Raw genomic sequence first — 121,896 nt, forward strand, 5'->3', positions numbered from 1 at the left:
CAAGTCAGAATTTCCAGAAAGTTAATATTTTCATTTCTCCGTTATTTTACATAACTTCATTTCAATTAAAAAGAGGCGGTGACAAATCTAATGCTGCAATAATGAATACCACAATATACAGATCAGTTGAGTAGGACTCGACATCTCTGAAAATGACAGTTACAGAAGTCGTACCAAAGGCAGGCTATGGGAAAGAAGTCTTTGTGAACAGAACAAATACTTCAATTGATCGACGAAAGAAAGTGCAAAAATGTTCCGGAAAAACATGGAAATGTAGCAGTAAAAATCACATACAAATGGAGCATTAAGTGTAAAAAAGCCAAGACAGAATGGGTACAGGAAAATGCGAAAAAATCTACATATAAATGGTCTCTTGAAGGACTGATTCAGGAGGAAACTAAAAACAACCGTCGGTGCGATTAAAAGGAAAGACGTGAGCATTAAGAATGCAAAAGAAATTCCACTACTAAACACCACAAGGGAGGTACGGTATGGATGGAAACTGTTCACTGAACGCCTCTACGAGGAAGAGGATGTATTATGACGTGATACAAGTAGAGATGGAAGTCGACTCGGTAGTGCAGGTGATCCAGTATCACTCAAATAATAGAGGATTGGAAGACTTTATCTACAGTAAGGCGGTTGTCTTAGATAGCATTCCTTCGGAATTTCAAAAATTATTGGGGGAAGAGGTAACCAAACGACTGTTCTTTTAAAATCTCGCTTACATGGGTTGTGAGAGCTAGGACTTGGTCACAGCAGCTTCTACACTTTCCACATCTTCTCCATGTTATTGATAGTATCTGACCGATAATTGGTTATATTCTGTCCATTATTACTCTCTCACCCGTACTGCACAGCGGCGGAATCGTCCTGTAGACTTTTGGGTTATATCTAGTTTTTCCAGGATCTTGGATAGCAATGACTTCAGATTCCTTCCATATTTTTGGAATCATTAAAACCGTGGTAAACAATTCTACTAGGCACTCCACTCCATCCTTACCAACGTTCTTCAGAAATTCAGGGAGCAGTTCATACACGCTAGCTGGTTTCCCATTTTTGGTGTGTTTTAGTGCATTTTCCATTTCTCTATCTGTTACTTTACATGTCAGCGTAGTCTCATCCTCAAAGTTACTTATTGCTACTTTCATGTTCTCCGTCACTATTTTCTTGTGTTCTGTAGCCACATATTTTTGAGGTCTTAAGTGTGTTAGAACTAAACTGCTTCTGAATGACTTTGGCCAATCGTCTATGTTGGTGGCTGGCTTCTCCCAGCTTTCTTTGGAGGCCCAAACTACTGCAGCGTATGTGGATGAAATCGATATTTTCCACCACCTCATGCCATCTTTCCTTTCGCTTTTCATCCAAAAAGTGATTAATTTTTTTATATTCATAGCTTCCTGTTCTATTGTACTCTTTCAATAGGGACATATTCCTTACAGCATCCTCGAGGTATGGGCTTCTATGCTGATTTTAGTATGTTTCACAAATCGTATGTAGTTGTTTGGTGTCGGAGGTATTCTTCTTACTGCTATTCCAACATTCTTTGAAAATAGGTGCGAGCTGACTTTCTTGAGGTTCCATCGAAGAAGAGACTTACTTCTTTTTTTTTTTTTTTCAAGATAAAATTCAGTCTTCAGTTGTGGCGGAGTGAGTTGCTCTTTCACTATCCTTTAAACAATTTGTCCACTATCATAAATTTTGGCGACATAGTTTACGGAGAGCAGCGACCTGATGTTATATTTACGTTAAAATGAAGAGTCGAGATCGCATTAATATTTTTTATTGACCATTTACGGCCAAGAAATTCTGAAGATGGCCGAAACGGGTCAATAAAGAAATATTAATACGATCTCGGTTTTTCATTTCAACGTAAATCTGTCCAATACCTGGGTAGGCTTCAGGTTGTCTAAACCTTCACTCTGCGATGGAAGGTACTGGTTTAGCCAACAGAAGCAGCGTTGACAAAATTCGACTAAATACCTACCACGCAGAGGCCACATGACTCTAGTCCATGGGCATTAGCTGAATGTTAGTTAAACTATCGACTGTTCGGGATTCTTTGATGACTCGTTTGAAAAAATGTCTAAAATTACTTTTAGTTGGTTTGTTGTCTTTAAAATAAGTTAGTATTTAATATCCCGTCATTAATTATGCAATGTTACTAACTCTGTCAGTAACACGTTCTCACCCAAAAGCAGCCAGAAGATATTTAGCCCGACCCGATACGTTGAACATCCTAAACAGTCACTGACCCACGATTACTTGCGGGTTAACACAGCCCGTCGTTCAGTTGTCTTCTTGTACAGAAGTGCTCGCCATAATGTCTCGTAATCCGCACGAAACACGCCACGCGGAGTTAATATACATGAAAAGTTCACACGCGAATATCTCATTAAATAAACCACTCACAAAGCTCAAACTTTCACAAAATACTCAATACTGTCGTCGCTCTTCGTCAACGACCCGAGAACCGATCAAACGCGCGAATTTCATTTTGGAACAAATTTGATCAATGCGATTTAACATAGTTGTTTACCAGAAGACGCGTCCGGAGCGATTACATCGACTCTTTTTTTTTCATTTTGTTCGATATAGTTCGTTGCGTTTGGTCTGGGCGGACGTCACAAGACATATGTTCAAGTTGATCGTTGATTCCTTGACTCAGTGTCTTTTATTGCAGAGACCACACAGCCCTCTGACCGAACACACTGATCTACCGTACCGGACTCATAGATCTGAGTCACAAATCCCTACTCAAACGCGCGGGAAATACTGAATTTCTATTGGCTAGTGTGTTACACAGCCAATCATATCATCTCAAGCCCTTCTACACTCGTAGTGTTTTTATGTCAGCCAATCGGATTGGCATAAATAATTTAGACTAGAAATTTCGTAATTCCAAAACTAAATAAAGTTTAATGAAAACCCACATACGATTCCTTCCCACAAAATAAATTATTATCAAATTAATACTCAACGCCCCTTCTGGCTGCCTTTTACAAAATCAAGTTACTCGGACATACGTCACACATAATCCTATTGCACAACAATTTTCTCACGCATACATTTATACAGTTTTAGCAAAATATCACATTCTCACTTTTCATATGTCCTCCTTCCACTCCCTCAGTCTCTCCAAAACACTCTCACAACCAAAGCACAATTAACTAACACTTTTCTAACGTCCTTTTAATTACATCAAAAATCTGTGGTAATGAAACTAAAGAAAATTCCAGAAAATTAGATTATATGAACCTAGCCTCTTGGTTGTAGCTTCAGTTGATACTATAGATGAATACGTTACAGTTTCTAACTCGGTTTTACAATGGCAGCTCGGTTATCGTGTGTTTTAGCTAAAAATTTATATCTCCGAAAATACTGAAGTTATTGATTTGAAATTTTAACCGTATGGTTATCCATAGAATTTGATGTACTAAGTATGAAAAAGATCCATGAATATTTAATTCTACCTCTTCAGATTCATAGACAGTATGTGTAACGTATTACAGGCAGTGTTAAAGCTAGTACACGGCTGACAAGGCCCAGTAGCCAGCGTCAGCTGTGCGAGCGTGAGAACCAAACATGCTCTCCTCCCGCCTCCGCGGCAAGCTACGCTTTCAAAGCAAGGAGACACCTCCTAATAATTTGCTACGTTGCAAGCTGCAAATAAATTGTTTTTGTTTGTTATGAAGAAGATAACGACATCTGCTAAACCAGTGCGAAGCTTCTCAAGATGACAAATTTATTTGTCGAAACCAGTGAAGCACAATAACAATTTATTTGCAATCGATGACTGGATTTTATCCTGAAAAAATAACACTACAGTTGCTAGAAAGTACAGCCATAAATAAAGTAGTAGGTTTACCTCTTGCAATGGAAATTGTAGCCCTAGTCGGAAATGATTGCACAGTGTTGGCATCGAGCTAAGATATTTCTCTTAATTGGTAGGTTTATAGCTGATGTTGATTTTGCCGCAAAGCGCAGATTGGGTGATGTTATCGTCCTCCAAGTCCTCGACTGGAAGGAGCCTTTATCTTTAGCAACGTGAACTAAGTGGCAGTTGTTGAGGTAAGCCCAGACCATAAGTTTCAGGCTGTCTTCATTGCAGGTTGCATAATCCCATCTATGATGGTGCGAGTTAAAGTCACCTATGTAGATGGTTGGGTGGTCTGGGTTGGGTAGCACTAAGGTTTTCCAACGTTGTAATGGAGGCTTATATGCAATGTAGAAAGTTAATCCATTTATTTTCATTCCAAATGTGAATTCTTGTATTGGTGGTAGGGTGCTTGTCATATTTCCCAACCCATTTCTTACAAGTATAGTAATTTCGAATTTATCAAGCTCATTGAATTCATGCACTTTCAGGTTGTTATTTTGTAGATGTGTCCCTTGGAGAGCCAGTATCTCAGCACCTTAGGCTCTTTGCTTTGGGTTTGTTAAATACCTCGACGCTAATCTGGCATATCCACTGTCCATGTTTCGTACTGAGATGCAGATGACATTTTTCCTTTTATCCCAAGTATTCTTCTTCTTGTAATTCTTACTATTCGTCTGGGTAGGCCAGAAGGCTGCAATTTGTTGAGCCGTTGCATATGGCTGACATTCGTTTCGAGCTGTCTGTCTTCATATTTGATGAGCCATCTCGCTTAATCCACTAGACCAGTGTTTCCCAACCTGGGGGTATTTACCCCATGACGGCTAACATGTAATTTTCTGAGGAGTGAAAAGAATAGGCTTGAACAATATTTCAGTCTTCAGATCATTACTACTATCACTTTTTCTTAAGCCTCTAGTACTGATTACAAGAGTTACAAATAATTACATTTTTTTTTCTAAAACTAACATTAATGTGTGGCTCAGCGTGGTGCGTGTTGCAGTTTGTGTAAAATATGTATGAACAGCATCTTCCTCACATAGTACATCCCCTACACACGCACTTTGTGCCATGCACCGGTGATAGTAAAGTTGACACGTACAAATCACACATACTTAAATATCTCATGAAAATGCCTTCATCTACATCATATTGAGCAAGCCACCTAATGGTGTATGGAAGAGGGTACTTTCGGTACCACTATCTGATCCCTTCAACCCTGTTCCACTCGCGAACAGTGCGTGGGAAGAACGATTTTCGGTAAGCCTCTGCATTGGCTCTAATTTTCTCCTCGTGGTCAATACGCGAGATGTATGTGGAGGGAAGTACTATGTTGTCCGACTCCTCTTGAAAAGTGCTGTCCAGAAATTTCGCCAGTAAACTTTTACGTAGTTCCCACAATTCACCAGACGGTGTACAATTATTCACTTCACAATAATAAATCAACTGGCAACACCGCACGACAGTAATTGTATAATGACTAGAACACTGCTGTAGTATATACACTGTATTATTATTACTGTTATTATTATTATTATTATTATTGCACAAAGTATTGACAGCCTAAAGTCTTCCTATTTCCGCCAATTCAGAGGTAAAGAGTTGCGTAATCAAATCCTACGTATTGTGACGCAGTTTAATATGGTTTACTTTAAATAGGGTGCGAGCTGTATGTGAGAACATGTCGCTAGAGAGAGGAGTGGTGTAAGGGAAGCATGGTTTTTAACAAGTGTCTACCCTCAGTGTGGATAACTTCCTTTTCTGTCGAGGAGGGTTTGAAAGTAGCACTTGTATTGCACTGACAATGGCGTCATCAATCTCTTAAAAAGATTGTTAGAAATAAGCAATATCAATTGTCTCATTGACTTATTAGTCCATTGTTTAATAAAATCTTTACAAAAACTAAACATGATTTGCATATCTTTCGTCATTTTAAAAATGAAAGTGTTCAAAGAAAATTGTTTTTATTCTAAAGTTAGTTTAGACACTAATTATGATGATGGGGGATAGGGTCCTGATGTGAGGGACTCCGGGGCTATAGCTAACATCTGATTAGGCTCAGAGAGTCACAGGATGGGCTACAGAAAGGCTATCACCATCTACCACTTGCACTCCTGCGACTCGGTTTGAATTCCACAAACTTATACAGAGTATACTTGAAATGCATTCGCAGTTGCAAATATGAACAATCATTAGCTGTGTAATGGAATGACAACAATGAAAATTTCTGCCGGTCTGGGACTCAAACCCGGATTTCCCGCTTATCGGAAGCAGCCACCTTACCATTAGGCTAACCGAGCACGCTTCACGGCCAGATCCAAACTTCCATATGTCGTCAACCACGTATCTACAACCTGCACTCGTACATCCATTACATACACTACTGGCCATTAAAATTGCTACACCACGAAGATGACGTGCTACAGACGCGAAATTTAACCGACAGGAAGAAGATGCTGTGATATGCAAATCATTAGCTTTTCAGAGCATTTACACAAGGTCGGCGCCGGTGGCGACACCTACAACGTGCTGACATGACGAAAGTTTCCAACCGATTACTCATACACAAACAGCAGTTGACCGGCGTTTATAAAGGCTCATTTGGAAAAAAAATTACTGTTACTACTACTACTAGGCAATTACTGCTTAGCACTACAGGACCTTTATACTGAACTGTTTCCCACACCACCTTGTATTGTCTTTCTATGTGTGTGAGTAACCGGATGTTCACTGTTGTGGGTAAATACATACAGCGTACACAGGGCGATGTGTGAAACTGATAGCGATTACACGCTTCCGCTGTTGCAGAAATCTGCTGCAGATACCGTGTTGAGCTGAAAGTGGTAACCAAAGTACGGAGAAATATTCTTCGGGGCTCTGTTGCAAAGCAATCAGATTGCTTTCAGTTCTGAGAAATGTCCAGGTACTATTGTGGATTTGAATGATCCATGAAGTGACTTCTTTTCCGAAGAAAACATCGAACTATTTCACTAGAACTGAACGCTCCCGTCGGAACTGTTCTCAAGCTGGTATTTATTATTAAATCACAATAGAAGTATACGCTGGATGTAGAATAACACGTACCTTCTTGAAATGGACAATATTTTATTGTTCTGTTAACTGATTTCCTTCCATATACACATATATTTTACAATGTGAATCAAAAACTCGCAATGGCGTCGATTTTTACATCACCAGAATGACTCTCTTCTAGAAGTATTTTACTCTTAAGAAGAGTAAAAGCTCTATATCCTAAGAATAATTATGTGAGCGCTGACCGCCACAAAGTAATAAACAATATCTTTGTCTCTCTCTCTTTCGCACTGTCACACCCCTCTTGTGGGCGAACGTTTTTGAGCAAAAACAAACACGAGCGTTCACACAACACTATATCGGTGATTGTTTATGATTCTGTATTAATGTCCACTAGAGTATTAATGTCCACTATATTTCTTATGATTTTTGGTATTTGTGAATGACTATCCAAAATGGAAATTATAGATTTGGGTGCATATACTGCTGACAAAGCCTGTGCTGCTTGAAAATTCCTGATGTAGCTTATATGCATAGCTTGCTTGCTTGCTTTTATTCATTTGTTGAGGATGGCATGAGATGTGATCAGAAACGTTTTTCATCATCACTCAAAGCTTCTGTCACTCGCCTTGGGATGTCTCAAACGGGTAATTTAGCCATTCGGCCAAACCCCACAAAGGAAAACCTCGGGGTAGATTTACCATCCTCGTATTTCTCATTTGCGAAGAAAATTAATTGAATTACAATGGAAAAATGTTAACGACATGGATATTTTTTTGAATGAATTTAAACACTGTTCACAAGAGAAACACAACACTGTTAATCTTCTGTGCCTTGAGGTGAACCGTCGACGCGTTGGTTTACGTATATCTACGACTCCCTTCTATTTGTCATCTCCGGGTAACTGATTGAATTCCGTCCTCATTTAACCGTATCCTCGTGGGTATTATGGTTTTCCGCATATGGTTAACATGAAAATAAGAGTCAGTGTAAGTTCCGTGGAAAAGGTGTTTGATCTATGCAGAGCTGAAATAGAATCTAATCTAATGTTCTTTCTAATTCTCTGTCCTGAATTCGAAATATTCGGAAGTCATAAGGTGTTCTTCATTTCTATCAACAACCATAGAATGCAATATACACTAAACCAACTGGTGATGTCGTTTTAACTTACGCTCGTCATCTTTCAGATGGACTTACACACTTGTTGGTGTGCTTGTAACTGATCGGCATTCGCTCAGTTGGTAACTCAGCTAGCAACAATTGACATAACATAATTTACATAGACAGGGAATGTTACAACAATAGTACAATTATAAAGACAATGCCCATCACAAAAGATTGAAACAAAGTAATAGGCGTTTTTTTTAAAAAAAACTGAGAACGGGTTTCCCCTTCCGAACAGCATGACTTCAGCTCAACGAGTAAAAATAAAAAAACGTTCACTGACATTGTCAAATTGACATAAAAAAAATACCTTGCCATAGACCAGATTCATTTGAGTCACTAACACATGGTCATTATGCGTTGTGAAACCTGATTGAAGTTACTATCAACTAAATAAAAAATTTTAAATGAAATCATTCATATTATAGCTAAATTCCCTGCATACTGGAAAGAAAACTTATCTCTACGGTGGATAACAAATACATAACGTCTGCATATCTCTCGTACATTATGTCTGAAAAGAAAAACTAACTACTAAATTGCAAAAAGAAACTAACTATCCTAAGTATGGTTCATAGGTTTAATGAAAATTGCCTAATCAATATTATTTGATAATAGAATAGTATCTTCAATCATCAGAATCTTCAGTTATCATGAAATTCCTTTAACAAGTGATGAGAATACATTCCTTTCACCTTTCCATTCTTCACATCCTTCAAAACATAAGTTCCTGGATGGGGTATTTTGATAATCACAAATGGTCCTTAATACAATAATTGCCATTTTGTGTTCTTCCTCTGTATAGGTGAAGCCTTAGGATGAGTTTTTACTTAAACTTGGTCTTTCAATTTATATGTTTTTGTTTTTCCAAGTCTATTATCAAAATATATTTTCCTTTTCCTTGCCTTGTCCATTATATTGAATAAGGATTGTTGTACTTTATTTTGTAGGTATATTTTGTTAATAGCTGCTTTAGGAATTGGTCGAATCCAGTCATTCTGTGCCTGTTTTCCAAACATCAGTTCGTATGCGGTGTATTCTGTCGTAGTATGTGGCATATTGTTTACAATTTCCTGAAAATCGTCAAGATAATCTATCCATTTGGGTTGCTGGTTGTGGCAATATGTTGTCATGAACCGGTTTAATTCACGAAAAATTCGTTCCACGGCATTCGCCCAAGGGTGGTACACTGATGCTAGAATTTGTTTTATACCACAACTGGTTAATGTTTGCCTCCAACGAAATCCAGTGAACATTGACCCATTGTCAGAAAGAAAGGCCTCTGGTTTGCCTACCTTGGCAATATAATCCTTGACCAGCTTTTTGGCTATGATTTTAACGGATAAAGTTTGACATACTTAGTGAATATATCAAGAAAGCTACAATATATTTGGATCCTTCCATTGATGATGGTAGAGGACCACAGACGTCGAGCGAAATGATTGACAGCGGTTTAGTGTGTATAATAGGATGTAGGAAATCTTTCACACTAAAATTTCCTGGTTTGGCTAGCTGACAAATTTTACATTTCCGTAACTGCCTGTGTACTTTTCTGCGAATATTTGGAAAGTATCAATATGCTTGAATCTTCCGAGCACACTTTAATACTCCAAAATGTCCCCAAGTGATGGGCGTGTACAAAATTAAGTCATTCTCATTCTTCTCGGGAATACACAACTTCCAATTATCTGAATCAAGATGCCCTTTGAAAAATAAGACGTCGTCCTCAACTTTGTACAGTCTCTTCGGATCATCGTTTCCAGGCTTTGCTAAAGTTTCCTTTATTGAATGCCAACGAGGAACTTCATTCTGTAGTTTTCCCATGTTCTTACACATGTCAAGAAAATGTTTCCTATATATTCTATCAGTCATTATAAGAAAATTAAATTCGGACGGATAGTCCGTGATGTTGATAGTTGACAACTCTCCATCTGGCATTCTAGACAGTGCATCAGCGATGAAATTATCCTGTCCACTTATGTATTTAATTTCAAACTGAAGCTCTTGTAGTGAGAGCGCCCATCTTGCTAATTTTGGATGTAATAATTTACATGTTTGCAAAAAAACTTAACGCTTTGTGGTCACAATATACTGTTGTCTTCGCTCCGTATAAGTAATAGTAGAATTTCTTAAATGATCAGACTACGACCTATGCTTCCTTTTGGGTAGTCGTATATGTTCTTTCACAAGCAGTTTAAGAGTCGGCTAGCAAAAGCTATTGGACAGAAAGTTGATTTTCTATCTATCATCTTTACTTGGAAGAGGCATGAACCTATTCCAATTTCCGAAGCATCTGCCATTAAACCGAATTCTTGGCTCATATCTGGATGATATAATATTTGTGAATTGACTAAGGCATGTTTTATTGCTTCAAATGCTTCTGGCATTGTTGCGTCTACACCCACAGAGTATTTTTGCGCAACAAGCTGTACAAGGGTTCTGCATTAATAGAGTGGTCGTGAATGAAACGCCTGAAAAAGAGACAACTCCGAGGAAGCCCTTTAATTGCTGTTTTGTTGTTGGAACTGCAAAATTTTTGATTGACTTTAGTTTCTCGGAGTCCAGTAAGATGCCTTTACCATTTATAAGATGTACCAGAAATTTGATTTTATCTCGAGCAAAATGGGACTTTTGCAGATTCGCGGTTATGCCTGCTTCCTTGAAACGATCTAACACTCTTCTCAACAAATCAACGTGCTCCTCCCATGTGGTAGTAGCTATGAGCATGTCGTCCACAAACAAAGTTAAATTGCTTCGAAGTGCAGGTCCCAATGCGTAATCTAGATCATTTATAAAAACTCCTGAGGTCACGTTGAGCCTGGAATGTAAAACCTTAAATTGATAGCTTCTACCTGCATGTACAAACGCGGTGTACTTTTTTGATGGTTCGTCTAGAGCCACCTGCCAAAATTAACTTCTCAGATCAATATTTGTTGAATATTTCATTCCCTCTAACGTTTGAATAAACTCTTCGATATTTTCTGCCGTGCGTCTAGCACGAGACGAACTTTTCCTCCCTATTTCGGGACAACATGAAGCGCACTACAGTATGGACTCGTCGAAGGTTCGATCAGATCCCATTCAAGCAGCTGTTGGATTTCCGCATCAACTGCCTTTCGTTGGTGCCACGGTATTGGATAAAAAATACGGCAGAAAACTTGGTGTGGTATCACATCTAAATGGCATGTGTATCCCTTGATTACACCAGGTTTTTCTTGAAAAACTTCATGATATTCCCGTAGAAGATCATATAATTGCTTTCTTTGACGTTGTTACAAATATTCAGGTTCTTGCACCGTTTCATATACCATATCTACAGGGCTTAAGACTGGTTGCAAGTAATTAATTTGGTAATACCGTGCAGGTTTGCTACTTATCCATTTTATTTGCAGCTTTCGTCCCTGACAATACTTTCCATGTGTACTATATTCCCTGAGAAGATTCACTTGATGTTTCTGATCCATTATTGTAAAACTGGCACGGCCTAGAGAAAAATCGATATGCCAATTTCTCTCTCTAAATTCACCTATACCCAGGATACAGTCCTAAACCAATTTTTCTATTACAAGGAACGTGCAATTTATAGCTACAGGAAGAAGATGCTGTGATATGCAAATCATTAGCTTTTCAGAGCATTTACACAAGGTCGGCGCCGGTGGCGACACCTACAACGTGCTGACATGACGAAAGTTTCCAACCGATTACTCATACACAAACAGCAGTTGACCGGCGTTTATAAAGGCTCATTTTTAAAAAAAATTACTGTTACTACTACTACTAGGCAATTACTGCTTAGCACTACAGGACCTTTATACTGAAATGTTTCCCACACCACCTTGTATCGTCTTTCTATGTGTGTGAGTAACCGTATGTTCACTGTTGTGGGTAAATATATACAGCGTACACAGGGCGATGTGTGAAACTGATAGCGATAACACGCTTCCGCTGTTGTAGAAATCTGCTCCAGATGCTGCAGATACCGTGTTGAGCTGAGAGTGGTAACCAAAGTACGGAGAAATATTCTTCGGGACTTGCATAGCAATCAGATTGCTTTCAGTTCTGAGAAATGTCCAGGTACTATTGTGGATTTGAATGATCCATGAAGTGACTTCTTTTACGAAGAAAGAATCGAACTATTTCACTAGAACTGAACGCTCCCGTCGGAACTGTTCTCAAGCTGGTATTTATTATTAAATCACAATAGAAGTATACGCTGGGTGCAGAATAACACGTACCTTCTTGAAATGAACAATATTTTATTGTTCTATTAACTGATTTCCTTCCATATACACATATATCTTACAATGTGAATCAAAAACTCGCAATGGCGTCGATTTTTACATCATCAGAATGGCTCTCTTCTAGTATTATTTTACTCTTAAGAAGAGCAAAAGCTCTATATCTTAAGAATAATTATTTGAGCGCTGACCGCCACAGAGTAATAAACAATATCTTTGTCTCTCACTCTCTCTCTCTCTCTCTCTCTCTCTCTCTCGCACTGTCACAGCAAGATACGCTGCCTGATACATCATACGTTGTCTGGTGAAACGTTGTTGTGATGCCTCGCGTAAGAAGGAGAAATGCGTACCATCACGTTTCCGACTTTTATAAAGGTCGCATTGTAGCCTATCGCGATTGCGGTATATCGTATCGCGACATTGCTCTCGCGTTGGTCGAGATCTAGTGACTGTTAGCAGAATATGGAATCGGTGGGCTCAGGAACGTAAGCGGAACGCCGTGCTGGATCCCAAGGGCCTCATATCACTATCAGTCGAGATGACAGGCATCTTATCCGCATGGCTGCAACACATCGTGCAGCTACGTCTCGATCCCTGAGTCAACAGATGGGGACGTTTGCAAGGCAACAACTATCTGCACGAACAGTTCGACGACGTTTGCAGCAGCATGGGCTATTAGCTCGGAGATCATGGCTGCGGTTACCCTTGACGCTGCATCACAGACAGGAGCGCCTGCGATGGCGTACTCAACGACGAACCTGGGTGCACGAATGGCAAAACGTCATTTTTTCGGATGAATCCAGGTTCTGTTTACATCCGTGTTTGGCGACATCGCGGTGACCGCACATTGGAAGCGTGTATTCGTCATCGCCACAATGGCGTATCACCCGGCGTGATGGTATGGGGTGCCATTGGTTATACGTCTCGGTCACCTCTTGCTCGCATTGACGGCACTTTGAACAGTGGACGTTACATTTCAGATGTGTTACGACCCGTGGCTATACCTTTCATTCGATCCCTGCGAAACCCTACATTTCATCAGGATAATGCACGACCGCATGTTGCAGGTCCTATACGGGCCTCTCTGAATACAGAAAATGTTCGACTGCTTCCCTGGCCAGCACATTCTCCAGATCTCTCAACAACTGAAAATGTCTGATCAATGGTGGCCGAGCAACTGGCTCGTCACAATAAGCCAGTCACTACTCTTGATGAACTGTGGTATCATGTTGAAGCTGCATGGGCAGCTGTACCTGTACACGCCATCCAAGCTCTGTTTGACTCAGTGCCCAGGCGTATCAAGGCCGTTATTACGGCCAGAGGTGGTTGTTCTGGGTACTGATTTCTCAGGATCTTTGCAACCAAATTGCGTGAAAATGTAGTCACATGTCAGTTCTAGTATAATATATTTGTCCAATGAATACCCGTTTATCATCTGCATTTCTTCTTGGTGTAGCAATTTTAATGGCCGGTGGTGTACATTCCCGTATAGGGAATACAATTTAATTGAGAGTCACTTGTCTGGTGTCGGCGGATTAATACTACGAGTGTATTGTAGTGCCTGTGTTGTTCATAAGTAAGGTACGATGTGCCTTCGTACATAGCACAAGTGACTCTCACTTAATATGTCCTCCCTATACGAGAATATACGTAATGGATGAACGAGTGCAGGTTGTCGACAGATGGTTGACGACATACGGAAGTTTGGGTCTGGCCGTGAGATGTTTTCGGTTAACTTAATGTCAGTCGACAGCTTGTGATATGTGGGAAATCCGCCTTCGAGTTCCGGTCGGACGCAAGTTGTCCTTGTCGTCATTCCATTATTCACACTGATGGTTGTTCATATTCGCAACTACGAATACATTTGATGTATCTCATAATGGCTGTAGTCGCCACATGCATGCATGTCTGATGAAACCTTGCATCGCATTTATTAACAATGCAGGCACTGCAGTATCTTATTAACAGGCTAAATCGCAACATTTCACCAAAGAAGTTTATTATGTCTTTTGCTTTACGTGCGATTTTTTCTGACGAAGGAATCACAAGAAGTGGGGTGAAATTCGATTGATCGAATATCCAGCTATGGGAATTTCTAATTCGTGCTTTTCTCGACACCTACGGCATTCGAGATGTGGTGGACGGCCAGAGAGTAAAACCTGAGAAATTGACGATAACTGCTGGAAGTCTGTGGGTAAAACGCTTATGGTATGTGTTACATTTTGACAACGATGGAGTACTCACCGCTCGAATTTTTGATAACGTGTCCTACAGCTCGTGAAATGTGGGAGAAATTGTGCGTGATTCAAGAATAAACATCCGAAGCGAATAAACTCTCTCACGTGAGAAGCTTCTACGACAACAGACCCAGATATAAAGCTAGACTAGTCGCTCGAGACTTAACGCAACGCTTTGGACTGGACTGCAACGAAATTTTTTTGCCAGCAGTGAGATAAGGCTCACAACGAACTTCGCTTGCGATTTCTGCCGAAGATCTTGAAATGTTGCAATTTGGCGCAAAATTCGCATTTTTATGTGTAAAACCCAACGAGGAAATTTATGTGTCGGTGCTGCAAGGAGTGATGCTGAATAAGAACAAAAATTTACGCGTACGTAAAAAAGTCAATGTACGGTTTAAAACAGGCTTGCCGTCGTTAGAATAAAACGTTTTGTAAATTACTGAACAAGTTCGATTTCAAAGAGAGCGATGCAGATAAATGTATTTTCACTGGAATAGTTGGAAAAATCTGGTTTTCTCTGCTTTGTATGTAGCCGATGTGCTTTTGGTTAGAAAAAGCAAAGAATCTCTCGTGCTCATTGTAGGAGAAATGGTGAAAACGATTTTAACAAATGTTTTCCAAGTGATAGTCTTTTGCAGAATGGAAATAGAGAAGGAAAAAGGTTGTTTGTGCGCCAGACACCTTATGAGACACGAATCCCGGAATGATTTGACTTAAAAAATTCGAATCCTGTATCCGTTCGGGCGGATCCGAATGTGAAATTGCGCTCAGCGGATGAAAATTCGTCACAGAGAAATATCCATACAGGGAAGCGCTTGGTTCACTTTTATTTTTCGTGACTGCAGTCGACCACATCTGCCTTTCGCAGTGAAATGCAGCCACCAAATACTAGAATACTTATGACGGGGCTCATTGCCAAACTGTCGTATGCCGGCCGCGGTGGTCTCGCGGTTCTAGGCGCGCAGTCCGGAACCGTGCGACTGCTACGGTCGCAGGTTCGAATCCTGCCTCGGGCATGGATGTGTGTGATGTCCTGAGGTTAGTTAGGTTTAAGTATTTCTAAGTTCTAGGGGAATAATGATCACCGCAGTTGAGTCCCATAGTGCTCAGAGCCATTTGAACCATTTTTGAACCAAACTGTCATATACATTTTCAAGTATGTGCAAGGCACGAAAGGCTTCGGTATATTGTACAAAAGAACGAAGACAGGTGATCTGTTCGGGTAGAGTCACTCGGAATACGCAGAAGATTTAGAACCAAGGCGCTCGACTTCTGATTTTATTTTCTGTTATCAAATGGACCGATAAAGCGGTCCTCTCAGCGTCAAAGAATGATGACCTTGAGATCACAGAAGCGGAATAAATGGCAGGAAGCATGCCTGTAAAAGAAGTGATATCGCCGCAAAATCTGCTAAGTGATTTCAGAAATCAATCAGATCAAGCAACAAACTCTGTGTGGATAATCAGAGCCCGCAAGACTCACAGAAACTCCCGAATTTCATAAAATATCGAAACACATTGAAATCCGACATTGTTTCATAAGAGAAAAGTACGAGGAAGAAGCGATCATTATCGAGTACGTCAGAAGTGATAAACAGTATGTGGGCATTTTCACTAAACCCCGGAGCAAAGGTAGGTTTGTGATGTTCCGAACAAGCTTGAGGAGGGTCAGAGATAGATTCTAAGATGCTCAATCAGTGGGAGTTTTTGGGATACGTATGACGCTACAGTCGCATTTATTCTGACGTTTCTTGAGTGTAGCTCCTTTTTATTTATTCGTTGTGTGTCTGCCATTCAATGCAGTTTGCTGTGTATTAAACTGTAATAAAAGCTGTTCCTTTGCATTCCTTGGTCTGAATTCGAATTCCATAAACCTTAATATATTGGTTATACGAAGAAGAAACATGAAAATGAACCGACAGTGCACAGTTCACTGAAGCAATTCCAGACTGACCTGGATACTGATGTTTTTAGTAATTGCCTGGAGAAAGAGGTGGAAGACTTATTAAATGATCCAGATACTGTAGAATTTGCTAGGTACTTTCTGAAGAAGTACTGCTAGCTACTGGAAAAGTTGCCACTTTGCTTTATGCATCGGTTAGAGATTAATACAAACAGTTACCTAGGGTCCCCATACGAAGTAGTTAAATACAGTAACCTAGAAGGGGAAAAAATGCAGCAGGGTGAACTAGCTGACGTTTAGTGAGAAGCAACGGTTTTGATGACTTAGTAAAACTCTCAAAACATGAACAGTACTTCAAGGCATCAAAATTGACAACAAGCCACAATAATAGCTCGGAAATAACAAGTGACATGATTTTGTGAAGGGGTGAAGAGTTGTGGGAAATGTTTTCTTCCGATGATTCTGAAGTTTTTGTTGTCAAAAACCCACAACTGACATGTGAAAGAAAATGTTCACTGAAATGTAACATCCGTAACATATGTGTGCATTCGGATAAATGCATTTTTATAGCCAAGATGCTTGTAAACATATACAAGCGTGCGTCTAGTCCATGTCTAGTGCTGCCCTGAAAAATGAACAGCGTTCCTTTCCCTCTAGTGCAGATAAGGAATATGTGTCAGAATTGATGTTTAACATATCAGAAAATCTGCAGACGCAATTCAACAGGATGTAGGCTTGTAATTCACTGCGAGACTATGATCGCTCTGAGCAAAAGAACACAGTGTGAACAGGCGATGAAGACCCAAGGTTTGAAAGGTCTGAAGATAGTTCGACTGGAGACTTTTCTTTCTCAAAAGAAAATACAGTAAATGTGAATGCCATTGTACGTATTTAAGGTGAATAAAAATTAACTTTCTGAGCTTTGTAAATTATCGTAAATTATATTATACTACTATGTTGTACCATTCACGTAAGTTTCTGCCCTATATCTCATTGAGATTTAATTACTTGTTGACATGAAAACGAATTGTACAACGAAACATTTTATCATTGGTCTACATCAGAGTTTGGTAAAGTGTTTGAATGAACAGAAGACGATAAAGAAAGTAATCAAACTTATGCCTTTTTTTTTTTTACTGCTGTCCATGACAACCAAACACAAAAGATTCAAGAATTTTGTTATGTTGCAGTACGTTTTTGTTTCAGTGTAAAAAACCAGATGAATTGTTCTTAAATCCTCAAAATGCTTACCTACGAATTCTGCTATGACGAAATGCTTTAACATACAGAGCATGTTTTCTATGAACTTTATTCGTGATTGTGTATTCAGAAGATAAACTGCTATGCTGAATAAAGTTGAAACACTGCATGTGAATTTGCAAAATAGTAATTTACTCACGTCTATGGAATAGAAGCCCCTAACTGCAACTGAAAACAAATAATAGTTAATCGTTAATGATTATGAATGAAAGCACACACAGCACTGTTGTAATAGTCTACAATATTTATTATTTGTTTCACAAACCAGTTTTTGGCTGTTATACCATCGTCAGGTACCAAAGATTAGTATGTGGTGCAGTGTAATTTTGTTGGATTAAAGATTGTTAAACTAGTGCATCTACAGAGTATCTCCATTTCCAGAAATGAAAAATGTTATTGTTAGAGTAAGGAATAAAGCAAGAGGGATTATTTCGGTGTACATGCGATATAAGTTTATTTAACTAAGCTAAAATATGTGACACATTAACTAATGAACTATGTACAGATTACAACAGTTGTTCATGGAAGAGCCGGCCGCTGTGACCGAGCGGTTCTAGGCGCTTCAGTCCGGAACCACGCGGCTGCTACGGTCACAGGTTCGAATCCTGCCTCGGGCATGCATACGTGTGATGTCTTAGGTTAGTTCGGTTTAAGTAGTTCTAAGTCTGACTGATGACCTCAGATGTTAAGTCTCATAGTGATTAGAGCCATTTGAACCATTTGTTCATGGAAGAAAATAATTGAACAATAGATTTTGTTGACATATTCCGAAGATGCGGCTGAACAGAATAATCTTGTCTTTAAGAGAGCCTAAATTACAAACAGGTAAGGTATAATAGTGATATTAAGCAGGTGAGTGAAGCAACTACCTTTATTCAACGTAACATTTTTTAATGCAACAAGAGAATTGTAGTAACTGAAATAAAGGAAAATGGGGCATGTGAGGAAGAGGATTAGTTTACACAATGGCCTGGATGGGATTATGAGAACTATCTGCAGTTAGAATTGGCGAGTCAGGGAATTGTGTCTAGTCATCGAGTACTAAGCTTGGGCTGATGGACATATGTTTATTAATTTCCATTGTTTCAAGATGGTTCAGCTTCCTTCCTTTATGGATCTCACGTAATACTTCATGTTTCACCTTGTAACTGTGGCGTTCTTTAAACAGGTGGTCTGCAAAAGTAGAGTCTCCTTTTCTATGTTTCCAACTTCTGTGGTGTTCCTTCAAGCAGCTACATATTGCCCTGCCAGATTGAGCTGTATAGAATTTGCTCCACTTGCAAGTAATTTTCTATATTGTACATCCTGCAATTTAAAGTGAAATACTTGTGTCAGACAAGTTTATGTAGCTAACCTCATGTTATCTATGATAACTTATTTAACTCCTGATTTATCTAAAAAGTCCGTGAGAATGTTCAGGCAATCTTCAGCACGTATATTTGTAAATAAGTTGCTAACATCAAAATAAACTAGCTTGGCATCAGGGGGGGGGGGGAATTGTTCACTAAGTCAACTAAATTGAGAACGCCACGACAAAGTCTGAACTTGGTTTTGATGTTGATCAGGTCATTTAACTATCTGATTAATTTGTAACATAGAGTTGAGAATAAAGACATCATAGGACAGATGGGGATACTATCTTTGTGGAATTTAGGGAGGCCATAAAGTCTGGGAGCTATAGGATTCATGATGGTGAGGAAGTAAGTGTCACACAACTTTTACATAGTTTGATAACACTTCTAATATTATCATTATATGATTGTTTGGAGTCTTTCTGCGTATGTTAGAGATTGATGGCGTTTAGGAAATCTTCGACTTTTTTAAAATAATTACATTTGTTCATTAAGACAACAGCATTTCCTTTGTCTGATCGGAATGCTATAATATTACTGTTATTCATTTTCTTCTTGATGACGGTCAGTCATTTCCAGCCACTCATCCTCCCACCGACGCATGACTCGTAAGCTCAATAGCGAGGTGAGTGTGTGCAGGTGGATGGCACACTGAAATACTTGCGGATCGAGACACGCCTCCTTGTCTGAGAGATCTGCCCTTTCGGTCCCAGCAATGCCGAAGTGCCCTGGAACCCAGCAGAAAACCACCTCCTCCCCCATTCGTTGGATTTGGAGGAGGGCAGCCTGGATGTTCTGGACTATTTTATGTGCTGGATACAAACGTTGCAATAAGTGAAGGGCACTTAGTGAATCGGAACAGACTGGAAATTTAGGACGGGAAGAGCATCTCATCTGCTCCAGTGCCCACAAGATCGCAGACAATTCCGTATCAAAGACAGTAACTGCTTGAGGGACCTTAAGGACACGATCTGGAAAAACAACGGAGCAACCAACAGAATCTTACTGTTTCGACCCATCCGTAAAAACAGCTACATAGTTGTGGGGCTCAGATAAAATGGCAGAAAATGTTGCATTAAAATCGGTGGCAGAAGTGCAATTTCTCTTGTACCGCACCAAATCTAAAATCACTCTGGGCCTCTCCAGTAACCAGGGTGGCAGGCGGTTAAAACCCTGGATTTGAGGCTGTACGGGCTCAACACTGAGGGACTCCAGCACACGTTGCACACGGATCCCAAACGGCATTGTGGCTCGTGGATGGTTGGAAAAAAAGGCGCTCGAAAGGCGGACGAACAACAGTATGGTAGGCGGGTGTGGTCGGAGCTGCGAGGAACTTACAAGCCTGGCACACCAACAGAAGCTGCCGCTGGATGGTAAGTGGCGGTTCTCCCGCGTCAGCGCAGAGGCTGGGTATGGGACTGGCCGATAAGCACCCGTGGCCTGTCGAATCCCCGCATGGTTGACAGCGTCAAGGATCCGCAAATAAGACTGCCTCGCTGACCCATACACTGTGTACCCGTAGTCCACCCGCGAACGCACAAAAGCCGAATAAAACTGGAGGAGACGCGCTCTGTCCGCTCTCTTAGACCTGTGGCTAAGGCACTTGAGGATGTTCAGCGCCTTCAGGGTTCTGGCTTTCGAGTTTCGCAGGTGTGGCAACCATGACAATCTGGAGTCACAAATGAGGCCCAGAAACCGCACTGTGTCTCTAAAATGCAGGATAGTGTCGGCTATATGCAAGGCAGGCAAATTAAAAGGACGACGAGAACGATTAAAATAAGCACACACACACTTATCGGCAGAAAACTGAAAACCCTTCTTTGCAGCCTACTCCTCTAACAGCCGCTCTGTAAGTTGCAACTGACAATAAGGTCCATTTAGTCAAGCCCACAACGCTTGTGTGGTGTACTTCTTTCCAGCCACGTAGACGGGACGAGGTTCCCCTCACTCGGCTTCGGATAGGCCACAGTAGTACGATGCATGGCTTCCTGCTCCGGCGAGAGAACCCTCCAATGTGTGGTACTTGTGGTGTCCAGGTCACTTTGCGCCACATTTTAGTGGATTGCGTTTTATTTTCTGACCAGCGGGCCGCGGATAACTTGCCGGCGGATCTGCCATCGCTTTTAGGAGATATTCAAACGAATGTGGTTAAAGTTTTAAAGTTCTGTGCCATGTCAAATGTTTTTACCAAGATTTTAGGGAGAAAGTCTTAATTTGTTCACAGGATGACTGGCTCGCCTATATTTTACCGTAAATGGCCAGCCAGTGACAGTTTCCTGTGCCATCCTTGACGCTCCTTTCTCGTTTTCATTACGTTTATTTTCTTATACAGTATTTCTCATCTTTTTCCGCTTTCTTTGCGTGTATGCTTCCCTTTTACTAAATTTGTCCACATTCGTTTCTTTTAATGTGTGTCAGGGCGCTGATGACTTCGACGTTGAGCGCCCGTAAGCCCCAACACACACACACACACACACACACACACACACACACACACACACACACTTGACGGTGCAAAAGCCAAAAACCGGTTTGTGAAATAAATAGTAAACACTGTAGAAAGTTACACCACTCTGGTGTGTGTTTTCATTCATAATGTATAAAACATTCTACCAGGACCCGATGGGACATTCAGTCGATGCAGTCGTTTATTAGTTGTTCAGTTACTGATGTAGCTGCTTTGGGATAGTGACAGTGAATAGGTTACACCTAACTTTTGGTTGGAAGGTGACAGTTATATTGAGTTGATAAAATAAACAAATCTGAATGCAAGATATTTCGCGCTAGGTAGACTACAGGTAGTCTAACATCAACTTTCACGCCACATTAATTTTGCGCTAAAGCTCCATTAGTGTGGCACGGAATAACAGACCGACTCTTTCAACATTGTTGATTGCCTTTTCTGCCAATAGAGCGTGCCAGCTGTTCTACCGATTACCTATCTTTCTCACTCACGTCGCTGTACACGCCATGATTTAGTCATTTGGATAGTGGCGGTTATATAGCCAATTCTTCGATTCCCTAGACCGACCATACCAACTCTGGAGCGTTGAAACTCTGTTGGCTGTTAGTTAACAGGTGAGTTTAACTCAATATCTTTGGAGTTTGATTAGTGTCTGTGTGCTCGTGCTTTTATATAGTCGTAAGGTTAATTGTCCACATTTTAAATTATAAGGCATTTCCAGGGGCAGATATGGACTCTGGGACAATTTATTGGTTATGAACTGTAGATTAAAACTGAAGAAACTGGAAAAAAATGGTATTTAAGGAGACGAGACCTGGATAAACTGAAATAACCAGAGGTTGTAGAGAATTTCAAAGAGAGCATAAGGGAACGGTTGACAAGAACAGGGGAAAGAAATACAGTAGGAGAAGAATGGGTAGCTTTGAGAGATGAAATAGTGAAGACAGCAGAGGATTAAGTAGGTAAAAAGACGAGCAATAGTAGAAATCTTTGCGCAATATAAGAGATATTGAACTTAACTGATGAAAGGAGAAAATATAAAAATGCAGTAACTGAAGCAATAAAACGTCTCAAAAAAGCGATGGACAGAAAATGCAAAATGGCTAAGCGGAGTGTATGGAAGGTCTATATAAGGGAGATCTACTATAGGGCAATAACATAAAAGTGGAAGAGGACGTAGATGAAGATGAAATGGGAGATGCGATACTGCGTGAAGAACTTGACAGGGCACTACTCATAAGTCGAAACAAGGCCCCGGGAGTAGAAAGCATTCCTTTAAAACTACTGACAGCCTTGGGAGAGCCAGACATGATAAAACTCTTCCATCTGGTGGGCAAAATGTATGAGACAGGCAAAATGCCTTCAGACTTCAAGAAGTATATAATAATTCCAATCCCAAAGAAGTCGTGGTTGCAAAATACTAATTCCTTACAAGCAAACGGAAAAACTGGTAGAAGCCGAGCTCGGGGAAGATCAGTTTGGATTTCGTAGAATTGTTGGAACACGCGAGGCAATACTGCCCCTGCAACTTACCTGAGAAGATCGCTTAAGGAAAGGCAAACCTATGTTTCTAGCATTTGTGAACTTAGTGAAAGCTTTTGACAATGTAGACTGAAATACTCTCTTTCAAATTTTGAAGGTGGTAGGTGTAAAATACAGGGAGAGAAAGGTTATTTACAATTTGTACAGAATCGAGATGGCAGTTATAAGAGTCGAGGAGCACAAAAGGGAAGCAGTAGTTGAGAAGGGAGTGAGACAGGGTTGTAGTCTACCCCCACGTTATTCCATATGTATAGGAAAAATAGAAAAATTTAGAGTAAGAATTAAGATCCACGGGGAAGAGAGAAAAATTTTGAGGTTTGGCGACGACATTGTAATTCTGGCAGAGAGAGCAAAGGACCTGGAAGAGTGGCTGAATGTAATGGTCAGTGCCTTGAAAGGAGGATATAAGAAAAACATCATCAAAAGCAAAACTATGATAATGGAATATAGTCGAATTAAATCAGGTGATGCTGAGGGAATTAGATAAGGAAGTGAGGCACCTGAAGTAGTAAGTGAGTTTTGCTATTTGGGGAGCAAAATAACCGATGGTCGAGGTTATAATATGTAGACTGGCAATGGCAACGAAAGCGTTTTTGAAAAAGAGAAATTTGTTAACATCGAGTATAGATTTAAGTGTAAGGAAGTCTTTTCTGAAGGTATTTGTATGGAATGTAGGCATGTATGGAAATGTAACATGTGCGATGAACAGTGTAGACGAGAAGGGAATAGAAGCTTTCGAAATATGGTGCTACAGAAGAACGCTGAAGATTAGATGGGTAGATCACGTAAATAATGAGGAGGTACTGAATAGAAATGGGGAGAAGAGGAATTTGTGGCACAACTTGACTAGAAGAAGGGACCGGTTGGTAGGACACGCTCTGTGTTATTAAGGGATCACCTATTTAGTATTGGAGAGAAGCGTGGAAGGTAAAAATCGTAGTGGGAGACTAAGAGATGAATACACTATGCATTTTCCGAAGGATGTAGGTGCAGTAGTTATTCGAAGATGAAGAGGCTTGCACAGGGTAAGGTAGGATGGAGAACTGCATCAAACCAGTCTCTGGACTGAAGACCTCAACAACAACAATACTTATTTGAAGTCTCCTCTTTTTTAAAGGATATATCAATAATGGTCTACGAAAGGGAATATGAACATATCGGAAAATTAATGGAAGAAACTCGGGCGATTTTGAACCTGAAGACGAGGCTCAGCTTTGTGAAAAAATAGGCCTTAGAGCAAAGGGAAGAAGACACATAAAGCGAGCAAGAGCTAGATCGTGATGCGGATGACCACTTTCCGCCAGCATTATTGCCATTCCTGTAAACGTTCATACTTTAGAAAAAACAATACTAAATGGAGGATTCATCACTCACCTAAAAATCTAGGAACTCGGCAGAAAAACACTGTCACTCAACTTTCTGGTGCCAGAGGTCTCTCAAAGGAAGAGTTAATCCTACTGAAATCTGAGGACACTCTTTTGATGAAGAAATTATTGGTATAACTGCGAAGTATACTAATCGACATATTCAAATCACTTCTCAAGGAAAGCATCATCAGGGCTCCAATACTCGAAAAACAGATCACAATGAAATTATTACGTTATTAGGTATTCTTACGCCGGGTGGAGTGAAAAAGCCCGACTAAATTCATCACAATTATTCGTAACAGACGGAAACTCTCCAAGTAGTTTTCATCTTGAAACGTGACATTGAAGAATTTGATCCTTACTTGTCCATCTTCGATTTGATGACTTAGAAGTAAGGAAGGACTGGGGAAAATTAGATAAACTGATTCCAATTAGAAAGATGTTGATTTATCTCTAAGAAACTGTTAGACTTCTTTCAGCTTGAGTCAGTTCATAACAGTTGATGAGATGTTGTTAGTCTTTAGAAGAAGGGTTGAATTCCTTCAGTGCATTCCATCCAAACCCATCAAGTATGGGAATAAAGTCTTTGCATTATGCAAAGATGTTTTGTATCTCAAAATTTGGAGTATATGTTGGCAAACTGCCAGAGTGATCTTCATTTGCAGTAACCATTAGTCTAGTTGATGTGACCCAGCCAGTTCCTACAACAAGAAGAAATGTATCTACTGACAACTGGTTTACCAGCTCTGTACTTTGTGGAAGACTACTCCACAAACACGCGCTCACACTTGTATTCATTACCAAAAAATAAGTGGCAACTGTCGCTGCAGTTCATGCAACAAATTTCAAGGCAAATCCCATCAAGTATATTTGCATTTCATAACTGTTATATACTAGTATCGTATATACCATCCAAAAAGAAAAATGGGCTTCTCATATGTTCACGCGTGACAAGTGTACTGACGAGGACAGTGGAAAACCAGAAATAATTTTGCTCTGCGGTAGAACAAAGGGTGGTATAAATGTGGTGGATAAACTTTGAGCCCAGTACATTGTTGTGAGGTGTAAAAGGTTGGTCCATAGTAATTTTTTACTCATTGATAAACACTGCTGCAATCAGTCTATTGTGTTTAGCCAAATGCACCCTCGAGCAGAACTGACGAATATTACACCTCTTCAGCATGAGATAATTTCTGAGGTCTGTAAAGTAGATCAGAGACTTCAACAAGACCAAGCACCAATTGATACCTTCGGCGGACACCGCACATGTACATTAAAACAAAACAGGAGAACGAAATATCATTGCAGAAAGTGCAAACAATATGTGTGTCTTGAACACATTTAAGTTTTGTGCAAGGACTGTGAATAAGTGCGAAGTGTAAAATGATTAGTAACTGTATAAGTCATTTTTATGTTGTCTTCAAAGTTTCTTACTTTTACTACATAGTCTGACGTAGGTCTGTATTGTGTGCAAATACCTATTGTTTGAGTGTCTCGGTTTTCGATTATATGCTAGCATCTGGAACATGTTAATTGCTTGAACAAAGAGTGGCGTAATATTTGTCTAATATATATTTACTGTCACATGTACTTATAAACTGTCTCTAAGATAAAGTGTTTTTGTAATTGAAATACTAATAAATATCGTACTATGTTTTTTTCGGTTGTAAAGGCCAAATCATGCTGGCCGTCACATCACGTCGTGTCACGGCACGGCACGGTCTAGGTTTATGGGGAAGAAAGTTTTGGCAGCTGACGTCATCCGACCATCGTTGATCACGTGACACCCAAGCTCATTTCCTCCCGATACACGGCTGTGTGCGTATCTGCGTATTTCGTTTCATCGTGATTCTCTTGGCTGGTATCAGTTGTTTGTTATTTGTTACAAATTGGTCCATTTCGTTATTCCTTTTGTTAAAATTTATAATAAATCACGAAAGATTAACTGAAGTAGTGAGGCGGCAGCCTGAACTGTCAGACACCAGTATACTAAATTATTTGCATTATAAAGTCGATTTTTATACATACCAGTATCGTATTTAATGTTGTACAATGAAAAGCATTCCAATACGGCTGCAACTTGGAGTGAAAGGAGTACTGTGGATAGAATCGGTTTGATTGGTAAGTAGAATTAATTTGTATGCTCTCAGGCATTTGTAATCTTTCATAAAGAAATGAACTGAAACCTTCAGACACTGTAACACTGGTAGCAAAATGCTTTTTGTGAGTAAACATCAAATAATGTATTAGAGTTGTTTGTTTAAATATGCGTTTGAGGCAGGCTTATTTATTGTTAAGCAGCCCTCTGGATAGTGTGTGAAATAGTTTTACAAGCATCCGTGGCCAATGTTTATGTGGTTTCACTTGCTAACTCCAATAAAAGAAAACCTATAGATCTTGAAGGGAAAGGTATTGAGGGGGATATGACTATTGCACAAAAATTTGCACTGGACTGGCAACTGAACTGAATCCTTCACAAACAGATTTTCCGTGGGATGTGGTGGTTGTTCGTAACACTGTGTTCGTTTTAGTAATTCTCGCCTGCTACGCTAGCTTCATGCTTTGACGGAACCAGAACTCCTTTCAGGACAAAGTTTTGTCCACATTTCTTGACCTAATTGTGGATTAACTGGAGTAAAAGGTAGACGCTGTGGCACTTGCATGTGGTGAAACGGGTAATTCATGCGCAACGATTGATGAGGTTATGGATCCCTTCCCTGAACCGCACACATCCGGCGCGCTAAGTCATGTTGCGCGCACTGGACACTTGGCTGAGCAGCCACCAGAGCCATCTATGGAGCGAATCCTAACTGAAACGACAAGACTCAACGCCAAGCTGGCAGATGGCAGCCCACGGAGCATAAGGCTAGAGAGCAACTAGAAAGCGCGGTTAACAGTGCCATCTGTTGGCCAAAGTTCGTGACGCCCATCTCTGCGATACACTATCGAGTCCAACTGCGATTTCCGTGTCAAGCCGCAACTAAGAGTCGCAAGTAGCAATTAGAAAGCATAGAGAGCCTACATACGGCGCACCGGTGAGCGACCGCCACGTAAATTCGAATGGTGTAAATTCGGGCGCAGTGCTAGATGATGTTCACAACAGTGTGAGTTACTAAACACAACGGATGTGTATAGATGCCCGCGTCTGTTCTACAACAAGTAAGCGCCTGCCTGAAATGCGCAGTGCCACAGTTCCTGCTAAATCTGAATCTTCAAGGTTATTCGTCTGATATGGCATCTTTGGTTGACACAGGTTCGGAGATAAGTGTTGCTCTGCGGGATGTGAACGACAAGCCACAGTTTTCCGCCATCCCTATACTAACCGCTATAAATCAATCTTCAATTTAGACATATTGCTGGAGGCATATGACATTGAATCTTCAGGATGGTTTCTCGCATTCGTGGCTGTTCTTTGTGTCCGACGTGTCTGGCCTCATACTGGGTGCCGATTATCTTACATTCTGCTGAAAGCTTCTTGTGTAGTCTCCGCTCCCCTCCGCGTAGGACACCAGATGCCATTCCGCAAGATCAGAAGTCATCAAGATTTGCACCGTCTCCCGCGTAGTGACAACTTGTGTCCATTCTGTGCACGCCTCGCTACCGATAGAAGCCTACGTTACATCTTCCGCTTGACTATACGGAGTGGACTTCATTTCATCAGCAATGCATTTCGTTGCAAAGGAGATTACTCATCTCATTGAACGTTTCCTCAAAGAAAAATAATCTGAAAGAGCGCTGACAGCCAATGGTGTATTCATGTATTCAAACAGTGGATTGCTGAGACGGAGAAGTCTCTTTGTGAGGCTCAGGCAGGATTACGAGGCTTAATGACGGCGCCCCCTGACGCTGCCCAACCGGCCAAGACATTACGCAGCAGTTGTTTCAAAAATTCCCTGCGGTTATGGATCCGATATCGGCACTGAGACAGCGTTTACATTCCACCGTCCATCACATTCAGGCGACGCCGGGACAGCCTGTCGCTTACCGACCACGCCGACTGCCTCCGATGAAGTTAATGCGGCTAAGTCGCTTTCAGAGCAATTCTAACAGACGGAACAGTGTCTCGCTCTAACAGTGCGTGTGCCGCCCCCTTACGAATGGTTCTTCTCGAAGTGGATAAGGCTTAGGGTTTGTGCATTGACTATAGGGGACTGAACTCCCGTACTACGCCAGGCCGGAGCCCGAAACCCAACGTGTTGCATTTGGCAAACAGTTTAGAAAGTGCCTCTGTGCACTAAGGCTTTTGCACAAATTCCAGTGGCAGAGACAAACAAGCACAAAACCGCAGTCACGACGCCTTTTGGGCTATTTTAACACCACGTCATACCTTTCTGTCTTCATAACGCTGCTCAGACATGGCAGCGTTTTATGGATGAGATTCTACAGCATTTCATTTTTTGTGACGTGGTTTCTTCCGATAATATGAGTGGCCATAGTTCCTATTTAAACGCGTTTTTCTCCTATCTTGACGCAAACGGCGTCAAAATGAACAAGGGAAAGTGTTTATTTACTTGGGTTACCTGGTATCAATAGACGATATTTCTCCTATTCCTCAGAGGGTCCCAGAATTTTGCAGATGCTTTTTCCTGCCACATTCGAAGAGTTTCGCAGGTTTACAGGTATGGTCAATTATAACCAGCGGCGCCTGCCGAAGCTTGCAGAAATTATAGAACCTATCAATGACCTGCTAAAGGTCACAAACACACTTTCGGTATCAGAAAAGTTCCCTGGACGGATGCAGTCGAGGAGGCTTTCAAGTCCATGAAATTGTCTTTAGCAAAGGCTGTCTTATTGGTCCATCCCATTCCCAGTGCACAGACGGTTCTTTTTGTTGATGCCAGCAAGTCGGATGTGGAACAGTATTCGAAAATCGAACATTATGTTGTGTGTATATCTTTTGCTTGATTATCTTTTGTATCTAGCTGCGAAAGTGTGCCTGTGTTGTGCTCTTTCCTTGGGAAGTAAATTGCAGCAAACAAAGAACTCATTGAAGTTCATACTGTGTACACTTGTCACCTATATACGTATATAAGCTACCACGTTGTGTATGTGCTCTTTGCGCGTGTAAATGGTTGAAAATCATTTTGTGAAGATCGCGATTCCCGCGGAACAGCGGTTGAGAACAGCCATGCGATTTGAGATCACGTGGCTTACATTGACATACCGTGCCGTGACATGAAGGCCAGTGTAAACTGGCCGTTATTGTGTTGGTCTGAGAAACTACCTTTGTCAGACTTGGAATATAGATTCACCACAGTCTCAAAGGATTGCACGTTTCGTTATAATAATTAAACCGGCAAGGTTAACACTGAAAAAATAAAGGTCTCAGTAGGGCAAAAACTACGTAAATTGCAATGAAGCCCTCCTGCGTAGGCCGGCCGGACTGACCGAGAGGTTCTAGGTGCTACAGTCTGGAACCGCGCGACCGCTACGGTCGCAGGTTCGAAACCTGCCTCAGGCATGGATGTGTGTGATGTCCTTAGGTTAGTTAGGTTTAAGTAGTCCTAAAGTTCTAGGGGACTGATGACCTTAGAAGTTAAGTCCCATAGTGCTCAGAGCCATTTTTGAACCTCGTGCATAACATTTATCCTGTTTTGTTTATTGTATATGAACAACTAAAACATGAGGTGGAAGTTACGCATTTCATGCTAAAACTGAATTCTTCAGTATTTCCAACAGCTGCCGTCAGTGGCGGGACTGATGGAAATATGTCACTGCGACCAAGTGTTTGCGAAAGGGACAGTCACGTGATGTCGAAACAGCAAACATAAGTCACTACAACTCAGCAGCTATGCGAATGCGCGAACCTTGCAACTCAAGAGCACCAGAAAAAATTTCGTGGCATCTTTTTGGTGCTTGCTACATGCTGCTCAAACAGCCAACAGCTACACTCGAAGTATCCACAACCATGAGCAGGCGCTGCTCTAATACGATTGCAGCTCTGCGCTTATGCGAACAGCTGGCAGCTAGTCAAACGTGTTGGGAAGTTCATCCAGATGCAGCAGGAAAAGCGTAGAAATGACTTAGGGGAAGTCCCAGTTTGTAAGATAGCGAGTAGCGTCCTGGGTCGTTAAGGACACACGTAGCACAGGTTAGTTCTTCAAAAATAGGAAAAGAATATAATATCTCATTAAAGCCCCCGTAAACGATGAAACATTCCGTCAAACTTAACTAAGTATTTGGCAGTGTACGATGGTGTTTGACGTGCATGCGAGAAATTTTACAAGATGGAGAACGTTGTTAGCGTCGATGTTACGCTGCATACGATCACTGACAAATTGTTTTATCACAATTTATCTCACAATAAGTACGGTAAGTTTCTGAAAATATGGAAACGACGGTCAAGGATAAAAACTAAATAGCGCTAATCGTTCTAAATGGTAGGGATATCACATATTTCCAGCCATAAGTCTATGGAGGAATAGGTTATGAACAAAACCAATATTTTACGCATGACGTAGCAAACAGACGTGTAATGAAATAAAAGAATCGAAGTTCTCCGGTTCTTCTGCGTACAATGTGGGTTCTGATATTTTAATGAACTGTCAATGGATCGTGTACAGGAGAATAAATTTTTGCATAGTTGTGTTGGTTTTCAACATGAGAGCGAAGTAACTCTACAAAAGTGATCTCTCACTTTTAAAGCATTTCCTGAACCAGCCCCATATTCTTTTTTTTGTTTAACCACAGTACCAGAGTCAGTGCTAGAAATATGTATCTGCATTTGTAGTCGTTCCCACTAGTGTCAAAGTACAGCATACGCCAAAAGCGTCCGCTTCAAAAGTAAGGTTAAATTGACAATATTTGTGTACGGGCTTGTTAGAAACATCCGTGACTAAATAAAGAGCGAATTTGACAGACACGTTTGCCTCTTTACGGGGGCTGTAGCGAGGTTATTTTTTTTTGAATTTTCATTGTCCATTCCAAATTGATGTAATCAAGTTCTGAGATTAATATTTCCCAAGCAGATTTTCGTGGATAATCTCACACTCATTTTAAGCCATTCCCTGGACCAGCGTCTTGCTTTCGTTTTCTTCATCAAACGGGGTAGCAAAGTCAATGCATTTATGTGCATTTGCTGCAATTCGCACTACTGTCCATGTATGAACACGAAGAGCGTCTGCTTCGAAGTGAGGTTAAACTGACTAACTTTATTAAAGTACGTGTACGGGCTTGTTTGACGTATCCGCGCGTTTGACAAACAAGGTTGTTTGTGTACAAGGACCTTTAATTGTGCACAGCAAAGCGAAACCGCGCCTACGTCAAGCTATGGAAATATATTTAGATGTAAATAGACAAATTACGAGGCGGAAAGTGAACGATTTGGTAGCTAGTCGAGCTGCGAATGACCGTATAAGAAATCTAAACAACTGGAGATGTTGAAATGCGTAGCATTTGTGAAATTTACACGTGCAACAGAAAAGTTCTACCGTAAGTAAACTTTATTGAGAAGTGAACGACTGTTTTCGTATGTTATGAAATGTGAGAAACTTTGTTAGGAACTGGAACCCCACCTATTTTGTAAGAGTAGCGTGTGAATGGTATGTGTAAACAGTGCAGAATATATTTATACAGTTACATGATTCACCGACCTATGTTATTAAAAGACTGCCGATCCACTGTGAATTACATATTTGCAGCAAGTGTTTACGTACCGGTATGTAATATGCAGTGAAAAAGTTGGGAGACAAGGCAAGCGATTTTCCAATCTTCAGGTAGGTTTTTGAATTAATTATCATTCACTACATCAACATGTTTTATATTGTCTGAAGAGTCAATGATATGTATCAAGAACAAAACTGGTCCAAGTATAACTCCTCTGAAACACGTCTGTGTTTACATTTTTGGGGACTGATAATTGTTTCACTAAAAATTTGACTTTATCTGTGGTGTGTGCTGTCTACATTTTGTACCCTATTTTCAAAACGTGAATGGGATCACCCGTTGGCTGTTTCTTTCTGGTGCTTTTAGTTTGTTTAATGATGATGTATGGTCATCAGTGTTAAAAACATTCGACAGCTCTAGAAGTATGCCTGTGACACAATTTTCTGTGTCAAGAGCTTCAAGTCGTCTGTTGTGCCAGATATGGCAGATATTACACTTGTGCTCCCTTGGAAGCCAAACTTGTGTTAAGAACGTGGAAACTTTTTTCAGACAAGCCATTAGTCAGTTTTTCACAGCCGATTCCACTATTTTTGAGAATGATGAGAACAAGGAAACTGGCCTTTAGCTTTCGGTACCTTTCTTTAGTAGAGGCGCAACACAAATATGTTTCAGATACCCTAGAAAAAAACTAAAAATACTGCTAATTACGTGTGTTAATAGAGTGTGTATACTGTCCATGCTTGCCTTCAGAATTAAGATTGGCACCTCATGTAGGCCTACTGACTTGTAATTTTTTAATGTGTGTTGAAATCTCGAAGTATATAGTCTAAGACTGAAGCTGAGCTTTAGGTTACACTCATAGTAGTGTTTACCAGTTTTGACATGCGAAAAGTATTTGTAATGTTCAGGAAGTAGGTACTGATTTGATTTTAACACTTGTGTTCATGTTCACATCGCCACATTAAATTATGTTAATTTTGGGAGCTGAGACTATGTCCAGAACTTGTTGATGTGTTAAAAATGTGTTCACATTGCCACAAGGTGAACAGAACATTCATAGAGCAATGGTGTTGCAATGATTTCCCTTGGACGCATCATTGGTAAATGTCATTCACACTTTTGGTTTACAGTATGTCTCATTCTTGACAGTTGTGGGTAAGCTCGTGTTTCTTACAAAACTTACAAATGTCTGGTGAAGGTGATGATCCGCAGAAGGGGACAGTAGTTTTCGTTGTGTTAAGTTCTAGACTACAAAGGTTTAGTAGTGGAGACGGAGAGCTTATAATTACTGTGATAATGCCATTCTGCTTTGATCACTGATGTGTGGCAGACTAAACTGTAGCACACATGTAGGCCTAGATGTAGCTTGAGGTCTAAGTTAGGTTGCATGTTATTGACACAGTGAGATGGTGAAGCAAACAAATGTTACAACAGTTTTTTTCTTTTTTATGTGCCATGATCCTTAACTGCATTTATGTTCCTGATGACTTATTTTCCCACCTAATCCAATATTTCCAAGGTTTTAAAACATTCAAAAGTATTAATAACAGGAAAATACATGCTCAAATGCGAATGCCAAGTTTTTTTCTGTTTAATGGCTGACATTTCAAAAGATTTATCTACACTAATTGCAATCAGATCTTGCTTATATATATCCCATTTCTAACATAAGTACACCTGCTATTATAGTAATGAAATTTCTTTTCATTTGTTCTTTAATATTGCAAAGAATGAAGTTCTACCATTACAGTTAGTCATGGTAATGATGAGATAAGTCAAATCTTATTATAATAAAGATAAAGTGTCACAGAGTGCCCACAATCAAAACATTCAATGTATCAAATATAAAACTAGTAACAATACTTAAATTACAGGTCATCAAGGCAAGGGTCATCAAGGCAGTAGTCTTGAGCTTAATTTCAAATTCTGAATCTTCATGCTCTTTTCATAATGGGCTGTTTAAAGTATGAAAAATTTCTTTTTGTTGTAAAAGAATCACTCTTATGTCTAGTGTTGAGATCACATACTTGACTACTGACAAGAGTGTATGATCATTAAATGCTGTATTTCAGTTTCTACACGAGTGTCCTATAATGCATACAACTGCACTGCTCGGACACTAATTCCAATTCAAGTTGTTGCACTTTATTTTCAGCAGACTGCATATACCAATGAAATATTCGTGGTTCTATGTAAATTTTTGTGGTGTTTGTCCTTAAGATGTTTATTCCACCACTCCTCGCTGTTACTGGTGTCCATACCTGACAGCTGTGATCCTTTGTGGTCCAACTGTAACTAGTCTACCAAAAGTCAAGTAACCCTGCTGCTTCAGTAAGTACATGTTACTTATAAGGAATGTTTGTGAACCCTAATATACATTACAACATATGAAGGAATGTACTGTGCAAGCATCTACTTTGACAGTGATATAGGAGACATGTGGCAAATGCTGTAAACAATATGATGAATATGACATGATGTTATTGGAATTCTTTTTTTTAATGAGGTAAGCTACAGATAAGTGTCTTACCACAACAATATTTCTTAATATCACATTCACTGCATTTGCCAACTTGCAAGTGAACTGTCACCTTCCAACTTAACCTATACCTCGGGCAAAGCTACAGATTAGTCTGTCACCACAACCAATTTTTTATGCTGTCATATTCGTTGCTTTTGCCAGCTAACAACAAAACTGTGAAATATATGCACCAAAAGGTGACTCGACAGCAGCCATTAACATTACATCACTGGTCAAAGATGACAACTCTTATTTAACATTCCTCCTGAGCTATATCACCATAATGTCTTGCTCTAATGAAACAACTATGGCTTGTATTTGTATCTGCAAGCAGGTGAGTGCTTTACACATCTGACACTGACTGCAACAAGAACAGTTTGTAGTGAAACAGCTGTTATTTGAATTTAATGTACAAAGTAAAACTAGTCTGACACTTTTGCCAAATATGGCTTTCTTCTGCAGTTTTCACGATGGATTCTGATTGTTGTTATTACACTAAACTCCTCTAATACAGAAATATCAAGAACTATTGTCACTATGTGTGTACCGGAATGTTATTATACTACAGGGCAGCAACGCATTAACTCTTAACTTCCAGCAATAATTTACACATTTCCAGAATGAAAGTAAGAGGGAGTTGAAACTGTGAGGGTGAATCTTATCTGCATATTCACTTATTAACAGTATTGCCTGGATAAGACAATGTTCCGCATTTGAGCTCCACTCGAGCACACAGTTTCAGTTTGCCTGATTCTGGACGTGGCCTGAGTTATCACTGTTATGCATCACACAATAAAACACAATAATCACACACAAAATAGCCATTACAGAATAATTATACAAGACATTATAATAAATCCCTGTAGCACTCCTGCAGGGAACATTAGACAGTACGTTGACCAATTAACACACATAATTAAAACTGTGATTCATGGTGCTATATTTTGAACAACACAGAAAGATTTCATAACAGCAAAGTTGTAATGCAGTGTAACCATATTAATATAAAGTTCAATTCAGAGCCAATAAACAAGCACTTGTGTCTTCAGTAATTGCTTCTTTAATGAACACTTCAAGTACAGTAGGAATAATGGCTTGTTGATAGTACCATTATTCAAGGCAGGGAAAGTACTTACAGACTGGGACACAAAATTTATGCGGAACTATGAAAATAGTTTCAAACTTAAATCACTTCTTTTCTGAAATAAAAAATGCATGTAGCTGCTGAGACGTCAGTTACACCTTAATCGAGGCTGTAGTGCTCTGCCAACATCCTAGTAAAACAATTGTGACTCAGAAGCAGATGCCATTTCCCCATATGAGTCAATCAGTGCTCATTCAGTGGGATTTGTTAACATCGCAATACCATGTCGATACATCAATGTCATTAACTGAAAATATACAAACCTCAAGAAATCGAAAATCTCAATGGGTGGTGTCACTATCAACATCACAATTGTAGCAAAATAGGTGCCGACAAACTAACAGGATCTCTATGGAACTAGAGACATTGTGGTATGTATTTTATGGTTATTAATGCTTTTGAATATATTAAAACCTTTGAAATATTGGACTATGTCAGAAAATAAGTTATCAGGAACGTAAATGTAGTTTTGGGTCATGGCACATAAAAGGAAAAAAAGAGAAAAAAACTGTTGTAACATATTCGTTAGCTTCACCATCTCACTGCCAGTCAACCACATTTTAACCTAACTTAGACCTTGAGCTACATCTACATGTGTGCTACAGTTTAGTCTGTCAGACATCAGTGGTGAAAGCAGAATGGTATTATCACAGTTATTATAAACTCCCTATCTCCACTACTAAACCTTTTGCGGATCATCGTCTTCACCAGACCTTTGTAAGACTTATAAGAAATGCAAGCTAATCCAACATTCTCAAGAGTGGAACAACATATTGTAAACCAAAAGTGTGAATGACGTCTATCAATGATACACACAAGTGAAGCATTGCAACAAAATGGTGCCACACTTAAAAGAATATTCATATGGTTTGCACTGTTGATTAGGCCCCCAAAAATTTGGTTTTGTGACAACAAATCTCTTGAAAAACAGTCTCAGATTCACCTAATATTACACCCTTCTTCAGAAAACAAACTTAAAAAGCAAGCTTTAAAGATTGTGATTTTGTAGGAATATCAAAATACACTAAATGTTGTCTGAGACCAAATATGTGAAGTGTCAGTTAATTACATGAATTGAAAACAGTCTTGTGTGAAATCAAACTTACCCAAATTTGTCACTGAAACACCATTAAAGAAGAGGCGCACTAACATAAAATTAGAGAAAGAAACCAAAAGAAATTGTGAGCAGTGTTCTCTATGTTTATTCAGTGACATTGTATGTTGCAGCCTAAGTAGATATAACATGGTTTTCATTTGTACTCTCAGAAATTGCAGATTCGTTTGAGAAGTTACGTTTCAAACATTTTGATAATTATAAAATTACATAGCCTGTTTACTTACCAATCTTGACAATAGAAAAAAGTTACCCACAACTTGAATGTCACATTCAAAACTTTTCCAACTGTGATTATTAATGGAAATGAATTGTCCAGAATTTTGAAATTATGACTTGAGTACGAATAAGTAGTTCAACGTGAGCAAGAAACACACTATGGTTATTTATGGCATCTTTTACTCTCTCTCTCTCTCAACCCAATAGACCAAAATATGTGCCCTTTGGACAGCTGCAGTGAATTAGCATTCAAAGCAGCTAGCATATAGTAATAGAAGTGCAGCAGGATATCAACTGAGAAATTTTATTTGTAATTCTTGTACTTCCATATTTATCACTCACTATACAGGATGCTGACTTTTTCAACATGAACAGGAAAATGTAATAAACTAATATCCAACACCTTGCTAATGTTAACATATAATAGATCTGAGGATAATGTAATACATATGTGATTCAGATTAGCCAAGTCGCTATTGTATTATCGAAAATCCTTTAACTCAAGAAATAAATTGATAAATTGTGGTCTGATGTGTTGAAGTTCAAAAGGAACTGATTGTGGAGTACATCCGCATGCTTGCCATGTACTTTCTGATGCTTTACAGTTTACACCATTTATAGTTTGTTTCTCAAGTTTCATTCTGGATTTCAGGCTCCATTTTAATGCATTCAAGCTGTGTGTGATTTTTACATTTTTGGACATTAGCTCCTACTTATAAAAGACTTTTTGTCCTAGTCCTTGCGTTTTTGTGTTGCGCATACCTGTCATGTTTATCCATTCTGCTTACCAGGTTTCTAAATGCACATATCACTTGGAGATTCTCTTTCCCGGCTGTTACATTTAATCCTCTGGCATGTCCACCTGTGACACTTTTTTCTTATTTATGTGCATATATTAGTTTGCTACTACATTACAATTCTGTTCACTGTCGGCATACAGTATTATTCAAAGAACTGTGACTGACGCACGAACAACAGGGAACTAACGTGCATCAAGATTAGAAAATAGTCCATTGATAATGGCCAGGCACTAGCCGGAATCTGGATTTTGAGAAAAAAAAAGGAACTGGTTGCTGCACTCTATTATGTATAAATCATATAACAGTCACTGAGTGCGCCCACTTTCCTAATGGAAGGTGACCTAATAATAGTTCAATTCCCTCTTTCCATTATCAGTGAAGTGGTGGCAGTGAACTTGTGTTACACCTTTGCTGTCAGTACAAATGACCCACTCTGAAGAGAAAGAGTGGGTTTCCATATCTCCCTCTCTTCGATACTATGCTGCCTAAAAAAGGAAAAACATTTTATTTGATCCCTCAGTATAAGAGGCCTTTTCTTATTTATAATGTGACAGTACTCTCCGAAAGGTGATCTTATTTGCATTTTGAATGTGCTTCTACATTCCATGTACACAATACCCAGTCATTTTGTTGTGTGTTTATACATGAAAGCTGCTTGGCAGCATTGCAGTAGTGAAGTTGCAAAAAAACTGTGGGAGTTTTGTGATGCATTGTCTTGGACTCCAGCTGCACCTTTAGTTAAACATGGTCATGCATTGTGTGCCTTCACCTGTCAGCCATGTCTACTTGTATTAACACTTTTGATCCAAACTCCCATTGTTTTCATTATCTTCAGTATTATTCAAAATTGTTGTTGCTGATTTTACACACTCTGTGCGTACTCCTCTGTAATCCTCAGCCTATATCTCCCACGTTCACAATCTCGACTTATCAAAACAGATTGTGTTGTATAAATTGCACACATACTGGTGAATAAATATGTTTTCTTTCAGTGTGTCATGTGAATTCATTGCTGTACAGGCCCACAAGGTGCAGGGCAGACAGAGCACAAAGAGATTCTATTCCTTCTAATTGCAGGTCAAGTGCAAAAGATCTCTGTTCCAGAGGATATTTCAGTACTAAATGCACATGAATATTAAAGTCAAGTGTATTCAAGGAATAAACCCGACCCACTCAGAAGCATTTCAAATCAAATTAGATTCTGTGTTACATCTATTTCAATAGATGCATTAGCACATCATGTGATACTAAAACTGCAGTCTTGTTTGGTGCTGGTAATCTTTCCAGTGTACTTCCTTTGAACAAACCGTCATCTGAGCCTCTTCTTAAATTGTTCTAGAATTTATTTTTTTTACGTGTAATATATTAAATGATAACTTTTGAAACAGGAAAATTATTGCACTGGAAAATAGTCATATTTTAACTCTCTTAACAAGACCCAGACAATCCTGTGGTCGATCAATATCTTGCTGTCTCTACTGCGACTAACACATTTTTGCCTCACTCAGAAACAATCAGCAGTTTCGACCTATGACACTCGCTTAAGTAATTGTAGAAATTACATTTTTAGTTAAAAATTCTGGTGATATACAATTCCAGTACTCACAGCTTTTCAATAAAAAAAGTTTATTAAAACTTAAATTGACTTAAGGAAATTGTAAAATTACAAAGAGGCAATCTGTAAGGACCATTCTTATCTTCAGGAGATGAAATTCCAGTGTTGCTGTTACACTAAAATAAAAACAAAGGAAAAAACTGTCCTAGCTTTCAAAATTTGTAGTACCTTCCTTAAGGAAATATAGGAAAGGGTATAAAGGAGGGGCTTTTAATTCAGACCCCAAGAGGAGTGGGGCCTACTTGTAATGTGGAGTAGAGTAGAAATGGTGAAGGGGATGACAGGAGGATACAGTGAGAAGTAAATATGAATTAAGATGAAGAGAAGTGATACATTAAATGAATGATCGCTTATGGACTGGGAGGAAAGCAGAAAAGTAGACAGGATAGACCAAAGCAAGAGGGACAGAGAGGGGGATGGTGAGACATGAATATAGAAAAGTAAGTTGCTGAGAATATAATTGAGTACATAAATGGAGAAGTACTACCAAAGCAAGGTGTGTCAACAGGTCTCAAGGGCCCTTCCTGCGTGTCCTGTGGCCATTATGATCCTCTGGCCCAATACTAGTTTTCTGAACTCTAAAGATGGTAACTTGCTCTCCAACATTTTGTCAAGTCCTGTCACTCTCCTGAGCATACATCCTCATTTTATTACTTTATAGTATGTCTTTATACACTGAATCAGCAAAGAAACTGATATAGCCATGTATATTCAAATACAGAGATATGTAAGCAGGCAGGACTATATAAGACAACAAGTGGCTGGGGCAGTTGTTAGATCGGTTACTGCAGCTAAAACGGCAGGTTATCAAGATTTAAGTGAGTTTGAATATGGTGTAATATTGGCACACGAGCCGTGGGACACAGCTTCTCCAAGGCAGCAGTGAAGTGGGGGTTTTCCTGTACAACCATTTCACAAGTGTACCGTGAATATCAGAAATCCCATAAAACATCAACTCTCCGACATCGCTGCAGCCGGAAAAAGATCATGCAAGAACGGGACCAGTGATGGCTAAAGAGAATCGTTCAATGTCACAGAAGTGTAATCCCTCTGCAATTTGCTGCAGATTTCAATGCTGGGCCATCAAGAAATGTCAGCATGTGAACTATTCAACGAAACATCATTGATATGGGCTTTCAGAGCCGAAGGCCGACTTGTGTATCCTTGATGACTGTAAAACATGAAGCTTTACTTCTTGCCTGGGCCCATCAACACTGACATTGGGCTGTTGATGACTGGAAACATGTTGCCTGGTCAGATGAGTCTCTTTTTCAAATTGTATTGAGCGGATAGACATGTACAGTTACAGAGACAACCTCATGAATCCATGGACCTTGTATGCCAGCAGGGGACTGTTCAAGCTGGTGGAGGCTATGTAATAGTGAGGGGTGTATGCAGTTGGAGTGATATGGGACCCCTGATATGTCTTTGGTATGACTGTGACAGATGACACATACATAAGCATCCTGTCTGCTCACCTGCATCCATTCATGTTCATTGTGCATTCCAATGGACTTGGGCAATTCCAGCAGGACAATGAGACACCCCACACATCCAGAATTGCTACAAAGTGGCTACCAGAACACTCTTCTGAGCTTAAACACTTCCGCTGGCCTCCAAACTCCCCAGACATGAGCATAGCTGGGGTGCCTTGCAACATGCTGCTCAGAAAAGATCTCCTTGTATGGATTTATAGATGGCCCTGTAGGACTCAGGGTGTCAGTTCCCTCCAGCACTACTTCAGACATTAGTCCAGTCCACTCCACATTAAGCTGTGGCACTTCTGCTTGCTCGTTTGAGCCCTACACAATATTAGGCAGGTCTACCAGTTTCTTTGGCTTGTCATTGTATATTTAATCAATTATTTTCTCAGTCACTTTTTTCCACTCCCTCTCCCTCCCTTTCCAGATTTCTCCTATTCCTTAATTCCTACTCATTCCTCTCTTAATTCGTATCTGCTTCTCTCTCTAGGCTGGGGAAGCTACAGTTTTTACCAAAGTAGCAGACTCTCACATTATACTTAACCTCCCCTCATCCTCAAAGCAGGTTTGTATAACTGACCAGCCATTTCTTCCTAGCCTTTTGCAACCTATCTCCATTAATGGTGTCGAAACCCAGGACATCTTTCTCTACTTGGCTCGTCAAGGTAAGAGTTGAAAGTATTGCCCAGTCATTCTGCCTACTTATAAAAAAGATAAAATTAAAATTTAACTTGTTCATTAAGTCTGAAATAATATTATTTACATGTGGTGCAACAGCTCATGTCACTTAATTGATACTTGGACATGTTACAGTAAGATCCCAGCGACAGTGATGGCTGCGATATTTCCATTGAAAGGTAGAGGTGGTCTATCTGGAGACCTGGGAGCGCTGCTGGAGTCGAAGGAGGCTGCTGACGTCACACTGGAGGTGTCTGGGTCACAGCTGTTGGTGCACAGGGCCATCCTAACAGCCCGCAGTCCAGTGTTTAGAGCCAAGCTAAGGGACATCACAAAAGAGAGCGGCAGCCTCACTGTACAGATCTCTGACATGAAGGACGAAGTCATGAAGCAGTTGCTCTGTTTCATGTACACAGACCAGGTGCCAGACCTGTGTACTTATGCAGCACCACTTCTAGTGGCAGCAGATGAGTACGGCATCCCACTGCTGAAACAAGTGTGTGAAGCCATGTTGGCCAAAGGGATCACTGTGACCAATGCTTCAGAAATGGCGGTACTTGCTGTGAAACACTCATGTACTAAACTGAAGGAGGTCACCATCAACTTCATACGGACACACAATGAAGTTATGGGCACGAATGGCTGGGAGGATGCGATCCTCAAGCACCCACGAACGGTCGCACAGATCTGCCGTCTCATGGTGGCCAAACCGTCAGAAAAGAGGTACATTCGTAGGCTTACCATATTTTTTGGGTCTAATCCAGGACATATTTTTGAAATTACTTGCAAGTCTTACTGCTTACTGAAACATTGAGCTTTACTTATTCAGTTGTATTTTTCATTAGATATAACTTGTTTCGCAAATAATTTATGTACAATGTGGACTGAACAACCAGTTTCTGAAATCAGACTTTCTTAATCACTTTGAACTTCACTGAACACAATTTCATACCTCCTTTCTCATCTATGGCCAAAATTGCTTTTAGTTTTATCAGCAGTATAACAAATCATATTTTTCTTCAAGTATATATTTTTTCACATGCTGCAAAAGAAACACAATCAAAATTTTAGCAGTTTTTTGTGACACTTCATCAAAGTGTAAAAGTTTAACTTGAATTTCCTCTTCCAGACTGAAATATTTTATAACAGTAGGAACAAGTTTTACAGTACTTCAGTTTGAGCTATCCATCATTAATGTTGCACAATTAATATTTTCCAAAGAACACAATATGTTATCAGATATAGAAGGTGATGTTGACAATAATTGCCACAGTTTTGGTTCTAGCAGATGAAAATTATGGGCCGGCCGGTGTGGCCGAGCGGTTCTAGGCGCTTCAGTCTGGAACCGCGCGACCACTACGATCGCAGGTTTGAATCCTGCCTTGGGCATGGATGTGTGTGATGTCCTTAGGTTAGTTAGATTTAAGTAGTTCTAAGTTCTAGGGGACTGATGACCTCAGATGTTAAGTCCCATAGTGCTCAGAGCCATTTGAACCATTTTTTTGAAAATTGTGGGTTACATAACATTTTAACCAGTTGAGACGTGCACTCTGATGTTTTGAAACTGAGTTTGTGTCCAGCAATGTGGCTTGCAAATTTAGCCTCCTTAGTAGCACACTTCAAGTCACAATTAACATCTTTGGCTTTAAAAAATCTCTTATGTTTGATGGGATAGTAGAGTTAGTAACAATCCTATGCTCAGCAGTTTTCATGTGCTCTTTAAAATAACCCCTTCCTTTACATGCAACAGAAAATTGTCCAGTACATAGTGTACAGTAAACACATTCATTGTTACTATCATTACACAATTTTAAAAAAATGTTTCCCTGTTGCAGGTTAACATTAGACATACACTTCGTTTCACCCATTGGTAAATATGAATAGAGATAAAATGATCAAAAATTTGTAGACGAGTTACTTCAAACTCAGAAACAAATAGTAAGTGAAAAGTAGTGGCAGAACTGCTTAGCCATGCCTCCCTATCAACATCAGCACTGGCTGCAAGGTTGACCATAACAAATTGTTTAAAAACACAATGTAGAAAATGTAGCTCTAAAATTTAAAAAAATCCTTGCCAGTCACCAAATTCTCAAACTGCAGGCATTTTTGCAACCCTGAACATCTCTAAAAAGCAGGATCATCTGGGCCAGTCCTGTACATATGGTAAGCCCATACAGTCGATATGATGTGGCGTGTTCAGGACTGCATCTGTGCTTCAGGAGCATGTGTGTACAAGCAGTATAGTGGTAGTATAGGATGAAAAAGGACATATCATCTCATTTATGCCCAAACAATGAAAGTACTTTTTACTAGTTTTCAATTGCAGATGACTGACTGTTCCAAAAGCACCATAAAAATGAACAAGGGCAGTCTAAAGAATCATTTTGTGCCTGATTTGTTGGTAGGCTACTTACCACATTTGTAACCATTCTTCTCTCTCTTTGAGGGACGGTTCTCATTTATTATTGTGGCACGACAATACTTATCGGATTTTTTTGTGGAAGTTAATCAGTCATGTGTCGGAGCAAGAGGCGAGGAGTCATCAATCTGCTGATGGGTTTGATGCAGTCTACGGAAGTTGCTCTCCTGGCCAACCTCTTCACCTCAGAGTAGCACTTGCACCTAACATACTCCATTATTTGTTGCCTGTATTACAATCTATGTCTTCCCTTACAGTGTGTGTAATCCAGAATTCTTTCTAGAACCAGGCAACTACTACCTTGTTTTAACACACAACATATTATTGTGTCTGTCCTTCTAGCCAGTGTGTACGAGATACTCCTTTCCTCACCGATTCTGTAGAGAACCTCCTCATTGCTTATCTTATCAGTCCATCTGATTTTTCAACATTCTTCTGTAGCACTACATCTCAGAGGTTTCAATTCTCTTCTATTTTGGTGTACCCGTAGTCCAGAATTCACTTCTGTACAATGCTATGCTCCAAATTTATATCCTAAGGAGGTTCTCCCTCAAATTAAGCCCTATGTTTGAGACATGCTCTGTTTGCCTATGCTTGTCTACACTCTAAATCACCATGAGATGCCTGGCAGAGGGTTTACCCCATTTTACCAGTTATTAGAGTTTCTTCCCATGCCATTCACATATGGAGCATGGGAAGAATGATTATTTGAATCCCTCTGTGCATGCAGTAATTATTTTAATCTTATCCTCATGATCCCTGTGTGACAATATGTAGGGGGTTGATGTACCGGGTGATCAAAAAGTCAGTATAAATTTGAAAACTTAATAAACCATGGAATAATGTAGATAGAGATGTAAAAATTGACATACATGCTTGGAATGACATGGGGTTTTATTAGAACAAAAAAAAAAAAAGTTCACAAAAATGTTCGACAGATGGCGCTAGACAGCAAAACTGCTACCGTGACGGGTGAGAGGTACGCCGATATGTTACAGAATCGCATCATCCCCAGCCTGGTTGATAAACACCTGCTGGCACGTACAATGTTTATGCAGGATGGCGCTACACCCTATATGGCCAGACGCATGAAAGATCTCTTGCGCGCGTTGTTTGGTGATGATTGTGTGCTCTGCAGCCACTTTCATCTTGCTTGGCCTCCCAGGTCCCCAGACCTCAGTCTGTGCAATTATTGGCTTTGGGGTTATTTGAAGTTGCAAGTGTATCGTGATCGACTGACATCTCTGGGGATGCTGAAAGACAACAACCGACGCCAGTGCCTCACCGTAACTCCAGACATGCTTTACAGTGCTGTTCACAACATTATTCCTTGACTACAGCTATTGTTGAAGAATGATGGTGGACATATTGAGCATTTCCTGTAAAGAAGATCATCTTTGCTTTGTCTTACTTTGTTATGCTAAATATTGCTATTCTGATCAGATGAAGCGCCATCTGTTGGACATTTTTTGAACTTTTTTTTTTTTTTTTGTTCTAATAAAACCCCATGTCATTCCAAGCATGTGTGTCAATTTGTGCCTCTCTATCTACATTATTCCGTGATTTATTCAGTTTTCAAATTTATACTGACTCTTTGATCACCCGGTATATTAATGACATAGGAGACAATTTAAGTACGCCTCTTAGATTGTTTGCAGATGATGCTGTCATTTATTGTCTTATAAAACCATCAAATGACCAAAACAAATTGCAAAATGTTTTAGATCAGATATCTGTTTGGTGCAAAAAGTGGCAGTTTACCCTGAATAAAGAAAAGTGTGAAGTTATTCACATGAGTACTAAAATAAATCCACTAAATTTTGATTATGCGATAAGTCACACAAATGTGAAGGCCATAAATTCAACTAAATACTTAGGGATTACAATACAAATAACGTAAATTGGAGCAATCACATAGATAATGTTGTGGGTAGAGCACACCAAAGACTGCGATTCATTGGCAGATCACTTAGAAGGTGCAACAGATCTAGTAAAGAGACTGCCTACACTGTGCTTGTCTGACCTGTTCTGGAATATTGAAGTGCAATGTGGGACTGACGGGTGACATCGAAAAAGTTCAAAGAAGGGCAGCTTGTTTTGTATTATCCCAAAATAGGGGATATAATGCCACAGAAGTGATACGTGAATTGGAGTGGCAATCATTAAAACAGAGGCATTTTTCGTTGTGACGGGTCTTTTCATGAAATTTGAGTCACTAATTTTCTCCTCTGACTGCAAAAACATTCTTTTGGCACCCACGTACATAGAGTGAAATGATCATCAAGGTAAAATAAGAGAAATCAGGGCTCCCCCAGAAAAATTTAAGTGCCAATTTTCGTGTGCTCCATTCGTGAGTGGACCGGTGGAGAGACAGCTTGAAGGTGGTTCATTGAAACCTGTACCAGACATGTTATTCTGAATAGCAGAGTAATCACATAGAAGTAGATGTAGTATATCCCAAGAATAATCATTTAAAGTTGGTTCTTGAAACTTTGTTATTAGACTTTCTCGGACCAGTTTATGTCTGTCTTCAAGAGTCTGCCATTTCAGTTCCTTCAGTATCTCTGTGACCCTCTCCCCTGGATTAAACCACTGTCTGACCTTTCACGCTGCCATACTCTGTATACATTCAATATCCACTGTTAATTGTATCTGGTACGGGTCCCACACTTGAGTGATTTGTAAGCAATCTCTTTTGTAGACTGATTGCACTTCCCCAGTATTTTACCTATAAACCAAAGTCTACCACCTGTTTTACCCTTGACTGAACCTATGAGATCATTCAATTTCATATCCCTACAGAGTGCTACACCCAGGTATTTGTATGAGTTGGCTGATTTCAACAGTTACTCATTGATATTATAGATATAGGCTACTACATTTTTTCTTTTTGTGAAGTGCAAAATTTTACATTCCTGAACATTTAGAGCAAGGTGCCAGTTTCTGCACCATGTTGAAATCTTATCAAGATCTGACTGAATATTTATGCAGATTCTTGCAGATAGTACTTGGTTACAGACACTGCATCATCTACAAAAAGCCTGATTTTACTGTTAATATTGTCTGCAAGGTAATTACTGTACAACATGAACACAAGGGTCCCAACACACATCTCTGGGGCACACCCAAAGTTACTTCTACATCTGACAATGACTCTCCATCCAAGATAACAAGTTGTTTCCTCCCTAGAAAAAGATCCTCAATCCAGTCACAAATTTCACTTGTTACCACATATGATCATACTTTTGACAGTAGGATAGGTGTGGTACTGAGACAAATGCTTTTCGGAATTGATCCAAAGCTATCAGTATGTCATGTGAGTAAAGTGCAAGTTTGGTTTCATATGATCGATGTTTTTGAAAACCATGTTGGTTGGCATTGAGGAGATCATTCTGTTCAAGATACCTCATTATGTTTGAGCTCAGGGTATGTTCTAAGATTTTACAACAAATCAATATCAAGGATATTCAATGGTAGTTTTGTGGATCACTTCTACTACCCTTCTTGTAAACTGGTGTGACATGCCTTTTTCCAAGAACTGAGCACGTTTTCTTGTTCGAGGGATCTACGACAGGTTATAGTCAGAAGTGGGGCTAATTCAGCCGCAAATTCAGTGTGGAATCTGACAGGGATTTCATTAGGGCCTGGAGCTTTGTACAATGTTAACAATTTCAGATTTTTCTCAGTGTCACTGACACTAATACTTATCTCATTCATCGCTTCAGTGGTACAAGGATTAAATTGGGGCAATTCTCCTGGGTTTTCCTTTGTAAAGCAACATTTGAAAATGGAGGTAAGCATTTTAGCTTTGCTTTGGTACCTTCAATTTCAGGTCCTGTCTCATTCACTAGGGACTCGAAACGAACTTTGGTGCCACTAACAGCCTTTACATACAACAAGAATTTCTTTGGATTTTTGAAGTGTCATTTGACAATACTTTGCTATCAGAATGAGATTTTCACTCTGCAGCAGAGTGCGCACTGATATGAAACTTCCTGGCAGATTAAAACTGTGTGCTGGACATAAACTCGAACTCGGGTCCCGAGTTCGAGTCTCGGTCTGGCACACGATTTTAATTTGCCAGGAAGTTTCATATCAGCGCACACTCCGCTGCGGAGTGAAAATCTCATTCTGGAAACATCACCTAGGCTGTGGCTAAGCCATGTCTCCGCAATATATTTTCTTTCAGGAGTGCTAGTTCTGCAAGGCTTGCAGGAGAGCTTCTGTAAAGTTTGGAAGGTAGAAGACGAGGTACTGGCAAAAGTAAAGCTGTGAGGACAGGGCGTGAGTCATGCTTGGGTAGCTCAGTTGGTAGAGCACTTGCCCGCGAAAGGCAAAGGTCCCAAGCTTGAATCTTGGTTCGGCACACAGTTTTAATCTGCAGGAAGTTCCAGTACCTTACTATGGTAGTCATAGAAGGCACCATGCATTGCTCTCTTGACAGTCAAATGTGTTTTATTCAGCATCTCTCTATCTATAGCCCTAAACTTTGTTTTACACTTATTATGCAGTACTCTTTGTTTCTTTGGAAGTTTCTTTATGGTGATTGTATACCATGGATGTTTACTCCCATTATGTACTGTTCTACTGGGTACATGTGTATCCAGTGTGTGGTCAACTATTCTTTTAAACTTGAGCCACTGTTCCTGACCTGTGCTGAAAGTTTCAAGTTCCTCAATGAGATAGGGTATTACAGATTTTTTTTTCTAGTTTACTGAACATATATATCTTTCTGCGTGTTTTAGTTGTCCTTCGCACTTTGGTGATCATTGTTGCCACAGCTGCATTATGGTTACTGATACCAGTTTCGATGTGGACATCCTCGAAGAGCTCAGGTCTTTTTGTTACTATTAAGTCCATTATATTTCCATCATGAGTAGGGTTCCTAACCATCTGTTCTAGGTAGTTTTCAGAAAAGACTTTTAGTAAAGTTTCACTGGGTATCTTAAGACGCCCAACACTAAGAAAATTGTCATTTTCCTAATTAATTGTTGGATAATTAAAGTCTCCACCAATGATTACAGTATTTTTGTGCAACTTATGTACAAGTGAACTAAGGTTTTCTCTGAAGTTTTTGGTTACACCAGGTGATGAGTCTGGTAGCCAATAGAAGGATCCAGTCATTTTATGTCCACCCCTGATACTGAGTCTTGCCCAAACAGTCTCATATACAGCTTCAATTTCTATCACGATGGATTTGATTTTTTGTCTGCAGCGACAACTACACCATCTCTATTTCCCACTTGCCTCTCCTTTCGATATACACTTAAATTCTCCCCAAATATCTCACTGCCATCAATTTCAGGTTTCAGCCAGGTTTTTGTACCTAGTATTATGTGAGATTTGCTGCTTTTCATGAGCAGTTCAAAGTCTGGCACTTTGTTGCAAATACTTCAGCAGAGTACCATTAGGATTTTAATACTCTCATCTTTGAGAGGCATTTCTTTCAATCTGAAAGTGGTAGTTCTGGGTTTTCTGCAGCTATCATTATCTGGACTGGATGGAGTGTCGCCCACCCTTTTTTGTATTTCTTTTTTTCTTTTCTTTTTTCTTTCTTCCAACACCTGCTTACAAGTCTTTCTACGGTAACAAATTTCAGTTGAAATGGTCATTAGCTTGACTATTAGTCTATGTGGACTAGCACTCAGTATTCCAAAATATTTGTAAGTCTTGAACTGCTGCACTTTGAAATATTTCTAAGGCCCAATAAAATTTAAGTCCTAGTGCCCCCCCCCCCCCCCCCCCCCCGACTACACAAAACACCAAAAACAACCTCCTTGACAAAACATGAAAATGAAATACTTTGAGCTCTGCTATGCTTCCTTATTTACAAACTTGGTTGGTGTGTAGTGATTAGAGTGTGTAGTAGGGTGGGTGGTTTTCCACTGTAAATAGACATAGGCTACACAAGGAAGAACCAGAATCAATATGGTACTCAAAGATAAAACTCGTATTACCATGAGTTTTTGTTGGTATAAACTGTGGTGTAAACATTGAAGTGTGACCTCTGCAATAGTTCACCCATTCGTTACTGCCACAAGGTCTTCTACGGATCTGAGTAGGTTGGGATCCAAGGTATTTTTTAAAAAGGTCAGGTTCTTACTAGGTAATATTTCTGAGGGTTCGTCAGACAAGTACAGTAACAAGTATGTCTTGTGATGAATTATTCCCCCTGTTACAGTTTCTGAGAGCTGAAAAGTTGGCCGTGAAATGTCACACATCATACCATTTATTATTATAGTGCCACCCTGCAGCTCAAACTGTTCTGCATTCTTAGATCGCCCTTGTTCCTGACAGTTCGTGATAACTACCACTGGATTGGTTACCAAGTTCACCCACTGTCAGCTGCCATCTGGAATTTAGGATGCAGTTCAAGGATGCCCCACAGGCACCCTTTGACTCCGTCCCTGTAAGAAAAGTTCTGTTTCACATGTTGCTGTAGCAGTTTGGATCATCATGGATGTGCATTACGCAAAAATCGTTCAACATTTGAGTGGCACACCAAAGATAGGTTATGTTATGCTCTTTCTAAATCTCCACACAATTAATTACAATGAGCTTTCCTCCATTTTATTAATTTCTCTATGAACTTTATTTATTTATTTATTTCATGTTCCTTAGATCCAGTTAGTGAGTCAATCACAAGGATATGGAATGTGTCAAATTGTACAGGTCACAATTTGAACTTACAATAAATACAAGGGCAATTCAATGCCAAATTGTCCATAGAATAAGTAAACATACTATAATTACAGTAATAGATCCAATGTCAGTTAGATAACATAACAACCATTTAACAGAAAAAGGAATTACAAATAAAGGTTAAAGATAAGAGCACAAAGTTGAATCAGATATTAGGCCTACAAGAGTAAATACAGGTACAGCCAATTTGTTGTTACAAAAAGTGTGCTAATGCTCAAATGCACAATATGAACTTTATAAATAATCATCTTTCCCCTACATTTGCTGTTCCCACAAATAGAGTGCTGCTGCTACAGCTGTCACCATGATCATTCCACCAGGAAATACTCATTGTTATACTTTACTCACACTGTATACAACAAAGCCATCATCATCTGATATATATACACTGTGAAACAAATCGGAACAAATTCCTAGCTCACTACAGATAATCAATATTCTGAGCAAAAAATCTGCTCGACAAAATATAACTGTTCCCAAAAATTGAATAATAACTCAGCAGTCAGCCATGATTCCCATTAATCCTACCAAGATATTAACTTAGACCTATAATTCATTACCTTTGTGAAAATTCCACCTACACCAATAGTGCAAAAATCCATTATACATTATACTTTGGGAATAGTGATCTGTACTAAAAAATAATCTCCCACCTGTGGTACCTCACAAAGGTTTAAAAGCAAAACAAAGGAGTACTGGAATTTACGCTATGTGAATAACCATAGCTATATTCTCCATTGCCAACATCTAAAATACTACAGTAACACAACAAATCAATTCAAGCAAACTACACACTTGATGCCCTAAAATAAAATAAAATTAAAAAAAATCATTAACCCCCTATCTCAAAAGTGAAATCAGTCCATTCTTTATACTCTTGCAAACTGATATCTCAAGTTAAATACCACAAGAAACTCATTCATGATTTGTGCAACACTCAGTTACACAATACAAAAAATACACCTAATGAAATGCCAAAAACCTTGATACACTATTACTTCCGTGGTCTTAACGTGTATGGCAATGTGCTTGTGGCATGTGCAGGTGCAACATGTCTTTCTCTGCTGTACTTGTTCCTCCCTCCTTTTTTGGGAGTAGGCCTGGTAATGTGGTAGTAATGAACGTGGCGTGCCATGAAAAGGACTTAAACAGGCAACATATATAACCGTTGCACGCATCGGAAGCTGCAGTTCAACGTTCACTGATGAGGTCATCTGAGTTGCCTGACGTGGGGCTTGATACTGGGTCACAATTTTGTTTCAGTTTCCCATTTGGTGTATAAGGGCTTTGTTAGCATTGTGCACTGACCTATGTGGGAGTTCGGTAGTTTAACATTGTGATGCCCAATTTGCTCCAGACATTTGAGAAAGGGCATTGATATTGTCTTTTCTGCACCCACTTCTCTACTTCTCACAACATCTTTGCAAAATTTCACACTTCTCATCATTTTTCCTCACCGTAGGTTTGATTATCCCAGATGACGACCGTATTTTGTGGCTTCATACTACTTCGTATGGTGTCAGGCCTGTATTTTCATTGATTTTTGAATTGTAAGCTGTGGCAACAGATGGCAGTAAGAGTATCCGAATCATTGTTTCACCTGTACAAGCAGTGTCTTAGCATTGTTTCTATCACTTGATGCACATGCTCAGTTCTACCATTTGCCTGCAGATGTGACAGGTTTCACCGCAACTTCTGAATACACGATAGATGCCGTAAATACTTCATAAATTCTGACATAAAATTGGTGCACTGATCTGTAATTAATGTTTCTGGAACACCAAAGTCTAGTAACCAATTCTGCATCTGCATCTACATCCACACTGATACTGTGCAATCTACCTTATAGCACATGGTGAAGGGTATCCCACACCACTATGAGTCATTTCCTTTCTTGTCCCACTCGCAAATATACACCTCAAAAAAAGTTTTGCGTCACCTCAGTTCCAATAGTTCCGGAACCTGTACAGAAAATTGGAATAGAGATCAACATAAACATCATTTCTGCCCTTTATATTGCTCATGAAAATGACACATTCCATGTTGCACCACCATACAGCAAGACCTTAGGAGGTGGTGGTCCAGATTGCTGCACACACCGGTACCTCTGATACCCAGTAGCAAGCACATCCTCTTGAAGTGATGGATGCCTGTATTCGTTGTGGCATACTATCCACAAGTTCATCAAGGCTCTGTTGGTCCAAATTGTCCCACTACGCAATGGAGATTCGGCGTAGATCTCTCAGAGTGATTGTTGGGTCACATTGTCCGTAAATAACCCTTTTCACTCTGTTCTAGACATGTTCGATAGGATTCGTGTCTGGAGAATGTGCTGGCTGCTCTAGTCGAGCGAAGTCGTTATCCTGGAGGAAGTCATTCACAAGAAGTGCATGATGGGGGCTGCAAATTGTTGTCCATGAAGACGAATGCCTCGCCAATATGCTGCCACAATTGGTTAGAGGATGGCATTCACATATCGTACAGCCGTTACAGTGCCTTCCATGACCACCAGCGACATATGTCGGCCCCACATAATGCCACCCCTAAACAGCAGGGAATCTCCACCTTGCTGCTCTCACTGGACAGTGTGACTTAAGGTGCTCAGCCTGACTGCGTTGCCTCCAAACACGCCTCTGACGATTATCTGGTTGAAGGCATATGCGACATTCATCAGTGAAGAGAACATGACGCCAATCCTGAGCGGTCCATTCAGCATGTTGTTGGGCCATGTGTACCGAGCTGCATGGTGTCGTGGTTGGAAAGATGGACCTTACCATGGATGTCGGGAGTGAAGTTGTGCATCATGCAGCCTATTGCACACAGTTTGAATGGTAACTCGACATCCTGTGGCTGCATGAAAAGCATTATTCGACATGGTGTTGTTGCTGTCAGGGTTCCTCCAAGCCATAATCTGTAGGTAGCAGACATCCACTGCAGTAGTAGCCCTTGGGCGGCCTGAGCGAGGCATGTCATGGACAGTTGCTGTCTCTCTGTATCTCCTCCATGTCCGAACAAGATCACATTGTTTCACTCTGAGACGCGCGGGCACTTCCCTTGTTGAGAGCCCTTCCTGGCACAAAGTAACAATGCAGATGGGATCAAAGTGCAGTTTTGACCGTCTAGGCATGGTTGAACTACAGACAACACAAGCCATGTACCTCGTTCCTGGTGGAATGACTGGAAATGATCGGTTGTCGGACCCTCCCCCCCCCCCCCCCCCCCCATGTAATAGGTGCTGCTCGTGCATGGTTGTTTATATCTTTGGACGGGTTTAGTGACATCTCTGAACAGTCAAAGGGACTGTGTCTGTGATACAATATCCACAGTCAATGTCTCTCTTCAGGAGTTCTGGGAACCGTGGTGAGGCAAAACACTTTTTGATGTGTGTAAAATGAGAGAAAACAACTGCCTGTATGCATATGTAGGAGCCCTAATTTCTCGTATCTTATCCTCAAGGTCCTTATGCCCAACATATATTGGAGGCAACTGAATCTTTCTGCAGTTAGCTTCAAATGTCGGTTCTGTAAATTTTCTCAATAGTGTTCCTCAAAATGAACATCTCCCCTCCAGTGATTCCCATTTGAGTTCCCAAAACATCAAGCAACCTACATCTGAACTGCTTTGATGTCTTCCTGTAATCTGACCTGTTATGGGTCCCAAACACTGGAGCGGTACTGAAGAATAAGTTGCACTAGCATCCTATTTGTGGTCTCCTTTACAGACTAACAACATATTCCTATAACTCTCCCAAAACTGAAGTCTGCCATTCATCTTTCCTACCTCAACTGTCACATGCTCGTTCCACTTCATATCACTTTGCAATGTTATGTCCAGATATTTAAATGACATGACTTGTGCCAAGCAGGACACTACAAATGCTGTATCCAATTATTACAGGTTTGTTTTTCCTACTCATCCATATTAACTTACATTTTTCTATCTTTAGAACTAGCTGCCATTCATCACACCAACTAGAAATTTTGTCTAAGTCATTTTGTATCCTCTTACAGTCACTCAACTTCGACACCATACCATACACCACAGCTTCATCAGCAAACGATTGCAGATTGCTGCCCACTCTGTACTGTCATACTTCCCGGGGGCACTCCTGACAATACCATTGTCTCTGATGAACACTTGCCTTTGGGGACAACATACTGGGCTCTAGTATGTAAGAAGTCTACGAGCCACTTACATACCTGTGAACCTATTCCACATGCTTATACCTTCTGTAATAGCCTGCAAGGAGCACCATGTCAATTGCTTTCCAGAAATATAGAAATATGGGATCTGCCTGTTGCCCTTCATCTGTAGTTCATAGTATATCACATGAGAAAAAGGCAAGCTGAGTTTTGCAAGAGCAATGTTTTCTAAAACCATACTGATTCATGGACATAAGCTTCTCGATCTCAAGAAAAAATGAGAATGTGTTAAAGGATTCTGCAGCAAACCATTGTTAGGGATATTGGTCTGTAATTTTGCGGGTCCATTCTTTCGCCATTCTTGGATACAGGAGTTACCTGCACCTTTTTTCGTTCGTCTGGGTCCTTACACTGGGCTAGAGATTCACTATAAGTGCAAGCTAAGTGCCGTAGATTACTCTTTGATAAACCAAATTGGGATTTCATCTGGACCTGGTAACTTTTTTTGTTTTGTACTCCTTCACTTATTTCTCTGTGGCAGGGATGCTTATTACTAAGTCATATGGTGTCTTTTCGATGGTCAAATGATGGTATATTTGTACAATTCTCCTATATGAACAATTTCTTGAACACGAAATTTAAAACTTTGGCTTTTGTTTTGCCATCTACAACTGCCACACTTGACTGGTCAACAAGTGACTGAATGAAAGCCTTAGCCCACTCAGCAATTTTACAGAGGGCCAGAATTTTCTTGAGTTCTCTACCAAATCTGTAGCTAAGGTGTGACAGTGGCAGTAGTCGTGTGTTTCACGCATAGGTCTTTTCGCAGATGTACGAATGTCTACTAACCTTTGGTTATTGTCATTTGCATGCACTCTTTTAAACTGAGAGTGCAACTGCCTCTGCTTCCTCAACATTTTCTGGATCTCGTTATTAAACCATGGTGGGTCTTTTCCATCCTTAATCTGCTGGAACTAAGTGATATCAGTTCACCATCAAAGTGTGACACTAACAACTGCTTATCTGTGCAGTGAATCCATAGACTCCCAGTCTATACTCAGTAGGTTAAAGCCACTTCCAACTAGTAATCCATGATCTAGGTATTTATGCACTATCGATCATACACATTCTTTGAATGACTCTAGAACTGTTACAGCGGGATCAGGGGTGGCCAGTAACACCAATTAATAGTTACATTGGTTTCATGTAGATCTGTTATACACTATCAGACAACTCCAGTGCCACATTCAACTTTGACCCCAATTTTTTGCCATTGCCTGTGCTCCCATACAAGTTTGCTGATACAGGGTAGCTGCTATTCCCAAGTAATCCAAAAAACTGATGTATTATGGTTAGAATGTAGTGATTCCTTGCTGGCAGTCTGGCCAAAAGATCTCAAAATGTCCATCCCATTCATTTCAAAAGATTTGTTGGCTTCCAGTAACCTTTGTAGTGGAATACACTGATTGCTCAACTCAACCCAATGTTGACTTTTAATATACTACTTTACATCTTGTCTACGTGTACACCACCAATAATATTTGGCTACGCACTGCTCCATGTTTCTGTGGCCCCCATGACAAAATAATGTGTAATCATGTGCCTGTTTTAGCACTTCCTCCTGCATCGTTATTGGAAAAACAACATGTGGCCCAAGATTTGTCATCTTGCATAATATATCGTTGTATGTGGCGAACTGTAGCTGCATTGCAAGTAATTTGCAGTACTTGTCAGCAACTTGCTCTCTTTACCACTGTGCAGTGATGTGACTTAATGTCTGTGATGCACCAGTCTTCATACATAGGCCATATGCATTACTGTGATTTTTGTCAGATTTATGGACTATTTTGAAATCAAATTCACTTAGTTTCAGTGCCCAACATGTCAGTCTGTTAGATATGTCCTTCAATCCCATAACCATTTCAGTGCATGATTACTAGTGTCATGCAATAATATGAACTCCTTTTCGTAGCTTGGAAAGGGCAATATAGGGCTACAGAACTAGTTGTCAACAATTATTTTAGCTTTTCAAATGCATCCCGGCATTCCAATGTTCAGTGGAATTTTACAAGTTTTTTCAGTAAGTACATGAGTGAGCATGCTACTTATACAGATTTGGGGACAAAATTTCCTACAGTAATTTATTGGCCCTAGAAACAATCACAACTCTTTTCCTGTCTGAAGTGTTGGCAAAATTTACACATCCATCACCAATGTAACATCTGTTTGCATCCCATCGTGGTTAACCCCATAACTTGACATCCCGAGTTATCTCATTTTTATTATTTTGATACAAACTTAAAATCCCAAGTATACTCAAGCAATTTAAGGAAAGGCCTTCAAAAAATAAAACCTAGCTATACAAGATGTACAACTTTACTTTCGCCGTTTTTCCCCCAACACATGAGGCTTTAATGAAATAAATTAGTCTCACATGTATCATTCAAAGTATTTTCCATCGCTGACCACTACTTTCTCCCATCTTTCAGGCAGTGTACGAATCTCACATTGAAAAAATTGATCATCTTTTGAAGCGATCCACGAATCGGTCCAATTTGTGACTTCTTCATGAGATCGGAAGTATTGGTCAACCAGGCCTTGCGCCATTGATCTAAACAGGTGATAGTCAGAGGGAGCAATGTTTGGAGAATATGGCGGGTGGGGTTGGACTTCCCATTTTAACATTTTGAAATATGTTTTAACCTCTTTTGCAACTTTGGATCAAGCGTTGTTGTGCTGCAAAATAACTTTATCTTGCCTCTCGCTGTATTGCAGCCGTTTGTCTTTTAATGCTCTGCTCAAATGCATTAATTGCTTTTGATAACGAGCACCTGTGATTGTTTCACTTGGTTTTAACACCTCATAGTCCACGACGCCGAGCTGGTCCCACCGAATGCAGAGCATGATCTTGGAGCCGTGAATATTCGGTTTGGCCGTCGACGTGGAAGCGTGGCCGGGATATCCCCATGATTTTTTTCATTTTGGGTTATCGTAATGAACCCATTTTTTGTCACCAGTCACAATGCGATGCAGAAATCCCTTCCGTTTTTGCCTCTGAAGCAACTGTTCACCAACACACAAACGCTGTTCAACGTCTCTTGGTTTCATCTCACACATGACCCAAGTTCCTTCTTTCTGAATCATGCTCAATGCCGTGAGACATTTTGAAATGGCTTGCTGTGTCACTCCCACTAATCGTGCCAATTCTTCTTGAATTTGACGTGGGTCTTCACTCAGCAATGTCTCCAATTCTGCATCTTCGAAAACATTCTCTCTTCCACCACTATGCCAGTCTACGATGTTAAAATCACCATTCTTGAAGCGTTGAAACCACTCATGACATGTTCTTTCACTAATAGCATCCTTACCATAAGTACTTGAGAGCATTCGTTGAGACTTGGCCTCTGTTTTCTTCATATTGAAACAAATGACGAGAATTAGGCTCATCAACTGACATTTTCGATCAAGAACAGCTTTATGATGCAGACACAAATCGATTAATGTTTGAATGAGGTTATGTTGACCAAGGTCCAAGCTAACTGCCTGACATCTGTGATCTGTTTCTTTCGATGGCTACTTAACTGTTGTTGCCACCAATCAGCAAATGGCGGAAGCAAAGTTCTGCACCTTGTAGTTAAAAGTTCAGTTGCTAGAGAGCATCTGCTACTACATTTGTAGCGTGGCTGTAGCATTTTCCTTACTGTGAGTGCCACTAATTATTGTATTTACTGTGTACAACTTGGGAAACTTGACAACAAAAGTGTGCTTTTTAGATTCTCTCCTGTGTTGTTGTTTAGGCAATGCTTTCAAAAACAGATGGCTGTAATGATCCTGAGTTTGACATTGAATTTAGCAGCTCAGAAAGTGAAGAAGAATGTCATGTTACTTCATTGGAGACTGAAAGTGACAACATTTCATCAGTTTAGTGACAAGTGCTCACCAGTGGTACGAGATAAATACATCCAATGTACTCCAACCAGCTCCTCCAAGATTTATGTTGACAGGAAACTGTTATGAAATATATAGTTAGTCTTCAAAGCTACACAGAAGCTAAAAAATGACTTCAAGGATCAGGATGTTTTAGTCAAAGTCCAGTGGACAGGTATACTCAAGTTATTGTTATTGGTGATCCTCAAAATTTTGTAATTCATTATTTTGAGCTTTAAAAGCAATCTAGATTTATGTTCCAGGGAACTGTTTTGAAATACATAGTTAGACTTTATAGTTACACAGAAACAAAAACATGGCTTTAAGTTTCAGGGTATTTCAGTCAAAGTCCAGCACATGAATATACTTGGAATTTTATTAGTGATGATTTCCAGACTTTTGTAACTTATCATTTTGAGCATTAAAAGCTGTCTTTATATGCCTGTATGTATTGTCATTCATTGTAGGACATTTTTCATTAATAGAAAAATATTATTTTTTAGAACATAACTTGAAAAAAAGTTAATTGGCTAATTATATGTCCTAAGTAATATATTGCTTGTAGTGTGAAGTGATGCTTTTCTACACTAAGAATTTGGTACGCTACACATAATTTCTTAAATACTTCCCTCAACTATCACACATGCTCCTGCATATCTTTTGCAAAAATAATTATAGTGTCCAGATGTACCATAAGCTGGTTTGGTTTCAGTTCTCTCCACCCAACAAATGCTGAAGCCAATACTGGGAGCCACCCAAAGAAACAGTGAATGACATTTTTAGCTGGTCCTCTGGTGCTGCCTCAAGCTGATGATAATCACCCCATAGATCTGTAATAGAAAACTACATACATTGCCCCAAATTGTCCAGTCTCCATTATATTTGGAAATGTTATGCATGGATATAGAATGGATATATCATACAACTATTGAGGTATCTCTAGTCACAACAAAATCAATATTTCTTCATTCCATCCAGGCTATTTTTCAGTACAATCAACACAGGTACACCCCGTGAGCTGGCACTTTCCTTAGTAATACCATCTTTAATTGCCAATTAATGAACTCCTCCATTGCTAACTGTAGATGATGGGGCACACAATATGGCTTACAGTACACAGGTGATTCAGTCACAGTTGGGATTGTCTGTTGTATCACCGAGGTCCCAAGTAAAGACCTGTGAGAATTAATCAAGTCCTCAAACTCAAATGTACTTCCATCACTACTTTCTCCATTTCTTTTAAAAGCTTCTTTTTCTTATATGACGCAGTCACACTGACAGCTTGCTTATGGCTAGAGTTTGAATTTGTCGTCTATACATCATTTTCATCTAGAACATCTATATTAGTGAGCAACAACCCTTTAGACGATGCCATGTCTCTGTTCCCATCATTATCAATACCAAAGGGCCCTACACACTCGCTGTCTGTCTCCTGTACATGTACAATATTCCTCCATACAAAACACCTGCTTTCACCCAGTCACTCAGTGGCATAGAACATATTTATAGGTAGATTCATTCCTACACTCATACATAACAGTGTCCTTATACCTTCTGCTTCATCGTGTGAACTGGTCCTTACTGCTCTTTTCCCCAATTTAACTGGTTCTTTCCAGGAAGACAAATACTGCTCTTCCATGTCACTGACAAATTTCCCCACTGATGGAGCAATGTACCTCCGAGTTCTATTATGCGTTGTGCAAGGTCAGTTGCATAATGCTTATACTGGAAATTTAGTGCTGGGATAACACAGTAACCATCGATTGCATGGAGCAAAATTTTCATTTACTCCCAGAAATGTTTTGCTCAAAAGAAAACATAATATCACTGAACTCAGTGAATGCTCTTAATTATCCTCTGCTCCTCACAATTTGAACTGTGCAGGGTTTAACTGCCTCTTACACATGAGTTCCAAACTTACCACAGACATTTGTGCATCTGTGTCATATGTGGCCCAAATATCCCCAACAGTAATTCCTGACATCAGCAGAAGAAATACTTTTCCCTCATGGACTTGAGATCTGCATCTATTTCTTCTAAAGCCATTGCTGTGCCTAAGACTCTAGCTAAGTCCTTGGAAATTCCGCACATACATTCTTTGACTCATCGGGTGCATACCTGTAAAATGCATCTTGCAGAAGGACCCTATTCATTTCGTCACTGTCCATTTACTTGTAGGTATTAACATTGAGCTTTCTTATTCTATGCACAAAAGTTTGAATGGATTTGCCTTGTTTATGTGAGACACCATTTAGCTGTTTGCGGCAGTACCTACAACTGTTCTGTTTTCTATACTGTCGTACAGTCTCTCCTCAATACTTCAAGTAATTGTGCATTCCTCAAGTCCTCATGGTAAATAAATGTGTTTTAGCATCCTGTATTAAAGATAATTTAGCCATTTGTAACAGTTGTTCATCTGCCCAACAACCCAGCTCTTTGGCTGTCAGCAGGTTATCTTTCTTGCCTTGCCTGAAAAATAATCAACTCGGCTAGAGGCACTGGCATCTAGGACAGATACCAAGAAAATGGAAGAGAATCTGTCCTCCTATGCAGGTCTACATTACCTGCCGGCATTTACTGGATACAGGAAAGTCTGAACCTTTTCCTGACTGGTAACCACCTGTGCCTTTGAGTTACTCATTGTGAAACCTGGATCTAACACAACAGAACAAACACAATAGGATAAACATAGGGTAATACTGGAACAGTTCTTTGACACGGCTTAATATTTTGTGTCCTAGTGGTTGGCGCTCTGTACATTTCCTTGTACGAGGCGACTAAAAGGAGTTTCACATGTTTCGGTCTTTATGTGATAGTCCCCTGTAGGGTTCGACATTCATTCTTCAAAATTTTTCTGAAGAGTGAGCCAATTGGGGAAGGGCGCCTTTAAGGTGCATCGTGTCCATCGTGCATTGAGATCTTTAGCCCACTTTCTCGTCATCACATTGCAGTCCTGCCAATTCTCCATCTCTTGGGTGAGGACACCTTCTTGGGTGCGTTATCCACCATGCACTATGCAATGTCAATTTCTGGGTCAAAGATGACCATGGACTTCTTTGCACCTGATATCCAGCACGGTAGCCAGTCCGTTGTGGTGGGGCCGCCATGTACCCTGTTCCCTGTTGGTTGTAGCCCCCTGACAACACAGGGATCGTTCTGCTAATGCCTACGCCGTTAACTCCCCATGTATGCCAAGGGGTAGATGCCCATCCCCATGGGGCATTTGGGCTCCTGGCAATGGCCATCCTGCCAGGAGGCCTTTGCTGCGGCTGGGTGGCGCCCGTGGGGAGGGCCCTGGTCGGAGTGGGTGGCATCAGGGCGGATGACACGCCATGAAGTGTAGTCCATCATCTCTTGCCGATGGTGAAACACCAGAAGTTTCTAAGCGATCACGAGCTCAATTCAACGCACAGCGGTACGACCCCATGGGAGGAACGTCAGGCTAAGGATGGCACCGAATCTTATTCGCCCCGGTACCTTGTATGTTCGAGAGCTGATGGGGAATCTTTCATGATGATGAAGCCTCAGATTTTTGTTGAGCATTTAGAGGACAAGTTCAGGGAGGTGGAGGGCTTGTCCAGAATGATATCTGGGTCAGTCTTTATCAAAACAGCATCCTCTGCCGAGTCACGGGAGTTACTCGCTTGTGACAAGCTGGGGGATGTTTCTGTAACCATCACGTCCCATAATAGCTTAAATATGGTCCAGGATATCATATTTTGCAGAGACCTTCTTTTGCAGTCCACCGATGAGCTGCACACCAATTTAGAGCGGCAAGGTGTACATTTTGTCTGGCGTGTCCACCGGGGACCAAAGGATAATCAGATAGACACTGGTGCCTTCATCTTGGCCTTTGAGGGTGATGTAAAGCCCTACATCCCTCCCCCGATGCAGTGCCTTAAGTGCTAGAAGTTCGACCACATGTCTAACCCCTCTGGGTTCAGGGGTAAGAATAGGCCCACGGTATTCCTGCCTGTCGTAAGAGGCGACTAAAAGGAGTCTCAAACGTTTTTGGCCTTGTGAGATGGTCCCCTAACGGGTTTGACCTCCATCCTTCTAAATTTTGCAAAGAGCGAGCCGATTGGGGAAGGGCGCCTTACAAGGAGCGATGTGTCCATCATGCATTACCATCTCTAGCCAGGTTTGTCGTCATCGCTTAGCAGTCCCGCTCACCTACCATCTCTTGGGCGTGGATTTGTTCTTGGGTGCAGTTTATTGCAGTCTGCTGTGCTGTGTCGCTTTATGCGCCAATGACGATATTGGACTACATCACCTGAAATCTAGCACGGTAGCCAGTCCGTTGTGGTGGGGCCGCCATGTACCCTGTTGGTTGTAGCCCCCTGACTACACAGGGATCGCTCTGCTGATGCCAGCGCCGTTAACTCCCCACGTATGCCAAGGAGTAGATGCCTATCTCCTTGGGGCATTGGGACTCCCGGCAATGGCCATCCTGCCAGGTGGTCGTTGCTGAGGCTGGGTGGCGCCCGTGGGGAGGGCCCTTGGTCGGAGTAGGTGGCATCAGGGCGGATGACCCGCAATGAAGCGTGGTACATCATCTCTTGCTGGCGGCCAGCCGTCAGCAGTCTCTAAGCGTTCCAGGGCTCAATACAACGCAACTACATATGACCCCAAATCGTTCCCCTCCCTGGCTACACCATGGGAGGAACGAGAGACTAAGGATGCCAGCGAACCATACTCGCCCCGCTACCTGGTGTGTACGAGAGCTGATGGTGAATCCTTTACATCCATGAAGCCTCAGTTCTTCGTCGAGCACTTAGAGGACAAGTTCGGGGAGGTGGAGGGCTTGTCCAAAATGCGCTCAGGCTCGGTTTTGATCAAATCGGCGTCCTCCGCCCAGTCCCGGCGGTTACTCGATTGTAACAAGCTGGGGGATGTTCCGGTTACAATCACGCCCCATAAGAGTCTTAATATGGTCCAGGGCATAATATTCCATCGGGACCTTCTATTGCAGTCCGATGACGAGCTTCACGCCAATTTAGAGCGGCGAGTTGTTCACTTCGTCCGGCGCGTACGTCGTGGTCCAAGGGATAAGCAGGTTGCCACTGGTGCCTTCATCTTGGCCTTCGAGGGTGATACTTTACCTGAGAAGGTCAAGGTGATGGTCTATCGTTGTGACGTCAAGCCATATATCCCTCCCCCGATGCGGTGCTTTAAGTGCTGGAAGTTCGGGCATATGTCTTCCCGCTGTACTTCCAGCCTCACATGTCGAGATTGTGGACGCCCATCACATCCCAATACTCCATGTGCTCCGCCTCCCATCTGTGTAAACTGTGGAGAGCACCACTCGCCTTGCTCGCCGGACTGCAGGATCTTCCAGAAAGAGCGCAAAATCATGGAGTATAAGACCCTGGACCGCCTGACATACACTGAGGCCAGGCAGAAGTTCGAACGCCTCCATCCTGTTCGAATGACTGCCTCTTACGCCGCGGCTACTACTGTTACGGCCCCATTAGCTCTCCCTCAGACTGCCACCTCTCAGAGCCGGAATGCTACACCTGCCCCCTTGATGGTGGGGGGCACTTCACTCCCTGCTGCTCCTGCACTACCTGCCTCAGGAGCAGCAACCCCCCAACCATCGGGGACATCAGTCCCCACTTCTAAGCTGGGGAAGCCTCAAACTTCCCCGGCTCGAATAGCACGGAAAGGGTCCCTTGGGTCCCTTCCTTCCCAGGTTTCTGCCTCTGGGAAGGGTGACGTCAGCCAATGGAAGAAAAGCAGACCAGCGGCTGGTCGCAGGGCTTCCCGCTCCTCCTCTGTCCCGAAGACTGACTCGCTGGAGCCCTCCCAGCCAATGAAACCCAAGGACCAGAGAGACAAGACGAAGAAGAAGACCTCTAAGGCCAAGGAACACGCGGTGGCATCCACCCCACTGCTCCCTACAGGCTCTGCGTCCGAGGATAAGGTGGAGATCCGGGCGTCCGCTGAGGACCTGGATCTCGCCGGACCCTCAGACACCATGGAAGCAGATTGTACTGTTCCTCCATCGGTGGCAGCAGGTGACCCAGTGGCGTGATCTGCCTCCTCGGCCCCTTCACGCCTTTTTCGGACATGGACAAAGCGATACTCCAGTGGAACTGCAGCGCTTTTTTCCACCACCTTGCTGAGCTTCGCCAACTCATCAGCAGTCACCCTTTCCTCTGCATTGCCCTACAGGAAACTTGGTTTCCGGCAATGCGGACCCCTGCCCTATGTGGGTATCGGGGTTATTACAAGAACCGGGCAGCTTATGAGAGGGTATCTGGTGGAGTCTGCGTCTACATCCTTAACTCTGTCTACAGCGAATGTATACCTCTTCACACATCTTTAGAGGCTGTCGCTGTAAGGATGTGGACGCCTCAGCCCATTACTGTCTGCAGTTTGTATCTTCCGCCAGATGGTGATGTCTCGCGTCATATGTTGGCTGCATTGATAGCACAACTGCCTCCTCCTTTTGTGTTACTGTGCGACCTTAACGCCCATAACCCCCTGTGGGGTAGCGCCGCGATTACTGGCTGGGGTAGAGATGTCGAGACTCTTCTCTCGCAGCTTGACCTCTGCCTCTTAAACACGGGAGAGCCGACACATTTCAGCGTAGTCCATGGCACATTTTCGGCCATCGACCTTTCTATCTGCAGCCCCGGACTTTCACCATCCATCCACTGGAGTGTCCATGACGCCTTATGTGGTAGTGACCATTTCCCCATCTTTCTGTCACTACCACAGCATCACTCTTCTGAACGCCCCTCCAGATGGGCTCTGAATAAGGCTGATTGGGGCTTGTTCTCCTCTCTCGCCACTATCGCACCTCCTTCCCATGACACCATTGATGCGGTGGTTCAGTCGGTCACCACCGGCATCGTTTCTGCGGCGGCATCTGCGATTCCCTGTTCATCCGGGTCCCCTCGGCGGAGGACTGTGCCTTGGTGGGCGCCCGAGATTGCAGAGGCGATTAGAGATCGCCGGCGGGCTCTTCAACGCCATAAGCGGCACCTGTCCTTGGAGAACCTCATTGTTTTTAAACAGCTCCGTGCCCGTGCCCGACGCCTTATTCGCCAACGGAAGCAGGAGTGCTGGGAACGGTATGTTTCCACCATTGGCGTCCGTACCTCTGCATCGCAGGTTTCGGCTAAGATTAGGCGACTCCATGGCTATCGGCCGCCTGTCTCTGTCCCTGGGCTTTCGCTGAATGGAGTGGTGTGTCCTGACTCCGACACGATTGCGGACCGGTTAGCAGCACATTTTGCTCAGTGTTCCGCATCTATGAATTACCCACTGGCCTTCCGCTCCCGGAAAGAGCGGTTGGAAAGTTGGAGGCTTTCCTTTCACACACGCCACGCGGAGTCGTACAATGCTCCTTTCAGCGACTGGGAATTCCAGAGTGCACTATCTGCTTGCCCTGATACGGCTCCTGGGCCAGACCGCATCCACAGCCAGATGCTGAAACACCTCTCTGTGAATTGCCAGCGACGCCTCCTAGATGTTTTCAACCGCATCTGGGTTGAGGGTGTGTTCCCGTCTCAATGGCGAGAAAGCATCGTCCTCCCCGTGTTGAAACCTGGCAAGAACCCGCTGGAGGTGGACAGCTACCGCCCCATAAGCCTCACCAACGTTCTTTGCAAGTTGCTAGAACGTATGGTGAGCCGGAGGTTGAGTTGGCTCCTCGAGTCTCGAGGCCTTCTGGCTCCGTCTCAGGGTGGGTTCCGTAAAGGCCGCTCTGCCGTCGATAATCTGGTCTCCCTAGAGTCTGCCGTCCGTACAGCCTTTGCACGCCGCCAACATCTGGTTGCCGTCTTCTTCGACATGCGGAAGGCGTATGATACGACTTGGCGATATCACATCCTGGCTACACTCCATGGATGGGGTCTTAGGGGCCCGCTCCCGATTTTTATTCAGAATTTTCTGTCATCTCGTTCCTTCCGCGTGCAAGTTGCTGCGTCCCATAGTTCCTCCCGGGTCCAGGAGAACGGGGTCCCACAGGGGTCTGTCCTCAGTGTCTCCCTGTTTTTAATTGCGATCAATGGGCTCGCTGAGGCGGTGGGATCGTCCCTCGCAGCTTCGTTGTATGCAGACGACTTCTGCCTCTACTACAGCTCCGCCGGCGTTGCAGTTGCTGAGCGCCAGCTGCAGGGCGCTATCCGCAAGGCGCAGCCGTGGGCTGTAGCGCACGGCTTCCACTTTTCGGCCGCTAAGACCTGCGTTATGCATTTCTGCCGGCGTCGCACGGTTCACCCTGAGCCAGGCCTTTACCTTGACGGTGAACCTCTTGCTGTGGTAGAGACGCATCGGTTCTTGGGACTGGTATTTGATGCCCGGTTGACTTGGCTGCCTCATATTAGGCAGCTTAAACAAACATGCTGGCGGCATTTAAATGCTCTCCGTTGCCTTAGCCACACCGGATGGGGTGCCGATCGGTCCACCCTTCTCCGGCTGTATCAAGCGCTGATCCAGTCCCGCCTTGATTATGGGTGTGTGGCTTATGGTTCGGCATCGCCATCAGCATTGCAATTGCTGGATCCCATCCATCACTGCGGGATCCGACTCGCCACAGGAGCATTTCGGACAAGCCCTGTTGACAGCTTACTTGTGGAGGCTGGTGTTCCTCCATTGCGGATCTGGCGCGACCGACTTTTGGCCACTTATGCTGCCCACGTTTGTAGCTTGCCAGGGCATCCCAACTACCGTCTCCTGTTCCCGCACTCGATCATCCATCTTCCAGACAGGCGGCCCCGGTCAGGGTGTACGATCACGGTTCGCACCCGGCTCTACTGTGTGGGATTGAGTTTTTTCCTCTCCCGCCTGTTTTCCGGGCCAATCTCCGTCTGCCCCCTTGGTGTGTGCGCCGACCATGCATTCGGCTGGATTTGGCACAGGGTCCGAAAGACTCGGTCCCTCCTCCGGCCCTCCGCCGCCGCTTTGTTTCTCTCCTTGCCGAGTTTCCCGGATCTGCCGTCACCTATACCGACGGTTCGATGGTCTCTGGTCGCACTGGTTACTCTCTTACTCTAGAGGATCATTGTGAGCAACGGTCGCTGGCACCCGGGAACAGTGTATACACTGCCGAGTTGGTTGCCATCTATCGCGCCCTAGAGTATATCCGCTCCCGCTCAGGTGAGTCCTTTGTCATCTGTAGTGACTCCCTGAGTGGTTTACGAGCTCTTGACCAGTGCTTTCCTCGTTCCCGTCTGGTGATGGCCATGCACGAGTCGCTCCATGCTCTTGCCCGTTGTGGCCGCTCCGTGGTCTTTGTTTGGACCCCAGGTCATGTCGGCATCCCGGGCAATGAGCGGGTTGACACGCTGGCTAAACAGGCAGTGAGTTCACCGGCTCTGGAACTCGGCCTTATGGAGTGTGATCTCCTGTCGCTTTTGCGCCAGAAAGTGCTTGGTGCCTGGGGTGACAAGTGGCGCACCCTGCCCACGCCCAACAAACTTCGGGCGGTGAAGGAGATGACCGGTGTGTGGCGCTCCTCCATGCGGGCCTCTCGGAAGGACTCTGTCGTCCTCTGCCGGCTGCGCGTTGGCCACACGTGGCTGACGCACGGCCATTTGTTGCGCCGGGAGGACCCACCGATATGTCGCTGCGGGGCAGCTCTGACGGTGGTCCACATTTTGGTGGACTGCCCGCTTTTAACAGGACTCAGGCAGACGTTTGCGATGCCTGATACCCTCCCTGCCCTTTTATGTGATGACGTTGCTATGGCGGACCTCGTGTTGAGTTTTATTCGGGCAGGGGGTTTTTATCGTATGATTTGAGTGTTTGTCCTTTTATTTCCTGTATTGACTTGGGCCTTTGGCCTGTGGTTTTAAACTGTGGGTTTTAATGTCACTTGGTGGTTGGCTTTTCCTTATTTTCATGGTCGACCAACCACCTTCACACTCGGTGTGATTTTAGTTCCGTTTGTCTGGTCTTTGTCTGTCTTTCTTGTATTGTGTCGTCCCTTGTCTCAGTTCTCCGTTTTTAACAACTGACAGTTTTTATTTCGTGTGATTTTATCGTGGAACAAGGGACCGATGACCTTAGCAGTCTGGTCCCTTCAATCCCACACCCAACCAACCAACCGACCACATGTCTTCCTGCTGTACTTCCAGTGTCACATGCCGAGGTTGCGGACGCCCATCACATCCCAATACTCCATGTGCCCTGCCTCCCATCTGTGTCAACTGTGGAGAGCACCATTCACCTAGCTTGCCTGACTGCAGGATTCTCCAGAAATAAAGGAAAATCATTGGAGTATAAGACCCTGGACCGACTGACCTTTGAGTCTCCTTCACATGGTAACATCGATGTGATGGCTGAGCAAGTGACTATCACAATTGTTTCTGTGGCAGGACAATTGTTTCTGCTGCAGAAAACGCGATCCATCGCTCTTTAGGGTGCCCGAGGTGTAAGGCAGTCCTTTGGTGGTCGCCGGAAGTCGCTGAAGCAATTAAGGAGCGTCGGTGAGCTGTAAAGCGGCATAAGCAGCACCCTTCCCTGGAGCACCTCATAGTCTTTAAACAGCTCTGTGTCCATGTTTGCTACCTTATCAAACAACAGAAGAAGGAGTGTTGGAAGAGGTATGTCTCCACCATTGGGTGCCACACATCACCTTCCCAAGTCTGAGCAAAGATTAAACATCTTTTCGGGTACCAGGCCCCAACAGCTGTCCTCGGTGTTACCATAAATGGCAAGTTATGTACTGATGCAAATGCAATTGCCGAGTATTTTGCTGAGCACTTTGCTCAAGCCTCTGTGTCGGAGAATTACCTCCCAGCCTTTTGCACACTCAAACGGCGGCTGGAAAGGAACATCCTCTCATTCACTACATGCTGCAGTGAATCCTATAACGCCCCATTTACAGAGTGGGAGCTCCTCAGTGCCCTTGCACATTGCCCCGACACAGCTCCTGGGCCTCATCACATTCACAGCCAGATGATTAAACATCTCTCATCTGACTACAAGCAACATCTTCTCGTCATTTTCAATCGGATCTGGTGCAATGGCATCTTATCATCACAATGGCGTTAGAGCACCATCATTCCGGTGCTCAAACCCGGCAAAAACCCGCTTGACGTGTATAGCTATCGGCCCATCAGCCTCACCAACTTTCTTTGTAAGCTGCTGGAATGTATGGTATGTCGGTGGTCGGGTTGGGTCCTGGAGTCACGTGGCTTGCTGGCACTATGTCAGGGCGGCTTCTGCCAGGATCGCTCTACCTCTGATAATCTTGTGTCCATGGAGTCTGCCATCCGAACACCCTTCTCCAGACGGCATCACCTGATTGCTGTCTTTTTTGACTTATGTAAAGCATACAACACGACTTGGCAACATCATATCTTTGCCACATTGTATGAGTGGGGTCTCCGGAGACCACTCCCGATTTTTATCTGAAACTTCCAGTTGCTCCATACTTTCCATGTCCAAGTTGGTGACTCCCATAGTTCCATTCATATCCAGAAGAATGGAGTCCCATAGGGCTCTGTGGTTTGAATGTGTGTCTATTTTTAGTGGCCATGAACGGTCTAGCAGAAGCTGTTCGGCCCTCTCTCACCTTCTCTGTATGCAGACAACTTCTGCATTTCATACTGTTGCTCCAGTACAGTTGTTGCTGAGCAGTGCCTCCAGGGAGCCAACCACAAGGCGCAGTCATGGGCTCTAGCCCATGGCTTCGAGTTTTCATCCGCAAAGTAGTGTGTCATGCACTTCTGTCGGTGTCGTACCGTTCATCCGGAACCCGCACTTTACCTTAAAGACAATCCACTCACTGTAGTGGAGACATATCAATTCCTAGGACAGATTTTCGACACTCGATTGTCTTAGCTCCCTCATCTTCGCCAGCTTAAGCAGAAGTGCTAGCAGCACCTCAATGCCCTCCGTTGCCTGAGCGACGCCAGTTGGGGTGCAGATCGCTCTATGCCGCTGCAGCTCTACAGAGCCCTTGTCCAGTCCCGAATTGACTATGGGAATGTGGTTTATGGTTCGGCAGTGCCTTCAGCATTGCATTTGCTTGACCCTGTGCACCACTGTGGGGTTCGATTAGCGAAGGAGCTTTTAGGATGAGTCTGGTGTCCAGCATATTGGTGGACGCAGGTGTCTCTCCACTACAGATCAGACGTGTGCAACTGCTCGCCAGTTATGCAGCAGACATTCATAGTTCCCCTGAGCATCCGAATTACCGTCTCCTTTTCCCACCCGCGGCAGTCCATCTCCTGCATCGGTGGCCCAGATCGGGGCTAACGATTGCGGTTCGCGTGCGGTCCCTTCTCTCTGAACTGGAGTCCTTCCCTTTACCACCTCTACTTGTGGTCCATTCATGTACGCTTCCGTGGTGTACACTTTGGTCACAGCTTCGTCTGTACCTTTTGCATGGCTCTAATGGCTCCGTTAACCCCGCTGCTCTCCGCTGTCACTTCGTCTCGATTCTTGACGTGTTCCGGGGCTCTGAAGTGGTTTACACCGATGGCTCAATGGCTGATGGTCATGTAGGCTTTGCATATGTTCATGGGGGACATATTGAGCAGCACTCCTTGCCAGTTGCCTGCAGTGTTTTCACTGCAGAACTGGCGGCCATATCTTGTGCTCTTGAGTACATCCGCTCATGCCCTGGCGAGTCATTTCTCCTGTGTACTGACTCATTGAGCAGCCTACAAGCTATCAATCAGTGCTACCCTCGCCATCCTCTGGTAGCGTCCATTCAGGAGTCCATCTATGCCCTGGAACAGTCCTGGCATTCTGTGGTGTTTGTATGGACCCCAGGACATGTCGGAATCCCCAGCAAAAACTTGCCGACAGGCTGGCCAAACAGGTGGCATAGAAACAGCTTCTGGAGATAGGCATCTCCAAAGCTGACCTGCAGCCTGTCATACAATGCAAGGTTTTCCGGCTTTTGTAGACAGAATGGCATAACAGCACGCACAACAAACTGTGTGTCATTAAGGAGAGTATGAATGTGTGAAAGTCTTCCATGCAGGCTTCTTGCAGGGAATCAGTTGTCCTCTGCCGGCTCCGCATTGGCCATACGTGGCTAACGCACGGATACCTACTCCGTTGCGACGACCTACCTCAGTGTCACTGTGGCTTCCTAATGACAGTCATCCACCTCTTGCTGGACTACCCACTTTTAGCCACTCTGAGGCAGACTTTTGATTTTCCCAGCACCCTGCCTTTGGTATTGGGTGACAATGCCTCCACAGCAGCTTTAGTTTTACATTTTATCTGTGACAGTAGGTTTTAGCGCATGTCCTTTGTCCCTCTGTGTCCTCCACCCTAGTGCTTTTAGGGTGGAGGTTTTAGTGTGTTGCAGAGTTCCCTTTGTATTCTCATGGTTGGCCAGCCACTGTAATCTGCTTTCATGTTTTACTCTCTTCTGTATCTATTGTCTCTCTGTTGTTTTCTTGTCTTCTTTTCAGTTCGTTGCCTTCCGTTCGTTCTTGTGGCTTTTCCTTTTTTTCCATTTTGTGTTATATGTTCCATCCACTTTATTCTCACACTTGTGGCATTGTTTTATTAGGAACAAGGCATTGATGATCTCGTAGTTTGGTCCCTTCTCCCAACCAACCTTATGTGCTGGAAACATGCTACAGGTGATACCTGAGCAATGCCCATACTAAGTAGGTACGAACTAGTATATGCTACTGTCTCAGTTTACTCTGAACACCTCAGTTCATTGAGCCTACTGTCACAAACTGCACTTAAAAATCAGAATCGTTAAAAACCAACTGACCCACTGTAGCAAAACATTTGAAGGGAGAGCTGCCAGAGCAAAAAAACTTGTTTCCAGTCACTACATTGCACTAATGATGGCGTAAGCTGACTCATGACATTGCTTGATGTCACTGGTAGCTTCTGACAGCAGTTATTACAGTGCCAGGAAGATCCAAGCATAAAATGTCAGGAAGTCATCTCGGGATTGTGAGCCGGGTGGTAGGTTTGAAGAACCAGTCCCTCAGGTGGTGTGGAATTATAAGAGCAGTGGTATTAACATATAGTTTTCAGCAGAATTCATTCAGTCTCTGTGGGCAGTTCCATTGACACTGGGCGGCAGAGCTCACCCTAACAAATTACATTGCGTACACTTGATTAAGAATTCATCCTTAAAATTGGAATGATTTGTGCCACCCCTCATAGCAGTAGACTCTTTCATACTTTTTCTTTCTACCTTGGAATGAATAGCATCACACTTCACTACATCTACATAGATACTCCGCAACCCTCCATATGGTTCGTGGTGGAGGGTACCCTGTACCATTACTAATCATTTCCTTCCCTGTTCCACTCGCAAACAGAGCAAAGGAAAAATGACTGCTATAAGCTCCTTATGAGCCCTAATTTCTCGTATCTGATCTTCATGGTCTTTACACGCAGAGTATGTTGGTGGCAATAGAATCATTCGACAGTCAGCTTCAAATGCCAGTTCTCTAAATTTTTTCAACAGTGTTCATAGAAAAGCATGTCGCCTTCCCTCCAGGGGTTCCTATTTGAGTTCCCGAAGCATCTCTGTAACACTTACACATTGTTTGAACCTACTGTCACCACTTTGGATCTCTCTTACTGAGGTTGATATACATGGAAATGTATTGTTCAGACATCTAACAGTGGTGTTGTTCCAGTACAGTACAATTATCCAGTAGTTGGATGTCTTGTACAATTGTATTAAGACATGATAGATCTTCATAACATTGTTTAAATATTATGTATTGATTTTTATCTTCCATTTCCAGTTTTAATGTTGTATATAGTGAGATGAAATACCTTACATGTAAGAGAATCTCTCTTGTGTCTACACAGATACGAGGGTAAGTCAGTTATTACCCGTAATTTAGTTATATATTTGTTTATTTTGGTAGTACATTCGTTTTACATTGATGACACATGCTTTGTCTATTTGTTGTTATATCTTTGCAATTTTCATGCTGCTAGGTTAGTTTCGTTATCGCTCCCTTGCTATTAATCATGGCTGCTCCGCTGTCTATTTGCACCAAAGAAGAGCAACATTCAGTGATTCGTTTTTTGTGGGCGGAAGGCGTATCAGTGGCCGAAATTCATCGAAAACTTTTGGTACAGTATGGGAACAGTATTTTGCCATGGATTGAAAAATTCTGAGATGGTCGCACAAGTGTTATGCACAATGAAGGAGCCAGACAACCATTTACCACCACAAATGAAGAAACCATTGAGCGTTCATGTGAAATGATTCTCGTAGACAGACGATTGACAAAGTGGCAAATCATCTGCGAATTAGTCACGGTTCTGACTACGAAATCATCCACAACAGACTTGGGTATCATAAAGTTTGTGCAAGATGGGTCTCAAAACAATTCACACAGTTGCATAAACAAACACGCTTGGACATCGGCAAAAAACGTTTGGTTTGCTATGGTAACGAAAGGGACAACTTCTTAGACAGGGTCATAACTGGTGACGAAACATGGCTCCATCATTATGAGCCAGAGAGTAAACAGCAGAGTGTGGAATGGAAACATCCAAATTTGCCGTGCAAGAAATAGTTCATGATACAACCGTCCGCAGGAAAACTGATGATTATGATTTTTTGGGTTGCACAATGTCCAGTACTGGAACATTATGGGGAAAGGATCACAACAATAAACAGTGTAGGTTACAGTGAGATGCTTACTGTGAGGCTAAAGCCTGAAATTCGAAGCAAATGCCAAGGATTGCTGTCAAAAGGTGATGTGTTGTTGCGTGACACTGCCCGTCCGCATACTGCTGCCCACATTGCTGAAACGCTCCAGAAGCTCAAATTTGAAGTACTGGGTCATCCTGCATATAGTCCTGATGTTGCCCCTTCTGACTATCACTTGTTTGGTCCACTCAAACAGGCATTAAGAGGCCGTCGATTTGCCTCGGATGAAGCAGTGAAAGAAATGGTGCATTCCTTTATGAGGGCATCAGGAAGCTTGTAGGACGACAGACCGAGTGTGTTGAAATGCAATGAGACTATGTCGAAAAATGATATTCTTGTAAGTTTCCTATTTGACTACAATAAAATTTTATAAGTACTTTGTGGATAATAATTGACTTACCCTCATAATTATGACAGAAAATTTTCGTGTTGAGATTATGACTTTTACCAGTCAAGCATTAAAGGTGTTTCTTTGCACCTAAGGGTGGTACAATACAATATCTGCAAGTAGTGGGACACCACATACAGAGAATGTTTCAACAGTAAAAAAAAGAAGTAAAACAAATATGTAATTTTTTCTGTCAAGTTTGTTGTAGTGTTCTTTATTTTAACTCGACTTATCTGGCAACCATATCTGTAGTTGTTACATTAGCACTGTTTGGTTGCTGCAGCAAGGAACAGTTGCCGTCGCCAGATACGCTGCCAAGCAGAGGTCACCTGGAAGAGGATATGGCAGTGCTGCTGGAATCTGGAGAGGCAGCAGATGTGACGCTGAGGGTGGGCAAGCAGGGCGCCCGGATGGCAGCCCACAGGGCATTGCTGGTGGCACGCTGCCCTACACTCGCTGCCAAGCAGCACGTCGAGAGCACAGAGCCGAGTGTCCTCACACACGTCCTGCGCTTCCTCTACACAGGGCAGGTGGCACTGGAGGTGGACTCAGCAGGTAGAAATGGCAAAATTATCTACACCAGCAATATAGCGTCTGAGTGATATCAATACTGATGCTCCATCAGATAAAACATCAATATTTTTGATACATTTAATGACCGGTATGATATATCAGAACATTTATACGAATTAATTGATGTATCAAACAATGGAAAATCCAGGATGGACTGTAAAATATTATGAAAAGGAAAGTTGCTACTCACCATGTAGCAGAGATACTGAGTCGCAGATACGCACAACAAAAAGACAATCACAAATAAGCTCTCAGCCAACAGGGCCTTTGTTGAAAATAGCAACACACACACACACACACACACACACACACACACACACACACACACACCTCTCTCTCTCTCTCTCTCTCTCTCTCTCTCTCTCTCTCTCTCCCTCTCTCTCTCTCTCCTCTCCCCCCCCCCCCCCCCCCCCACATGTAAACACAACTCACACACACATGACTGATGACTGCAGTCTCTGGTAGATGAAGCCACACTCAGCTGGCTTCAGCTGCCATAGAGTGCAGTCATGTGTGTGTGGGTTGTGTTTGCATGAGTTTGTGTGCGTGTGTGTGGGTGTGTTTTAGTCAGTCAGTCGTCTATTTTCGACAAAGGCCTTGTCAGATGAAAACGTATTTGTGACAGTCTTTTTGTTGTGCCTATCTGCGACTTAGCATTAATCGATATATCAGTTTTTGTAATGGAAATTTTTAATGTACATTGATCAGCCAGAACATTATGACCCTCTACATAATAGCTGGTATTTCCACCTTTGGCATGGATGACAACAGCAACTGGCCATGGCATGGAAGCATTGAGGTCACTTCTCAGATATGTTTGATTGGGTTCAGATCTATTAAGTTGGGAGCACCAGCACATCAATGGGAGCTTGCCACTGTGTTCCTCAAACCTCTACATTACACTCCTGGCCTTGTGATGTGGCACATTATCATGCTGAAAAATGACACTTCTGGCATTAGGAACTTGCCTATTAATAATAGTGATGCTGTAACTGCTGGCTGGTAATATTTACTGACAAAACGCAACCTAATGCTAGATTGTGTACTATCCTATGTGGCCATTGTTTAGTACGACTTTAAAAGAGGGAGAGATTACTAATTGATTGCCTATGCGTCGGTTCTCGATTGTGTTCAGGAGACGTACGAATTGATTATGTGAATAATTCACCTTTTGACCCGAATTGCCTTCATGCAATCTGAATCTTCGATGAAAATACCTAAGGGACCTATTTAATATAAAAATAGAAATGAAAGCAAATTAGTGGAATTTTGTAAGAGAAAGATTAACAAATCGGAAGTTGAACACATTAGTGGTCTCCCAAATACAATCGAGACACCGCAATAAAGAGCGAACCTGTAACAAAGCTCATATACAATTTGAACATCATTTTTGGTTAGTGAAAGAAAAGAATAAGAAGAAAATTACTGCATCATAAGACATGAATATATTTTGAAGAAATTGGCCTTAAACTTCTACACATTGACAAATACACAATAAATGCATGACTTACATCTGATATTTCTTTTGTAAAAATAGCACAGACCAATAATCACTGCTTTGTCAGTCCGTTCCTTCTTAAAATTAAATGTGCTTGCATGTGCGCAAATACATTGTATCCACACCCGAGTTACTGAAATGTTTGTTCGTCATTTCACATAGTTTTTACACAAAATAAAAACACAACTTGCAGCAATGTTATGTAGTACGTCTTAACATGTCGGTGACGAAAAGTAAAAGAGATAATGAAGTCTCTAGAATATTTCTTTACAAAAGATAGATTGTTCTTTCTTCTGTTTCACAGCTTCTTGCTATCCAGTGCTGCGGCAATGATTTTAAATATCTGCGCCCAGCAGGTCATAGTGTTTATTTAGAGTATTTAAATGCTGGACACACATTTTGGTATAGGCGCACATTAAAAAAAAAATTGCATCTCTTTACTCTCGCACTGTGATGCTTAGCATCTTTACAAACTACAGCTTGTTGGCCGTCCTTTTCTTTAATGGCAAATATCTCACATGCAAAGTAGCTGAAATCCAATAATATTACACACTGCAATCAGGAAAAACGATCCCCCGCAGTACAGGTGTCAAGGGGCTGTTCCTCTGAAAGACAGTGGATTCGCACCTTCCTGTCGGCTTGACGAACATGGTATCAGGATTCATCAGACCATGCAATGATCTGTCAAAGCTCCAATGTCCAGTGCCGATGGTCAGATGCTCATTTCAGTCATAGTTGCCGATGTCGTGGTGTTAATATTAACACGTGCACGGGTTGTCGGCTACGGAGCCCCATTTTAGGAGTGTTCGATGCACTGTGTGTTCAGCATTTAAGTGTGATGCTAGTTCCGCTACAGTTTACCATCTGTCCTGTTTTACTAGTCTGCCCAGCCTACGACACCCAACATCAATAACGAGGGTGGCTGACCGATCCCACAATATCTGGACACGGTTTCACCTTGGTTTTGCTGCCTGTTGAAGACACTCATAACAGCACTCCTCAAAAACCTGGTAAGTCATGCAGTCTCTGAAATGCTCATGCCAAGTCACCAAGATATCACAATCTGCTCTCGGTCAAACTTAGCTAGATTTCCTGCCTTCTCCATTTTGCAAGTGCACTCACTGATACTACAGGCACCAGTCTTATGTCTGACTAGTAGTCATTCCTTGTCGGGTGATGCTGCTATCACACAGATGGGTTGATATAATAGTAGGTTGGTGGTCATAATGTTCTAGCTGATCAGGTGTCTTATATTGAAATTTCTCATAATTAGGGATGGGAAGGAGTGATCTGTATTTGCTTTGAAGAACCTTTTAATAGCCAACACTACATTCAGTACTATTTATTCCTGATGACTAGTGTCAATAATTAAGACTGTCATCTTTTGATATTAAAAAAAGGAAAACGCTTGTTACAGTCATAATAGAATAGAACATACAACAAGAAGTCACCTCACCCGTCCCCGTCCCCCCATCATCACGAATAAATAGTTACTGAATGCAGTTGTGGAAAAGTTTTTCAAATCAATATCTTATATTCAGAATCGACTACTCAGCATACAAATTTTCAATAGTTTTTATTCGTAATATCAGTTTTCAGCATAGACTTTCTAATAAAACACTTTTCAATGTGTCAATTTTTCAGAATCTGTTTTTTGTGTGTATCAGTGTATATGATGTAACAGTGAAAGTCCAGCATAGATTGCTACTCACTATGTAGAGGAGACACTGAGTCTCAAACAGTACAATGAAAAGACTGCTGTACATTTAAGCCAAAAGGGCTTCTGAACTAGGAAAAATATACACATTCACACAAGCACAACTCGCACATGCATGATTACTGTCTCCAGGCTGCTGTGGCTGGACTGTGGACTGCAACGGTGCCTGATGAGGGTGGCAGTCTGGCATGGATGGTGGCAGTTAGGAGGCAGCATTGGGTGGGAGCAGGTGGGACAACAGGGTAGGGCTGTGCTTGTGAGAGCATGCAGAAACTTGTGGAAACAAGTAGGGGTGCAGTATACTGATTGATCACAGTGGCCGGAGACAGTGATCATGTGCATGTGAGCTGTGATTGTGTATATCTGTTTTGATTCAGAATAAGACCTTTTGGCTGAAAACTTAAATGCAGAGCAGTCTTTTCATTGTGCCTGTCTGTGAATCAATGGTGAGTAGCAGTCTATCCTTTTCATAATATTTTTGATGTATCGAGCTTTTTATATGTATCAAAAGAAGATTTTTTATTTGAGAAAAGTTATTGGTTTTGGGACGGAAAACAGTTCCTATTTATATTTGTTCCTGAGATGTCTATCATTGTTGATTTACACAAAAGTTTTGATTCTCTCCTTTTGTCTGTGCCTCAGAGCTTCTGTGGAGTCACCCAAAGTCATTGTAGCACATACTTAGGGACATGCCGTGCTTGAAAAACTATGTGACATGCTGCTCTGCTGATTAATCAGAAATATTTTTAAGTAAGTTTGAATGAATTATTTACACTTCTACAGCCATAAAATTGACCAAAATAAGGGTTACCAGTGGTGCTTTGACGTGCAAGACATGTTAAACTGCTCACCACTTCAATGTCAATACTCAAAGCCCTGTAAGAATCCAACTACCTTCAAACGATTGAGAGACGCGACCTCTGGAGTGTAATATTTACACAAGTAACAAGTCACACACTGCTTCCAACTGGGTACCAGCAATTTCCCTGATGATTTCCACAACAGAAAAGGAGAAGACAAGAACATTCTTCAACATCAGTAGGGTTAAAGTCAAACAGAAACAACACACACATATTTCAACGGAAATGAACATAAGCCATTGGCTTCAACAAAAACCTTGCCAAGTTTGTCTCTTTCACTAAACACCACCTTCCGACTAGCTATTTGTCCCCAGTGCGTAATTTGAAGTCTGTATTTATTCAGCATCTGCGCATGTGCTAAACAGCGACATTCATGTTGAAAACTGGAATGGTTCAACTTACTGTGTCTAACATGACATAAGCATTGCCAGTTTTCATAGTTTTGAATTGGTGTTTGGTTGACTGTATGTGTGTTGCTGTAAGTGTGTGTCGAGGGGGGGGGGGGGGGGGGGGGGGGCAGCTCTTGCTCATGTGCGTGTTCTTCTTCTTTTCCTCCAGTCACACACTTAAGTTCAAATGTGTGTTGTGTGTTAATTCCTAAGGGACCAAACTGCTTAGGTCATCGGTCCCTAGACTTCCACACAATTTAAACTAACCTATGCCAAGAACAACACACACACACACACACACATGCCCGAGGGAGGACTCGAACCTCCAGCAGGATGGGCCTCACTGTCTGTGACATGACATCTCAAATCGCACGGCCACTCCACGCAGCCATACACTTATGGGAGGAATGGGACGTGTGATCTGTTGGAATATCTGTCTATTGTATGATCAGTCAGCATAAACAGTGAATGGTTAGTTATATTTACTTGGCCATTTAGTACAAGCTTTTGTTTGTCTTTTGTTTTGTATATGTGGAATCTTCTTGTAAAGTGAGGAGGTGTCTTTCATTATTTATTTATTTATTTATTTTTCTTTCAAGTCTTTATCTCTTGTAATAGGCTTGTGATTCATTTCCTTTTAAATGTTCTGCCAAAGTTAAATGGCTTGTTCCTTATTTGCATGCTCTAATATGTTACTTGTATTGTGAGCTTAAATGTTCGTTCATTTCCACTGCATACCTTCCGTCATGTGTTGTGGTTCAATCCCGCGTCCGGCCATCCTGATTTAGGTTTTCCGTGATTTCCCTAAATTGCTCCAGGCAAATGCCGGGATGGTTCCTTTCAAAGGGCACGGCTGACTTCCTTCCCCGTCCTTCCCTAACCCGGTGAGACCGATGACCTCGCTGTCTGGTCTCCTTCCCGAAAACGAACCAACCTAGTTGGTGTTTTCCTGCTTTTTAGTAGATGTTTGTGTCTTTTATCAGTTTTGGAATGTACTTTTTGACTGAACTGTCTGACTGAATACTATGTTCATGACTTGTCTTTTGAAAATGTTGTGTGAGGTTGTGTTTGTATTCTCTGTGTGCCATCTTGAATCTTATTTCTTGTTTTTATGTATTCTTTGCATTGTTATTGTTGTTGTTGTTGTTATTGTTCAGTTACAAGAAAAATATGATATCTACAAAAACAAAGACACAAAAGAATCTACTACTAAATGACCAAATGAATATAACTAACCACTCACTCTTTACACTGACTGATGATGTAATAGACACACATTCCAATAGAGGATTAGAAATCCAATTCCTCTCCTAAGTATATAATTTGCAGAAAAATGATGATGGTGAAGAGGAAGAAGAAGAAGAAAAAGAATAGATGCACAAATATACATCAACACAGATACAGACAAAAAACAATTGAAAGCAAAACTAGACTTATGACACACTCAACACAATAAAAGACAGTTACAGTTCTATGTTTTGGAAGCACATCGACTATATTTCGGAAGCAGATTGACAACAAGAGAAACTGCAAGGTTTAAACAAGTTTTTCACATGAGAGAATACCACTTGGTTTAAAAATAGTGACTCACATGGTAATGTGTAAGTACCTATCCATTTTATTGTAAAAACTTCCATGAACTGTTTTAAATATATAACCTGTGATTTATATTAAAAACAAAGATTCCAAGACTTACCAAGCGGGAAAGCGCCGGCAGACAGGCACATGAACAAAACACACAAACACACACACAGAATTACGAGCTTTCGCAACTGGCAGTTGCTTCGTCAGGAAGGAAGGAAGGAGAGGGAAAAATGAAAGGATGTGGGTTTTAAGGGAGAGGGTAAGGAGTCATTCCAATCCCGGGAGCGGAAAGACTTCCCTTAGGGGAAAAAAAGGACAGGTGTACACTGGCACACACACACACACACACACACACACACACACACACACACACACACACACACATATATCCATCCGCACATACACAGACGTGTCTGTGTATGTGCGGATGGATATGTGTGTGTGTGTGTGTGTGTGCCAGTGTACACCTGTCCTTTTTTTCCCCTAAGGGAAGTCTTTCCGCTCCCGGGATTGGAATGACTCCTTACCCTCTCCCTTAAAACCCACATCCTTTCATTTTTCCCTCTCCTTCCTTCCTTCCTGACGAAGCAACTGCCAGTTGCGAAAGCTCGTAATTCTGTGTGTGTGTTTGTGTGTTTTGTTCATGTGCCTGTCTGCCGGCACTTTCCCGCTTGGTAAGTCTTGGAATCTTTGTTTTTAATATATTTTTCCCATGTGGAAGTTTCTTTCTGTTTTATTTATAACCTGTGATTTAAATTGAAAAAATCATGTAACAGTTCACAATACCCATGGAAGATGCCTTATAATAAAGGCAAAAATGTGTCTGGGTGCAAACTACTGCAATTTATTCAGTTCAGTGTTCTTTAAAAGATCATTAAAAAAAGGCGATTTTATAATGACTACCAACAGGGTATGTTTTATTTGAGTGATGATGTTGTGAGCTGTAAAAAGTAGGCTCTCAGTGGAAACTGAAGTCACAACAACATGTGAGTACTGTCCTCCTATAGCATAGAATATCAGGTTCAAAAGCTTCAGATCTCCACGTCTCAGAAGGATTTGGACTGTGATTCAGAAGTAGAGGTGTTGTATGTGATGACTTCAATATTAATTTTATATGTGATTGCGTAAGAAAAAGGATGTTGGAAGATCTCCTAAATTCATATGATTTGATGCAGACTATATTTTTTCAAACCAGGGTGCAGGGGAACAATAGCACAACCATAGACAATATTTTTATTCATTCTTTATTACTAGATGGGCATTCTGTTAGTAAAATGGAGAATGGCCTTTGAGATGGTGATGGACAAATTTTAACACTAAAAAGTTTTTGTACTCAAACAAATGTTATGTGTAATTACAAACTACATGGAAAAGTTAATCCATCAGCGATAGAGAGTTTTTTAAACATTGTTAAGGAACAAGAGTTGCAGGTTGTTTGTAGTGCTGATAATGTAGTTGACAAATATAATGCTTTCATTAACACATTTCTCATACTCTTTGAAAGTTGCTTTCCATTAGAATGTTCAAAACAGGTTATCAGCAATAAAAGGCGGCCCGGGTGGTTGACTGTTGGGATAAGGATATCATGTAGAACAAAGTGGGGATTATATCAAAATTTTGGAAGCCGCCACAATTGATTTACAGTAGTCCAATACAAACAGTACTGCAAGGTGCTTAAAAATGGTGTTAGGAAGGCAAAGATTATGTGATATGCAAATAGAACAGCTAAGTCACAGAATAAAATTAAAATAATATGGTAAGTTGTGCAGGAAGTCTCCAGTCAGCAGCATAAGGTCGAGGATATAAAGTCAGTATGTAGTAAAAAAGGTTTCTGTTACTGGTCAGATATATGTACACTATTTAACCACCACTTTTTGAACATAGCCGTGAATTAAATAAAAACTTTCTTTTTACAGGGAATCATATAACTCTCTTCGAAAATGCCTTTCCGAGATTGGTGTCTGAGATGCTCCTTTGTGATTAATAGTGCAGTTATTAATAGTGCAGCGCCACATATTGTTATAGTTTCCTCATCAATACGAAAATTATATTCCATATAGCTTTACAGACAATATGAGTACACTGTGAGATATGTATGCCAGCAGTTTGGACGGAGACAGAGACCAGAAATAAAGCTAGAAACAAGTTACAAAACACCACAGAAAACATGTTCCCAACAGAAATATGTTTCCAATGGCTGTGTGTGCACGACTTAGACGTGACAATGAATAAGAGCACTGTATTTCTACCGGTACTCGTGTGTGTGTGTGTGTGTGTGTGTGTGTGTGTGTGTGTGTGTGTGTGTGTGTTTTAAAGTGGTGTAAGTATTTTGTTCTCCATTTAAAGATTAATAGTGCTACAGTGTGTAATTTAAAAATTATTACAAAGGTATTTGGAAGTGTCACCAAAATTTAAAGGACTGCATTGAGCCTGTGCCAGGTGAACCCACTTTAGCTCATGGCATTTACTTCCATAATGTAATATCTTTAAGTAATATGGGTTGTCAAGTATTTTTAGCCACATGAATGGGAGAAAGCATACACAATGTGCTTCATGTAAGAAAACATCATCTCAACTTGAGATGTTTTTTCAGCCAAAACAACTCAGCTGCTACCCTGTCGCCACCACATCTAAGCCACACACTCCAGTACCATCTTCTTCAAAATCAGAAGTATCTGTATTATTTTTAACACCAAATTGTTCACACAGTTTTGAAGAACTTATGTTTAAAAATGTAATAACAGTAGAACTTCTGTGGTGTGTTGCAACAGTAATGACACAAAAGTCATTTTGGAAACCTGAAAAGGATGCTGCTGCAGTCTCAAGAACGTGTACAGACAGTGGTGCAGCTATCAAGATACAACTTAAGTGAGATAAGATAATTTGAGTTCTTATGTTAAGAACTGTGTATTATTTTAATCAATAGTTGCGTAGGTTGCTGATGAAATCAAGTTATAGTCTTCTTAGTTTTGATGAATCACTGAAGAAAGTTGAAAGATGCACACAAATGGATGTAAATACAAGAGTTTGGAATGAAGATAAAAGAGAGATAACAACATGATACCTTACTTACTCTCTGCTTCATAGGTCTAAAGCTACAGTCCTTTTATGTTCACTGATGTGAGAAAAGACATACCAAAAGGTAAGAGTCTCCAGATTTTGATGGACAGGCCAAGTGTGAATTGGCTATTTCTGAAAGAATATAAAGCATTCAGCAGAGTTGAAAATGCTAGATATTGGTAGCTGTGGACTTCATTACATGCATTATGCTTTCAAAGATGCAATCAAGGCAACACATGTGGACATCACATTATTTTTGAGACTTGTAACATTTGCTCAAGAATGTCTCAGCCAGGATAACACTAATTACTCAGTATTCAGGTTCCATTATGTTTTCAACATTTTTTTGTTGTATCACAATGCTGGAAAATTCCTCAGTTTCTCAAAGAGCAATTGCTGTAACACCAAACAACAAGAAATTCATTGAGGGTGTGAAGAAAGATAAGAACGAACCAAAGAGTGAAAGTTTCATATTGGTAAGAAGTATGTTTATTCATGATCAATTGCTGTGTCCAATACTTGTTTTTTTTTTCTTAATTCATTAGCCTGCAAATTTCTAGACAGATGCTTCGTTGACCCCATTCCTTCAAACAACACCTGTATTGACAGTAAAGACAGTATTACAACATTTTATGAAGCCAAAGATACTAGAGAGAAGCACACCAATCAAGTTAGTTGGTACCAAGGAAGAAAAAATCTTTTTTCTGCAAAAAACATAATTCTAGGTGTTTATACCCATAAAGAATCAAAGAAAACTGGTTCGGTTCTAAGAGCTGTTGAGATTCTTAAGTTTCACCAAGAATGTAGGATGAGTCTTCAAACATTTTTCATCAAACATAATAACAGGTCAGTCTTAACCTACCCACTGACACTTGTCATTATGTGTCTTGACCCAGGTTTGATTGTGTCCAACATCAGTTTGGCAACATCATGTCACAATAATCTGCTTTGTATTCTCACAGTATGTTATCACCTAAGGGGAACTGCAGCATATAACGAAAATTTCTCTACCACATTTTAACAACTCTTATGAAGAATACAGTTTCTTCTGAAAAAAGAGTTGATCATTTCTGGTGGATGTACTTAGTGATAAATACCTAAATTTTATGGTTGCTGTGAAATTAGTTTGGAGCCTTTCCCAAAGGAATGCTAACATTGAAAGGAACTGTACTGTTAATGGTGACTGCCTCCTTGAAAACATGAGGGATAAAGTAGTTGTTACATGCAATTAAAAATATGATACAGGCAGCAAAGACAACTTGAACATTCCCGAGCCCTTTAGTCACAAGAATTGCACAATCAAAGTATGTAAAATATTGTAACAGTTCTAAGAAGAACAGCATGCAAAGGAACAGAGCATTTTAGAAAAATGGAAATAAGATATGAAAGTGAAAGTGCTGGAAACAGTGTTTGGAAATTTTTAGTAAAAGAAGCATTGGAAATGAAAAACAAATAAAGGCTTTAAAATATTAGATAATTGCATTGTGATAATGTATTTGTTTCTTAAATAGTAAAATTATCTGAAAAATTGAAAAAAGTTCCTGTACTAAATTTCTAAATAGATATTTTATGTGTTTAAAGTTGGGACCCAAATGTTTCAAGAATTCATTGGGACCTGCATAAATGAAACATTAAAAACTGTATGTGTTTTGTAAGTACACATTACTTTTAATTGCAAATAATATTTAAAGTTGTCATAAAATTCTGTTATGTTGTATAAGCCTCCTAAATTTTAAATTGATTTCAATCAGTCTAGTTTTTGTTTTGAGTCAACCTTTAGCATCTGTTTTTAACCACTTCATTATAAACCTCCTATTATGGTATTGTTTTTGTTTTTTCTCTAAACTGTAGGTATACATAACACTTTACACTTTTTTAAGCTATAAAGTTATGCTTTCTTGGAGGTGAGGACCATTACTTACTAATTTGTGTATTTATGATATATGATAAAGAAATAGATATATGCAGAAATTTGTAATACTTACCTGAAAATAACCCCTCCCCCCCCCCCCCCCCCCCCCCTCCCTCCAAACCTCAAGTTTGTGTAGTCACACTGATGTCACGCTGTTCACTGTGTACGTGCATGTTTCAAAGAGTACCAGGGTGGGTTTCCCCTGGCTACCAAACTCTTCAGATTTAAACCCAATCAAGAATAGAGCTGTTCACGCCATGCTGAGAAACCTAGTGGAATTGGCCACAGCTCTGGAGTCAGCATGCCCCCCACATCCCTGTCAGTACCTTCCAGAACCTCACTGACATTATTCCTGCGCTGCAGAAGATTTTCGACAGGGGGACATTTATGTGCTTGGATTGTGGAAAAATGAAGTTAAATAGTATTACATGCTCGAATTTATTCTTGTCTCAAGAATTATAAGTCAAATTAGCCAAGTACTGTAGCAATGTGAACCATGAAGTTTGTACCTCATCACTTCCTGATGAATGTTTAAGACACAAAACTTTACATTAACAGAAATCTGTTTTTGTTTTACAAATAGTATCTCAGTAGAATTTAAGCAGAAATTAAGGTAATGTACTTGTAAAAGACTAGAAACTACTTGCTGTTTATCGAGTAACAATACTTAAAAAATGCTTGCCTTTTAACTGCATCACAGTTGAGAGTATCATGCAAATGTTTTTTCACAGCATCATCTCACACAGATAGACAAAACATGCCATATTGTCTGCCTCTTGTTACCACTCCTGATGTAACTAAGGTGCAGTTCTTGCAGCAATACATTTTTCCTGGTAATATCTTGCATTTATATGAGCTGACTTGGTACTGCAAGAAGTGCTAGTGCTCACCTTCCTCTATAAATTGCCCCATATTTAACCACAAAGACTGAATTCTTGTAGAATGCACTGTTACATGAGCTTTACTCACACACTGCCCATTAATTACTCTATCCACTGCTGTCTGTCAGTCATACTCCTCATACAGAGAGAATGTATTCCAAAAAGCCAAGGGTGGAGGTGCACACTACAGTGATTTTATCTACTGTGGTTAGCCTACTGCATGCTCCTTCTAAAGAAAAGGTGTTGAAATATGGAAATGACAAGGGAAAGAGCATACCAATTTAATGGTGTAAAGGCTTTCCTGGTTCTGTGGTTGAATTACACCCTATTCTATTCAATAAATTATTCTTTCCTCAAGGAACAAAACAGATGTTCATACTTTGGATTGTTGCAAATAATTGTCTATATAACAATGTAATAAACTGCTAATGATAAAATACTTAATAGGTTCACCTCATGACATCTCTTTCACATTACTGAAAAGATTGGTGTTATTGAGCTGTGTGTAAGGCAGTTATCCCAGCATGGCTCAAGTGGTAACACTGGAGTTTTTCATTGGTGTTGCAGGTAAAAACATGCTACTAACCACTGACCAATTTATTTTGATAAATCATTTTAATTTGACCAACACATATAAATACGACAATAAGACTGTTGGAAAGTGAGCCTTCAGCCAACAAGCCCTTCGTTGAAAATAGACAACACACGCACACACAGGCAGATGCAAGCACAACTTGCACACACTTGACTACAGTCACAGACACAGCCTGGCTTCCTCTGCCAGAGACTGTGGTTGTGTGTGTGAGTTACGTTTGTGTGTGTGTGTGTGTGTGTGTATGTGTGTGTGTGTATTGTGTCTATTTTTGACGAAGGCCTTTGTTGGCCGAAAGCTCACTTTCCTTCAGTCTTTTTGTTGTGCTTCTTTGTGACTCAGCATCTCCACTATGTAGTGAATAGCAACTATCCTCTTAATAATATTGTTACATTCCTTCCTGGATTTTCAATTGTTTGACTAATAAATATAATATCCTTTAAATCCTTGTAAAATAGAATACCAAAAACGAAAGTTTTAAGAAATAGTATCAGTATATTGACTACTAGTATGTTAAATAATCCTTTTGACTTCCTGACTCCACAGAACAGGAAGCTTTAAAACCTTTTACAATCAAACAGTTCCTTACTGATACGCAAATAAGCAAATCTTAACACATTTTAAAACTGAATGCCAAAATGAAAATATTATTCTAGTTGTAAGAAATGGGCAATCACAAAGATGACAGTTAATTCTTATCAAGTATCTGCCAGTAACGGATACAACAAATCTGACAACCTTAAAATCCTTTTTTCTTTTAAATTGAACAGTTCCTTAAGAGTTGAAATGACAAATAGTTTAACCATTTAGTCTTTTTTTGTCAGTTAACAGGTAGTATTTCCTTGCTGAGGTAAGACTGTACACAAAACAACCCCTATTTCCAAAGCTTGAGCAATTCATTAACACAAAACAAACTAGCCAGCTTAACCAGCTTGCTGCAATTTCTCCTTTTCGTTTGCCAAGTCTGGTAGCCAGGTAGCCTTCCCATAACTGCTGTTTATCTGTCAATTCGGCATTTCATCTGCGTTTCCCGCACACACAAACAGGACTGTGGACCATTCGAAGGATTCTTGGTAGACAACTTTTGTTATAACCACCCTGTGTTCCACATGGGGTGACACGGAACATAAATGCAGCTTGCAGCAACCATCACAAGCTGTAAATAGATATCACATGGGGCAAGCATTCAAATATTCACTAGAAGGGCCATGTTCGAGAGACAACACTGACTGCACACTCAAGCTGAGCAAAAGCCTTGCAAAAGAAATCATAGTGCTCAAATTTGCATACCGTGTAAAGCCCAAGCAATACAAAGGGTTGCTTGGGCAACCAAAAAAGAGTGCCCCATAAGTGCAGTGCAAAATTTGTACACAGTGTGCCATAATTATTAATGAAAAGAAACAATTTAGATTTGTTTTTGAAGGTCTTACCAAGATTGGAAGAGATGGAATCATATCAGATTGAGGAGGAAAGACATTTAAAGACAATATGACCCAAACAAGAGATCTTCTTCTTCTTTCTTGGCTCTACAGCTCATGATGAGCCTTGGCCTCTTCTACAATTTCCTTCCATTTCTCTCAGTCCTTTGCCAATACTCTCCAGTTTCTATAGCCCGTCTTCCTAAGATCTTCGATTACTCCATCTTCCCATCTGGATCTTGGTCGACCATGTCCTCTCTGCCCTCCTGGCTTTCCTTGTAATATTCTTTTGGTACTTCTGTATCAATCAACAAGAGATCAGTTGTTATTTTATTTACGGAGTCAAGAAATAGTCCATAGAGAGAAGCATCAAACCAATCTATGGAATAGTTGTAGACTGGGGGTATCCCCTTTGATGAAAATCACTCTGCTACTAAAAAAGACTAATAAAGATGTTCTCATTGGACAAATGCATAGATGTGTGTGGCCCCCACAATTAAAGGAACACTTAAGAGGGAATAATAAAATGCAGGGTGAGTCACCTAACATTGCCACTGGAAATACCTCCCAAGCCATAACGAACAGCTAATAACCAATTACGCAGGCCGAAAGTGAGGAGAGGGGCTGGTGTAATTGGTTAATACAAACCATTGAGAATTACACAGAAGTATGATTTTCAACTCATACTTAATTTTAAAAAAAATGGAAACCTATTGTTATTTTTAGCACAACAGAAAATAGCAAAAATACTTAATCAATGTCATTTCTTACATTGTAAAATGTTAATTACATCCAGAGTAAATTGTAATGTAAAGTTGACACTTGAGTAACTCCTCAGCAGTTCAGTCACGTGTATCGGAGAGAACCAAATTAATTAGGGATACAAAAATAACAGTAATGTAACATAGGTACAGAAGAGACATGAACAGCATGTTACGTCCACATGCTAACATTTTTATTAGTCTTTTTCTCCAAAGAATACTGTACTGCACTGATTTGTTAGAAGAAAATGTACATTAACATGCGTATGTGGTTAAACTTACAAATTAGTTTTTTTTTTTTTTTCAATTACAGAATTGAAAAGGGTGTGTCCTGACATTTCAGGTCAATAAATGTTCAAAGTGGTGCCCATCATTTGCTGCACATATTTGCAATCTGTCGCGTAATGAATGTCTTACACGACACAGTGCATCTGGTGTAATGTTGTCATAGGCTGCCTCAATACGATGTTTCATATCCTCTGGGATCGGAGGCACATCACGGTATATGTTCTCCTTTAATGTACCCCACAGAAAGAAGTCTAAAGGGCTGGCCAATTTATGCGTATACCATATCCTATGAAACACCCGTTGAACATTCTGTCAAGGGTCAACCAAGTGTTCATTGCAGAATGTGCAGGAAGACCGTCATGTTGATACCACGTACGTCTATGCGTTTCCAGCCGGACATTTTCTAGCAATGTTGGCAGATCATTTTGTAGAAACGCAATGTATTTTGCAGCTGTTTGGGTGCCTTCAGTGAAGTGAGGACCAATGAGATGGTCACCAACTTCTCCGCACCATATATTTACATTCCACGGTCGCTGTTACTCTGCCTGTTCAAGCCAGCAAGGATTGTCCATGGACAAGTAATGCACCTTTAGTAAATTCATTGCACTGTGGTTTGTGAAACCTGCTTCATTGGTGAACAGATAGAACTGCAATGCATTCTCTGTTAATACCCATTGACAGAAATTCACTCGATTATTAGAGTCATCTCCACATAATTGCTGATGCAGCGACACATGATACGGGTGAAATTTATTACTATGAAGTATGCACATTACACTACTTTGACCCATTGCACTGCCACTAGCGATGTCACGTGAACTCATGTGGGTTCACCGCAACAGCAGCTAACACACCAACTGCACCTGCTTCTCCTGTGATGGGTTTGATATGGACCTGATTGTGTGTTACAACCGTACTTGTTGCATGCAATTGTTTGTAGGTGTTTTCAAATGTGCAGCACATTGGATGATATCTGTCTGAGTATCTTTCTGCATACAACCTGCAGGCTGCAGCTGCATTTTGTCTACACTCACCATAGTTGAGTATCATCTTTGCCTTTTCAGAGTTAGAATAAAGCATTTCCACAGTTCTTACAACACTGTACACATTGTCGTGCTTGCAACCTTTTCACGTTCCTACTGTGTGTACTTTTGTTCTTACTTGTGTACAATACACTATCATAGATATCAGGTAACCCAGTGTATTACAGTTATTCTGAGTACAAGAACTAATTTAGCAAGCACTACATGCAGACACTGAGACAACCAAACTCGTAAACATCGTATTGTTCATAAATGTACCCCTGCAGATCTTGTCTGTTACAACATGCAACTGAATGTCTGAGGTTTCAGGTATCAACTTTACGTTAAAAATTACTCTGGATGTACGTAACATTTTACAATATAACAAACGGCATTGGCGGGGGAAAAAAAAACAACACCATAAGTATGTGTTGAAAATCATACTTCAGTGCATTTCTCAATGGCTTGCATTAACCAGTTCCACCAGCCTTTCACCTCACTTTCGGTCTGTGGTATTGGTTATTCAGTGTTTGTTACTGTTTGGGAGGTGTTTCCAGTGGTAACGTTAGGTGACTCACTCTGTATATTACTCAGCTTCCATAATGCCGATTACAGCAATTGTAGAATGCAGGTTTAGCTTATCTGTCCTTCATCGACTGCAGTTCCACAAACACAAGCTAAGTAATGTTCTGTGAACTAATGCCAGAAGAAAACTAATCTTTTCTTCTGATGTTCTATTCAAAGAGCATTTCAGACTAACAGTAGTACTTAATTACATCTTGAGACAGGCTGTCTCTGTTCATTCACAATAATTCTGTTTCCATTGAAGACAACCACAGTCTATCTGTTGGCCACATTCAATGATTTGAAGACTTGGACAGACTTCCAGCTTGCAGCTGACAACTTCTGCTTGGCAGCTGACAACATCTGCTTGTGAATGATTATTTAAGCATACGTCTCTTTTCCTAGTGACACTATTCAGGGAGCATGTTTCCCACAAGCAGCATGATTAGATTGTGCACAGTGATGTTCCTACTACGTATGAATGTCCACGGTAGTCGTGGTATCAGCTGTTGCAAACTCTGGTTGTGGCATCTTGTACACCTCCAGAATTAAGACCAAACAACAACGTGACTTTAAGGTCAGAATAATTGGTGCCTACAGTTCTGTATCACAAACAGATGTCAAAATGCTCTGTTGGCCATGTTGACCAGTTGTCAATGCAAGAACTGTGCTCACATTCACAATTGAACATTTTTCAGCCATTCCTATGGGCAAGTGTTCATAAAGAGGTATGCTTTTACCAGAGTAATTTTAATGTGTTTGCTTTCTTTGTTTTGATGAGCTCTACCACTTCTCAAAATACCATATGTTTTAACACCCTGTATAAATAGAACATGTTGATATCATTGATATATCAGCAGTATAAATTAATGTGTGCATGTTGATGTCAGTGCAGTATAAATTTCGATATCATCATATATTAATAACTTAATACATTGTTGCTATATCTATCATCAGGGGAGATGCTCACTGCTGCCGAGAGGTTTTCCCTACCAGAGCTCGCGGAGCGGTGTGAGCGGGTGCTTATGGAGGGTCTGTCTGTGGAAACAGCTGCAACAGCAGCCGTTGTGGCTATTATGAACTGCCGCCTCACTCTCAGGAGTGCGGCTGTTCAGTTAATCATGCGACATGCCCCACAGGTGATGGGGACTGATGGCTGGAAAGCGGCCCTACGGAACCACACAGAAGTCGCTGTTGAAATCTGCAGTCTTGTCTCAGCTGCAGCTGCTGCTGCTGCTGCTGCAGTGGCAGTCAGTCCGGATATCAGGTCAGAGTTTTTTGTCATAAGTCTCTTGCCTGATTTGATGTGGCCCACCAAGACATCCTTCCTTGTGCGTACCTCCCTTATGCCTTCATCCTTAGATATTCATTGCATCCATTCCAGTCGCTTTCTTCCCCTACAATTTTTGCACTCTACAGATCCTTCTAGTACTATGAAAGCTTTCCACTCGTATTTTAACAAATATCCTGCACCTTCTTATAGTTAATATTTTCTAAATACTCATTTCCTTGTCAGTTCTGCTGAGCTTGTCTTACCAAGCATGGCTCTGTAAAATAAGTGGTGCTTTTTTGAAAAGTTTTTAAGAACTACCACTAGATGGTGCTATTGAAGTGTAATGTTAGTATTTTTTCAAAATTTGTCATTCATTATTGTTAAAAAATGCAGTTCATGAATTGACCAACTAGTTGGTTTACAGGGAGCATTGAAAGAAACAAGATATAAAGAATTGAAAATGTGAATGAATGTGAATTTTTTCACCAGTGACTCGAATGCTTTCGTTCAACTTTTGCTAGTCAAACACTTTCAGGAAAGATTATCAACAGTTGGTGTGGAAAATTACGTTGTGGTTGTCCTTCCGTCAGGAACAAATTTCAGTGTTTATCAACACTGGCTGTTTCAAAAAAAATGTAGGTGTTGTATGCAGCATGGACAAAAAGTATTACCAAACATCCTACCATGAGATGAAGGCGTTCTTAGTCATACTGAAGACAGCAGCTCATTCAGTCTTGCCCACACATTTAGCTGTGAAAAACATGTTCCTGACGTGTTTTGCACAGTATATCTGAAACTCTTAAACAGGCTTATGTTAATTCAAGTCTAAAAATGCTTCAAATATTCAATTGTAGAAATGTGTAATTGGTTTACAGCATAATACAAGGACCAAAACAGACTTGGACACACTCATACAAACTAGATATTAAGCTGCAGTCAAGTCTTTGGGTATTCCAAGATTGAAAACAAAATAAATGGTTACTTAGGGAAGCACTTCCAAGAAAAGATTTGCTTGTTTTTTTGGTTAATTGGACAAACTGTGACCATTTGTCTAGAGGGTCGAAGAACAATTACTGCTGAATGGTAAACAATAATTTGTTTACTGCAAGTTTTCCATGAAATAAGGAAGAAACTAAAAGGAAATGTTACATCATTCTTCATCATGACAGTGCCAGCAGTAATTCAAAATGTCAAACACTTAAAAGACATCCTTACATTCCTTATGTCAAACAAAAGTGTGTGGCAGGCAAATTCCGTAACAACAAGAGCTTTTTGAATTCTTCCAAAGATATATTTGTGAGATACCAACATCAGACTGGAAAAATTGTTCCAGAATTGGTTCAACCCATTCTCAGGTGAAGATATCTTAAAGGCAATTAGCTTAACAACAATAAAGCTACACTACCTGACAAAAGAGTGGAGTATCCAGAAAACGTGGTTGAATGTGAATGTAACTTTGTACACATGCGATCCAGCCGCAGATGTGAAAATTATTAGTGTTGCAATTTTCTTTGACAGGCAGAAAGGTCAGGAGAGTGCATTAGTACTGTTCATATTTAGTGTTATTACTAGGCCTGATAGGATATATAAGAGGCGTGAGAATCATCAGACATGGAGACACTTTTTACTCGACTGAGACAGCTTTGACAGCATCTGACACAGTTTGACCAGGCCCTCATTGTGGGTCTCCACTTGGCCAACTGGTCAAATGCTGTAATCTCCAGATTTGTGGGGTATTCAGATGTGACAGAGACTTGATGATGGACTGCATGGTAACATGACTCATTGTCAAGGTTCTGCTTGACCATGTCTTACCACCACAAGAGAGAATTGCCATATTCTGCACCAAACACGCCATAAGACCTTCACATCTGTGCATACTACCCGAGAGCAAGTAATGGACTCTCTGCAAAATTCTTTGTCATCCCTCTCCATTGGTCAGAGACTAGCACCAGCTGGACTAGGGAATTACTGCCCTGTGTATAGGTTGCCATTAACAACACAACACAATTGGTTGCCTTTGTAGCGGTGCCATCGATGGGAAATGTGGACTGCTGGCAAATGGTGCCGCATTTTGTTTAGCAATAAATTGCGGTTCTACACTACTCTGGATGGCCATCAGCAGCGAGTCTGGAGATGACGTGGAGAGAGGGGAGAGGTCCCATTCTTCCAGTGTTTTGGAAAAGAACTTTGATGTTACTGCTGGGTGGGGGGTGGGGCATCAGATATGACTTACGATGACAGCTGGTAGTAACAGAAGGAACTGTGATGGCACAACAATATGTCTTGGTAATCCTGTGTCCTCATGTTACCTCTCTTGTGACAGTATTGTGGCACTATTTTTCAATAGGGCAATGCTCCTCCACAGATGGCTCATGTGTATATGAACTGGCTGCATGATGTGTATGCGTTCCCATAGTCAGTGATGTTCCCATATCTATCCTAGATAGAACGTGAGTGGGACCAGCTTGGACATCATCTTCATCCGAGTGCCAGTAACAAGGATACCAATAACTGGTTACAACTGCTGAGGGACAGTTTGCCTGAAGAGAGGATACGACGACCATATGACACACTTCCCAACCAAGTCAGTTCATGTGTACATTTCATTTCTACAACACTACAGGAAAAAATGATCTTTATTAGTCATTATTGAAGCTGTCAGTGCCTCATGGAGGAGTTCAGTATGGTGAAACAAAAATTATTGATCATTTACCCAGTAACAGAACACTGTAACAGGTACAAAAACAAGTTTCAGAGCTAACGTAAAATATACAGGGTGTCCCATTTATCATGACCACCCTAAATAACTATTTCTCCAGATGCAAATTACAAAATGTTTCAAGCAAATGTTCTTTAGCTGTCAGGGAGATATCAGTCAGCATGATTGCCTTCATTACAGCTCTTTTACAAAGATATGAACAGCAGTATGACTTTTTTTAAATGGCACCCTGTACTTTTTATTTGATAATTCAGAAAACAAATGAAAATGAAGAAAAAACATAACACAAAATTGACTTTGACTCTCCTGTACCATTGTCCAGGAATACAACATTCAGAGGTGCTCAAAGTGGTGCCCTGGACACCAATACACTGGTGCACTCATTGAAAGAAAGAATTATTTATGGCTTCCAGTGTTGCCTGCTGAAGGGAATTACAAGCAAGCATGATACGTTCCTGCATGTTCTCTGGAGTTTTTGGAATATTGTGATATACAAAATCTTTAAGGAACCCCCTAAGAAGAAAGTCCAGAGGATTTAAATCAGGAGACCTAGGAGGCCAAGTATCTGCTCCTCCTTGACTAATCCATCTGGCAGGATACCTTCAGTTCAGAACAAGACGTACACGCAAGACATTATGTGCTGGACATCCATCATGTTGATACCACATAAGCATTCCGGTTCTTAGTGGCACTTCATCCAGAAGAGGAGGAAGAATTCGTCAGAGTAAGTTGGCATACGCTGTGCCGTTTAGACTACCTTTGATAAAAGAAGGGCCAATAATTGTAGTACCGAGCATCCCACACCAGATGTTAACTCTACATTAACGCTGATGTTCCACCTGTCTTAAACCATCATGGGTTATCACTGGACCAGTAATGCGTGTTTCTTGTATTTACCTGTCCTTTGTTTCAGAAGGCACATTCATCGGTAAATAGAACATTAGAGAAGTAGTTTGGGTTGGCGAGGATTTGCTGCTGTGCCCACTGACAGAATTGCACATGATTCTGGAAATCATTCCCATGCAATTCTTGATGTAGGTGTACATGGTAAGGATGGAACCTGCGACGTGTAAGAATACAATATACACTGGCTTTAGGAATGCCAATCTTGTGTTCAAGCTGTTGTGTGCTCACATATGGATTCATACCAATGGAAGCGGGAACAGTAACTTTGGCAGCTTCATCTGTGTGAGTGCTCTGACGATTGTGTTGTCGTGGGTTGAAACTTCCCGTTTCCTGAAGCATCACAACAAGATGAGAAGACATCCATCGGGAAGGTGGGTTCCTGTTAGGATAATGCTCTCTGTATAGTTCCGCTGCCTGCATAGCATGTTGCCTACCTTCAACAACAACAGCAAAAGAAATGTCATGTTGATGCAGTTTGTAGGAAGGACAGCCTTTACTGTATGCCTACTCTACACAACAGTATTTAAAAGGACTAAACTATTGTACTAAATGTACCCGTAATAAGAAAACAGTATTGCAATTATTCTGCTAACTTATATTCCCCATAGATGAGTTGCATTTCTAACTTCTCTTCATTGGCGTACATTCTACTCACACAACTCTGCAACTGATGATGGTTGACAGAATGACGGGTGTGCATTCTACTTATGTTTACATTTGTCCTCTGTTAACATCAGCACGTGGATGTGTTCCATTATCCCGAGTACCTGCACTAAGTGCTGGGGCCGGCCGTGGAGGCCGTGCGGTTGTAGGTGCTGCAGTCCGGAACCGCGGGACTGCTACGGTCGCAGGTTCGAATCCTGCCTCAGGCATGGATGTGTGTGATGTCCTTAGGTTAGTTAGGTTTAAGTAGTTCTAAGTTCTAGTGCTCAGAGCCATTTGAACCATTTTTAGGTGCTGGGAGTGTCAATGTTAGTATTGTGTTATGTAATTAATAACATTGTGTTTCAGTGAATGGTACTCTGTGAGAGATTTTTTAATAGGTCTTTAGGAGAGGAAATGAATTACCAAATAAAAAATACAAGGAGCCCTTAAAAAATGTCATACCACTGTTCATATATTTGTAAAAAACAAAGCTACAACAAAGGCATCAAGCTGATTGATGTCCCCCTGATGGCTAAAGTAAATTTGCTTGAAACATTTTGTAATTTGCATCTGGACAAACAGATAAATGGGACATCCTGTATAGGTGATGTCTGTTCTATCGGACAGCCACTGGAATTAATACACAAAGAATTTATATCTGCCTCCAGGGATTCCCATTTGAATTCCCAAAACCAGCATACGGCTTGTGTCAGTGGGTACCCTGTACCACTATTAGTCATTTTCTTACCTGTTTCACTCGCAAATAGAACAAGGGAGAAACAGCTGTCTGTATGTCTCCATATGAATCCTAATTTATTGAATCTTATCTTTGTGTACTCAGTGTATGTTGGCTGCTGTAGAATTGTTCAGCACTCAGCTTCAAATGCTGGTTCCATAAATTTTGCAGGTAGTGTTCCTTGAAAAGGACATCTTCCCTCCAGGGATTCCCATTTGAGTTCTCAAAGCATCTCCTTCACACCTAAGTGTTGTTTGAATATACCAGTAACAAGTCTAGCAGCCCGCCTCTGATGTCTTTGTTTTATCCTACCTGGTACGGGTCCCAAACACTTAAGCAGTACTCGAGAATAGGTCGCCCTAGTGTTCTATATGTGACCTCCTTTACATATGAACCACACTTTACTAAAATCCTCACAATAACCTGAAGTCGACCACTTGCCTTCCCTACCACAATTCTCACATGCTAGTTCTGTTTCATATTGCTTTGCAACACTATGTACAGATACGTAAACGACTCAACTTAGTCAAGCAGGACACTATTAATGCTGCATCATCCACATTTACATAAATTTTTCCACACTTAAATGCAAATGTAAAAACCATGGTATGACTTAAAGTAAATAAGGAAAACAATCATTTATTGATAAAATTATTTAACTGGATAGATAAAAAAATCTTCTCACCAAGCACCAGCAGAACACACACATTAAAAGATTGTTGAGCTTGTCAAGCTTTTGGAGCCAGTGGGCTGAAGGGGAAGGAAGAAGGGTGAAGGGCAAGGAATGCAGAGGTCTAGGAAAAGGGGTAGTTTTTGAGAAAGTCACCCAGAAGCGCGGGTCATTGGAGACTTACCACACAGGATGAGAAGGAAACTTTAAAGTAGATAAGGTATTGTGAAACTATTAACAGAACACAGTATTTATAACCAAACAGTACACATGTAATAATGTTTCGTAACATTTATAACTATGCTATTTTTGTGCGTTTTAGAATTATAGGACCCACTGACGATGCCAATATTGTTGCTGAAGCTACTTTGGCAATAAATAAATTAAAAACAAAAGTGATTTGTGTCACAGTAGATCCACAATCACATATTGTTGTTTCTGTGCAAACTTGGACCAGTGAAAGAGTTTCAAGATAAAATAGCTGACATAGAATCCTGTAAAATAGCTGACATAGAATCCTGCACAGTAATTGCAGCATATCTGAAATATAATGTGGTTGCTTCCACACATGGTCCTGCCTTTTATTGGGTAGCAAATGCCAGTTACTGGACTGCAGTAGTAGGAGAAGACAGGTGGATGGGTAAGTGAGACAAGTCATGCACCTGGGTCATTCAGAGGAGAATTACCCATTGGGTGTATGATTGGAATAGGGATGGACAAGGATACTCTGTAGGTTGGGTAGGTGGCGGAGCACTACTTTGTGTAATATGGTTAGGATTTTGTGTAGGATATTGTTCATCTCAGGACACAATAGACAGGCTAGAGTGATTTAGGTGATTAATGGTATGCTGCATGGCAGCTGTTTAACATGTTTCCTGTTTTCAGAGGAGGAGATGGCATGGAAAATCTGTTTATAGATGAACTGGGTAGGATATTGTCAGCTGGAGAACAAATGTTTTGGTGTGTTTATAGGGATATTTTAACTTTGTTCCATTTCATGTCACTTTCCAGTGTTACACCCAGATATGACTGTGTCAAGCAGACACTACTATTGCTGTATCCGAACATTATTATTATTATTATTATTATTATTTATTTTCTACTCATCTGCATCAACTTAAATTTTTCTTTTTGAGGTAGCTGCCATTCATCACGCCAACTACAAAATTTGTCTAAGTGATCTTGTATATTCCTACAGTCACTCAATTTTGACACCTTACTATACACCACAGCATCATCAGCAAATAACTGCAGATCACTGCCCACCTTATCTACCATATCATTTGTATAGAGAACACAGTGGTCTTATCACACTGGGGCACTCCTGATGATACCCTTGTCTCTAATGAACACTCACTTTCGAGGACAATGTACTGGGTTTTATGACTTAAAAAAAAGCCTTTTGCCACTCACATATCTGTAATACTTTTCCATACACTTGTACCTTCGTTAACAGCCTGCAGTGGGGCATCATGTCAAATGTTCTCCAGAAAACTAGAAATATGAAATCTGCCTGTTGCCCATCATCCATAGTTTGCATTATATCACGTGAAAGGACAGGCTGAGTTTTGCACAAGTGATGCTTTCTAAAACCATGATGATTTATAGACTTAGGCTTCTCGGTCTTTAAAAATAATAATAATAATATTCAAACTGAGAATAAGTTCAAGGATTCTGAAGAAAACTGAAGTTACGAATATTGGTCTGTAATTTTGCATGTCCATTTGAGTCTGATGTGCATCTGTACTGTAGAGATCATCACTCAAACTTTTGCAGAACTCAGTGGAATGCTGCAAGTAATGAGAAGGGGTACTACATTTGTAATGGGGGGATAGGTTCAGAATTTGGGTCTGATGAGGTGCGAGCTGGGGTAGTCCATGCAGTTGTGATGACCACTGTGTCTGGAGAGTGCAGTGGCCAGCATATGTGCCTATAAAGCAGGAGACCTGGGTTCAAATCTTACTTCAGCACAAATTTTCAACCTTCCCCATCAATTTAAATCAGTGCCCACCTGCAGCCAATGTCTGCAATTCCTTTAAGTCCTAACCCAAAATCATTTCTGCTGGAGAACTTTTCCTCTGTGAACAAATTTTTATTTAAAAACTGATAGCCAATAAGAAAAACACCTAGTTTTTTTAATTGTTGTTGATGAATTCATGAGTAGTACATAAAAAAATTATTCATGAGTAGTACATAAGAAATAATAATGTTAACACTAATGATGCATACATAGCCTGTAAATTGACTCATTCCACACCATTCCGATAAAAGAATCATTCAATTTATCTGTGGAAAATGTAAATATCTAGCTAATTGTGTATCTAACTAGTGATTAGTAGGGTCATATAGGCAGGTTCTTAATAAATATGACTCGGTATTGTAGTGACAGAAATAACATGACGTACCCATTCAGTCCTTGAAGTTTCATATTGTTTCCTCTTCCCCTTGTGGGTGCTTCATTTTTCTTGTCAGGCACTTTATTTGTGCAAAATGAAATGTTTTCTATTATTATTTTTGTAAAATCTGAAAAGTTGACCCATAAAATGCTTTGATTTTCTTTTATTCATATTGGACCTCAGTGCGTGATTCACTTCCATGCATTTCTGTGCACCAGATGTGCATTTGCAGGACTTTCATTCTCTGATTAAGACCACTGTTAGATACTTCAAAATTTCTGTTGCGAGGATTGCTCACATTGCCTTTGCTAGTCGACTTCTTACACCCTCCCACCTACTTCCGTGCTGCATCATTTTGCCTCCAAGGCAACAGAATTCTTTCAATTCATCTACTGTATGATCCCAAGCTTTGGTATTTACTGTCACTAACCTCATTCCTGGGGTCCTCAATATTGTTGTCTTTTTATGGGTTACTCTCAGTCCACAGTTGGCATCATTAGACTCTTCATTCCATTCAACAGATGCAGTTATTCTTCCTCACTGTCACAGAAGGTAGCAACATTATCAGAAAATCATATTATTGATGTTTTTCCACCCTGAATTTTAAACTCAATTCTGAGCTTTTTTTATGCCTTCATTACATATTCAATATACAGGTTAGGTTGGAAAGTTTCCGTGTTTTATGCAGTCTTAATCTCAGCAATCATTTGGTGGTCCGTCTTACTGTTACCACATTGTGTTTGTATATACTATTTTCAACACCTTTTTCCTGGAGTCTGTCCTCATTTTCTGAGAATTTCAAGCATCTTGCACCATTGTACACTCTTCAATGCTTTCTTTAGATCAACAAATTATAAAAGAGTGGCTTGATTGTCCTGAAGTCTTCAACTATTTACAAATGAAACGGCAGAACAGCCTCGTCTGACCTTTACCTCTCCTAAAGCCAAACTGGTCATCATCCAACCGATTTTTAATTTCAGTGACAAGAGACAGTGGTCGTGTGTGTGTGTGTGTGTGTGTGTGTGTGTGTGTGTGTGTGTGTGTGTGTCTCACCCTTTTCATAAGATTTTTAATTTTCAGTTCTAGTCTTTTGTATATTATTCTGGTTAGCAACAAGAATGGGTAAACTGTCAAACTGATTGTGAGATGTTCCCCGCAGTTATCTGTTCTTGTCGTGGTAGGGATTTTGTGGACAATACTCTTGCAAAAGTCTTACAGTAGGACTCCAGTCACATAGATCTTGCAGACTAATGTGAGTAATTGTTCTTTTACTACTAACATTAATGATTTCAGAAATTCAAGGTACGCTACTTCTGTCTTGTGTGACTGCAAATCTTCCATATCTATCTAGATATTTTCATGTGGCTTCTTCTTAAGTTTGGACAGTGTGTCATTCGCTGTATTAGACTACTACTTGTATCTCTGTGCAAACAGTATACACACTAATTTCTATGTGCACATCGTATTATTTCAGTGTGTGACAAGAGTGAGAGATGCCTAGGTAATGTATAGAATGCTTGATAGTTTTAGGCAAACTATGAATTATAAGTTTTTTTGTGAAAATGTGACATACTTTTTCTAGGCATTCTACACAATTCTGAGGCATTATACTGAATTACCAGTACCACTTACACAAAGAATTAAAAGGGCACAAGATGAGAAGTCTTTATTACTGAATATGCATTTGAAACTGAAAGAACAAAACTAAGAAATAAAGCACAGGATATACTTAACAGAAAACAATGAAAGTAGAACTCAGATTGAAGTACTTGTTACAGTTAGTAATCATTTTTCTTCTTCACAAAAAAGCACTTTAAATTTTGGCAATTTGATCTTGTCCATACATTTCATTTCATGACTTACAGAAAAATGTAAACAGAAAGTTGTTACTGGTAAAACACAAAGCAGAACTGGCATGACCTACTTGTTGCAGCAGGGAAGGCTAGAATGACATTTCGAATTGCCCTTAATTTTCTTTTTGATGCAAAGGCATCCCATATTTTGGCATTTCATGTTGCACATACACCTCATGAATATCAAATATTTTAGGCACTTCCTGTGGACTGAGAATGAACTGCAAATCGGAGAGGTCTTTCATAATCAGGAACGTCTTCAGTTCTAATTAAGTTCTTTGGAAATTGGTGAATTATGATCTTTCTTAAAGCTGCTTCAAGATTCCTTCACCAATTCCAAGTCAGCAAAAGCCATGTTCTGTCATTCACAACAACTGTCAACAGACTGCGTGAGTCACCCTGCCTTTTGTTGAAGTCAGGAATCAGGAATCGCACAGTGTCACCCAAAGCCACAGGAGAATTTTTTTTGTCAGAATCCCTTTTCATTTTTTGGCATGAATCTCAAGATTCAATGCTGATTCTTTTGTATTCTGGATAGCTTTTTCAAAACTGAATCATGGCACAAAATGATGACTCCATGACCTTCTATTTTGTCGCCATCATCATCTTTAGGAAAATGTCCACAGATGGCATGAAAGTTTCAAGCATGCTTTTGACATGTATGAGCAGCACTGGTTTCTATTAAGAGATCACAAAAAGAAGGATTTTCAGTAACCTCAGAAATGGGAGGCTCTTCGATAACCATGGCTTCATCACTGTTTTGGTTTTCTACATCATGGATTGCATTCTTATCTGTGTCTTCTGCAGGGAGCTGTGCCTCTTGCATTGATTCATTTCGTATTTCTTTCTGCTGTTGGTTTTTTTTATGCTCTCCATTATTTTTTCCAGTTCCTCCTCAGTCTCTGTGTCTTGTAAAACATTGTCAAGCAGGAACAATGTTGCGAGACCTAAATTTGCAGCCAAACAGAGCTTTGTATGGCAACCTGTTAATCCTAGAATGAAAATCGCTGTTTTTCATAAGTTGGATGAACTGCAGCCCGTCACTCCAGCAGCTAAGTTTTCATCTTGCAACCAAGCACGCAACATATTTTCAGTGTCCTGGTTTGCTCTTTCAATGTGCTCCTGACTTTGTGAGTGGTGCCGCTTACTGTGGACAATCTTCAAAGTGGTCCAGTACTCCTTTAAGCTGCTTATCACAGTGTTTTCAAATTCCCTGCTGTTATTAGACTGTAGAATCATTGAAGCATGAAGTAAATTAAATATGTTGATGAGGTTGTAGACTGCTTCTTCTCCTCTCTTTGATTTCAGAGCCCTAAGGACTACAAACTTAGTGAGATGATCTTGGTAAATCATTATAAACTTGTACACTCTTATCAGGATGGGACTGGAAGTCAATGAGATCAATGTAACAATGGGAATTTAATTCCGAAAAAAAAAGAAAAAGAAAAAAAATTGGCTTCTCCACAACATCTTTTTTAATACCTTTTTGTTTCTTCTGGCAGGGCTCAAAAAGATAAATGTGCAGCTCATTACCATGACGGGTAATTCTCTTATACTTGGGTGAAAGTTCTTTCAGTATTCTATCCCATCCTCCATGACCAATAGCCAAAAGGGTTGTAAGGAGTATATTAGATAACTAATAGTTCACATCGCAAAATTGAATAGCGCTCATATTTTATTTAACAGTATAGATCAACTTAGCCTTATTCTTGACCATTATGACATCATAGTACTTCAGCAGCCAATGGTCATCTTAGCCTTCTTCATATCATTGACTAACTTTTTCTGTTAGGAAAACACTGTTTTGAGACAGTTCATCGCAGAAATGTCGTTACTTGACAGCATGGTGTGATACCTGTCCCTGTCTTGGGACTACACTTGCTTCTGACATGGTGATACAAGAACAACAGGAAAAGATGACAGGAGAGCATCTGTGGAACTTCAGCTGGATGCTGTACACTGGAGAACTATATGGCGACATCCGTGGTGTGATAGTTGAACATCATACAACAATACACTGTCTTCACAACCGTTAAACAAAGACCTGAACATTGCTGCAGACAGTGGTGTCGGGGGAAAAAATGGCAGGATGTTGTATGTTTTACCATCAAATAATGTGGCAAAGTATACAATGCCTAGACAATGTATAAAATATGAGTCTTTTTCAAACTTTGATGTTCGATTCTAGGCCAGATTTAACACAATGCCAGTAACATATACAACAGTAAATGTTCAACATTCTATGATTTATTGTAAAATAAAATTGATATCATGTACACTATCTGGTCAGAAAGGTCCAGATACCTGTCTCTAACACAGAGTTGTCCACTGGCTGTCATGAGAGGTGGACAGTCCACTCTAAAAGGAGGTAGGGAGTATTGTGTTGTTGGAAGAGAGGTAGTTGCAGCAGAAAGGGCCTAATAGCAGAGTTCAGTGGCTTTGGAAGCAGAACAGTCATTGGATTTTACCTGAGTAACATATCAATCACAAACATTTTAACACTTCTAAAGCTGCCCAAGTTGACTGAAGGTGATGTAATTGTAAAGTGGAAACACAAAGGACCAACCACAGCTAAACCAAACCAGCCAGACCCCATGTACTGATGGACAGGGACTGCCAAGCATCATATAATGCAGTTCTCAAAAATCACAGTAAACCAAACAATGGAAAATCCAGGACAAAACGTAACAACATCATGGAAAGGATAGTTGCTACTCACCATATAGTGGAGATGCTAAGTCACAGATAGGCACAACAAAAAAAACTGTCATTAAGTGAGCTTTCAGACAACAAGGCCTTCATCAAAAGTAAACAATAGAAACATTCCACATGGGAAAAATATATTAAAAAAGATGCTGTGACTTACCAATATTCGTGTGTGTGTTTGTGTGTGTTTTTATTGTGTCTTGTGTACCAGCACTTTCCTGTTTGGTAAGTCACAGCGGTCCTTGGCAGTGAAGACGGATGGCCAGAGACTGTGGTTGTGTGTGTGTGTGTGTGTGTGTGTGTGTGTGTGTGTGTGTGTGTTTTGTCTATTTTCGACAAAGGCCATGTTGGCTGAAAGCTCACTTTCTGATAGTCTTTTTATTGTGGCTACCTGCGAGTCATCATCCCCACTGTATGGTGAGTATCATATTAAATCAGGTGTAGAGAGCCACTCATGAGTTCCAGAGGACTACCAGCAGTCCAGCTAGCACACTGACTGTACGTAGAGAGCTAAAAAGAATGGGGGTATAATGCTCAAGCAACCCCTCACATTGATGTAATCAGTGTTAAGCAGTGATTAAGGTGATGCAAAGAGTTACCCCATTAGCCAGTGAATGACTCAAATCAAGTGATTTGAAGTGGTGAAATGGTGCTATACAATGTGGCAAACCATTTGGTGAAGACATGGAGAGTGTTAGTTGCCATCATGTGTAGAGCCAAGTGTTGAAGTATAGAGAATTTGGTGTTGCAGTCTGGGGTGTTTCGTGTGGTTAGAGTTTGGCACCCTTATTGCAAATGCTAAATGGGAAAAGATATGAACACATTGCAGCATTGTGTTCTGTGTACAGTGGAGGAACAGTGTGGAGATGATGATTCATTGTATTAGCATGACAAAACAATCTTTCATAAAGTGGATTCTGAGAGACAATGGTTTGTGTACAGTAAAATTCTTTTAATGAACTGGATTGCCAATAGCTCTGTCCTCAACCCAGTGGAACACTTTTTGATGAGTTAGAATGTGGACTTCGCTTCAGATCCCAGTCTCTAATGTCACTACTATCTCTGATTTTGTCTGTTGTGGAGGAGTGGGCTATGATTCCTCCACAGGCATTCAGACACCTCAATGAGAGTATCCACTGCAGAATTTAAGCCTTGGTTAAGGTCTGCTAACAGATGTTAAGATATTTTTGATCAGATACTGTACACGGATCAATGCTCTTACTGCTCCAGCAGAGGATGTATGAAAATGCACAGAGATATTTTTCTGTCATCAGTATATCAGAAGCAGGAAGATTTCTGCAACAAGATCATTGGAGTTAGATTTTGCAAGTAAATGCTTTCTGAAGTAGGACACTCCCATTTCCAGGTCCATGGAAGGAGGCTGCTCCTGATTTCAGCTGTGTTGCATGCATTTGAATCGACAACAGAATTCTCAGTATCTTTACAGGCACTGCAGAACCACCTTCAGCATACTTCTTTTGCACATGCACCTGGGATATTTTAAATCCCACACTTACTTTCCACATTGTGTCATAGTCTGTGAAGTTTTATCCATTCTGCATCGGAGGGACCTTTGGAGCATGTGAGTTACTTCTGTGGTTGATTGTGCCAATACCTTTTTTACGTGTGATCATTTTGTTAATCGTTTTGAGAAAGTAACTCCATAAAGTGAGCAGATACCTTGTATACATTTATGACTAGTTTGTGACTACAAGCCACAGTCTTATTGTCTCTAAATTTACTGAACTGTTGCTTGATAATTCATTTCAGACACAGACATTCTGACATCTTTTTTTTCCTTTCCATTGTACATTAAGAAATTAAATGTGTGTTGGTCCCTTATTTTTCATTGCTGTTGGCACACACCGTATACAATTGTTGAAATGAAGATGTTCATGCAAGTAAATAATTTCCCTCCATAGTCCGAAAACTCACAATCACACACATTCACAATGTATGTGAGCATACTACATGCAACAATATAAATGTTTTCCCTTTTAGCAAAAAAGGTAAGGTGCTGCAGAAAAAGACCCATGAGCCACAGAGCAGAGCACACTAGGTTTCCATTGCACAAAGGAGCTGTAAGGTCTATAGAGCGAAATTCAGTTTCTAACAACAAAAGTACCTATGAATAATTTACACTCATCAAACTTTTGACACAGTTAAGGTTACGTATAACTTCAAAAGTCACTTACTTTGTTACAGTTCTGGGTTTTTTGGTGGATAACATTAATCCTGTTTTTGATACATTTCATTACATTCATTCCTTGTATATAGTCCTGGTTTACATCATTTTTAGGTCAAGGTTTTTTTAAGCTGATTCTTAATATTTCACTCCTTTGTTGAGTCAGGTGAGGTTTTATTGCTATTTCACTTTTTGAAATATGGCATTTAAGATTTTTTAATACAATATATATGCTGATTATGGTTTGAAAACAGTATTGTATTTGGATAAAGTCTGAATTATCTATATAAGATCAAACATCATCATTTTATCGAAGGAAGGCTCTTTTTGAGGACTTTCATGTGTTTTTTTATCTGGAATGTCTCTTTTTGAGGCACCAACAGTAGTCCACAAGCATGTGCTCATTCCAGCAACCTTCATACTTCTTCTCCATCACTCTAATATCTCCATGAAAATGCTCACCCTGCTCCACACTATAATCTCCACAGTTGACAGGGAAGTAATCTAAATGTGAGGTAGGAAAGTGCACCTTTATTGACGTACAAGCACCAAGAACCTGGAAGTTTTGAAGGAGTTCCGTGACATAATTTTCATACTCCAGGCTCCTATGATTGCCAACAAAGTTTTCTTGTTATTGATTTCAATGCTAACCAGTCATTCCTCTCTGTACCATCCATACTGTCATCTAATTGTGGATCTTTCACGAGCTCCCTTATCTGATGAACATCAAGTTTCACTCATTTCTCCTGAGTGACTCACAGGAACAGAAGCAATCACATTATGAATATGGAGTAGTACAGCTTTCAAACTTCTACGTGATGGATCTATGAAAAGCTGCCATTCAGTAGAGATATATGTTATACTCAAAGCTTCAATGAGACCACCAATGTCATGACAGGAAACAAGAGAAACTTCATGATGCTTCCTGAAATACTGTCGAAACTTTTCTTGAAAACCATGGCACCAATAGAAGATTATTCCAGGAGCTTATAACCTATTTCACAGACCTTATGTAAAATCATTCAGTTCAGTGTGGATTAGGGGCTTTTATGGGCGTGAATCTGAGGGGGTGTGATAAGTATCCCCAACATTCTCTTAATGTGTTTCATTATCTGGACAGAAAAGTCACTCTGGTTATCAGGGGGTGTTGGAACTGGAATTCGTGTTCCATGAGGCATTGGTCTTATGGCAGATGGCATGTCTGGATATTTTAACTCTCTAGCTCTCTTTGTTTTTTTTTTATTTATACCTAAAAGTAAATGTAAATACATTCATTGAATTAATCAATTAAGACACATTTTCTAATGAATTTAAAATGCACCCATAAAGAGATATGTGAAGTTCATGAAAATTGAAGTCATTGACTTACTCTGTAAATTTATCATGCAGAAATAACAGTAGGTAGTGTGATCTCTTCCCCCCTCCAAATCATACGTAAACCAAAACTGAGAGACTTCTGTTGGCTTTTGTTCCAGCACCGCAGACTTTCAAATGTTTTGCTGTATACATATGGCGCAGAGGACTTGTCCTCGTCACCAATTTTAACTCAAAGGCATGCATGATACATTTGTTCTCACAAAAGGGCTAATTTTTAACTTCCTATGTCATGTGATGACTTCTCAAATGTAGCAAAATTGATCATAATCCTTCTTGCACTTTTGAGTCATTTTGTACCAGTGTTGCTATCACTCAGTTCAAGTCGTAGTAGCCTGGAGGTTGCTACAAGCTAGAAGCAATGTCAGCCCAGCCCACACCTCTCTCTCCTACAGAGTTGCCAGTTCCATCTCTATGGGCAGGTTTGTCAGCTGTGACTGTGCTTCTAGCCATCATTTTAAGCTCTTAAACAAAACACAGATAATTACAGATCTTTTCCTCCTTGTTAACTACATTTTTTTAAATATCATATATTTAAATTAGCTATATGATATGTAAATAATTCTGCAAAGTGGTAATAGAATTAAAACTTTCAAACACTTGAATGGCTTTATACCTAACAGGCTACTATCTAAATGTCAGGATAGAGATAAAACACGACCTGATTTAGGAAAGTGAGTTACATTTTTGAATTCAGTATGCATTAAATATAAAAGCTCATAAAAACAAAAACCCTGACCTTATAAAAGTTTTAAAAAACAGACCAGTGTAGCTGTAAAGTGTACCATTTCTCAAAACCACTCACTGTGTGGTAAGCAACCTCAGGTTAACATGTGACTAGGAACTCTTCCTTATATGACACCCAATCCCCACTCAGACTGTGACTCTCTGTATAGTGTGCCAACTGCACAAGACAGCTGTCGAACCCCTGGCTTTCGGCTCCAGAGTGGTCATACGTCTGCCACGGCTGTGCCAACCCAAGATTCCCACCAAACACGTCAGACACAACCACCCGGTGGCACACAGTTCCAGGGAGACCACGCTCAGATATCTGCCACACCTGAAGAAGCACTACCACTCACAAGAGCCCACCAGATCTCGAAGGCTGACCCACTTAACGGCTTCCTCTCTACCGTGTGGTGAGTACCATGATCACACATGCATGTCACAGCACTGGATCTGCATTCCCTATGCACAAATAATTTTTACAAAAAGGCACCATTTTCATGCTCACAAGTACAGCTGTCTTCATCATAAAGGTTGGTTTGAGCCTGGCAATGCTTTACTGGACAGGACCCTGTTGCCAGTGGTAAATTCTCACCTTGCTCTGACCTCTGCACTTACTTACCCAGCCAGTTACAGGAGAATGAACAGCTTAATGCAGACTCTGAACCACAGAGCAACTAGTAGACATTGTAAAGTTTTGTCACTTTTCGTAGTTTACATGTATTTACATGACAGTGTGATGGCATGCATGTTAAATGCCATCCTTAACATTGTTGACATGCTGTAGTAAGGTGCTTTCATTGGTTTCTTTTAAAGCATTACCTACAGCTGTATCAGTACCCCCAGACAAACAAAAGTCAATTCTGTATTTATGTGCTTATGCACATTATTATTGCATGAATGTGTTCTATAATTCTATAAAGTCAGCTCATGTGAGAGGCCAACTGAAGAGCATCGTGATTGAGGAGGAGTGGCTTTAGTCACAAAACCTGACAACAGCCCGGAGAGCGGTGTGCTGAACACATGCCCCTCCATATCTGCATCCAGTGATGCCTAATGGCTGAGGATGACATGGTGGTTGGTCTGAACTCTTGGACTTTCTGAGGCCAGTTCGGTGTTCTGAAGGGCAGGGGGAGGGGGGGGGGGGGGACATGTATTACGGTGTCAATGTGACTGTACTATCAATGGTTGTATTTGACTTACATCTGTGAAATTATTCTGAAATGTGTAGAGGATGTTAAGCTTATAGCTCTGAATTTTTATAGATTCAGAGTAACATCACAGATATGCATCCTTCCAAAGATGCACCAGGTCCTGACTTTCTGCAAGCACTTTTAGAACTTGATTTTTAACTATCAGCTGTAGAAATAAACCTTTATTCTCTACTGGTTTTGGTCACTTAGACCATCATATCCAGAAGGAAAGGCAAATACTTCATATTTAAGAGTGATTCATCTTTCTCTTAGATGTTTTGAAAGTCTTCAGTGTTACAATGATTGTACATACCCATCTGTTATGTGTTACAACCTTAAAGAGAAATAGTGTATTTGAGATTATGCTACACAATAAATGGACATGTAGAATCATTGTAACATTGAGGATTTTCAAAACATCCAAGAGAGAGATGATTTGGTTTTCCATCTAATGTATTTGCCTTTTCTTCCAGTAATGTTGGTTTGAGTGATCAAAACCGGTAAAGAAGAAAAGTTTATTTATACAACTGATGGTTAAAATGAAGTTGTTTAAGTATCTAATGACAGTAGAAAATCACCTTATTAAAATATTAATTCTGTAGGCAGATACAGTTGATCCAAAGTATCAGCATAACTGACAGAGGTCGGAAGAGGGCAAAAAATGGAGGTACCCGGAATAGATAAGAGAAAAGAAAAATGAAGGAAAGGAATATACAACATGCAGGGGCAAGGGGTCGGTGTTGTATGAAAACATATAGGCTCTCCATGTGAGTGCTCAAAAAAGTGTTTTGAGCATATAAGTAAAGAAGACAATGCACTTTCTCATAATTTCTGGTAGCTGAATTGCTATGATATGCAAAATGCTTCCTATAAGGTTGTTTTTGGTCAAAAAAGTGTTATATGTAAAAGGCTTTTGAAATTTGTATTTTGGAGATGTTTCACAGTAATGTTTCATGAACTCACCCAGTAAGTAAACAGTGGCAAATCAATTATAACCGGTGTTAAGCGCATTAAGAATACAGTATTCTGTGTAGCATTTACCAGTTTAAAAATATGTCGTTATGGTGTATGTATGTGAAAACAGTGGTGTAGGTGCATTAAAAAAAATCACATTGGATGCCCATACAATATTTTATTTATGGGAATGTAATGAAACTTCACTGCACGATTTCTTAAAACACCTAAAATGTCACTTACCATTGTTTACACGTGAGGTCTCCAAAAACATATTATATGAAATGATTATTGGTATTTTGAATGGCCACATTTCAAAAAATAGCCATTAGTTCTTCATCATATCTGCTAATGTCTGTCAAAGGGACAGCACCAACCATCTGTCAAAGGGACAGCACCAGCCATACTGCTTTGCACCTGGGGCTCTGGTACAGTCGCAACAGCCAAACAAGTATAAAACAAAACCTTTTGCCAATACAGATCTCACCCTCTGTGCACCTGTGTTCTTTACTGAGGTACAGAGAATTATATTCTCTAATAATGTTACTTTGTTTGAAACCATAAAATAAATTGAATTTGTGTATGTCAAAATGAAGATCAGATGAGTAAATTTTTTTCTAAGTGGAGTGGTCCGAACACTTTTTTTTAACATTCTGTTGTTTTTACTTTTCAAAAGTGACCAGCGTTATGACTTCAATTCTAATAATAAATAAGTGTTTAAATGTAAATTGTTAGAGCCAATAAAATGTGTATTTTGTTGTTCTTAATTTAGCCATTTGTTCAATGTCATTTTATTATTTCTTTCCCATGTAAAGAATAAATGTAACCATGTTAGTTTAAACATAATTGCTATCTGCAGGCTATAAGGTTTGCAAAATACTTATAGGTGTACTTTCTGAGATGTAGGCACAGCATATCAATGCATGGATGTTTCCCTGCTTTATTTACCATAGGTTAAAGGGTAACTCCAAAGGTTCAGAGTTCAATGTCATTTGTATTAGGATATTTTATGTTTTAAGTTGGGATTTTCACCTTTGTCAGCCCTGTGTGTGTTGTACTTGAAATTAAACTCTGGCTCTATGTTAATTTTCAGCTCTGTTCGAACATGTCTGCAACTGGTGGTGTTCACATTATCTTCCTGGTTCACTACTATTATTCTGTCTTTTAAAGTACACTTTTCTTTATTTGTATATTACAAAATTTACTATAAATGTTTCATATAACCAGAGAAACATGTAATGGCTATTTATTAAAATTTGGCCATACAAAATACCAATAATCAATTCATATAAAATCTTGGAAACATTCCTACTTTTTCTCAATTTCTGAACTGTTCATAATTTTACAGACTGCATGTAAGCTTGTGATCAGTTTTACGTGCAATATTAGTAGTTATGATAGTGTTCCTCTTCTTTATCAGAAGTTGTTATTGGTGGAAAAGGTGATACTGTTGTCTCTATATTCACTGTAGTGCCAAAGAAACTGGTATAGGCATGCATATTCAAATACAGAGATATGTAAACAGGCAGAACATGGCACTGTGATCAGCAATGCCTATATAAGACAACAAGTGTCTGGTGCAGTTGTCAGATCAGTTACTGCTGCTGCAATGGCACGTTATCAAGATTTAAGTGAGTTTGCACATGGTGTTATAGTGAGCACACGAGCAATGGGACACAGCATCTCCAAGGTAGCAATGAAGTGGGGATTTTCCCAAACGACCATTTCATGAGTGTACCATGAATATCTGAAATCTCCAAAATCACTGCAGCTGGAAAAAGATCCAGCAAGAATGGCACCAATAACGACTGAAGAGAATCGTTCAATGTGGCCGAAATGCAACCCATGAACAAATTGCTGAAGATTTCAGCTTTCGGAGTTGTAGACCCACTTTTGTGGACCTGTCAACACTGACATTGGACTGTTGATGACTAGAAACATGTTGCCTGGTCAGACATGTTTCGTTTCAAATTGTATCGAACAGATGGACATGTACAATATAGAGACAACCTCATGAATCTATGGACCCTGCATGTCAGAGGGGATTGTTAAAGCTGGTGGAGACTCTGTAATGGTGTGGGGCATGTGTAGTTGGAGTAATGTGAGACCCCTGATATGTCTAGATACGACTCTGAGAGGTGACATACATAAGCATCCTGCCTGATCACCTACATCCATTAATGACCATTATGCATTCTGATGGACTTGGGCAATTCCCGCAGCACAATGCAACACTCCACACATCCAGAATCATTACAGAGTGGTTCCAGGAACACTCTTCTGAGTTTAAACACTTCTGCTGGCCACCTAACATTTCAGAAGAGATTTCCACCCCCTCATACTCTTATGGATTGATGGACAGCCTTGCAGGATTCATGGTGTCAATTCCCTCCAACACTATGTCAGACATTCGCTGTGTCCATGCCATGTTGTGTTGCAGTACTTCTATATGTTCGCAGAGGCCCTACATGACATTAGTCAGGTGCACCAGTTACTTTGGCTCTTAAGCGTATACATATCATTTATAAGGAAAGAAATAGGACAGTTGTGAAATGTTTATTGTCTTCAAGATCTCTAATACCTCCTGCAGTAGAATAATGCGTTAAATCAATCTCTCACTCTGCTTTGGAATGTGAGATGTTATAAGACCCCTGAATGTTAAACTGTGTTCTAAAAGATGTGTTTTATAGAACATATAGACATAATCAACAGTTGTTTGGTTGCCACCCGAAAGAAGCATGGCAGCTACAAGCCTCCAGTTGCCGGTGTGTGTGTGTGTGTGTGTGTGTGTGTGTGTGTGTGTGTGTGTGTCGTCATATTGTCAACAGCAGCAAGTAGTGTATTTGTTATTTCTTGATTGTATCTACAAAATGGTGATTTACAGAAAGGTAACACTATCTTTTTTATGACATTGTATTGAAAAAAATGCCAGTAAGTGCATTGAAGATATATGCCCTCATGTTGTTGGTGTTGCAGTCTTCAGTCCGAAGATTGGCCTGGTGCAGCTCTCCATCTCTGCATAACTACTGCAACCTACATCCCTCTGAATCTGCTCACCGTATTCAAGCCTTGGTCTTCCACTACAGTTTTTACCCCCATACTTCTGTTACCACAGTGACAGTGCCTTCATGGCTCAGGACGTGCCCTATTGACTGCTGCCTTTTATTAGTCAAGTTGTACTTAAATGTCCCCCACCCCACACATCCTCATTTGTTATTCAATCTTCCTGTCCAATCTTCATCATTCTCATATAGTACAACATTTCAAAGCTTGTATTCCTTTTTGTTTGAACTGTTTATCTTCCATGTTTCACTTCCATATAAGGCTTTGCTCCAGACAAACACCTCCACAAATGACTTCCTAACATTTAAATTGATATTAGATGTTAACAAAGGCCTCGTGGGAATTACTTAGAACTTGTAATAGGATTTTGGAGCATATACTGTACTCGAACATTATGAATCACCTTGAAGAAAATTACTTATTGATATATAACCAACATGGATTCAAAAAATATTGGTCTTGTGCAACAGTGCTAGTTGCAGAAGTGCTGTCGACAAGGGATCTCAGATCAATTCCATATTCCTAGATTTCCAGAAGGCTTTTTATACTGTTCCTCACAAGCAACTATTAATCAAATTGCATGTATATGGAGTATCATCTCATTTGTGTTAGTAGATTTGTGATTTTCTCTCAGAGAGGTCACAGTTTGTAATGATAAATGGTAAATCAGTGAGTAGAACAGAAGTGATATCTGGCATTGCGCAAGGTAGTGTCATAGGCCCTCTGCTGTTCCTGATTTATATAAATGATCTAGGTGATAATCTAATTCACTGTCAAGTAAAATCATCAGATGATCAATTCCAATTACAAAATGACGTAGAGAGAATTTCTGTATGCTGCGAAAAGTGGCAATTGGCACTAAACAAAGAAAAGTGTGAGGTAATCCATATAGGTACTAAAAGAAATCCAATAAATTTTGGGTATACGATAAATCACACAAATCTAAGGGCTATCAATTTGACTAAATACCTAGGAATTACAATTACGAGCAACTGAAATTGGAAAGACCACATAGATAATATTGTGGGGAATGTGAAACAAAGACTCCACTTCATTGGCAGAACAATTAGAAGATGCGACAAACCCACTAGAGAGACAGCCTACATTACACTTGTCCATCTTCTGCTGGAATATTGCTGCATGGTATGGGATCCTTACCAGGTTGGACTGATGGAGGACATCAAAAAAGTGCAAAGGGCAGCTCGTTTCATGTTATCGCGCAATAGGGGTGAGAGTGTCACTGATACGATACGCAAGATGGGGTGGCAGTCACTGAAACAAAGGCGGTTTTCTTTCAGCGAACTCTATTTACAAAATTTCAATCACCTACTTTCTCTTCCGAATACATAAATATTTTTGTTGACACCCACCTGTGTAGGGAGAAATGATCATCATAATAAAATAAGAGAAATCAGAGCTCGAATGGAAAGATTTATGTGTTCCTTTTTCCCACACACAATTTGATAGTGGAATGGTAGAGAAGTAGTATGAAAATAGTTCGATGAACCCTCTGCCAGGCACTTAAGTGTTAATTGCAGAGTAACCATGTAGATGTAGATGTAGATGTACATGTACATGTACATGTACATGTACATCTCCATCTCCACGTGCCCTCTACATGCCACGTTACGATGTGTGGTGAAGAGTAATTCTGATACAACCAATTTCCCTCCCCACTTCACAGCCCCTTTTGCAGACAGTGCATGGGAAGAATGATTATTGATAAATCCTTGTATGAAGCCTTATTTCTTTGATTTCCTCATTGCGATCATTTCATGTGAGAAAATGTAAGATGTTGCCTGACTCTTCCCAGAATGTACACGCTAGACGTTTCTACAGTAAACATGTCCATGGTACACAATTCCTCTTTTGTAACAGCTGCCACTGGAGTTTGTTGAGCATCTTTGTAATCATCTCACATTGAGTAAACAAACTTGAGATGAAATGTGCCACTCTTCAACAGATTTTCTCCATATCTTCTATTAATCCATCATGGTAAGGGTCCCTTACTAATGGGCAATAATCAATCAAGTGTCAGATAGGTGATTTGTAAGCTACTTCTTTCATGGGTGAATTAAATTCTGCATTTCCTGCAGTTTGTTTTATGTGGTCATTCCACTTTAGGTCACTATGTATGCATACCCAAAGGCATTTTACAGTAGTCATTGTAGCCGCCCCCCCCCCCCCCCCCCCCCCCCCCCGCCCCCATGAACCATGGACCTTGCCGTTGGTAGGGAGGCATGCGTGCCTCAGCGATACAGATAGCCGTACCGTAGGTGCAACCACAACGGAGGGGTATCTGTTGAGAGGCAAGACAAACGTGTGGTTCCTGAAGAGGGGCAGTAGCCTTTTCAGTAGTTGCAAGGGCAACAGTCTGGGTGATTGACTGATCTGGCCTTGTAACAATAACCAAAACGGCCTTGCTGTGCTGGTACTGCGAACGGCTGAAAGCAAGGGGAAACTACGGCCGTAATTTTTCCCGAGGGCATGCAGCTTTATTGTATGATTAAATGATGATGGCGTCCTCTTGGGTAAAATATTCTGGAGGTAAAATAGTCCCCCATTCGGATCACCGGGCGGGGACTACTCAAGAGGATGCCGTTATGAGGAGAAAGAAAAATGGCGTTCGACAGATCGGAGCATGGAATGTCAGATCCCTTAATCGGGCAGGTAGGTTAGAAAATTTAAAAAGGGAAATGGATAGGTTAAAGTTAGATATAATGGGAATTAGTGAAGTTCGGTGGCAGGAGGAACAAGACTTCTGAAAGTATTTGTATGGAGTGTAGCCATGTATGGAAGTGAAACATGGATGATAAATAGTTCGGACAAGAAGAGAATAGAAGCTGTCGAAATGTGGTGCTACAGAAGAATGCTGAAGATTAGATGTGTAGATCACATAACTAATGAGGAAGTATTGAATAGGATTGGGGTGAAGAGAAGTTTGTGGCACAACTTGACCAGAAGAAGGGATCGGTTGGTAGGACATGTTCTGAGGCATCATGGATCACCAATTTAGTATTGGAGGGCAGCGTGGAGGGTAAAAATCGTAAAGGGAGACCAAGAGATGAATACACTAAGCAGCTTCAGAAGGATGTAGGTTGCAGTAGGTACTGGGAGATGAAGAAGCTTGCACAGGATAGAGTAGCATGGAGAGCTGCATCAAACCAGTCTCAGGACTGAAGACAACAACAACAACAACATGGTTTCTAGTGGTTGGTCGTGAATATGGTAATCTAACATTGTTGGATTTCTTTGTCTATTTATACAGAATATGTTACATTTACTGAGGTTGAGGATAAGTTACCATTCTCTACACAGATCATAGATCATCTCCAGGCAGAATAATCACACAGAGGGCTGTAGAATAGTAAACTGGCAGGAACTAACTACCGTGGATTGATGTTGCAATTGAATTTTTGAGAGGTGGGGGGACGGAAAGACATTTCTAATAGGAAGTGCATGAAGACTTTAAGAAGGAGATACAGTTTTCCCATCAGTACCTTAACATGCGCTGACTTTCCTACTTTCATGTATTGTAGAAGGAACAAAAATTGTAGAATTTTAATTTGTTGGTGGACTATTGTTACCATTAGTATTCAGAACTGTTGACAGATTTGGGAGTTCACAGTAAAATGAAATAATTTCACTGTTTTGTGCAGCAGCACGCCAGCAGACGAGATGAATAGGAGGCTTCTCCAGGCAGTTAAGGATGGATCAATGGAGGAATTACAACAACTGCTAGCTTCAGGGGCCGATGTGGGAATGCGGGACTGTTACAGGATGACTGCCTTGCACTGGGCAGCCGAGAGAGGATACCTGGAGACAGTCGAATGTCTCTTGAAGAATGGGGCTGAAGTGGATTCCAGGGACAGGTGGCAGCGCACACCCCTGCACAGAGCAGCAGAGAGGGGCCACCGAAGTGTGGTAACTGTGCTGCTGAACGCGGGGGCAGACAGGGAAGCTGTAGATAACTTGGGGAACACCCCCTTAAAGCTGGCCAGAAGGAAGGACATTCGACATATGTAGCATAGGTGGCATAGATGGCTACTAAGAAATGATGCTTGTAGTCCATCTTCATCTTCTGTAAACTAGCCAATGCTCTTGTACTTGCATGTACAAATTACGTGACAGCGATACGTGTATCAGATATCAATGTGTGATCAAGACGGACATTTAGAAACAAAAATATCTTATTAGTAATAAACAGTGGTTTGTAAAGTAATTCATAACTGGACATTTGTCTGTACTAGCATAATGGATGTATGCTTGACTGTAACAAATTAGGCTTTACTCAGACTGGTGCTACACCACTTTTATGGTTAAAGTTATCTTCGGTTATACAATTATTCAAAGATTACTTGTCTGTAGCACAGATGATGTTACATTCTTGTACAATATCAAATATCACACCTGTAAAAAGATTCGAACCACGTTATGTGCATACTATTTCATGTATTAGTCTACTGTGAATAAAAGAGAACAGAACATTTTGGAAAAAGATTAAAGAGAGTTGTCCATCCACATTCCATTCCACATGGAGTGTAATTATCTTCTCTTGAGCATATTTTTCTGTAAACTTAATGCTGCAACCAGAAACACCACAAGTGGTTCATTCCCTATATGGGCTGCACAGCTGTACTGCTTTAGTTACAAAAAATGCTACTGCCTGTCGAGTAGTATGGATCTCCAATCTCACATTACAAAATGATGCTACAAATCTGTTCCATTGACATGTACATGATACCAAGTAACACTGAGCATGTTGTGTGTTTAACAATGCTCTTATTTGGGATATTAGATCTCCAATGCTTACTGTTGACTTTTAGTGGTCAAAATCAAAGATTCCAAGTTTCATGTGAGTAGTTCGCTGTGTGAAAGATGGCAGAAATGCAAGGAGGAGGCAGTGGTAAGGTACTGCACTCAAAAAATAAATTTCTTACACAACAAATTTTGTTTTATTTACCAGAGTTGTCTGCAAAGGACACAATTTAAATGATAAATTCCAGAGAAAATTTAATATCAGTTAAGAACATAATTTGCAATCAAGGCTCCATTAAAGTTATAACAGGTAAAGAAATTCAGACAGAGTGTCTTCAGTCAGTTTATTACAGTAACAAAATGGACTTCGAGGAAACTTTACACAGTTTAAAAGGGCAACAACTTCCAATAGAAAATCAGAGTTACTTTAGCATGAGCAGGATTAAAAAATAGAATAACATTTCCATAATAACGGAATTATAATCCGCTCTTCTGTAGTAAGGCCTGTGATTCCATATCAATCGAGGTTGGCTTATTACAGGTGAGGGTGTTATTTATAATGTATAAAGCTCACATGTGGTAATCGTCAATTTTAGTAAAATATCAAGAAAACAGATTTGTACACATACCAAATGTGTAACTATGTAAGGAACACTCTAAGTCAGTGGACACTGGAACATGATGTCCATGTTAAGATCACTCAATACTCCACTAGGCACGAAAATTGTAATATCCGTGTATCACCAATAAGCACACAAGAAAAGTTCAGGAAACACCAAAGATCAGACTTGGTGCATGGCCTTAAAAGTAATGAGTTGAGTTGGCCTCACCATGTGAAAAAATGCCTTAATAAACTGCTTATAGCTGATAACACTGTTTCTCTAATTTTATATCACCAAGGTGTAACCAGGGACTGCAGTGTCAAAACCATTAGGTCAGTTTTTACTAATGAAGGCTCACCAGATTCAACATAGTCCAGTTGCATGGATAAAATTCCAATAAATCATCAAGTAAATACACCCAATCAAGAGTTTAGGGCCCGTCCGGCAGTAACCTTCCATCCGTTATGACATACCACACACAAGAATGATTACTGATTAATTGCCACACTTTCTCATGGTTTGCCATGCTCCATCCCACATGGAGTATAAACACTAGGTATGATCTGTCCATCATGTAGCAAATTACTATAGTCCTCAACCATTAACACCATGTCACTTGACAAACAAGACAACCCCACACAGATGTATCTGGCATTAAATTTTGTTAGCTGCCTCTTCGCGTGGCCCGTAGAAGGATGCCATGTGATTTATCACCTAACAATGAAGTCAACATGAGTCAGTGCATGGCTAAGCTCCCCACTTTAACCTTGCCCATGGTCGCGCTGTGTCCCCAAAAAGTGACTGGCATAAGGACCTCCAAAATTTTATTATATGGGCCCATAAAAAAGCACAATAATTTTCCCAAAATGTTCCACAGCTTTACTCTGAGCAAAGAAATTTTTAACAAAAATCAAATCAACAACTTTCAACAACACAGGATGTCTTCTCTGGCTGTACCTCCTAATCTCTCTCTGGTATGGAGGCTGAATATTTTTCATTTCTTAACCACCTCTGGGTTCATTTTCTCAGGCAATTAGTCATTAACATTCCACAGATTCACCATAGGTGAATTTAGCAGATATGATAGTGCCAATTTTGCCATAGCGGTTTTATGGGCCTCGCGGACTGCTGATATGGAGGAAAAGTTAAGCCACCCCACATATCTGTCCCAATATGCTTGCAATTTGCTATGGAAATTA

General features: G+C 40.7%; 1 protein-coding gene across 12 annotated transcripts; it reads left to right on the plus strand.

The window, feature by feature from the left end:
• Positions 1 to 26,406: 26,406 nt before the first annotated feature.
• On the plus strand, positions 26,407 to 120,295 carry LOC126335111 (poly [ADP-ribose] polymerase tankyrase-2-like). Of its 12 annotated transcripts, none has more exons than XM_049998062.1 (6): positions 26,407 to 26,560; positions 41,752 to 42,339; positions 75,100 to 75,371; positions 92,893 to 93,202; positions 110,298 to 110,540; positions 118,997 to 120,294. In XM_049998062.1, exons 2-6 carry the CDS (start codon positions 41,771 to 41,773, stop codon positions 119,361 to 119,363), a joined length of 1,761 nt encoding a protein of 586 aa, XP_049854019.1. In that variant the 5' UTR covers positions 26,407 to 26,560; positions 41,752 to 41,770; the 3' UTR covers positions 119,364 to 120,294. The 12 variants fall into 12 exon arrangements, with proteins under 12 accessions (XP_049854019.1, XP_049854018.1, XP_049854016.1 ...); XM_049998061.1 differs by lacking the exon at positions 26,407 to 26,560 and adding an exon at positions 30,489 to 30,530; XM_049998059.1 differs by lacking the exon at positions 26,407 to 26,560 and adding an exon at positions 30,669 to 30,751.
• The last annotated feature ends 1,601 nt before the right edge of the window (positions 120,296 to 121,896 follow it).

Source organism: Schistocerca gregaria, chromosome 2 (genome assembly GCF_023897955.1).
Source record: "Schistocerca gregaria isolate iqSchGreg1 chromosome 2, iqSchGreg1.2, whole genome shotgun sequence".
Classification (NCBI taxonomy): domain Eukaryota; kingdom Metazoa; phylum Arthropoda; class Insecta; order Orthoptera; family Acrididae; genus Schistocerca; species Schistocerca gregaria.

Coding starts and splice junctions, on each gene's coding strand:
- LOC126335111 (XM_049998054.1), top strand. CDS start 31,824: ATGCGTAGCATTTGTGAAATTTACACGTGCAACAGAAAAGTTCTACC. Junction 75,372..92,892: donor ACTGGAGGTGGACTCAGCAG/GTAGAAATGGCA, acceptor ATCTATCATCAG/GGGAGATGCTCACTGCTGCC. Junction 93,203..110,297: donor GCAGTCAGTCCGGATATCAG/GTCAGAGTTTTT, acceptor CTCTCTGTATAG/TGTGCCAACTGCACAAGACA.